Genomic DNA, 144,179 nt, shown 5'->3' on the forward strand with positions numbered 1-144,179 from the left:
GGAAACAAAGCCAGCATCGCCCTTTGCTTCCTCGAAGGATCGTATCATGGGATACTGATGTGTTCATACCCTGAAGCAGAATCAAAGCAACTCCCTTTGTTTTGTACTGGCCACTGTAGTGTGCAGCTAGGAACAGGGGATGGTATCATGGGAAAAGACAAGGAATCTAGCCTCTTGGGTGCGGGTGAGAGGGCTTGTGCCAAGCTTGATAAGGACCCAGCTGCCACAGCTATCAGCAGAAAGTCTGCATAAATTGTAATGTTATCTCATGTGTCTTCAATAAAGGCAGAGGGAAAGCACTCTAAGTCTGTCTCTTGAAAAGATTTTTCAGAAGGCATGTTCATCCTTGAGACTCCTCCCCCAACTGATGATGTTTCTGAACATATGTGCTCCACTACTATAGGTCTGAGTGCACACATGCTCTGCTGTTTTGGAGACCTTCCTTCCTCCTAGGTGGTGCCAACTTTATGACAGCGCCTGAACTATAACGATGCAAACTTTTGGCAACCTTACAGTTACGAAAGCTGAAAGAGAAGCAAACCTTCAAACAGGCAACTCTTCCAAAACATACAACCCTACAGTATTCGAGGCTAATTTTATGAGACTGACGCAGCACTTAATGCAAGCACACACAGATATTCCATCAGAGGCATTTCTCTGGTTCAGAAACCCATCCTGCAGAGAGCACTAATACAAAGCATATTGCCACATTTGCTGCAGGCTGTTGTGAGCTATAAGATCTGAATCCCACCCGCCACCCTGCCCCCCATAGACCATATGGTCCTAATCTGGACCTTTGAAAAACAGGCATACCAAAGTTTGAAACGAAGAAAGGAAGTTCCTTGCTGCTTTTGAGCAGTTCTAAATTGGGCGTCGAAAACATAAGATGTTGCCTAATAAAATAGGAAAATTAAGATGAGGGCTCTCGCTTAGCTATAATGTTTAATTGTGCGTACAGAATAACTTCAGAACTGCTGGGTTCAGTGTTTTGATTTAATGTCCCTTTGAATCACTCTGAAGTCTGCATTCTCCATATGAAGAAGCTGAAGTACTTTCAAGCATGACGATCTATGGATTGGGCAGCCTGCAGATACTGTGGAGTCAGATTTTGGGCACAAGCATTTTTTAAAATGGCACTTGTTTATTTTTACAAGTTTTGTCTGTGCGCAAAGTCCTGAATGGAAACATTATAACCCAGTTTGCAACAAAATATCTAACTAAATGTTAGTTTATTTGGAGATTTTTTAGGCTCTGGAGAAACCTCCTTCTCTGCATGAGATGAAGAAATAATGCAAGACGATGGTCTAGAAGGATACTGTAAGTGATGGCATTGATCGAAAAGATATGTTCTCACCCCCAAAGTGTCTTTCCTCTCTCCACAAAACATTTAAGGGAGGAGTTGCTTCTCATGCTTTCCCTCGAACTGCACCCATGAACTAGACTGAAACCAGTTGAGATAATCAGTTTTATTCAGGTATCTCACCACCTCACACTCTCTAACACCTTCCTGAAAAATGTTAAATTGTGGGCCTTCTCTGTTATTGCCACATTGGGGAACTCCCCACCAATGGAAATACACTTGACCCCTCCCAGGTCATTTTTAGACAGCCACTTAGGACTTGATTCATTCAGCAGGCCTTTAGAAACTGAGAGCATATCTTAAAAATAAGTTGATACGCCCTTAATTTTACTCTAGATTCAAACTAGGCTTGTTGGTTACTCCTTTTATTGCTGTTTCCTGCTTTTATGATTTAGGAACATAGAACATAGGAAGCTGCTTTATACTGAGCCAGACCATTGCTTCATCTAACTCAATATTGCCTACACTGACTGGCAGCTCTAAGGTCTCAGGCAAGAGTCTTACCCAGCCCTACCTGGAGATGCCAGGGACACTGAACCTGAGACCTTCTGCATGCAAGCAGATGATCCATCACTGAACTATGGGCCCCATCCTCACTATGTTTCAGTGTGCTTCACTGAGGAGGTTCTTATGCTCCTTTTTGAATATTGGTGGTTTTTTTTAATTATTTTTGAAGTTTGTTTTAATTGCTAAATTTAAGATTCAAGGAGGCTTCCATGAATTACTACTAGAAAAGATGAGATTTGAAAAGGTAGATGAATGTTCCAAGTAATGCTCAGTCTCTAACTTTTGTTGTTGTTGTTTGTTTGTTTGTTTGGAGAAGGATAACTCCTTTCCAGCCTAAACCTTCTAGTGTGGCCACTTAGTGCAGAAACAGACAGTGGCCACATTCACATGCAACGGCAAACCACGGGTAGACGAATCTGAGGTTAATTTTTATAACCATAAATTGCATCACACCACTTTGGGCTCTTTGGAGGAAGAGCGGGATATAAATGTAGCAATAAATACATCTCCAGTTTCAGGGCACAGGAGCCACTTCTTCTCCCTGTTCCACCGAGGCCACGTCCCAGCAAGCTCCATATAGCGCCCGCATTGCCAGACTGTGGGCAAGGTGTTAAACATCTGCAGGGTGGTGTGCTGAGCGCACTTGTACCTTTTCGGAATGGGCGACCCACCCTTGGCAGGGAAAGGGCATTTAAATCCCTTTAAAACGGCGTTTAAGCCCTTCTCCTGACAGCAACTGCACCGCCACCCTCATAAGAGCCCCACTGCAGAACAGTCTCACACAAGCACAATTACTGGCCACGGGGCGATGCAGAGGGACACTATTTTTATGTCGCAGTATTTTTATTGGACAAAAAATAGCGCAGAGCCATCCAAAAACTCCTGGGTGTGGCTGCCTTTTAAATTCGACCCCGGGTGTGGCTGCCCTGCCATATGTTATCTTTGCAGCAATCTAATCGGGTTGCCCAGTTTATGTTGCCCCCACGGCTGCATGTGCTTGTGAACATACTTCTTTATCATTTCATTTCTGGGGACAAAAACACCTAGTGCCCGTCTTGCCATCCCGTCCGCTTTCTCTTCTGACTGCTAGAGGGGGGAACAAGAGACACAGTGGAAAGTGGGCATCCCCCAATGTGACCTTTCCCTCTGCAGGCTTAGAAGCTTGGGTTGGAACAACGTGAGGTCCCTGTTGCCGGGCAACGGCATGAAGAGCGTGGCGATGGGGCGGGGCAAGTGCTCGGAGAGGCGGCCAGTGGGAAGCATGGCAGCCACAGAGCGGGAGCATTCCTGGGTGGGTCTGAGCTGCCCGCTCTATGATTTCGGTTCCAGAGACAGCATGAAACCCTGGTTATCAGAGGCAAACTGAGCCATGGGCCTTGGTGACCAGGTCCGTGGCCTCCTGCCTCCTGGGAGACCTCCAAACGATCTGAGGTGCCTTGCCTTAGCACTGCCACAACACTCCACACCAGCCACTGCCCTGCCATACCGATAGTTCCCACACTGATATTTCACCACCAGGGGTGGGGGTGAGCTGAGCGGAGCAGGCCACTCCCCTTTGGTGGTGTCACGCCCTTGATCTCCGACAGCGAGGAGGAAGGGGAAGCTGTCAACTTTCCAGGCGATGCAGGAGTGTCTGAGGGGCAGAGCCCGGCTGTCAGTGTTCATGAAACAGCTGTGGATAATGACTCTGAGCAGGCACAACAACCTGAGGCAGCAGAAATCGTGAAAGACCAATCGGAAGAAGAGCTATCCAACCAACCCCCACTGACCCCCCAACAGCGGCATGTCACGAGACGCAGGGATCAATTGGAGACTATTAGGAAAAGCAAACTCCTCTTGCAGAGGGCTGATAAGCCTTAAATCCCTGCCAGCTGGGAGCTCTCGTGGCTTGCACTATAAATCACATTGTCAGTCGGCTACTAACTGCTGAAAAACAACATTCGTCAAACTATATGTCGACAGCGTGCAGCCAAGTCCAGTCAAGACCTTGACAGGTGGCGGTGGCGCACGGGCTTGCACATGGGCTTGTGTGCAAGCTTCTCCCCACTCCCCTGGCTGGTGCGCAGGCTTCCTTCCAACCTGCACAGTTTGAGAATGGAGAGTGTCACATGCCATGATGTCATGGCACGCAACGGTTTCCATACTCAAACTGTGCAGGTGCGCCAGCCAGAGAGAAGCCCGCACACTGGCTGGGAAGTGGGGAGAAGACTGAACACAAGCCAGCGCACTGCCACGGGGGGGGGGGGCGTGATTTGCTCTGCTTAGCTCACCCCCACCCCCAGCGATGAAGATGGGAAATATCAGCACAGTGGGGCAGTGGCGGGCGTGGGGCAGCAGTGGTGCAGTGCAGCGATCAGGCTCTGGCAAGGCCCCCCAGGTCATTTGGAGGCCCTCCAGGAGGCAGGAGCAGCGGCAGGGCAAGGTATCTTTTTCTGGGGGGGAAATTGCCAGGCCTCACAGCAGAGGGGGGCTCATGGTGGTGATGGGGTCTCCGAAGCTGTCTAGGTCCGGGCTGATTTTGGACCTAGGTACACCACTGCTGGTTATGGCAAATGTAATGCTGCCGCCTTCAAACCTCAGGCTGGAGCAGCGAAACTCACTACAAAACGAAGGTACAAATTAGAGTTTTGCAAGGGAAACCGCAGTTTCATGCATTCGGATGTACACAAATTCCAACCTCTGCCCCACTCAACTCCGGGTGGCGTTAAGTGCGGATGCAGCCATTGTGACTTGATGTTCATCCAACCTTCATTTAGAATTACCAATCGAGAACTGTTGTTTGCACAGCATGCAAAACTTCCGGTCTTCTACCCCTTTGGTGTGAGTTTATACCGTTGCTTTTCAGATATCTGCTCCAGAACTGGGCAGATTCGGGACTGATTCTGACAGCTTCAGTCAGCATGGTCGTTGTTGCCAGTGCTGACTTCTAGGCCCCAGTGCCATATGTGAACGCAGCAGTGCTTCCATAGGTGAAAGCACCCAGCAACAAATGCAGACCTTTGGGATGGATTCACATGTCACATTGAACAAGCTGTTTGGCCAAGCTCCCAAAGCTCCCACCACACACCAGTGACATAAAGAATATGCCAAGATTTGGCATATTCTACCCTACTTGTGATAAAAGGTAAAGGTAAAGTTCTGCCGTCGAGTTGGTGTCGACCCCTGGCGACCACAGAGCCATGTGGTTTTCTTTGGTAGAATACAGGAGCAGTTTACCATTGCCATCTCCTGCGTAATATGAGATGATGCCTTTCAGCATCTTCCTATATTGCTTCTGCCCAATATAGGTGTTTCCTATTGTCTGGGAAACATACCAGTGGGGATTCAAAATAGCAAGCTCTTGCTCCCTAGGCAGGTTACTTCCCCGCTGTGCCATTAGGTCTACTTGTGGTATGGAACCCAATATCTATCCCAATCTAAGGAAGGATTACAGGTTCCAAACCACAAATAGGGTAGAATATGCAAAGACTGGTGGATTCAAACATTGTATCCAGTCTCGGCATATCCTTCCTGACACTGGATGTAGGGCTTACTTCATTTTGGGTTTCTTCTGGCAGGTTGTTAAGGCTGCTGGTTCATTATAACGTGGCATCTCTATTTATGGGTTGGGAAAGTCCCCTGTCTAAAATCCTGGAGGGCTGCTGCCAGTCAGAGTCAGATGAGTTTTGATGTATCAATTGTATCACACAATATAAAGCAGCTTCCTATTTACCCATTTTGGGGGATGGGACGGTAGCCTGTAGAAGGCCCCAGGCTGAATCCCTGGCAGTCTTTGTCAAAGACTCCTGCCAAAAATCTTGGAGAGTGGCTGCCAGTCAGTGAAGACAATACTAAGCTAGACAGACTCCACATAAGGCAGCTTTATATGTTCCTATCCATCCTGTTGAAGTTTTACAGGCTGCTCCAAGCGGTACTTTTTGAGTGCTCAAAACAGCATGCAAAAATGCATGTGTACATAGTCATGTCATCGGTCTGTACATGGCCATCACAGGTCACAGCACCAGAGACCACAGGGCAGCTAGGGTTGCCAACCCTCTAGGGCCGGCCAGGGCGCTTTCCAGCCTAGCTGCTCATCAGCAGCAAAATGCCTCCGTTCGGGCAAGTTGCATTCAGAACGTAAACAGCAGGGGGAGAAGTCTCACAGCAACTAACAACCCGAAAAAACAGCAACTTTTTCACACCGGATGTACGACGTCCTTGCTCTATATCACAGCGATTAAATTCACAACAAGGCATTGTAAATGTGAACGGCACCCTGCTGGCCGCGTAGAGACTGTGGTGTCCCGACGCAGGAAGTGTGAAACACACTTCCAAGATACGTCCTAACCCCATTCTAGGGTCTAGTCTGGAAAGCACCCAGGAGATTTTAATGGCTTGATACTGTGGAAAATGCTGCATTTAGCCCAGTAGAAGGCCATTCTGAATTTAAGATGATCTCCTTAAGAACGGAGGTTAAATAATAGCTTTTATCGGTATTTACCCGAAAGGGTAAAAATGAAGTGCAAAATAAAGTGTGACCCAAAGAATTACTGACATTTCTAACATGACTTTTAAGAACAAAAATAATCTGTAAGTGCATTTTCTTCATCTGCACACAAGAAATGTTGAAAATGAAAGTTTTGCTCTGCTAATTTCACAACTGCAGTTATACCCCCATTATAAAATTCCTCTCACACAACATGCCTTCTATCCTTTGAGAGCTAATGACATTCTGCAGCTGGGACAGCATGAATTTGAATGGGAGGGGGGAGTTTCTTTCTTTCTTTCTGTTCTGTGTTATTTACTTCTAAAAGAAAATTCTCCATGGCAACTAGCCAAAGGGGCTTGTCTCCTTGGTGTGTGAAATGTGAGCAGATACAAACTTGACACCATATTTCATCCCTCCATCATCCTTCATGTCTGCATTCCTGGCTGGTAAATTATGGGGTGTCACCAACCATTCAAAGGTGACAAGGAGCAGTTCTTTAAAAAAGAAAAGAAAAGAAAAGTCTGGAGAAGCTGGACTGGGGTGGGGACTTTCAAGAAAGTAAATGTTAATACCACTGGCAAGAGAATGTTGAGCTATCATAAGTGTTAGGGAAATTAGTCTTCCCTCCCTCAAAATACTTCAGCATGATTCAGACATTATGTCGTACAAGTGTACAGATGTCTGTACACTTGTACAAATGTTTGTGTGAATGACTGTATCTGTGTTTATTTCAAAAGCAAGCCTTTCAAATGCCTGGTACACAGGGGCATAACTACCATTAGGCAAGGGGAGGCGGCTGCCTGGGGCCCCCCACGCCTCGAGGCAAGGCCCCCCAGAGGCAAGTCACATGAGGCAAGTCACATGACTATATATTGTGAAGTGTGTGTGTGCATCAGCGAGGGGCCCATTTTAAAATTTTGTCTCTGGGCCCACTCCAGCCTTGTTACGCCCCTGCTGGTACAGATAGGACGTGTACTTCAGCACCTCCATCCAGCATAACATCTGAATGACCCCTGCTAAGAGGCACCTTTTAAAAGTGGTGATTCTCTTTATTGAGGAGGGGGAGAGCAACTGGCCCTATCCATCCTCAACACAGCATCCCTCTCTAGTGGCTGTAGCTGGTGTCTATCTTATGTTTCTCTTTTAGACTGTGAGGCCTTTCAGGACAGGGAACCATTATACTTATTTTTATCTATGTAAACTGCTTTGGGAACTTTTGTTGAAAAGCAGTATATAAATATTTGTCGTATTCATATTCGTACGACCGTACCTGTGTATAGCTATGTACCTGTGTACACTTTGAACTCGTTGTATGAATGTTGAACATAACATGTGAATGGGCCTTAGGGACCTGGTCAGGGGGCCAGGTTGGATGATCCAGCCAGGTTGGATGATCAAGCCAAGAGCACACCTGTCCTGACATCCCCACTGATGTGTTCCTTTATTGTGTGGGGGGGTGGGGGAGGTCTGTTCATCCAAGTGGCCTCTATACACACACTCCAAGTACTTGCTTAAATAAATTCATTCGGTTGAACAGCCCTCTTGCGCAATAAAGAGAGGTGCCAGGGCATGCCTGGAGGGTGGTAAGATGTCCCTGGAGGGTGTTGTGACAGGTCCACTCTTGACACATCCCCAGCCCAATTGCATGGGCTGGGAGATTCCAAGTATGGACCTGAAACAAAACGTTGCAGTATATATAAATATACCTGGTGTGCAGGTGTCATTGGAGCCTGTGGCTGACCATGGTGGGCGGGGGGAGGGGAACAAAAGTTAATAACAAAGACACACAAACACCCCTCCTCTAACATGGGTCTGACTTCATGGGCAAATTTTATTTTTTCTGTTTTGTGGGGGGTGGGAGCAGAGTGGGAACTGGTGCTCAGTCCCACCTCCTTCTCATCCAGCACTAAGGCTTTAGAGTTAAAGTTAAGAAGCAGGGCTCTTCAGTTTTGTGTAACTGCTGCAGAGTGGGCTAAAGCATGTTTCTTCTGCTCAGTCTTACTGTGGGTATCTGAACCTTCAGAGTGTTCCTATAATGTTGGGGAGTTGTGAGGAAATTCCCTTGAAACTTGCCCACCAGCAGCTGGGAGGGCTGTACTTCATAACATCAAAGGATTCATTGGCCCAGCTCAGACCTAACAGGAAACTGGTGGTCCCTTCACCTCTAGTTTCCTATCCCGAATGCCCAAATTTGGGGAATTGGAGTTTGTGGGGGAAAGCAACCCACGGTTTCCTTCGCTAAACTCCACTCTGAACCTTCAGTCAGAGTGGAGTTTTGCCGCTGCAAACTCAATTTCTGCAGTGCCAGCATTGCATCTGAACACTGGCACCACAGTTTGGGCTCCATGGAACCGGAGCTGAGAGACGAAGCTTCTCCCTCACTGCAGTCTGATTGGCTATGCAGGCTGTCCTTCAGGAAAAAAGGACGCCCACACAGCCAGCTCCCCCACCTCTCTGCAGCCTTGCTGATGGGCAGAGAAGCAGCTCTCCCCAACGTCCGAATGCAGATGGGAGAGCGGGGGGAGGGGTGCAGAACGGTGGACCCACTGGGCCTGCAGTTCCATGTTACATCTGAACCAGGCAATTGTGTCAAAATCTTTCCCCTTTGGAAACAGAAGAGGGTTACCTGAATGGTGAGGGAGCCACAGCGTTTCAGCATTTTCTTCTGTGGAGACTGTTAGACAGCTTTCCCCCTAAGAAGCAGAAGGGATTTTGACTGTCTTGAGGGAGTATTCTTCAAGCTGAGAAATGCCCTTCTCTTTTTGTTCATGCTCTCCTTTCTCCCCCTCCCCCTCACCACAGAGTTCCATTAGGCTCGCCCACCTGTCTGTTAACTACACTCTGCATATGAACATTCCATCCCACTAACTTAGTGGCAGTTGAGGGTGGTTTTTTGCCCACCTTAGGCTTTTTTTCCCTTCAGATTTTTTTTTTAACACCAACATATCTGCTGGTCACCCCAAGGCTGCCAGTACCTCCCACTTATCCTCAGCCGCTCCAGTTCTCTGTCCATAAAGACCCCAAATTTCAGCACTTTCAAAAATAGTATATAGATTTTCTAGAGAGCTTTTCGACTGCCATCCTGTGCACCTATGTAAGAGTAAGCCCTCCTGAATGCACTGAGACTTCTTTCTGGGTAAAGGTGTGAACTAGGATTGAGCTTCAGCTAGTGAAATGCTTTACAGGAATTGTTTCACTCAGTTGTGCACAAGACAGTTAAGTAGGCCACTGCATTCTGATGAATTGCTGAGAAACTGACTGAGAAATAATGGGCATGATCCAGCACAGATTGTTATTTTGTTTGGCAGATGTACAAGGCATTCTGATAGCACAAGCATTGAGGAGTGCTCCTGTAGAGCATGTGAAATACCTTTTTATTCAAATTAAATAATATGGAGTAAGTATTTTTCTTTGGTTCTCTACTTTACTGTCAGTAGAATCTCTCATAAGAATACATCAAAGAATAATATGGAGTAAGTATTTTTCTTTGGTTCTCTACTTCACTGTCATTAGAATCTCTCATAAGAATACATCAAAGAAGTTTGGGCAGGGTGGGGGGAGAACCATTTCACCACACTTCAACCACTCTAACTGCACACCCAGGTGTATGAGAGGAAATGTTTCAACGATAACTTCTCTGTATACAGCTATATTGTTTGCTTTGTGGTATAACTCGCCTACATCATTGGTATATCAAGAAACAACAAGCTTCTTCAAAGCAGAATTGTCAGAATTGGAATAAGTGTCTGGAGACATCCCGACTGCAATCAGTGATACTGGAAGCAAAAAGGATTCTAGGGAATAATTTGCAATCTGGTGTTATGAGGCTAAGTTATGTTTAGGCAGTTCCAAAAATATCCATGAGGGCTTTCACCCTCCTTGGAGTTCATCTGCATCATGCACCTGTGGCTTTAGTTACCATCCGCAGCAACTCTGTGTGTGTCTGTGTGTGTGTGTGTGTGTGGTGTCCCCTTTTTCATTATCTCTGGATTTGTTCCTGACACAAGTATATGGGGAAATCGCATGTTAGGAAATCACAAACTGAGAAATTACTTTTTCACAAACTGGCTTGATTTCCACAAAAGCTTTGAACAAGGAAGCCTGGGGGGGGGGGACTTCTACAATGACATGACATTCAGTGTGTCATCCCCCCAGTTTGGGGCTTACTCTGAAGTAAAAATAGTAGCTGTGCAGCACCGTGGTCCAGACTCAGGGCTGGATTATGGCATGCTGAGGCCTGAAGTGATGTCAAGCTTAAAAGCATTACAAAAAATATTATTATTATAGCAACAACAAAAAAGGGCAATGAAAATAGAAATAATAAAGCTTTGTTTTTACTTGGGAAAGATGCAATAAAAAGATAACAACCACAACTACAACTACAACAACTACTACTACTACTACTACTTTATTTGTTAGCCGGATCATAACAACTTGTTCTCTGGGCAGCTCACAACACAACATTAAAACATCCAATAAAAACACATAAAACACATTAAATCACAACACATACACAAAAACAATACAAAACAATTTAAAAATTGGTTTTTTAAAAATTGGTTTTAAAAACTGGTTTTTAAAAGCCTGTGTGAACAGTAGGGGTGTGCATGAATCAGGGTTCAGTTTGAATGAATTAAATTTGAACTGAACTGTATGTGCCCAAACTGCTTCAGTTGACCCAACTAGCTGCCCCGGTCTGTTTGACGAAACCAGTTCGGTGATTCGGCTATACTTGAAAAGGGAAATCTGGTGGAGATTCCCCTATACAAGTAAAGGGGTGGGGGAATTGACAAGGCGGCAACTGTGAGGGAGGAAATGTAGTTTAAAGTGCTTCCAGGCCTGGCGTGGCTGCCGGCACGACTGCTCTCCCCACCACCTGTGTGGCCCAAGCACACAGCAATCTCTCTTTAGCCAGATACCCATGGGGCCGGGACAGTGGTTGCTTCTGCTGATGCCTGGAGGCCATTTATGTTGCCTCTACACATGTGCAGAGGCTGCAACCATGCCACTGCACAGGCAGCTTAGTAAACACAGATCACTGTGTGCATGGAGAGCCCCGGGGGGAGGGGGGAGCATTAACTGGCAGTGCTGGCAGCAGTGCCAGCCAGTAAGCAGTTTACATTACTTTTCTTGCCGCCATCCCCGGCTCCTTCTGATGCTGAACTGGTTCACCTCAAACTGGGCTTGGTTCCATTCAATTGCAGACTGAACCACCCCCAGTTCAGTTTGTAATTGAGCCACCAAACTGGCCCGGGTCGAGGCAAACCATTTCAGCATTGAACAGTTCGTGCACATCCCTAGTAAACAGAAAGGTCTTCACCTGGCATCTAAAAGAACAAAGTGATTAAGCCAGGTGAACCTCGCTGGGAAGGCTGTTCTACAAATGCGGTGCAACCACCGAAAAGGCCCTCTTCCTAGTATTCACCCGCCTCACCTCATTTGTTAGGGGCACTTGGAGCAGGGCCTCCGAAGAAGATCTTTAGGTCTGAGTCAGGACTTATGGGGCAAGGCACTCCCTGAAGCAATCCAGTCCCAAGCCATTTACTGTAGGGTTTTAAAGGAAAACTAGCACTTTACATTGGGCCTGAAAATGTACTGGGAGCCAGTGCAGCTGATGAAGCACTGGCATAATATCCCATTTAATTATCTTGCAGCCCTATTTTGTATCAATTGCAGTTTTTGACATGCGGTTTGGTTTGAATTCATTTTCAAAGGCAGACCCACATGCAACGCATTGCACTAATCGAAGCGAGAGGTTACCAGAGCATAAGTAACTGTGGCCAAGCAATATCTATCCAGATATGGTCACAGTTGGCGTATCAGCTGAAGTAGATAAAATCTAACACATAGTTATCTTGCAATAAGCCTATCTGCATTAGGAATGCATTTAAATGAAAATACATTACACAAAACCTGAAATTTAGTCTATTAAATTTAGAGGCCCCTCATAATGTGAGGCCCCCAAGGTGTAGCTTACTTAGCTTGTGCCTAATTCAGAACTGAAAATAATAATAATAATAATAATAATAATAATAATAATAATAATAATAATAATTCAATTTCTATACCGCCCTTCCAAAAATGGCTCAGGGTGGTTTACACAGAGAAATAATAAATAAATAAGATGGCTCCCAGTCTCCAGAGGGCTCACAATGTAAAAGAAAAACACGATAGACACCAGCAACAGTCACTGGAGATACTGTGCTGGGGTTGGATAGGGCCAGTTACTCTCCTCCTGCTAAATAAAGAGAATCACCATGTTAAAACGTGTCTCTTTGCCAAGTTAGCACCCTCATGAACTCACAGCAGATTGAAAGGGGATATTTGGAGAGGAAAAAGCATGGAAGCAAAAGGCTAAATATCCCCTAACTCTGTACTGTAGATTAGGGCCCCACAAGGTGCTATTTTTATTTTAAAGTAAACCTCAAAGTAGGCAATGATGCATTTACTGCCTTATCCAGTTTAACTATTTTTATTTATTTATTTATTTATTTTACATTTTTATATCCCGCTCTTCCTCCAAGGTGCCCAGAGCGGTGTACTACATACTTAGGTTTCTCCTCACAACAACCCTGTAAAGTAGGTTAGGCTGAGAGAGAAGTGACTGGCCCAGAGTCACCCAGCTAGTATCATGGCTGAATGGGAATTTGAACTCGGGTCTCCCTGGTCCTAGTCCAGCGCTCTAGCCACCACACCATGAAATAGGAACTATGAAATAGGAAAACAAAGAAAATCCTAAATGTATTCCACACTGTGCTGTTAATTACTAAATGCAATGCAGTCCTAAGCACTGAAACTCAGAAATTAACCTCATTGATTTTGAGCTCTAGTCAGACATAACATTGTATGTGTGTACAGGTGCCCATACACATGCTTATGTCTTTGTGTGAATGATTGTTCATGTGTTCATTTTAAAAGTGAACCTGGATCCAGACCCACCTCAAATGTACCCCCAGAAGGTACACGTGAATGGGGGGGGGGCATCTCTGGGCCCAGTGGAGGCTCTTCACTTAGGGCAGGGTGGGCAATGCCAGTCCCCCCCAAAGGCCAAAATGTCCAAAGAAACTAATAAAAATGGTCCAAAAACAATAATAATTGTCAGCCATTCTGTCCTCTGCCAGCATTTCAGGTCAGCTTGCAAGCCTGCAGTGTTGACATATAGTGGGCGCTGGTAGTAAAATTCCTTAAACACCTATAAGAGCCCACGAAACAGTTTCACATAACAGTGTTCATAAGGCAGGAGCCAATCCCAAAGCTTGCCTTTGTTGTCAAAAGCTGGGCTGAATTCAAATAGCCCTATCAGGAAGACATCATACTGACTGACAGCTCCCTCTGCCGCTGACTAGCAATCAGTGTGGCCGGGGGCAGTCCTTGTTCTAGTCTTCTGAAGGAAAAGAGCGGCAATCGCCATTTTGTTCATTCTTGGAACAGTGTGCTGTGTGAGCTGCCTTGCAGAGAGAAGAAAGACCATTTATTTTGTTTATTTAGCCTCAGATTATGTAAGTAAAGTTTATGTAATTATCAGATTATGTAATCAGATTATATAATTGCTAGCAGCAGTTACTAGCAATGTGCATTTGGGCGCCTTTAAGGAACTAATCAACACAAAACAAAACATGTAGGTAGCCCCCTGCAGCAATCCTCAGGTCTGTACCTGAAGCGATTGTTTTGCCCTACCACATGAAAGGGCCACCACCCCTGCTAAATGCATGCTTTATTTGCACTTTTATTATCATGAACTTGCAATAAGTACTGATTTCCTGCCAGGTCTGCCATGATTTAAAAACCATCATTTCACAAACTGGGAATCTAATCTTCTCATAGTTGCAGTCTGCAGATATTTCCTATCGTCATCTGGACAGTTTTAAAACAGGAGGGGTAGCTTAGAAGCTTCTTACACCTGCCTCCCTGGCTACGCACTCTGGGGCCCTGCCAAGCCACAATTCCCCCCCCCCCCCCAGCCTCCTCCTCTGCGTTCACTCAGCCCACCAATTTGTTCGTGTGGGACAGCGGAATAGGCATGGCCCCTCCCGCCCCTGGAAAGAGCAAGCTGCAAATGTGAGAAATAATTATAAGCCCCTCATGCTCGTACTATGTGGAAATAACTTGACTTAATTTGTGGAGGGTTTGGGTGGGTTTTTTGTTTGTTTTTAGCATTTTGAAATACACCAAAGCTGCAGAGCCAGGCAGATGGTTTTCTAGGCATTCAGGGTTACAAGTAAAAAGAGAGAGGGAAATGATCGATACATATTTTAAAACTTTCTGTTAGGCATTTCTGAAATAGTAAAAAGGGGCAGGTGGGCCAGGCTTCCAGAGAGGCCTATGCATAGGCCTCACTGAAGCCTGAAGCTCTCCACAGGCAGGCCTTGGAGAGATCGGCAGGAGCAGACAGTCAAGAAAGGGTTAACTTTCCTCCCAGCCCTATTGGGTCTCCTGGAGTCTTGTGCTCTCCCCCCCTCTTGGAATTTGTAGGGAACTGCAGAGCCCAGGACGCTGGCTGTTGGGCTGAGGGTCTCCATCCAACCAAGAAGGAAAGTAAAACATTTGCTGTTTGAAAGTAAACCCTTTGCTCTTTGTTTTGTGTGTGTGTGTGTGATTTGTTCCCCTTGGTCAAGCTACCATGCTGCTTGCTCTCCCGCCACCCCCATGAACCATGTGTGTGTTGCACATGGGAGAGAAGCCCCATCCTGTATGTGTGAGAGAGAGACAATTCTTAAGCTTTAAAAAACAACCAACAAAACATTTTCAAAGTATGCCAAAACATGTACTCATGGCATGTTTTTATAACTGTCTGAAAATGGGTGTCCTTGAGTGCAGAGGCTTTTACAGGTATGTTCCTTGGAAGGATATAGCCACCTAATGGCGCAGCGGGGAAGCAATTTGCCTAGGGAGCAAGAGGTTGCTGGTTAGAATCCCCACTGCTATGTTTCCTAGACTCCTATATCAAGCAGCTGTGGTACAGGAAGATGCTGAAAGGCATCATCTCATACTACGTGAGAGGAGGCAATGGTAATCCCCTCCTGTATTCTTTCAAAGAAAACCACATGGCTCTGTGGTTGCCAGGAGTCGACACCAATTTGATGGCACAACTTTACCTTTCACTTCCTATATGCCCACAGGAGTTAGTGTTGTTTTGTTTTTGTTTTTTGGCTTCACCCCTGCGCTACCCACTTTGGCTCTGCCCACCTGCCTGGCGCCCACCTAGTCCCAGGAGTCACCAGCTGCCACTGCCTGGGCCCCTGGGTGAGGAGACTTGCTGGCTAGGTGAAAATTGACTCTTCCCACTCCCCCTCATGACTCTCTGAAGAAGAGAGAGAGGAGAGCTGGTCTTGTGGTAGCAAGCATGACTTGTCCCCTTAAGCTAAGCAGGGTCTGCCCTGGTTGCATATGAAAGGGAGACTAGAAGTGTTTGCACTGTAAGATATTCCCCTCAGGGGATGGAGCCACTCTGGGAAGAGCATCTAAGTTCCAAGTTCCCTCCCTGGCTTCTCCAAGATAGGGCTGAGAGAGATTCCTGCCTGCAACGTTGGAGAAGCCGCTGCCAGTCTGTGTAGACATTACTGAGCTAGATGGACCTATGGTCTGACTCAGTATATGGCAGCTTCCTATGTTCCTAAGAAGGCAAGAAAGCAGGGCCCTGCCTCTCCAAATGTGGGGTAGTGTGTGGGGTGGCAGGGACCATCTTCACTCTTTGTCCCAGGACCCACTCCAACTTTGCTACACCCTTGCCACTGCCCTCAGGGCCTAGGAACATTTGTCTGACTTTGTTCAATTTTGTCTATGCCACTGATTCTTCAAATTAAAACTTGTAGCTGGGTTTTTATAATCCAGACATTGCTATGGTGTGGGTTGGGGGTTATTTTTGGCAGGACATCCATCTACCCAGAAAGGGTTAAACTAGGGTGAGTCCTGGGACTGAGTTAATATTGGTAACACAAGATGTTCATGGATCTGGGACACTCATACTACTGTAGTTATTCTTGTGCTGCTTTCCTCTCCAAGCTCTGACATGCTTCTTCCATGCCTGCTTCTTGGGTTTCACGAAAGGGGTACAGTCTGGAGGGATCTAGTGACAAACAGGCCTTGATCTTTAGAAAGAGTGTGGTGTTTTTTTAAAGAAAAAAAGTACTCCAATGCCCACGCATCGTCTTTGGCATCGTTGGATATTAAAAGGCATATTTCATTCCCCATGGGTGTAGTGCTATGCATACTTATCAGGGAATAAACCCCATTAAACTCAGTTGGACTTCCTTCTGAGTAAATCTGCAAAGGATCAGGCTATAAATCAATCTAGTTTGAGCATGAGGCAGACACTAGTTGGCAAGGGCTCATCCTGCAAAACCAAGAAACTGTACTGTGACTGTGGCATATGCTATATTCCTTCGAGGGTGGGTGGCAACTTTCGGGTTAATACTATTCCTGGAAGGAGCATGCGGCCTCCTAGATACGCAGAAATAGGTGGGGTTGGGATAGCGGCTGGGGGTCTCTAAAACACGTATCTGGACCAAGGGGGAAGAAAATTCTGTCGAAAGGCGGGAATTATTCCCCTGGCCTCCAACAATTATTCCACAACCCACCAATAAGGAGATAAGGAAATGATCAAGAAGGATGTAATATTGAGCAAAGTGTGATAAGAGGAAGGGCTTAGAAAGTGGGGCTTGTTTGAAGAAGGCAGAGCCCTCCCCTTTGGGGCAGGTGCTCCCATGATTGTGAGAATGGATCGATCCACCTTCACAATCATCGATGAGCCTGCCATCATGGGGAGGGATCTTCTCTCTTCCGACAAGTCCTGTCGAAACTGTGAGCAGTGACGTGGTGGGGGCTGGACTACTTCTCCCTTCGCCCCAGCATTCATAGCTACAAGCAAGGTGAAATGATAATGTCTGAAGCTGGGTGCGCATGACAGGGGCGCACCTTTTTGGTGCCTAGACCGCCCCTGGTGTGAGGGCACCCCCGATGTGAGGCCCCCCCAAAGCCTACTTTGGGGTGCCTCCTGCCATGCTGAACCTCCTCCATTGTTGTTTTAAATTTCAGCCACCACACAGCCGAGGGGTGGTTGCCAGGAGGTCAGCCAAGCAGTCCTTCTCCCCCGCCCCCCGGCAGCAGTTGGAGCGACGCTGGGCCTGTCCGTTCAGCCCAGCGTCTCTTACTAACTGCAAGGTGTGCCTGCGCAGTTGAGATAGATGGTCGCAAGCCTGTGACGTCATGGGCTTGCAACAAACTTTCTCAACTGCGCAGGCACGCCTCGCAGTTAGCAAGAGATGCTGGGCCAAATGGAAAGGCTCAGCATTGCTCCGGCCGCTGCCGCCAGCAGGGAGAAGGACTGCTCGGCTGACCTCCTGGCAGCCACCCCTTGGCTGTGTGGTGTCTGAAATTAGAAAGAAAACAATGGTGGGGGTTCGATGGGGTGGGTGTGGGGTGGCTCCAGGAGCCCCCCCCCCGGGCATTTGGAGGGCCCCTGCAGACGGGGGTTAGAGTGCCTCTGGTGAATGATCTACTGCAGGGGTAGGCAACCTTGGCTCTCCAGCTGTTATCAAACTACAACTCGCATCATCACCAGCCACAATTTATAGTGGCTGGGGATTATGGGAGTTGTAGTTCATTAACAGCTGGAGAGTCAAGGTTGCCTACCCCTGATCTACAGAATGGAATGTGCTACATGCTTCAGCATGAGAAGAACTCACAAGTCAGTCTATATTTAAACTAATCTTAAGAGCTAAAGTGGTGTTGTGTGTAGACTGGGGAGGTATGAGTTCAAATCCCTCTACATATCACCTTGGGAAAATCATTTTTACTTATTCCACCACATTTCCAGGGGTTCTTTCCCTAATGAGTGTCGGTGCTACAGTGTGCCTTATTGATTGATTGATTGATTGATTGGTTGGTTCATTTGTTTGTTATCATCTTTCTGTGCTGCCTGATATAGACATCTCTGGGCGGTGTACAAAGTTAAAACATAGCGAATGTAAAATAATTGTAAAACAGTTAACATTCACAAAACAAATAAAAACAATCTCAGAAGATAAAAATATATTAAATAATTTAAAATTTCAGTTAAAGGACTGGGGAAACAGGTAAGTCTTGAGGATCCTCCTAAAAGCAGAGAAGGAGATGCTCTTATTTCAACAAGGAGCATATTCCAGCGCCCTGAGGCAGCCACAGAGAAGGCCCAGTCCTTGGTCGCCACCAAACGAGCCGGCAGCAACCATAACTGGACCTCTCTAGATGACCTTAATAGGCGACAGAGTTCATGAAAGGCTCTCTCTTTCACTGCAAACACTTTGTAGAACTTCCTCCCTGGAGGTTTTACTAACAGGACTTTATGCTGTGGGGTTTCCGAGGAGCAAATCTACTTCGCAGCAGATTTGAGACAGTTTAATCCGGGGGATTAAGTGGAGCATTCACATAGCCCTTGGTTGCTCCCCTACGCACATCAAAGACAAGCGTGAAGCTTAGCAGAAACATCGAGGGTTTTTTCAAAAGCCGCTAGAAATAGAGGATTATTTTAAGTCGTGCATACCTTGGGTTAAGCCAGAATTCATAGCCTCCCTTCAGGGAAAAACAAAACACTGTCTGTCCTTCTTCCCTCTTCCTGATAGCCCTCAGGGAGTCAGGTTAAGTCCAGCGAATATGTGGACTGGCACACTCCAATCTGGAGTGGATTCGGGGGGAAAGCCCTGTCTGTAAAACCACCTGGAGAATTATCAGTTATATGTTCTGGCCCACGTACTGCACAATGCAATGTGTACACTGGCATGTTGCAAGCATGCAGTTCCACAAAGGATAGTTCCACATGAGTAAAATTGCATAAAGCATATATTTACACATGCGTAATCCCATTATTTCCATTTGGAAATAATGCATATAAATGCACTTTGTGCAATTTCAGCAGTTGTGCAACAGTGCATTGCAAAATTGCAAGATGCTAATGTGTATTTTGTGGGCCTCTGTTTTCAAGGGAATGGTACAGGGAACAATCTTCTATTTTATTTTATTACATACACTGCTTTGAGAACTTGTTTTGTTGAAAAGTGGAATATAAATATTATTATTATTATTATTAATTTATTTACACAGTCAGACAGGTGTTGTTGACTGGTTTGTTTCATCCAGACATTGAGTCCTTCCCAAGGACCTGGGATGGCTGAATCTTATTGTCAGTGTTGTTGCTGTTATAGATATCGTCGCAGAATATAGGCTGTTCCCAGTAAGTTGCTTTTTGTAATTGGCTGATGGTGATTTCTGTGTTGTTGTTGTTGTTGTTGTTTGTAGTTATATTACTGATGATGATAGCAGGTATTTGGAATCATGGCCTGTTACTAAAATGTTGACAACATTATCTTGATGTATTTTTCTGCTGTTTTACCACCAGTCAGTGTGCTTTTCACTCATTTACAAGAGGTACAAACTCTTGCTGTTTTTAATTTTTCTTGCTTATTTTCATATGATTGTCTTGTCCTTTTGCTTGTAAGCTGCCCTGAGGGTTCTAGGAGCTAAGTGACAGAGATAAATTGCCAAAACAAACAATCACTCAGCTACACAGGGTTATTATGTAACCTCATATGTGCTGCCCTGAATTCCTTGGAGGATGGATGGCATAAATGTGAGAAATAAAATCAGAGGCGGCGTTTTCATGAGGCAAGGTGAGGCAGTTGCCTCAGGCGGCTGATTATTAAGGCACCAGCAGGCTGGCCAGATGCCTCTCACTGGCACCATCATAGCAACTCTGTGGCAAGCTTTGCAAGGAATGCCTTTCCTCACACTTCTTGCAAATCTCACAAGAAGCATGAGGAGAGAAGAGGAGGCTGCTGACAACCTTCTCCCCTACCCATGCCCTGAACCACTTGCAAAGCTTGCAAGGCTCTGCTTTGAAAGAGGTCTGGTCCCTACTTGAGATCTCAGGCATCACAATATCTTGGGCCTCCTCTGAATAAAAGATATAGCATCACTATAAAGATAGATAGATAAAATTAGATTATGGTCCAAGACCGAAAAAACAAAAACAGGAAGGGAAAATATAAAATTACATGAGGAATTATAAACTTACATCACATCAGTTTACAGTTTAATGGTTACATTAAATCAGTACTCAAAAAAACAAACCCACCCTCCAACACTTTTCCAGGGAATTAAGTTGCAGGTTTAACCATCTGATTCACTGCACAGCATCCACAAATGGACAGTGTGTGTGCATGTGTGTATTGATTTGCCCATTATGCTTGCTGTGAAGCAGTTCTCTAACCAATTCACCACAATCCAACGGAACCCATATTTGCTTAATCCACTTTCATACCATGCTAACTGGCCCTAAAAATGCCTGTCCAAACTTTTCATAACTGAGGAAAAATTCAGGAACATAAAAATCAGTCCACAATGAAGAACCAATCTCAGACTTTCCTCTGGTCCTCATTTTTAGAACAGGATGTCTCCTTCAGGGGAGGCCAGTGGTAGAACACATTCTCTGTGTGCAGAAGGTCTAGGTTCAATCCGTGGCATCTCCATCAGGGCTAGAAAAGGCTCCTGTCTGTGATCTTCAAGAGTCACCATCCACCAGAGTAGATAATGCTGGGAAAGATCAACCAATGGTCTGGCTGAGTGTAAACCAGTTTCATACACTCCTGATTTATTCTGCTGCTTGATAGAGTTGGAAGTCTCTTCCCATTCACTCAACCACACCACATTTGCACATTCTTCACATTTTCACCACAAACTGGCCTCCAGTCAAGGCATGCATAAAGACATGTTGGAGAGGCAGGAGGCCAAGCCTACAAAGTACTCTTAAATTCAGTTCTGCCAGCAAAGCACTGCTATCATAACTCAGCCAGACATATATAGATGGAAAGAGCTAGCCTTCTCTTTGTGCCAAAGAAAGAAACCTCCCTCAGCTAGGAAGCTTGATAGAAAAGATCCTCCCAAAATATCTAGAATCATAAAACTGGAGGTACACACAGTGCTCTCAAGCCATACTCAAAAGCTCACTGCTTGCAAGAATTTCATAACTTGGACAATGTTCTGACAGCTGGATTAACTGTCGAGATAACAGAATGAAAGGTCGGGTTTCTCATATTTTTAAATTTGGGTTTGGAGTATTACAAAACTTGCCTTTAGATTTCCTATCCAATGCATCAGAAACGGAAACTCAAAATAAATGAGCGTAAGAGAAGAGGGGAGGGAGAACAGTCAGCATATCCATCTGAGGGGTTAGCTTCTTGCAAATGGGTTTTAAGAACAATTGAAATATTCTTTCTGTCAAAGCTTTAGTGAATGTGGCTAGAGAAGCTTTTTATTCTCAATTTTCAGATCGCCTCAGAGCGGTTTCGCCATATCTGCTCATCTTTCTAGATTTTACTCACAGGGCCAGAAAGCTCAAGGGGGCATGGCCAAGGATGAAAGAAGGGCTTCTCCTGAAAGTTCAGCACACTGAAAGTGCAACAACCACCATAGGTACAATACAAGGGAATTAGCTTTATTACATATAGACCTGGGTCTGCATGGTGTAGTTGTTAGAGTGTTCAACTAGGACCAGGGAGAACCGAGTTCAAATCCCTGCTCAGCCATGAAACTCACTGAGTGACTCTGGGCCAGTTATTTCTCTTTCAGTCTAACTTACCTCACTGGAGGAGGGGGTGCCACCACCATGGGGGAGAGGCTGCAGCCCATGTGAACATGGGCCACCTATGCCCTCCCTACACCACTGTTCAAAACAGGTGTGACAAATTCACTGGTCCAATCTGTTATGGGTTCTCGAGAACAGATATCAGGATTCTCTTGGGTGAACCAGGATTCTCTTGGGTGACTATTAGTATGATGGTACCATCACAAACTGTTGGATTGGTCTCTCGTCAGAACTAGACTGGGACTGCTAGATGTTGTCCAGAACTCAAAAGAGATTGAACCAGTAATAGAATTGAGCCTCAGGAAGGAAACTGGGCTAAACATCATCTTAAAAATATAAAGAACTGCAAGAACTACTCTGTCTTACATGCAGCTCATTTCCAAAGTTTTATAAAAGGAACAAGCTCTGTACTTACATTGCAAATTTTTGCCAGCAAGAACTGTCTTTTTGAGTATTTGCATATGCTTTCTTTATGACTAGAACTCCCAGGCACCAAAACAGGATTATAATAAATTTTTTCTGACCTGGCAGGAATGCAGAAAGGTTAAATCTATAAATCTTTAGGTGTGACGTTAGATATTACTCTAGAGTGCATTCTATATATGTGTGCTTAACTACAGACAGCTCCTTATACTGGAAAAACCTGGTAACCATTTCCCATGAATAGCAAAGACCAGGCCTAATGCTTATGCTGTCCATGGCCTATCATGAACAGAATGAGTTTGAATGACTGCGGCCATAATACAAACAATAAACAGTATTTTTGATGGATGCAGATGATATGTTTGTTTGTTTGTTTGTTTGTTTGTTTGTTTGTTTGTTTGTTTGTTTTTCAAATGTGTAGACCACACCAAACTTCCATCTCAGGGAGATTTGATTGATTGATCAATTGATTAAGTGCTGTCGAGTTGGTGTTGGCTCTTAGCAACCACATACATAGATTCTCTCCAGGATGATCTGTCTTCAGCTTGGCCTTTGAGGTCTCTCAGTAGTGTATTCATTGCTGTCGTAGTCCATCCACCTTGCTGCTGGTAATCCTCTTCTTCTCTTTCCTTCAACTCTTCCCAGCATTATGGTCTTCTCAAGGGAACTGGGTTTTCACATATGTCTGAGGTAAGCTAGTTTGAGTCTGGTCATTTGTGCCTTGAGTGAAAATTCTGGATTGATTTGTTCTGTGATCCATTTGTTTGTTTTCCTGCTGTCCATGATATCCTCAAAAGTCTTCTCCAGCACCAAAGTTCAAAAGTGTCAATACATTTTCTATCTTGCTTCTTCAAAGTCCAGCTTTCACATCCATAGAGTGTCACGGGATAAATCATTGTCCGAATGATTCTAATCTTTGCCGGTATAGACACATCACGAGATCCAAATATCCTTTCCAAGGCCTTCATTACAAGACTAATGAAGGGTAGGGACCAAGTGTTAGTCTGCAGTGTATTTTTTGACTGCTGGATCCTTCACTGTTGATGGTCAATCCTAAAAGGCAGAAGCTATCCACCTCTTTAATGTCTTCATTATCAATTCTGAGGCCGCTTGCTGTACCCATTGTCATTAGTTGAGTCTTCTTTACATTTAGTCATAGCCCCATTTTTTCAATGTACTACTTGACTTTCATTACTAGAACTTGCATATCATCCGCATTCTCAGCTATCAGAGTGGTGTCATCACCATAGCGCAGGTTATTGATGTTTCTTCCTCCAACTTTAAAACCACGCTCATCTTCTTCCAATCCAGCTTCTCTCAGTATATGTTCAGCATATAAATTGAATAAAGAATGAGAAAGTATACAGCCTTGTCTTACTTCTTTGCTGATCTGGAACCAGTCTGCTTCACCATGTTCCATCTGGTCTGTGGCTTCCTATCCTGTGTATAGGTTTCTCATGAGAACAATGAGATGTTCTGGGATGCCCATTTTCCTAAAGATATTCCACAACTTGACAAGGTTGACACAATCGAAGGCTTTTCTGTAGTCAATAAAGCACATATTGACTTCTTTCTGGTATTCTTTGGCTTTCTCAATTATCCAGCGTGCACATCAGCAATGATGTTTCTTGTTCCTCAGCCTTTTCTGAAACCAGCTTGAACATCCGGCATTTCCCTTTCCACGTAGGGCTTTAATCTGCATTGGTTGATCCTGAGCATTATTTTGCTAGCATGTGAAATTAAGGATATTGTACGATAGTTTGCTCAATCTGTTAAGTCTCCTTTCTTTGGTATGGATATGTAGACTGACCTCTTCCAATCTGTTGGCAACTGTGTTGTTCTCCAAATTTGGGGGCATAGTTTGGTTAGAGCCTTGACTGATTCTTCTTCTGTTGCCTGCCATATTTCTGTAGCTATTCCATCAATTCCTGTAGCCTTCCGACTTGGTAATGAGCGGAGTGCTGATCTAACTTCAACTTCTCCCTACTAGAGGTTCTTGCATGTAGGGAATATCTTCTAGAGTATCTTGGATGTTGCTGTCCCTGCTGTACAGATTTTCAGTATACTCTTTCCATCTCTGTTTGATCTTCTCTGAATCAGTTACTATCTGTCCTTTGGCATCCCTTAACATACCAGTTTGAGGTTGGAACCTCCTGAGTTCAGAGATCTTTTTGAAAACTTTCCTTGTTTTTCCATGTCTATTTCCATCCTCAAGGCTTTTACAGATGTCATTGTAGTACTGCTCCTTGTCTCTTCTTTCTGAAATTCCCTATTAAGTTCCTTCCCAAGGTCTTTATCTTTCTTGACTTTGGGTTCTCTTCTCTTCTGGGCAATTTCCACTGTCTGTTCTGGCATCCATTTTGCTTTCTTCTGTTTCTTGGTCTTTGGCAGTCTCTTTTCACATTCGCCCTTAACAGCTTCTTGCATCAATAATGTAATCAATTTGATTTCTGTGTACTTCATCTGGTTATGTCCATATGTATAGGTGCCACTTTGGTTGTTTGAAGAATGTGTTAGTAATGAAGAAATCATTGGATTGGCAGAAACTAAAAAGTCGTTTTCCTGCTTCGTTTCTGTTTCCTAGGTCATACAGTCTGACTGTGTTTTCCTCCTTAACATTTCCAACTTTGGCATTCTGGTCTCCAACCACCAGCAGCACATCTTGTTTGCATGTTCTGTCAATTTCAGACTGAACATGAGCATAAAACTCATCAGCTTCCTCTTCTTCTGCATCAGTCGCTGGGGCATAGACTTGAAAAACTGTCATGTTAAAAGGTTGGCCATGAAATCTAATTGATATTCATTGGTCAATGATCTCATAGTACCCAAGTACTGTCATTGCTATATCCTTCCTGACTATGAAAGCATCACCGTTCCTTCTTTGTTTTTCGGGTCCCAAGTAGTAACAGTATGATTTTCTGACTGAAAGTGTCCCATTTCAGTCCATTTTAATTCGTTGATGCCCAAGATGTCGATCTGTGGTCGGTTCATTTCGTCTTTCACTGTGTCGAGCTTTCCCATATTCATGCTTCTTACATTCCACGTTCCCATTGTAATTCTGTCTTTGCAGCTTTGGATTTTCTTTTCCCGCATGGCAACATCAGCTGCTAGATGTCCAAAGGCTTTAGTCTAACCACATCATGAATACCATCGGTACTCTGAGATCCTCAGTTCTTCCTCAGTAGCATGTTGAGTACCATCCAACCTGCGGGGCCCATCATCTGGCACTACATCGACAATCATTCTATCTTGTCTATCCATGTGGTATTCTTGGTAAAATACAGGAGTGGTTTACCATTGCCTTCTCCGCACAGTATGAAATGATGCCTTTGTCATTGTCACTAAAGTGACCTTCCTTCCTATATTGCTGCTGCCCAATATAGGTGCCTGCTTGCTTTATCTGGGAAGCTGGGATGACCTTCATGCCTTAGGTGACCCTACTGGGAGTATACCGTCCAGCATATTTCGCTCATCCCTCCCAGGAACGCCCCTGCTCCGCCACGATGAGTCAGCATAGCAGGATTGGGGGTGGGGGCAGGGAGGTTTACAACAACATAAAACAGATTTAAAATGACAACCTGAAAACAATTTAAAATATGGTCAAGTAAAAAGCTAGGGTGAAAAAACAAGCCTTTAGAGACTTTTTAAAAAGTTGTCAGAGAAGGGGAGGCTCTTATCTCAGCAGGGAGCTCATTCCAGAGTCTTGGGGCAGCAACTGGGAAGGTTTTTGCTGCCCTGAATATGCATCTCGACACATAGGTTCAGGGTAAGCACTGACTTTTTTTTTTTTTTTTTGCAGATTTCCAATTAATAGTAAATAAAGGTAGTACTACTAGTAATGGTAGTACTACTAGTTTAGAAGTAAGGTAGTACTACTAGTTTACTGATGGAGCTACACTGGCTGCCAATAGGTTTCTGAACAAAATACAAAGTGCTAGTTATAACTTATAAAGCCCTAAACGGCTTAGGCCCTGGGTATTTAAGAGAGCGTCTTCTTCACTACGAGCCCCACCGCCCATTGAGGTCATCTGAGGAAGTCTGTCTCCAGTTACCACCAACTCGTTTGGTGGCTACACAGAGACGGGCCTTCTCGGTTGCTTCACAGAGACGGGGCTTCTCAGCAATTTTCAAAAAAACACCTGAAAACCCATCTTTTCACCCAAGCTTTCTCAGCTTTCTAATTTTTTTAGGTTTTAATCTCCAGGGATTTTTTTAAAAATTGTTTATTTTTTTTAGTTTTTGTATATGTTTGTAACTTGTTTAATGCAATTGTTAACCGCCCAGAGACAAAAGTTTGGGGTGGTGTACAAATTTTATAAATAAATACTACTAGTAGTTGTTCTACGTTTGTTTGTATGTATGTATGTATATAGGGCATCACTACAACAAATATGTTACTATTCAACTGCTCAGTCTAGAGGAATATGCACCTCAAAAGCTACTGGCTGAAATCCAGCATAGCCTACCAGTAGCATGGCAGAAAGATGCTCCCGTGCAACAGAGAGCTTTCCTAACTATGCTCTGGCCACACAGCCTAGGGTGCACAGCAGTGGGGAGCACATTTTGACCACCTGCACTGCTTTCGGAAGTGCCCTATCAAGCAATGTTTCTGTTCTTATGACAAGCACTATATGAAGGCTGGGAAGGAAGCACACACAGTATCCCAGATATCAGATGTGGACAAACATTTGTAACCATAGAGAGAGAGCTGTGGGAAAGCACACTCTCATCCACCCTGCACTAGTTTTCCCATAGGTAGCATCATACTGGCCACATGCATGGCCATACAGTTATACTACTGATTCAGGCTTGCATTTCTTTCCGGAAATACAGCAGCATTGAATTCCAACAATGGCATAACCACTGTTGAGCATGGGGAGACAAATGTTCAAGGGCCAAGGTGGGGGTCTGGGCACCCCCTTGCCCCCAGTGCTGCTGCTGTAGCCACAGACATCGCAGCTGCCACCCCCACCCTAGTCAGTGGGTGTCATAAGGACTTAAGAACAGCCCTGCTGGATCAGGCCCAAGGCCCATCAAATGCAACATCTTGTTTCACACAGTGGCCCACCAGATGCCTCTGGGGAGCCCACAGGCAAGAGGTATACTTTTTAAAAAGTTTTAAATGGTTTAAATCATTTTTGGATTGTTTTTATATTGTTTTTAGCATTGTGTTTGAATTGTGGGTTTTATGTCTTTTAAAAAGTTGTTGTACACCGTGCAGAGCCTCTGGATGGGGCAGTTTATAAATGTAATAAACAAACAAATAAATAAATAATATGTGTATGCTGTCTCTCCTGCTTCTGCTTCCTTGCATCTGGTATAGAGAGGCATTGTGCCTCTCAGGCTGGAGATGGCCCACAGCCATCAGACTGGTAGCCATTGATAGACCTGTCCGCTATGAATTTGTCTAAGCCCCTTTTAAAGCCATCCAAGCTGGTGGCCATCACCACATCCCATGGCAAAGAATTCCATAGATTAATTATAATTCCGTAGTTTAATTATACCATGCCACCCCCTCCCCACTGCCACCAGGCACCTCGTCACCAGGCACCAGCAATGCCCCCTGAGTCAGCCCGCTGATGTAGCCAGAAGGGGCATGGCCAGCATGGGTGGCATATCCAGTAGAGGTGGAGCAGGTGTTGCACTCAACAGAGGCAGGTGGGTGTGATGCCCACCCTCCTATCCTGCCTTAGGGCTGCCGCCAGCCTTCCTACACCCCAGAATGCCAAGCTGTTTTGCTGGCTGATTTATATACTACCTTTCCATCGTAAGAAACCCTCAAGGCAGCCTCCCAATATCAAAATAATATACAATTAAAATCCCATAAAAACTAAACAAAGCAATGAACAGCAGCAGAGAGCGGCATTATTATTTTAAAAAATGAGACTGTTTTGAATTGCTATTTAAGGCCAGAAGAGGGGGTGCTAAATAAACATTTCTGTGAAGAGCATTCGGCAGTTGGGACACCATCGTAGAGAAGGCCCTATTCCCAGCCACTATCCTCATGGCCTCTATCTAATGTGGATGCCACCATCTGCGTGGTACCCAAAGCAAGATCTCCAAAGATGATTTTAATCCAGGGACTCTGGTGACAGAACTCCAAAGTTTATTCTCTTCTGGGCTGATTGTCTACTCACCATCAATGGTAGCTGGTGAAGCCTGCTTCGCAGAGGGGGCAATGTAGTTTGTAAAAGTGACAAATTACCCACCACCAGCACCCAGGATCTCACACACCCCAGCAGCAACCGACCCAGCATCCCACAGGGAGAGTGTCCCACTTCCACCATTTAGCTGGCCTACACTCATGTGCTATGGCCATTTGAGCAGTCAGCACAGCTGGCATCCCTACATGCATGAGGGCAATTTGAGGGTCCGCATGGCAAAAATTCATCGTGCGGATTCCTCAAATGGCTGCTGCGCATGTGCGGCTGTCAGCTGAATGGTGGGGGTGGGGCACCTCACCATCGGATGCTGAGTCATCCAGTGCTGGGGCGCATAGGATGCCAGGAACTGGTGGTGGGTCAGTTTGCTACTTATGCCCCTCCAGAGAAGGGTCCCCCCTGGAACAGGGCACACCAGCCACTACCACTTACCATGTTGATTGTTCTCCTGGCCAATGCCTGCTTCACTTTTTGCCTGCCAGTTCTAACAGCATGGTAAAATCCGGTACTGGTATATGTGATGAAAGTTTGGCAGTGAGACCCAGTTTTGATTCATGTGACTGAAATGGCTATTCCACTTGTGCAAAAGCCTCTACTGCATGCATAGAGAGAGAGAGTTGGTTAAAAGCTGGAAAATACGAAGTTTCCACTCCATTAGGAAAATTAAAGACTAAAAACCAAGGAATGAAATCTGCAGCGTATCTTATTACCAGTAAAGCATGAGAAGAAATGTAGAGGGGAGTGTTTGATGTGTGTGTACAAGTCCCAAGTCAGTGAAATCAAGATCATACTCCCAGTATACCTCCTCATGTTCCAGTGATCCATCTTTGAATAAGCAAGAAGTTAACGTAATTCAGACAGCAGTACAATACGTGTCACTTCTGTTGACTTAGCTACTCAAATTAACAGTCTTGGAGTTGCCCCCCGTAATTGATGGCAAATCAAGCTCGTTTGCTTTCTTTAGGATAGTGCTAGATTACAGCTTGGTTGTAAATTTATACTTGTTTCTACTCCAAATATGTCATCTGGAGTTCGAAGCTATTGTTAAGAATTCCAGGGTTGCTTGCATGAGTATGAATTAATGAATTCAGTGAGCCAGAGTTATGTACCCACCCAGGGGGGATGCAAATCCTCTCTGCTCAAAAGAATAGCCCGTCTTTTTTTTTTATTACTAGCAGCTTATGAATGTTAATAGCTTTTTATATTTAATCTGCTGTTCTTCTCTCCAAACTGTTGCAAGAAATCTCTGAATAAAAACAGCTTCTCTAGTTTAAAAACAAAGATAGATGTGCCCTTTCAACAGGGACGCTATAGATCTTTCTTTTAGGTGACTGCCATTTTCCAAGAAATCCATGGTTAATTTCTTATATTAGTCTTCTTGAACAAATCAGACAGTTATTTTGCATGTTCCAAAGAAACAGCAAGAGAGGAAGTACAAGTGGTGAGTCGTCTCCATATTTCCCGATCTTGTATCTCCCACAGAAAAGTACATATTCTGATCCCATGTTGGCGGGGGTGGGGATGCGACTCCAGAATACATATGTGCATCCTTCCTCCTCCTTAGATGTGTCTGAGAGCATGAGGCAGAAGAAGCATAAGTGACAAACCACTCATGTTTCCTCTCTTTCTACTTCCTTGCAACACTCAAAGTGGATCAGAGAATCTGTCCAGATTTAAGGTGCTTTAAACTGCATGGGAGAGTATCACCTTTGCTTACAGAAGGTCCCAGATTCAAACCCCAGCATCTCCAGGTAGGGCTGGGACAGAATCTTGTCTGAAACTGTACAGCAGTAGAGCATCTGCTTTGGGGAAGAAGGTCCCAAGTTCAACCCTTGTCATCTCTAGGTAGGGCTAGGGAATGCCCATCTGAAACCCTGGAGATCCATTGTCAGTCAGTGTAGATAGCTAGATGGACTCTCTATAAGGCAGCTTCCTATGGGTAGGTTCACATGATCCATCACAAGTCAGTTTCCTGGGAACCTCCAGTTCCCAAGGAATGAGCACTTCTGACTGGTGTGTCATCTGAACCAGCTGAAGTCTGGTTCCTGAGCCTTTCGCCCAACATTCTTTGCCCATTTGAAACCTACATTTGGAGGTGGGAGGAGAATGCCAGCAAAATGGCAGACAGAAGTCTCAGGAACTGGACTTTGATGGGTTCAGACAACAGTCAGAAGTGCCCCCTCCTGGGAGCTAGAGTTTTCAGGGAAGCAGATTTGGAGCAGATCATGTGAACCCGGCTGATGGAAAGCCCTGGAGATCTCCTGCCAGTCAGAGTAGATAATGCTACACCAGATGGACCAGTGGTCTGACTGCATATAAGCCAGAATGCTATTTAAATAGGGTTTTGTTGCACATGTTGTTGAGGGACAATTTCAATTAACAGCCCTCACACATGATTAAAGAACATGCTGAGATCGCATCGGCAGCAGCACATCCTTTAATAATGTTTGGGTGAATTTATTCTTGCCACAGCCCCAACATGATCGCACGTAGGGGTTGTTGTTCATCTGCAGCAGCCCACAGTTAATGGAACTATTGCATTAAAAAGAATGTTTATGGCCCATTTGGAGTCATTTCAATTGCTTTGTTTTTGCTTTATCAGAGGCTTGTTCTTCCTTGAGTTATTGAGTATTCTCCAAAGGATAATTTTTTTTTCCTGATTCTGTAAACCATGATAATGAATAGCTAATATTTTTTCAGGGGTGTGGTTTGAAAAGAGGATAGGAAGATTATTCCTTGAAATAAACAACTATTCTATGAAATAAGGGACACTTGGCAGCTTTGCCTAGAGGTTTTCCAAACCTAGTTCAAGAGCAGGCTCTGACTGAACATACTGTTCGAGTATCCTAAGATAAAAATGCAAACAGCATCCAAGATGAAATGAAACCCAACAGGGAAGAGTTCATTTGTGATTTTAATGAGCTGGTTCAGCAAAAAGGAAGGGGGTAAAAAGACTTGAAAGTTTGTAATGTGTCCAATAAACACATATTTCAGCTAGCCAAATGGGTCTGCTGGGCATGTTTTCATACTGATCTCCTGAGGACTAGTCTGATGGGATTAGCGTCTGAACATGTAGATGAATATGATCTGCACTGTGTTCCCTGCTGACCAAGTACATTTCAGAAGTCCACGTTATTTGTTCTCATGGCTTGTTGTGTGAAAAGAAGATCGGTAAATTCTAGCCATGTTCCCTGCTAGATAGATGTTTCTGGAGCTCAGTAATCATCAGAAGAGAACATATCACCCAATCCTATGGCTTTAAACATAGGAGACGCTGTGACATAATTTCTAAATAGATAAATATAAACATGAGCCGCAGAACTGGCAGAGAAGTGTTTACGTTGGAGCACCGCTGACATCTGCACTGGCACAAGATTATGACTTGTGGTGGTCATATCCACATCATCACTGTGCTTGTATCCTACACAAACAGCATTTGCTTATTTATTGCCTGTTACATCCCTAAGACTCAGGGTGGCTTATACAAATACTTGACATTTTACTTTAAAAGAACTAGATTTGTTCTAAATATTCCACTGGCACCTCCAAAACTGCTATTGGGCTATGGCAGTAACTCTGAAGGCTGCTGTTGGTTGTTATGCATGATCTTCCTGGGAGGGAGAAGATGTGACCTCCTGGCAGTCCTGGGCCTTCTAGCCAATGCCTGGGGCCTCATTGCCCTTCCCCTCACTTCTGCAGCACAGTCAACTGAGAGTTACAGCGGAATTCTCTCCAGGAGGGAAAGAAAAGCAAAATTCCTTTAGCTGTTGATAGTGTGACTGAGACATGGGAATTCTTCACACAGCAGGTTTTACCGCGGGTTTTCTGCGAGGCTTTACTGTGAACTCGACACTATCCAAAAAACCCAATGCAAAAGGTGGATTTCTACTCTAACGAGCAGTGAAAACCCCGAATCGTGTGTGAAGTGCTCCCTGATAGGTCGCAGGGACTTCAGGGTAAATCTGCCCAATATGTGAACGCGCCCATTCCGTTCTGGAGGAAATGTGGGCTAAAAGCCAGGTGGCGAAAACTTCCAGCTGATCTTTCCCTTGCTGGGAGGGAGGGTTCACAACCTCCCAGCAGCCTTTGCTTCTCTGGCCAGTTAATGAGGCTACAATGTCCCCCTTCTCACTTCTGCAGCCCCTAGGTATTAAGATTGTCTTATAAATAGGGAGAAAGACTACAGCCTTCAAGACTATGTTGCTTATATTCTTCTGAATCACCTTTTCTTTGAGTTCTATCTGAACTTTCCTGTCAAAACCATCTCTGGCCCAAAGGATTATGGTGACAGCATCTAATTATGTTAACAGGATTGCAACATGTAATTTCCCTTTCCTCAGACAACCTCTGTGTTTAAGCCTTTCAATATATGACCACATTGGCATTTGGAGCTTCAAAAAGATGCTGGAGATGGTTCCCCTGAGAGGGATGTGATGTCACTCCCCTCCCCACCCCTTGATAATGAGAGATTTCCCTAAGTAGTTAATGTCCCCCCAAACCATACTCAGGGCCCTACAATGAAACAGCTAACTGCATGGTTAAGTGCCCACACAGCTTGACTTTCCAGAGGCAACCTGTTTGATACACATGAGAGAAATGCGGCCACCATGTTGACACCTATACAGTCAAGTGTGGCTCCTAGGCTTTAAGATTTCAAGAGGAAGCTCCCTGGATGTATATGCCCTAGCATTGGCATAAAATTTCCTCACCCATCCATATTGTGAGAATGAGGTGCTGGAGAAACAGTTGAAGCCAGGTGAGTATTGGATAGGGAAAGTTTGAAGAGAAATAAGTAACATATGAAGTTGCCATATCCTGAGTCTGATTATTGGTGCCTCTTCAGTAGGTTAGTATTGTCTGTTTGTGCTGACTGGCCAAAGTTCTGCAAGGCTGTAGACAGGGGCTTTTCTCAGCCCTACCAGGACATGCCAGGAATTGATCCTGGGACCTGTTCTCGGGTCACTGAGGTACAGCCTCATATAAGGAACAGCTGCTTTACCCTTATTCAGATTCATGGTCCATCTAGCATAGTACTGCTCTCTGCTATGGAAAGCATCTCTGTCAGAAGCCTTGGGAAATGGCCACCAGTCAGAAGAAAAAAAGCCTGGCACACCACAGCCTCCTTCAGACGTTATTTAACTAAAGCCCAAACTGAAAAAGCACCAGAAGTCCCACCTGGTGAATCAATCACTGATTTTTCCCTGGTGCATCCCTTACACTTACAGCATTCATCTGAAGAGACAAACACTGTAAGCATGATGGCAGGGACTTGTTTCTTCTGCCAGCCCAACTCCATGGGATAAGGTCATGTGCAGGGGCGTAGCAAGGTTGGAGTGGGCCCAGAGACAAGATTTTAAAAAGCCCCCCCACACACACTGAAGCTCAGCTCATGAAGTAAAGAAATCATAAATGAGGCTGAATAGTGGTAACAAAAAGCAGTGTGTGTGTGTGTGTGTGTGTGTATGTGAGATAGATAGATAGATAGATAGATAGATAGATAGATAGATAGATAGATAGATAGATAGATAGATAGATAGACAGACAGACAGACAGACAGACAGATAGATAGATAGATAGATAGATAGATAGATAGATAGATAGATAGATATCCCCTATGTGCCACAATAGAACATCATCTTAAATTATTTTTTAAAAGGTTTTATAAATTGTGGACGACGCAAGTCATTTAATGATACTAGAGAAAGACAGGCTGTTCTGGTAGCTCCGGGTCTTAACACTCACATCAATTTCGGAGGATGAATACAACTGAAGGAAGCCGGGCGGTGTCTCCCCTTGCCCTATTATATTTATGCCCCTGGTCATGTGCAGACCATGAGTGCACGCATCCTTCCCCACTCCTGGCACACAGGGGCACCCTTCATTAATGGATGTGGGAGCAGTTTGGATGAACCACCCTGCAGGTGACAAATGAAGGGCACTGCTGTGTGTTAGGAGGGGGCCCAGATGTACACTCTCACAGCATGCTCAAATCCTTATCCTATGGAATCGGACTGCGAGATGAAGTTTTGTTCGAACCAGCTCAGAAAGAGGAAATATCACAGAGTTAATGTTATGTGTAGGTTGGCCCTTCCACATTAATATATACTTTTTTTGGCACAGTATATGAACGACCCTGTCTATCAGGGGGAAAAACAACTAATTAACTCCATCTACAGGGATTTACTCTCTGAGAAGACCAAGAAATAGAAGAAGGTGCAAAGATATAAATGCAAATGTTGCCTTTACTGTGACCTTTGTAATGCACTCTTTCTCTCCTTCCCTCCCTCCCTCCCTCGGTTCTGCTGGACATCAGCCAAGAACTACATAACTTCTCTGGCAGCAAGTGGGTGTGGGGGGGGACATTTAAAAAAAACCAATCACCTTTTCCTTTCTTGAGGAACTCCTTGGGGATCCTGTGAAAACTGTCTGGCTTGTCTGCTACAGTTTAGGAGTCACCAGGCAAATTCAGCTGTCAGCTATTATACTAGGAAGCGTCCAGAATCAACATTGGTCTCTCCTTTTTATGCTGTTATGTTCAAGGACATCCATCACTTAGCTTTGCAAAAAGCTTCCTCTGCCTCAGGAAAAATTCCTCTCTCCACCCTCACCACTCTGACCAATCTGCTGGCCAATACCAAGTACCAGAGTATTTGAAGTGGTAAAAGTCAGGTTGTCAGGGCTCATAGGTCCAATATGTATTTATTATTAATTATTATTTATACAGCATCACCATTCACAGCAGAATATAGACCAAGAAGACTGCTCCCAGCCCCTACAGAGTTTGCAATCCCCTCATGGTGGTTTTGAGAGCTGATGAGCATTGGGAAAACTTCCGATCCCTGCTATGAACACAAGAGATGCGATGGAACAAGTTATTTCATGCTGCAAAGTATTGGCAGGGGGTGGAATGAATCCATTCCATTCTGCCCATATTCCGGAGAGGATTTTGGAACATAGGAACATAGGAAGCTGCCATTTACTGAGTCAGACCATTGGTCTATCTAGCTCAGTATTGTCTTCACAGACTGGCAGCAGCTTCTCCAAGGTTGCAGGCAGGAATCTCTCTCAGCCCTATCTTGGAGAAGTCATGGAGGGAACTTGAAATCTTCTGCTCTTCCCAGAACAGCTCCATCCCCTGAAGGGAATATCTTACAGTGCTCACACATCAAGTCTCCCATTCATATGCAGCCAGGGCGGACCCTGCTTAGATTAAGGGGACAAGTCATGCTTACTACCACAAGACTAGCTCTCCTCTCTGAGAGTAACTTAGGAATATAGGAAGCTGACATATACTGAGTCAGACCATTGGCCTATCTAGCTCAGCATTGTCTTCACAGACCGGCAGCAGCTTCTCCAAGGTTGCAGGCAGGAATTCGAAATGGATTCCGTAATATGCTCGGAACATGTGCAAAGAAACTGGCTGGCCTCTTTCTGCATCTCTAGTTTAGAGCGTGTGAGGAGAGGGCCTAACATGGCCCCATGATGGCTCTGGACTACTCCGGGATACCACCTATTATGCTCCAAGTTTCCAGCATAGCCACTATGCAGAGGACACTAACGGAGCATGCAAGCCAGCAGCGACATCCCCAAGGTCACTCTCATGACAAAGACAAAGACAACGGATATTTACATACTGCTTTTCAACAAATGTTCCTAAATCAGTTTGCATTGATATACATAAATAAATAAAATGGCTCCCTGTCCCCAAAATGCTCACAGTTTGTTTGTTTTTTTAAAGTTTTTAAAAAGAAACATAAGATAGACACCAGCAACCGCCACTGGATGGATGCTATGCTGGGGATGGATAGGGCCAGTTGTTCTCCCCCTGCTCAATAAAGAGAATCACCACTTTAAAGAAAGTGCTTCTTTTGTTCAGTTAGCATGCTACAAGCCTCCAGTGCAGCAAGCAGATTGGGATTTTACTGCCACTTAGTAAGTAAGCAAGGCAGGGGAAGGGACATCCTAGAGCAGCCCAAGGAGCAGCCCACTCTAGGAAGACACCTCACATGCTCCAACTGCAGTCTGGGCATGGCATTTTCACAATCAACTGGCCACACCAGACTCAAGTCATTTCCTCCCCAAAGTCCAGGATCTACCCAGTACGGATGTGCGGACCGGTCCGGCAGTCCGGTCCAGGGGCTTGGGGGTTCGTGATCGAACCGAACCACCTCCCGGTTCCGTTGGACCAGAACTGGACCGCCGGGTCCAGTCCAGCAGGTCCACAATTTTTTTTTTAATTTTAAAGTTAATGAAGTACCTGTAGCCCCTCCGGGGGCCTTGCTGAGGCCGCGGGGGGGGGGTGTCCACGCGGGTTCCCTCTCCCCCTGCTGGCCTTCCTCATCACCTCTGTGGCTGGGTAGGTAAAGCCTTTTCGGCCCTTTTGGGCCTCCGTAAGAGCAAACAGCCGCCATTTTGGCGGCTGCCACATATGCACAAATGCCCTCTGCGAGGCCACGGCAGCAGCCGGGCTCTTCCAGCAGGCAGAAGTTGGGTGGGACTAAGGGAGGGAGGGAGCTCACTTTTCCAGCCTCCAGCTTCGGAGCTTCCCTTCCTGCTCACTGAGTTGCTCTGAAAAACTCTGTCTCTATCGGAGGAAAAGCAGACTGGCTGGCTTTTCAGGCTGGCTTTTCCCGAAGTTGAGCAAGTTGGAGCCCGGGAGCGGGGAGGGAGGGCAAGGGAACGGGCCAGAACCAGGACTGACCAGAAACCGGATGAGTACTGGAAGGGGGATTGGAGTCTGGGCTGGATTCAGCCACTGCTACTCACGAGAAGGACAGAACGGCTGTGAGGAAGGAGAGACTGGACTGGAGTACAAGGAATGCTTGTATAGTTTGAGAACTTGCCTTATTTATTTATTATTTTTTATAATTAAAGTTGTGTTTGCCTTTTAGCATGTTCTTACAATTCTTTGTTACTGCCTGGATATCCATATCCCCTGTCAGACAGATGCTCGCTGCCTCTTGCCCCTATAGCAGGAGGAGGCTCGGAAAGAAGCTCCCTTTCCCTCTAACCCCCTTCCTCTCTTTTTATATGGTGCCACCAAAAAAATGGGAAGGGCCATCTTCAATTCTTGGGCATGGACCCCTTCAGGGCTTGCTACGCCCCTGACTTAAAGAATCCATATTGTTGGATGAACTTTGTTTGCTGGCAAGGGGACAGTGAAGGTCAGGTAAGAGGGGGAAATTGTGGCACTATTTATTTAATACATTTCTATACTGCCCCATACAAAAAGGTCCCTGGGCAGTTCACAATCTAAAAATCACAATCTAAAAATTATCTTGAGAGCAAGATCCAACTGGTACCTGTGATAAACATGCATCCACATTCTGTACACAACCGGAATAGCAAAGTATATGCAATCTTGGTGAACGTCGGCTCCAACTGCCCCTATTTAGCAGAGAGATGTCTACCTTCAGACCTGTTAGCCCTGGAAAACCACTATTCCTGTTCCTTTCCCTCGGGGGGATGCCTGTTGAAAATATTGATGGTGTGACTTGCTAGAGTTGCCAGTCTCCAAACTTCCGTGCCCTCCCTACTTCCTAAAAACTAAATCTGTGAAGTGAGAAGCATGCTTCTTGGCTCTGGTACTCATGCATCTAAATCCATGCGTGTGGAGACTAAAGCAAGAGACAGTGAGACATCTCACAGCCTACAGCTGCTGCTGTATCTTTTGAGCCTTTGTTCATTACTTGTAGGGTAATTATGTTTTTCAAATCTATCTTCTGCTAAAAGAACAAATATATCCTCTTGATATACTACTGATGAATTATGAAAAATGCTTGCAGAGCAGAACCCCCTCCCATATGCATTGTGTGTGTTTGGAGAAGTGTGGAGTAGCTCAGACAGTACAATTCTTGGTACGATAACAGGGGTGTAATATGAGCACACCCCTATTTTCATTTGTAAAATCTTTGAGGGCCAGAGTAAGGTGTTGCATTTCCCCAAAGCCCCAAATGTTGGATTTTAATTGTTCAGCAAATTCTATTCTATTCTGTTCTATTCTGCCCTTCCCAAAATGGCTCAGGGTGGTTTACACAGAGAAATAATAAATAAATAAGATGGATCCCCGTCCCCAAAGGGCTCACAATCTAAAAAGAAACATAAGATAGACACCAGCAACAGTCACCGGAGGTACTGTGCTGGGGGTGGACAGGGCTAGTTACTCTCCCCCTGCTAAATAAAAAGAATCGCCATGTTAAAAGGTGCCTCTTTGCCAAGTTAGCAGGGATTATGCAGTACATCCACATGGAAGTACAGAGCTGGTAGGAAAAATTGTACAAAAAGGAGAATGAAGTGAATATTTACTGTGCAATAAGGTGTTAGTGAGGAAGAGTTTATCATATGAATAGTTTCGACAGGATTAAGTGAGTGCTTAAAGATAATCATATGCAAAAGTGCTTGCAAATACAGAGGCCGACTGCCTTAAATTATAATTTGAAAAACGTCAGGCACTGTTAAAAATCTGAAGTTAAATATATATTTAAAAAACTTAGCCATAGAAGAAGAAAAATAAGAAAAGGAAAGTAGAAGTAAAGAGGCCAAGATAGGTATTGGCAGCCCCTTGAAATAATAAATCTAAAAATCTGTAATACACAGGACTGTGTCGTCAATGGTGAGAGATTTATTAGCAAGTAGCTTTATGGTATTTTTCAGATGAGTCACATATTCTAGTGATATATTTCAAGAAAAACAGCAATAGGCTGAAGCGGCAGTGCACTCAGTTCAGTTCACGGTCTGGACTTCAGATTCATATGATTGCACTGCATGGCAAAATGAAATGACTTGGATATACAAGAAACTTTAAAAATGGATTCTTATTTATAATCTCCCTTGGAGCCTGCTGAACTGACTCATGAGAGAAGGCGCAGGCAAGGCACAGACCAAAGGTTGTATCCCTCGCTTTGCCAAGTCACTTACTTGTGTTGTCCGAGTAGAGTTGCTTCATGTGTTATATTTTTATAAGTGTGCAGCTAAAGCCCTTTTCCAAAGTTACCCAAACATGGGGAGAGGAGTGAGGTTGTGCCTATCTGATCGCAATGCTTTATGTATAAAGTCTGGAAAAAGCCCTTGTGCTTACAACTGTATGTACAAATACCTTTCTCCTCAAGACTGGGAACCTACATTTTCACTAGCCTGGCTCTCATGAGCATCATTCGGGTAGGACACAAAGGTAGAACGATAATAGGGTGACCTGAGGTGCCCTGTGTCTATCAATGCATCTATGCATCAATGCATATGGAACTAAGTAGGAGAGGTGGTGCAGCAGTCAGGAACAATAACACTGCAACACAGGGGGACGATATAGATAGAGGGAACAGCTTCTAGGACGTGCTTCCTATTACAGCATGGAGTAGGAGCAGGAGGGACTCGGATGTTGAAGCCAACTTCTCTAATAAAAGACTTTTGCTATATATGCCTGATTGATCCTTTAATGAGTGCGAACCCCACTTGAAACATCCGGGAGCCACTGAGCATCTGGGAGAAGCCACCAAGCTCACCCTCACCCTCGCTGGGGCTCCCGCCACTGCTGACCATCTGCTGCTGCTGCCGGCCACCTCTTTCAGCTGCTCTCCCAGCTCCCCGTCTCATTGTCCTTCCATCGATGAAGGTGCTTCTGTCAAACTCGCTCTCCTGACAGAAGGGGAGAGGGCCTGCGAGCCGGGCAGCAGAAGGCAATGCTGAGCAGTGACAGTGGCCAGCTTCAGGGGAGAGTTGAATGTGTGTGTGTGTGGGGGGGGGTGAGTGGGATGTGTGCGTGAGTGGGGTGTGCATGTGAGCACAAGCGCTGCCATGGAGGGTGACAACATGAGTGGGGAGGCTGCTTGTGTTCATTAGGCGAACATGGGCCCACTCTCTCCTTGCTATGCCCTGGTAGGACAAGTGTCCTACCCTAGAATGGGAGCTGTGTACACTCCTGTTTTCTGCTCATGTTCTTTTAAATAACAAGGTAGGAGGAACATAGGAAGCTGCTATATACCGAGCCAAACCACTGGTCCAGATAGCTTAGTATTGTCTACACTGACCAGCAGCAGCTCTTCAGGGTTTTGGGCAGGAGTATCTCCCAGCCTTACCTGGAGATGCTGGCAGGGATTGAACCTGGGACCTTCTGCATACATAGAAGATGCTCTACCACTGAGCTACAATCCCCTCTAAGTGGAAGGCGGGGGGGAAGTGATAGTATGCAAAGTGCCCACTGAGTAGGAGAGCTCCGTCTTACCCAGTGGCTGTTGATTGAGTGAGTGAGTGAGTGAGTGCCATCAAGTCAGTGTTGACTCTTAGCGACCACATAGACAGATTCTCTCCAGGATCTGTCTTCAACTTGGCCCCTAAGGTCTCTCAGTGGTGCATTCATTGATCTCTTGATCAAGTCCATCCACCTTGCTGCTGATCGTCCTGGCTGTACCCAGCTGTAAAATGGGGTAGGAGGAAAAGCCTTCGTACCCAGCGCAAGCCTTGCAGATGATCGCTTCCCCCATTCCTACCTTGTCTTTTAAAAGCACACAGGCAGAAAATAGGAATGTGCACAGCTCCCAAACCAGGACAGAATGTTTGTCCAGTTAAAGTGTTGCAAAGTGTGACGGAATAGTGCAGTGGTTTAAAACTGAGAGTAAAGGGTTGTTTAATGCTTCATTGTAGGCTAGCAGTCATTCATAGGGGGTGATGTGTCGACCTCTTTTTTCCCCTTGACTGCTTTGCTTTAATCCACCAGCAGGGGGAAGCACTATTCCAAAACCATGAATTTCATCATAGCAGCCTTGCGCAAGTGATTCTGGAGAATTTTTTTTAAAAAAAAATGAATAGCAGAGGCCACAATAATAGGAGGGAGAGGCAGAGACGGAGGGGAGGGGAGGCGACCACTGAGGGTGAGCAATCTGAAGATGCAGAGCAGGGGAGCAGTGGCACTTTAGATTTTGGCCAAGCTCGGTAGCCTCAAAGTTGCCAGCAGGGACTGCAGCAAGCCCTCCAAGCGTGCTGGGGGAGAGGTGGCTGGGCTGGGCTGGGTTCCCCCCGCCTGCCTTCCCAGCTCTGGCTAGCCATTCTTACCCCAGCTGGCTGGGCTGGGTGGTCTCCATCTGGCGGCGGCAGAGCAGCAAGCGATGGGGAGCGGGAAGGAGGGATGGAGAGCATGATCAGCGGCTGTGGCTGCCCTCAGCTGTCCTCCTTGACCCCTTTCCCCGTTTGCTACCGGGTGGATGCCGGAGCTGGCTCCGCAACCCGGCTGAGGAGGAGCTTCCTGCCACTCCGAGCACCCCAGTCCCCAGCTGGGAATGGAGCACTCGCTCTGGCATGACCTCGCTTAGGGTCAGCTAAGAGGGAGGCGGGGTCTGCCATCCTGCCTAGCCCAGCCCAGCACGCGACTAGCTTTTTCAGCCTTTGCCTGCCCCAAGTGCAAGAAGAGAGAGACATTTAAAGAAAATCCATTTTACATGAGCGGCAACATTATTTCAGGAATGGGCGGGATGGTGCTGCCAACTTGGTGAAGAGACACCTTTGAACGAAGGAAGGAGTTTGGGTCTGGGAGCTGGGCAAGTGTCCAAAGGTGGCTGGTGGTGGCAGCAGGTGGCCATTGGAGGTGGAAGTGGGAGCTTAGGCCTGGGGGAGGGGGTAGCTCGGTGTTAACTAATGTTTGTAGTGTTTTATTAGTGGTGGGTTTTTAAAAAACTTATTCTGGGTTTCCCTTGCTCTCCCTCCCTCCCTCCAGGGCTCCAACCAGCCCAACTTTGGGAAAAGCCAGCCTGAAAAGTCAGCCAGTCTGCTTCTCCTCCGACAGAGACAGAGTTGTTCAAAGCAACTCAGTGAGCACGAAGGGAAGCTCCGAAGCTGCAGGCTGGAAAAGTGAGCTCCTTCCCTCTCTCCCTCAGTCCCTTAGCCCTGCCCAACTTCTGCCTGCCGGAAGAGCCCACCTGCTGCTGTTCCTCCGACAGAGTTCAGAGCTAGCTGAGCTGGAGTGAGCTCTCTCACTGGCTCTGTCCCTCGCTTGCTCATTTGGCCCGGCCCCTGCCTTCAGCTCCTCGGAGACAGTTGCTTAGCCTCAAAGCAATTCTATGGAGCAGCAAAGGGCTCAGAAAGCTGTGGGGCAGGCACTCCAGTGGCCAGATATGCTCCCCACCAGTGGCAGCAGCAGCAGCCCCCCACCTGGCCTGAGACTATAGGAGGGGTGCCTGCAGCTTGGGCACCCCCTCACTCAGTGGTACTGGTGGGGGTGGTGGCCCCTGGGGAGGCGGCCTGGGTTCATTGAACCTGTTCATGAAATGGTGGCTCCACCCCTGCTTTAAATGTCAAAAACTAACACACACAATCAAAACTAACACACACAAACACACTTCCATAACAAAAACTGGGCATTTTGTGTTTTGTTTTGTTGGTTTTTGCCACTTAAAGAGCTACAGTTTGAAGAAAAAAATAGATTCTATCTTTTTTCAAACTATATTTCTGGTTTTTCATGTTATATAACTAAAATTCCAAAATATAATAACTTAAGAATCAGATTAGACACAATGCTGCTAATGTCAAAATAAGTGTAGGTTTGTAAACATATCATGCCCTTTCCAATATTCCTTCAAGTGACTGAAAAGAAGCAGAGAAACCAAGGAACAACAGGAACACCATTCAACAATGTTAATATTTCCATCAGAACATTCTAAAATAGCTATTCTAAAATATTACAAAATGATTCCAGCTTTCAGCATAATAATCTTTGTCTTCCTGGAATCCAAACAACTGTGTAAATTTAAGAATACACAATGTATTCCAGGAATCTTTTAGTCAATCTTCCTGACTAAGTCTTATACTATATTTTAGTATATTTGCTATTTCAGTTCTAGTTCACATAGCACCAATGATGCAGTTGCAAATTCAGAAGTACAGGCACTCTCCATGACTGCCCACATGGCCATGCCCACCCCAACAGCCAGAGAAGCCGAGAAGTATCAGCGCTCCATCCTTGCATGTTCCCATTCCACTACACCCCTACATAGAACCCAGAGAACCAGAGAACCAAGAGAGAGGCATACACAGGGGCTTAGCAAGGGGAGAGTGGGCCCATGCCCACATGATGAACACAAGCGGTCTCCCCACCCATGGCGGTACCACCACCCCCGTGGCAGCGTATGCACACACCCACTTACTCCCTTCTCCCACATTCATCTCCCTCTTCCAGCTGGCCACCTCCATCAGCACTGCCACCATCCGCCTCCAACTCCTGCCACCAGGCTCCCAGACCCACTCTCCTTCCATTGTTCCATTGGGAGCACATGTGCACCCTGCTTCCATCAGCTGAGAATCTGAATGATGGAAGGACTTTGCATCTGGGAGCTGGGCAAGTGTCCAAAAGTGGTTGGCGGCAGCAGCAGGTGGCCATTGGAGGTGGGAGCTTAGGCCAGGGGGAGGGGGTAGCTCGGTGTTAACTAATGTTTGTAGTATTTTATTAGTGGTAGTTTTTAAAAAAACTTATTCTGGGTTTCAAAACACCAGTTAATTCAAGATTGTGTCTACTGTGTCTAAAGCATGACTACAAGAGCCAGAATATCAGCGGCACAGCTTTAAGCAGCTGGATTTAAGGGGAGTATAAGGAAAGCTCAATCATCCCTTTGCACATAGCACCCTGGGTGTGGGGGGGGAGGAAGGATGGCCAAGTCAGCAGTGGTCAAGAACCACATTACAGTTTCCTGCAGCTGTCACAGCAAGAAAAGCCTCATCCTGAAGTCAGCTGGGCAACTGTCTTATCTGGGAGGTCTGCAGATAGGAGCTCTCTCACACAGCATATTTTCGGCTCGCATGGTAGACACTTCAGGCATCTCTGCCATCTCAATCGTGTCAGCACAAATGACTTCCTACACAGCTTCTGCTATACCATCTGTAAAAAGGTCAATTTCTTTACTCATCCAAACCCAACAGACAAGCTAATTCTGGCAGAGAGTCAGGGAGTGTGCCGGATTCCTTTCCTTACTTCTCAAATATCCACGTTGTCATGGCATAGTACAAGCCTCGACCTGAAAACATTTGCAAATTGTTGTAGAAGAGATTCATCAAAGCAGACCATTGATCATGATTGGAGTGTATGGAGGCAGGTCATAAGAGGCCCCTCACTACACAGACCACATCCCATGGATGGCCTTGTATAAGCACCTTGGTGTCAGAATAAGCATACTTTCTTGCCACCATGACATGGTCTCTAAAATGAGTAATATGCAATCTTTGGACTGAGAAAGAAAGAAAGAAAGAAAGAAAGAAAGAAAGAAAGAAAGAAAGAAAGAAAGTTTTATAGCTACTTCCCTAGTAAATACAAAGCCATCTTATGTTTAACTAAAACTTTATTCCAGAAACAACTCCATTTTCTACTTCTCCTTTCCCTCCCTTTTTCTCTCTCCACCCCACACTCTCTACAGGATCCTTAATGGGACAAACTTCTAATCAACAAAACAAAAAGGACTGCCAGATAGAATACAACACATCTGTCCTCTTTATAGCAAACATAATTTAATTGATTAAAATTTGGTGGAAAAAGCTTGTCTTTTAGGTGGTCTGTCACATACACTTCTCTTAATTCTTATTCTCATTCTTATTATGCTATTTGTTATTGAGTGGATGTGGTACTTTAATTATTGGGCCCTTTCTAGGATAACTAAAGAAAAACTAAAGATAGTGTCGTAGTATTCACGCTGTCCCGAGTAGTGTGGCCTTCTGTAGGTGATGTGTTGTAATTTTATCAATGCCCATGGTGTATTATTATTATTATTATTATTATTATTATTATTATTATTAACCTTAAGTACCGTACCATACGGACTGTGTACTTTTTATCTACTCTCATTTTTAATAAGTAATCACCCTTATACTTTATGCTGGTCTATGACTGTAATAGTTGTCTGCCCAGTTGTCTGCCCAGGGCCAACGAGAGCAGGGGGAGCCGGTACAAATTACCGATGCCTGGAAGTTGGAGGGGGCCCGGCCAGAGCGTGTTGTTGAGAGGCGCTCTTGTCTTCTTACCGCCAGGCTGTCTCTGAACACTCCCCTCCCTCCCTCCTCCATGAATGATCAAGGACTGACTGGGCTGAGTGAAACAGAAGAGGGCGGCAGGCCCGCCCTGCGATGCCGTGGCTGCATGCGCGTGAGCACCTGTGTGCTGGGTGCTGGCAGAGGCGGGGGCAGTTGCCTGGCTGCGCACATGCCCCAGCCCCTCTCTCGATGCCTCGTGTTTATTGAGACTTGATGCCATTAGAATATAGAGTGCTCCACTTTCCCAAAGTGTTCAAAGTGCTTCGACATTTTCTCAGCAATCTTAACAACCCTGTAAGGTCAGTATTATCCCCATGTAACATATGCGGGGGGCACACGGCTGAGAGAAAGCAGCTCACCAAAGGCTTACCAATGAGTTTGAATTTGTGGCTGGGCCGAGAGTTCAGCTGAGGACTTCTGGCTCGTAGCTAAAGTTCTGAACCACTACGCTAGAGCTCAAACGTAAGGGAGATGTGTAAGCTGCAGCAAAGAGGCTACTTTTCAGAGCAGGAATTTCATTTCTTAATACCTGGTTCCTCTAGAAACAAAATTTTAGGACTATCACTTTGTATTATTGTGGATTGCTCTGTTTCTCCTCCCTTTCAGTCTAAGAGGCTTTGTACATCACCCAAATCCTTGTAGATGTTTGGATCCTTAATTTTATTTCCCTTTCTTTGCACTTTGCTATTTTATTTATGAATTGTATGGTAAGAACATACGAACAGCCCTGCTGGATCAGGCCCAAGGCTCATCTAGTCCAGCATCCTGTTTCACACAGTGGCCCACCAGATGCCGCTGGAAGCCCACAGGAAAGAGTTGAAAGGGGCATGCCCTCTCTCCTGCTGTTACTCCCCTGCAACTGGTACTCAGAGGCATCCTGCTTTTGGTAGACTGCTGATTTACAAGTTAATATGTTTTATTGTTTTATATGTTTACTCATTTATTAACTGCTATTTCAGCTCAGTTTTCTTGGTTGATATCCCTTCTCCCTTCAGCTTTTCTGAAGCTGGAGACATTGTTAAAACTGAATAAATATAGTTACAGGCTAGGTAAGAGCTCATAGGAACATAGGAAGCTGCCGTATACTGAGTCAGACCATAGGTCCATCTCACTCACTATTGTCTACACAGACTGGCAGTGGCTTCTCCAAGGTTGCAGGCAGGAACCTCTCTCAGCCCTATCTTGGAGATGCCAGGGAGGGAACTTGGAACCTTCTGATGCTCTTCCCAGTGGCCCCATCCCCTAAGGGGGAATATCTTACAGTGCTCACACATGTAGTCTCCCATTCATATGCAACCAGGGTGGACCCTGCTTAGCTAAGGGGACAAGTCATGCTTGCTACCACAAGACCAGCTTCTTGGCCATATCTTTATTGGACAGAATGCCTAATAGGGTCTTGCTGCTTGCAAGATGACTATATCCACCTCTACCTGAGGAGGAGTTGATGTATGAGTGTAAAAGAGAACAAAAGAACTGTCTGAGTAGGATTCAGATCATACCTCCCAGGTCATGCAATTTAAAGGAGGTGGTGCTGAGTTTGTGTCCGTCATGATCACTATGTCCCGATGCCCTGATAGCCTGTCCCTATATGGCATGTGGGCATGCTATAAAGGGACTGCTCTGCATATGGTTCAAATACTAGTTTAAACCAATATTTGAGTGTAGAACTGCCATTCAGACAAACAGTCCCCACATGCCACAAAGGGATAGAAGGCAAAGATGTGGTACAGGCAACCCCAGCCTACAGTTTGTAAAACCAAATTGTCACCTGACAAACCATTATATGTGGGTGGGTGCCAAACGAGGATCTCATGTCAACATTATAAAAATGTTCTGTAAGAATAAATGTTTTGTTTTCCTGTTCCATGTTTCATTTGTATACCAGGCAGGGCATATTTGTTTTTGTTTTGCACATCAATACAATTCCTGTGTAAAGATTTATAGCTGCTCCGCCCTTGCTGGGGGACCCCCAAAAATGTTTTCACCAGGGCCTGGACCAGCTCTCAATGCCCTTGGTCTACCTTGCTGCTTCAGCTCCCGTAGTTCATCTGAATAACATGGGGCTGTCTTCAAAGCAGGTTAGAGGATGCTTAGCAGCAATTGTGTCTACTGCTCTAGTGAGTTCATTATTCCATGTTTGCACCAGAGCATCAACAGTATCACTAGCAGAGCCAACCCTAAACCCTTCCAAAGCTTCTTGGAATCCTATTGGATCCAGTAACCTCTTCGTGTGGACCAATCTAATAGGTCCTTCACCCCTACAGAGGTAGGTTGAGGCTGTAAGTTCTATCTTAACCAAATGGTGATCCGTCCATGACAATGGAGAGATGATAGGAATCCCCATCCACAGAACACCACCCTGATCAGAGCAAAAGACCAAATCAAGCATGTGACCAGCATCATATGTTGTTCCAGAGACCAGTTGGGATAGGCTACTCTTGACAATCCAGTCCCGAAATGAACACTAAATCTTCCACCACCAACAGCCTGGGCCATTCCAATGCCAACTCAGCAGCCAGGTCCGTCAGCTAAATTAGGGACTCCATTGGGCAGCGGGGTGATCGGTACACCAGCAGAAGACTCAGTCTATCCTTGGTCCCTAGACTTTGATACACACATTCAGTATAGGTCAAATCCCTGGCAGGGATACTGCTACAGGAGATGATATTCTTATAGACCACAGCCACCCCACCTCCGCGCCCACATCCTCTCACTTGCTCCACCATGGAGTAACCCTCTGGGAGAAGCTGGGACCAAACCAGACCACTAGCCTCTCCTGACCAGGTCTCCGTGATACATACCAGGTCAGCTCCTTCATCCATAATCAAGTCATGAATGACCTCAGGTTTATTTTGAACCGACCTGGAATTACAGAGTAATAAGCTGAGGTTCTGTGGGTTATTGGCACTGCTCTCCAAAGTCAAAGAAGTGGTAGGCCTGCTGGAAGAGCAATTAAATTTCTGATTTCCCTTCTCCTCTAGTGGCCTGCTGGCCTACGACCACCATATCTTCATCAATCCCCCACCACCACTGGTAGAGCTGCCTCAGAGCCATCCCCCAGCTGCCCATCTCTGTTCAACCCAAGATACATACCTGTACCAGGCCTAACTAAGTACTAGGCAACAGTGTTCCCTTCCAGCAGTCCCAAACAATAAGTTGGCCCCAGCCCTCAGTCCCACCCCCGAAGACTGCCACCAAAGGCCAGCCCCCTTTGGCGGACAGCTTCGGTGGCCACCTGCAGGCAGCCCGTGCCAGCAGCTGCGCCCCTCAGTGTTGCTTGCCCTCATAAGGGCTAGGAGTCCAGAAGCCCAACAGATGTGACTCTCGCCCACCACCAATCGGGCCAGCCCACTCAGGTGCAAGATATTTCAGCACAATTAAAGTGTGCCAGATAGCAGCCTGCAAAAGGGAGAAGTCCACAGGAGCTGAGGCCAAATTCCCTCTTACCCATCCAAAAGGTGGGAGGAGGTGGGGGAGGAAGCCAGATGAAAGGAAAAAGCAGCAGCTGGAAGCCATGGAAAAATGACCAGTGGGGAAAGGGTTAAGCACCCATGTTGCCACTGCTCCGTCCATGACTGCTCCTTCCTGAAACTGTTTGTGTCTTTAAAAGAAGGCCATTTTCAGTGTTACATACATCTGTCACACACATCTGCACAAAGCCCCTGGTTTGAGTCTTACAGACCCATAGAAAATAAAGCTTGAGAAATGTATGTATCTGGGTTTTGATTGAAAACTGTATTTCAGCATTCCTCAGAAAAGAGAGAACAAATGAATCTATAAATTGGAACATTTTGAGAGCTTAGAGGTCAATTAGAAGCAAGGAAATTTCTTTGGCATTTTCCATCACACAAACAATGACTGGCTCCCTGACAGCCTGGAGAAGTCAAAAGTAGATTTCAGACAATAGCCAGGGCTGAACCAATGTGTCACCTACCCACACCAGAGAGAACTGAAGCAGGACACAAACATGTACACACAAAGGGGTTGACATTTCTTTTCTGGCAAGCTTTCAGGAATGCTGTTTGTGAATTTCTGCTGACCCACTGGACTATCTGTAACTGTGTTTCTTTTTCCGGTAGGCATTTAGATAAAACAAAAGTCCTGTATGGACATTTAGTTGAATGTCTCTACATACATTTTAATGTGTGAATTACTGTACATGCGCACTTTTTCAAAGTGAACTTGGGTATAAGTCCTCTCAAATGCAGGGTACAGACAGGGCATGCTCCACTGTCCGTGTGTAGAACATAAAGTGTTAATAACTGCACATGTGTACAGATTGGTACATGTACACACCATATACAGATTGTACAAGTGATGAATATAACGTGTGAATAGGGCTAAAATCTTTGATTCTTCAGTCCCATCTGCTCTTCTTTCCCCTCTTGAATTTTTGCAGCCCCTGTGTAGTTCAAAGTGCTCACTGAGCTTCTGCAGGCCTTGCCAAATTATGGAGGGAAAGTTAGGGCAGCCCTCAGTGAAATCCATGAGTTTTGGATTTCACAGTTTTAGTTGAATTATGGCCCGTTATCGTTACTAAAAACAGTGACATAATCACAAATGATATGAGGCTGAGCTGCCTCTTCCCCATACCCCTATAATCAGATCATTCTCTGCAACCATCAGCAACCTTCAGGGCATTGCTGCTAGAGTTGCCTGTTCTCTCTCTGCCTTCCTGCATCTTGAGGAACAGGACTAAGCAGTGAGATCCCAATTCCACGTGGGGGTAGTCCAGCAAGAGGCTTGGAAGACTGAGGGAGCATCCTTCCCTTTCTGTAACTCACTGAGGGCAGACTTCTAAGTGCACTACAGAGATATATAATATATTTCTACCAAGCTGATAAGTGCAAAGACTCTGCCTTGTGTGTGTGTGTGTGTGTGTGTGTGTGTGTGTATTTAGTCTGGATACTTCTCACTAACTGCATTGCACAGATTATGCCCTCCCTCCAGATGGGAACCACAGAGAGTTGTGGCTACAACAGCTGCCATCCATGGACATGCCACTCTGCAAAGCACACACAATGACTCTGAAGCTGGAGCAGCTTCAGCACAGCTTCCTCCACCTCCTGCTCCTTCATGGCCAATCAGAGGGCAGCCTCTGAAGACATGGCACTTTTCCAGTTGGCTGGCACCACAAAGCATGCTGGGAAGGCAGAGAGGACTTCAGAGGACTTTCAGTGGAGGAGAGGGGCTTGCAGCTGCCAGTTTCAACAATGGACACCATGGCTACCTTGCTTGTCAGTTTCCAGGGCCTCTGGAGCCAAACAGAGATTCTGATTGTGTGCTACAGATGGGGTAGGAGCTCTTCTGCCCTCCAACCCATCCCCAAATGATCATGTGAACAAGCCTAGTGACTTCTTTTCCCAGCCATGTGGCACACCTACTCAGCCTCCAACATCACTTGTTGTGGTCCAGGCCTGATTTATATACTGAATATGCTCATTAGCTAGCATACAAAATTAGGCCTGTCTCATAGTGTCACCAAGTGACCAAGTTCTTTTATACAGTGACCATGTAGGATCTGGACGCAAGGAAGAAAGGAGATCAAACGAATCCTAAATGATTCAATGGGCTTTATTGAGTATGAAAGAATAACAACATCAATCTAGCTGAGCAGAAAGCAGAACATCCTATCAATATTACTAACAGTATTTAAGCAGAACATCCTATCAATATTACTAACAGTATTTCAACCCTAGCCAGCACCAATATTCACCCAGTATTCCTAACTAACATATGTGCGTGTATTAAATCTTCCTAGAGCCTAATACAATTCAGATATAGACGGAAAAGGGGGGGAGGTAAGGAAGGCTGAGGGCTGGCATGGTTTGGGGAGATCAGGAATTAGTAGAGGGATGAGGGGAAAGGAGAAGAAGGGAAAAGGATGGAGGGATCCAAGGCTTGTAGAGGCAACATATTACCAGGATCAGAGGCTTGAGAGCGGTGGATCTTTCAGCTGAAGGAGTGAGGCTTTAGCTGGGGACAGGAGTCTTTAAAGCGATCATCAAGCATGCAGTTTGCTCAGAGCAAGGCTGAGAGTCAGAGCACCATGGTTGGGGAAGTCTTGACTTCTCACTGTGCAGCAGAAGTCACAGCGTTCCGGTTCATGGACAGAGTTCCTGCTTGTTGCCCCGCGGCTTAGCAGCAAACTCTGGGATGGCTCTTGAGCAGATCTTGCTTGTAGGCACAAGATTGCTAGTTCTCTGTCCAGTAAGCCTGTTCTTTATAGTTGTATTTTCAATTGATCTCTCATAGAGTCCATTCAAATCTCCTCATCTTTTCCTGGGTCCCCAAAAAAGGTGACAACTTGCTGTTACCTTCTGGATATCATCTTTTAATTATTCAGCCAGTCCAGAGAGATCTCAATCTCATCTTCTGTTAGCTGCTATCTTGAGGAGGGGACATTGCCCAAAGCAAATCTGCATCTCTGAGTTGCAAATGGGCCCCTTCTCTTGTCCCAGATTTGCAAGCCTGGTCCCAAAAGGTGTTAAAAGTCAGGAGTTAGTGAGAGAATTAGTTCTATTTGTGTGAGACAGCAATTACATTATTTCTTGTGTACCTCTATCTAGTGTGTAATTATAACAAGAGAATATCTAAAGTAACATAAAAAGGGGTACATGTGTGAGATGAGTTAATCAATACATTTGACTGAGGCAGAAGCATCCTGTCAGTGAGGAAAAGGGATAATTTCAGCAGTGCGAGACTGGTAATTAAGCCTGACCCATTGAGTCTCTTGTGAGTTCCACAAACACTGATAAACAATGGTAGATTACCCCTGCCTCTATAATTCATTTACCAGGCGTTACCCAGGCAGATCTGGGTGTCCATTCAGCCTGAGTCCAGGCATTAATTCCTGTAATAAAATGGAACTGAATGAATGTGTGAGAGACAGCAGCAAAAATGGAGAGAGAGAGAGAAATAGAAAAAGTTGGGAACTGGCTAAAAGTAAAGCACCTAGAGGCACACGGTGTCTTTCTGGGGCATTCTCCACCTGCTCTGCTTGTATATTTGTAAATCAAATAAATCTTAGAAAGGTACCATCAGTGTACGATGCTTTCTCTTTCTCTCATCCAAAGAAAATGTCACTAAGGGCCAAGCAACACATTACATTAATAATGTCTTTGGCCCTGGCCTGTTTGGTTTTTTCGTTGGTAAATATCAGTCTCAAAGGGCAGTCAGGGGGAAGAGCACTTTAACCCTTTCCCCACTCAAGTTCCAATCCATATTCCTCCCCCCACAGCTGCTATTTGCCCTGGGAGGAAGCTGGCATTGGCACCAGGGAGCATCTCTCCCAAATCAAACTGCAGCCATGGGAGGAGGATCTGGATCAGAACCATGGCGGGGGCAAAAGGTCCATGCTGCGGTCCCAGAACTGATCTCCCCTTGCCCATCACTATTGACTATTATTAATAATGTTTATATACTGTTTCAACAAAAAATGTTCTCATTTACCTAGGAAAAAACAGAAGAGGAAGAGGAAGAAGAAGAGTGACCATGGTAAACTCCAGGTGCGGAGATGGATCTTTACTCCCATTCAAAATTCCCGGGTTCAGACTAGCATTGTGCTATATGCACATCTACCACTGCAGGAATCGCAGGAGAGGGGTGCTCCGGTTTCCAGCAACCCCCGCGGGAGTGGAGTCACAGTTTTGGATCACAAACAATGGTGTACACATCCAAATGGGCGGATGAGCTATCCAGGGGCATGCTTGGACAGCTTCTTGGTGCCAGTTGCCAAGACAGGGAGAGCACTGGGCAGGATACCCATCCCCAAAGATTTCCTATATAGACCAACCTGGCTGGGATGCATCTGCCATCCAGCCCCCATGGTCTGACACTTGTGAGAGAGCGGCCCACGGGGAATGGGGAATTTAATCGCCCATTATTAGCGATTTGGCTTAATACCCCTGTCCCCACAGCTGGTTCTTCTCATGAGTTGTGAGGGGGCATCCCCATGGTGTTACACTCTCATGAGTGAGTGATATGCTCCAGAACAGCATTCATCATCATCATCATCATCATCATCATCATCATCATCATCACCACCACAGAGGAGGAATCTCCCCTCTCAGTGTTGCCAATGTTGTTCCTGCTGGCTGGCCCTTCTTATGAGTAAACCTAGGGACCACACAGGTATCCCCAAAGGGAAGGGGCTAGGGCCCCCTTTCCCAATATCATTGCACAAAAAATAGACCTTACCCATTCAAGAATCCCTACTTGGGGCTTCCCATTAAACCCAACCCCAGGTATCCCCGCCCTGCCATATATTTCCATCCCAGCACTCTGATGGGGTGCTCTGCGTGTGTTGCCACCTGGAGTGCTTGTGCTTGTGAACATTCATCACTGTTGCTTCATTATCGGGAAACAAAGCACTTCGTGCCCGTCCTGTCATCCCATCCCATTTCTCGCCTGCTTGCCAGGAGTGGGGTGCAAGGGACAGAGTGGGAAGAGGGCATGGCCCTGTATGACTTCGCCATTTGACAAGCTGACATGCTTGGGCTGGGATGTGGCAGCATCCTTGTTGCCAGGCAAATGCTTTGTTGGATTGGAGACAGGAGGGGCAGAGCGAGTGCTCAGAAAGGGAGCCAGCAGGAAGCACCACAAGCATGGAGAAGGCATGATCCTGCGCGGGTCTGCGAGGCTGTCTCTGAGATTGCAGTTCCAGAAACTGCATGGAACCACGGTTATGGTGCTGACCGCATTCGGATGTAACGCTGCGGTGGACAAACCTCAGGTTTCAGTGGCAAACCTTGGTGCAAACAGAAGGTTCAAATTGGAATGTGGCGAGGCAAGCCACAGGCCACTTTAGCCGTGAAACCGCTGTTGCACGCATTCGGAAGTAACAGAGGTTTCACATTACGTGTGAATGTTGCCAAAGTCTCACCCAAGCCTGTTTCCAGACAGGAAGGAAGTGAAGGGGTTGGCCTGGCTCCTGGGAAGCTGGAGGAGTCTCCTACCAGCTTGCTTGCAGTAATTTTTAATACTGGAGTGAGTGAATGAGGCATCTTTAAACAACAGAGGCCTTTTAAAATAATTAATTCAAGCTATAGGAACATGATATACTATGACTGTATTGTCTTTTGCTGTAAAGATACAGTCTGGTGGATGGGGGAGTGAAAGGGGAGGTGGGAAATATTTGTGGGGGAACACCTGCTATCCCTTCCTATCCCTTAAAGTCATCCCTGGCAGGGTGGGAAAAGTGACCAAAATATTTTGCCTTCTGCTCTTTTCAGATGAGATTGCAACTATTGCCTATCACTCTCCCATTCATGAATTTGCTTCTAGCATCTGAACTCTCTGGACTCTGATCCTATTAATGGCTTCCGGCATAAGCTTTCCAAGGCTCCTGTTGCCCTTCATTCCATCTTATGTTTTTTAAAAAGGGTGGGGGGAGCCTATTGAATGGCTTACATTCCTAGAGTCAGTCACCTTTGAGGGCAGCAGAAGTTCCAGTGATCCACTCTGGCATCCGTATACAATACTGTAAAAATATAACAGCTTCCAATTGCACGGGAGGCAATGGATTGCCTCAATGAGGCCATGAGAAATGCAACCTGTTATTCTAACCTCTGCATTAAGTGCCTATCCTGGCTTAAGTGGACAGAAGGGGAATTTATATAGAAGCTGGTGACTGGTCAAAGTGACTTTGCCTTCAGAGATCAGATGGACTGATGGTGTTTGTCATTGTTTGCTGGTAGTGCTGGAAGATCAATGCAGAAACAGAAGGGCCACAGAAAAAGCCTCAGAGTGATTACCAGTGGGTTCTGCACTTTGTCACTCACCACAGTTACAGTGTTAAATGTTGGAAGTTGGATTGTCCCAAGGGACCATCTTGTCCAGCACTCTGCTGTTCTCTGGTCAGGTAGCTGCCTCTCGGAAGCTCACAAGCAGACCATGGTGGAGACAGCTATCCCTGGGCAGGCGACGCAGTTCCAGCGTTCTGCTGTTTTATAGAATATTGTAAGCAAAGAGACAGCCACAAGAAGTGCACAGTTAGTGGTGCAGGGCAAGCAACTAAAGGACAGGAAGGGAGCATAACAAGACCATCAGGAGGGGAGGATGACAGAGGAGGCAACACTGTGGAAAGATGAATGTCAGTAAATGCAACTGCATGTACAGGGTGTCCTCAGACTTATGACACAACTGACTACTGAAAACTGTCTCTTCAGTTGAAATGTCAGAACTCAAAACCTATTCTCCCATAGGAAACAATGTGAACCAAGGTTTGGTTGAACCAAACCTGAACCAAGGCCAGATACCCTATTTTTTATTCTGCTGCTGCTGTCAAAGCTGGTGGTGTGTGAGTCACAAATGTGCGGATATGTAGTGGAGAAGCTGAAGAGAATCGGAAGTTGCTCACCCTTGTCACCCACTCCCTTTCCAGCCCCTTGCTGGCTCTTGCTCACTTTTCCATGAATGAAGGAATGGCAACCAGGCAGCTCGTCTGCATCTCCTCCTCTTCCTGGGCAGGGAAGGAAGGAGGTTGAACAGGAAGCAGCATATAGGCTGAGATCAGATCAGGCTGTCTCTTCCTTGAAATCATAACAAAGCAGCTGGGTCTGGAGGAGGACAAAATGAAGCAGCCATGGTGGTGGGAGCTTCTTGGATGGGCGAGTCCACCAATCGCTCGGCAGCCTCAAGATGTTGCAGCATCTGCCACCAGGTCTGCCAATCCCAATGGCAAAGTGAGCCTGAGTGGTCATTGCCACTTCCGCCTCCGCTAGCCCACGTGCCAGTAGTTGTCTAGCAAAGCCTCCCCCTCTAACAGTTAGGACTGTAAAGTTGAAACAAGGTGACAATTTACCTAGGTCTTTAGTGCAAGAGATCTTAAGTGGAAGACTTGCCATACTTGGCCTTGATTTCAGTTGAGAACTAAGACTGCAGGGAAGAAGCAACTTCACAACACATTGTGCTTGTTCTCATGGCCATAGGGGGATGGGCTGAAGGGAAGGCATGCTCCTACCTTGTGCCTCCCAGATGACTCGAGCCTCCTCTGGGCTCTGCAACTCACATGGCCACAGAAATGGGGCAGCAGCAATCTCCATTGCTGATCTTGGGAGCTGGGCCTCCACATTTAGGGACATAGGAAACTGCCATACACTGAGTCAGACCATTGGTCTATCTAGCTCAGTATTGTCTACACAGACTGGCAGTGGCTTCTCCAAGGTTGCAGGCAGGAATCTCTTTCAGCTCTATCCTGGAGATGCCAGGGAAGGAACTTAGAGCCTAGATGCTCTTCCCAGAGCGGCTTCATCCCCTGAGGGGTATATCTTACAGTGCTCACACTTCTAGTCTCCCTTTCATAAGCAACCAGGGCAGACCCTGCTTGGCTAAGGGGACAAGTCATGCTTGCTACCACAAGACCAGCTCTCCTCTCCATATACCACAGTGCTTTGCAGGAGCAGCAGAGAGGCAACCCTCAGCACTGCAGCAGTTCTCCTCTCCCTGGCCCTGCCAGTCACAGGATTCTATGGTTAATATGGCTGCTGGCTGCTCAGGAATATCTTAAAGCCACACAGCAGCGTAGATGACCAGAAGAGAACATAGGGCGGGCTCCATTTTCCTCCTGCCTTACCTAGGTAGCCCATTTGGGCTGCCCAGGTTCAGTTCTGCTGTGTTGGGAGGCCTCCTGGCTCTCCACATGACCACAGTTCCCTACATTAACCCCATCCTACCCAGGGATCTGTGGTTGTGAGAACAAGCTCACTGCCTCTGAGCTGGGAAATTCCATTCTGTGAGGCCTTCCTGAGATATTTAAGTTCTGTTACTCTCACTCCCGAAGCATCTATTACTCTGACTGCATGAGTGAGCCACATCAGTGTCTCATATCAAAACTACATATCAGCTCTATAACTGCCATTGCTTCCCCCAAAGAATCCAAGCAATCATAGTCTGCTGAGATGCTGAGAATATTTCTGTTAAAAAGTTCAGACTCATGTCACAAAAATATGGTTCCACAGGGATAGGAGTAACTACTGCATTTGTGATATAGACTTGCTTTTGGTATCTTGCCAAGATAAACCTCCGAGTTACCTAGTAAGGATCTCACCTGTAATGGAACTACTAGCTTGTCATTACTAATCATTATGTTAGAGCTCCATAAGTAGCAGGTTTCATGACAGTATTATCAATAGTCACCACTCTGCCAACAGCCTTGTTAAAGATCAATGAATGACACTCACAGGTAGACAAAAACAAATCAATTGTAAATCTCTCTCAGCTATCTGTGTATTGTCAGTTCTAAAACTCTCAGCACTTCACATTTCTGCTGTTGTTTTTCACCAATCCAGTGTTTTTCCTGTCAACAAAAATCATTTCTATTGTCAGTAATGAATATCAATGAAATCACATCATCCTTTGAATTCTTACCCAGTCAATGACATTAACTTTGTTCAGTACTTTAAGGTCATGCAAAAGCAGTCTACACACATTTTACATGCGTAAATCTTGCTCAATATTTTTCTTGGTTTCCTCCCAATCCCAAGATTTAGTCATTGTCACACCTTAGCAAGGGGGCAGACCAGGATGGGAGGGGGGGAGGTTCCAAATTTGGTTCAGATAGACAAGAAGTGTAGGGCAAGAGGAACAATCACAGAGGGGTCAGGTGACAGTCAAGCAGAGGGCCAGAAGGAGCAAGAAGTTGAGTACTGAGCAAGGTCAGAGGAAGGGCAAGGCAAATCTGGGTAAATCAAGTCTGCTTTGTTACATGGAGGAGTTACTCAGACTGCCAGGAGATGCAAGGGTTTTATAGAGCCAAGGCATCAGTTGATCATGTCAGCTGACAGGGCTCAGCTTGACATCGCACCTCAGAAGATACCATCAATCCATGACATGTTTGGCCCTCCATCCTGATGATAGACTAGGATGTGGATTAGTGTCAGAGGTTAAGTGCTGCAGATTGGCCGCTTGGCAACCTGCTTTGAGAGACATGCATACCCCTTCACTGTACAGCCATGACTTAAGCCCCATTGAAATCAGCAGGAATTAAGGTAGTCATCATGACTAGAGCTGCATGCTCCAGTTTTGATTTGTAAATGGAATCTAGTTATTTTTAGGGCATATTGTGTGAATGTTCACCTTTGTATAGTTCAGCGCCATTATTTCCCTTGGTGGCCGCTGCTTAATCAACATTTTTCTCCCTGCTGCTGCTGCTTCTTCCGCCTTTCAGGAGTAGTCATCCTATCAGGGATCACACAGTGAGCACGATGGCATCACACAGCCAAGCAAATTTGGCTGTATGATGACATCACTTGAGCTCAGCTGGGGACAAAAGAGTGAGGCCAAGTGAGAGCAAGGTAAACGAGTGAACATTTTCATATGAAAAGTGGAAGTGTTTTTCCATTCTTTTGGTTTCGTCACCCTAATGCCAAACAATATTTCCCATCAATTTCAATGAGACTTGAGTTCTACTAAGTTTTCTCTGGATCATGTTACAGCCCCCAGGAAAAAGGTTTCAATAAGCACTTCCATCATGTGGTGTTACTCCTGCTGTGCAGAGCAACATTTGTGAGTCCTTATGTCAATGATCGGCCCAATTGTATGTGTTTCCATTCCAAAATTGCACATTCATGCATGTGCATGGAGAGACGAAAATTGCACATTCTTGCATGTGCATGGAGAGACGAAACGTTCACACATACCTCGAAGGAATATCTCCTAGCTACTCTCTTTAGAATCTACAAATAATATGAACCATTCCAGCCCCTCAGTGGGATATTGCATCCAGCATAAAGCATTTTGTTCTTAAATGTCTTGTCTGTAGCCAAGGGACACACCAAAATAACATACCATTTCCTTCTTTAAAATTTGATAGGGAATGAATTTGATCTGGTGGAGGAAGTGTGCTTTGAAAGTCTAGCCTCATATTATGTCACCTGTTTCCTGGAGCTTCCTTCCTCTGTAGAAGCAGCAGTTAATTTTGCACCACAATGGCAAAAATAAAGTAGTCAGAGCAAAAAGGGAGGAGAAACACATACACTCCATTAAAAGCATGAACAAAAGCAATGAAAATTTATTTTGTAAAAAAAAGGGGGGTGTTTCTGTTCCCTGGGCTGCTCAGCATTTTCAAAGCTGCATCGCTAAAAAAAGCCAGTCTCCTTAGGAACATAGGAAACTGCCTTATACTGGGTCAGACCATTGGTCCATATAGCTCAGTACTGTCTACACTGACTGGCAACGGCCAGTTTCCAAGGTTTCAGGCAGGAGTCTTTTCCAGCCCTACCTGGAAATGCTGGGGATTGAACCTGGTACCTTCTGCATGCAAGCAGATGCTTTGCCAATGGACTATGGCATCCCCTAAGGGGAGTATCGTACAGCAGAAAGCGCTTACATGTAGTCACACTCCTAGATGAAAACCAAGGTGGACCCAGCTTAGGAAAGGGGACAATTCATCCTCACTACCTCAAGCCTGACTCTCCACCACCTTCTCGGTCTTATTAAAGGCCATGAAAAAAAGAATCAAGTTTAAAGGTTCACATGTACCACGCCAGCTCCTGGTTTCAAGGGGTACTTCACAAACCATTGTGCACCTCCTACCTGTTCATTGCCCCATCATCACCACACAATGAGCCAGGTCTCACGATTGGTGAGACCCGGTTTTGGAAGCAGAGCTAAGCCCGCTCTCCCCGCAGACGATCCTGCTGGGAGCCCTGGGCGGCCAGATTGGCTGCCCACACGATTGCCGGCTCCGTGACGGAGCCGGCAGGGACTGGGGGGAGCGAGAGCTGAACGGCCCCTGCAAGCTCCAACATGCCCTGCGTGAGCACACAGGGCATGCTGGCGAGGCCCCCGGAGCTGGGAGGCGGCTTTTCGCCTCCTCTCCGGAGGCCTCCTTGTGAGTAGGCGCGGCACTAAGCCACGCTGCGGCTACTCATGATCTAGAAAACCAGGTTTTAGAGCAGGGGTTCTTGAGCGGCTTACCCGCTCTAGAACCACCGGGCTCACAGCCGAGCTCTCCTAGCCCAATTTTTGCGGATGGTGAGAATAGCCCCAATGACTAAGGGCACAAAGGTAGTCTCAGGGATCAGCACTGGGTCTTTTCGAGGGGCCTGAGCCCTCAGCAGCTGCTGAACAATGCCAGCCACAGACATCAGCTGCCAACACCAACATTGGAAAGTAATTCCCATCACACTACCAGCACGTTGGTAGCCATTGCTATTGTAATCAAATCCTAGGATTTCTATGTAACATTCTATTGAAGAGAGCTGGTCTTGTGGTAGCAAGCATGATTTGTCCCCTTAGCTAAGCAGGGTCTGCCCTGGTTGCATATGAAAGAGAGACTAGAAGTGTGAGCACTATAAGATATTGCCCTAGGGGGATGGAGCTGCTCTGGGAAGAGCATCTGGGTTCCAAGTTCCTTCCCTGGCATCTCTAAGGTAGGGTTGAAAGAGATTCCTGCCTGCAACCTTGGAGAAGCCACTGCCAGTCTGTGTAGACAATACTGAGCTACATGGACCTATGGTCTGACTCAGTATATGGCAACTCCCTCTGTTCCTTTGTTCCTATGACCAGACACATAATAAACTCCATCCAATTGTAACCAATGCAAGTGATCGTCAGGAAACAATTCCAGGGGTAAAGTGTCCTAATTCCAGGAGCCTATAATCTGTCCTTCTCACCTAATGTCCAAAATTAGCTATCCAACACTATGCTTGTTAAACACCCTGGTCTTTCAGCCGATAACTGAATTCTGCTTCCGTGGCCACTGGTCATCAGTGTGCTGTTCAAAACTGATGTATTTCAGGTCATAGACAGGTGAAGAGTTCCAGGGCAAAAGCCCTTCGACTCACTCAGCAGACTTATACCTCCAACAAGTTGGAGGCTTTGTGTATAACATGGAGAGGGAGGGGGACAGAAACACATTCAAGCTGGAGTCCAGGTGGAAGAGTTCCAGACCATAATAGCCACTCTACAACTCCCTTCCAGAATGCTGGAATAGGGATTACTCAAAGGGGTAGCAGGTGTTGCCCCCAAAAACATTTCCTGCTTCCCTATCTACAAGACTAGAACTTTGAAGCATTTTAGAAGGCTTAATTGCTTAAAGAACCCCCACTCACTTCTCTGCCCTGGAACCAGCAGCAGAAGCTACTGCAGCCAGGTAGGTAGGAGACTCATCCAGCCTCCCAGAAGCCAGACCAGCCTCATAGCTTCCTTCCTGGCCAGGAACTAGGGATGTGCATGGACCGCAGAGGGTCTGGCGCTGGGGGTGTGTGTCTCGCTTTAAGGGCAGGGGGGTTGTACTTACCCCTCACGCCGCTTTCCCCCCTCCAGCGCTCCATTGTTCAGTGAAATTTTCGGGGCGGCAGCATTCCTCCCTGCTGTCCCTGCCCCCTTGTTGACCGGTAAAAGCGGAAGTAACTTCCGAGCATGTGCCCACCGCTGATGCATGCGCACCCGCCGCACATGTCACATGTTGCATGCGCACACTGTGTGGCATGCACGTCAGGCTCATGCACGAAAGTTACTTCCGTTTTTACCAGTCAACAAGGGGACGGGGGCGGCAAGGAGGAACACTGCCGCGCCGAAAATTTCACTGAACAATGGAGCGCTGGAGGGGGGAAAGTGGCGGGAGGGGTAAGTACAACCCCGCCACCCTTAAAGCGAGACACACACACCCCCGGTGCCCAACCACCAGACCAGGCCCCTTGCGAACCGGTTCGTAGGCCTCTAACATGGCCAGCAGACCAGTTCGTACACATCACTACCAGGAACTAGGCTGGGTGATCTCCCCTGCAGTTTTCAGAGAATCTGGTACTCTCTCCCTACTCCAGTCTTTTCTGCCACATGGTCTTGGCCAGGAAGAGAAAACTAGCCTGGAAAGAAGACTGGAGAGTTTGGCCTAATATAAGACATAGAAGCTCTTCTCACGGTCGGTTTCTGGCGAGTCTGCAGGGAGAGTGGGCTTAGCCCCCTCTCCCCACAGATGAGCAGCCTCCAAGCAACTGCCGGCTCCGTCATGGAGCCAGTGGAGGCTGCAAGGATCGGGGGCCGACTGGCCCCCAGAAGTTCCAGGATGCCCCATGTGAGCGCACAGGGCATTCCGGAGAGACCCCCGAGGCTGGGAGGCTAGCTGAAGCCTCCCAGTCGGGGGTCTACTCATGTGTCGCCGCATGCCGCGGTGGTACAGGAGCAAAAAACATCTCATAGAATAAAAACAATAAGACAGTTTAAAATTAATTTCAGTTAAAAGCCCGAGAGAACAGGTGTGTCTTGAGGGCTGTCCTAAAAACAATCAGAGATGGAGATGCTTTTATATTGACAGGGAGCATATTCCAAAGCCCCGGGGCAACCACAGAGAAGGCCTGGTCCCGAATTGCCACCAAACGAGCCAGTGGCAACCATAACCGGCCCTCTCCAGATGACCTCAATAGGCAACAGGGTTCGTGACAAAGAAGGCACTCTCTTAAGTACCTTGGACCCAAGCCATTGAGGGCTTTATAGTTAATACTATCTAGAACTTTGTATTTCACTCAGAAATGTAGCAGCCAGTGCAATTCTTTTAAAATCAGTGTTATACGGCCCCTTTGGATTGTCCCAGAGACCAGTCTGGCTGCCTCATTCTGTACCGACTGTAGTTTCCGGACTACATACAAAGGCAGCCCCACGTAGAGTGCTTTACAGTAGTCAAGCCTGGAGGTTACCAGCATATGCATCACTGTCATAAACCTTATATTGCCGTTCCTAAGCTTTAAAGCAGTTTGCATATGAATAAATACCAGTGAAAATTCCCAAAATATAAAAACACAATAACAAATCCCATTTCAACAAAACTGCACAAAAGTGGAGCGCTCTGTTTGATGTAAAAAAAGACGTGTTCACAACTCAAGCTGCTCCTCTCGGACACTCACCCCATCCCTAGCTATGCATCAAACCTCAGACCTTTAGTATACAAAACATATACTCTACCAATGACTATGGCCCCTCCCCTATGGTTTGGTGCAGCTGCTAAAGCTAGTAGCAGCTAGCTAATAGCAGCTAGGCAGCCACCTAATGGCACAGTGGGGAAATGCTTGACTATCAAGCAGAAGGTTGCCAGTTCGAATCCCTGCTGGTACCATATCGGGCAGCAGCAATATAGGGAGATGCTGAAAGGCATCATCTCATACTGCATGGGAAGAGGCAATGGTCAACCCCTCCTGTATTCTACCAAAGACAATCACAGGGCTCTGTGGGGCACCAGGAGTTGAAACCGACTTGATGGCACACGTTACCTTTAATATCAGCTAGAGCCAGTGTGGTGTAGTGGTTAGAATGCTGGAATAGGACTGGGGAGACCTGAGTTCAAATCTCCACTCAGCCATGAAACTCATTGGGTGATTCTGGGTCAGTCAATTATCTCTCAGCCTAACCTACCTCACAGAATGGTTGTGAAGATAAACATAACTATGCACACTGCGCTGGACCCATTGGAGGAAGAACTGGATATAAATGTGAATAAACAATAATAATTTAAAGACTTGTGCTGCCCATGATATTCTACTATTCCTGTTAGCTCCCATTCTACTATTTTTGTCCCTTCCTTCCCACTCTCCCAATACAGGTCTACACTTCTACACCAATGTTTATTTTATTTATTTATTAAAGTAAGGTGCTGAAGGTTAGCTTGGAAGACCTTTCTGCTTACCTAGAAGCCATTCCTCAGTTGTTAAATGTGTGAAGGATTGGCTCTTCTTACCCAGTAGTAAAGGACAGAGTCTCTGCATATGTTCAGATTCATTCATTCATTCATTCATAGTATTTATACCCTCCCCTCCAGCACACTACCGCTTGGGGCGGCTCACAACAATAAAACAGATACAATGTAAAATAAAAGTAATAAAATTAACCAGATTAAGTAAACAAGTTAAAAATCAGGCTAAAACCACAATCAGAATTAAGATGCCCACGAGCATCCTTGCAGCAGCATTCTGGAGCAGTTGAAGCTTCCGAACTGTCTTCAAGGGCAGCCCCACACAGAGCGCATTGCAGTAATCCAATCTAGATGTTACCAAGATGTGCTCTCTCTTCAAACCTCTAAAGCCGCCTTATACTGACACCATGGATTTATCCATGCAGCACTGCTCCAGGCAGCATAGAGCTCCTGAGGCCGGGACAATGCATCCCAGCCTCCAGGTATCCCACACTGCACTGTGTGTGAGGTGCATTAGGGAATCCACCCACTAGACGGGTGCTCTAGGCACCCATCTCTGTCACACAACCCAGGCAGCCAGGTTAAGGGAGCCCTCTCTCCCTTAACCCCTGCTAGGAGCCGTGCCTAAAAGTAAGGTTTGGCTGGGTGGCAGTGCCAGGATCCGTGTGGATCCCAGTACTCCACACAAGCTGCCTAGGCCACATTTAAATATATGTAGTATTTAAAAGAGGTTCCAAGGCTGAACCCAGAAAGCTGAGCTTCAAAGTAATCCCCATATGCAATCGTCTCTCTCTCTCGCTTCTTTCCCACCTCCCAGCTTCATTACCTTTGTTCTCCACAAACATATTTGTGTATTCTTCCCGAATATACTTGTTCCTGGCCAAAGACCCTCCCCTGCCTCCACCATCTTCCCCCTCTGCATTAACAGTGGGTCTCGTTGCATTCAAGGAACTGACTCTTTGCCCTTCTGGGCCCTCTTTCCGTATAATAAATCCTGCTGTCAGTGTTTCTTGCTTATAGAGCTAAATGGAGCTATGCCGGAATGCAAGGCAGGAATTCTTGTGTGATACATGGTCCATTTTTTCAGATGTGGTTACTCATAATCAGATTTGGAATGTGGGCCCCGCGGGGAGAATAAGAGAGAGCAAACCTATGCTGCAAGCAAATTAGCTGAATCATTCAGTTAGCCCATATTTCTAGCTCGAATAGTTTAGTCAGGAGCCACTGTTCTCTCACCAAGGCTAATGAGAGCTATTTGTAACAAGAGGCAGGCAAGATCAGCCTGGTAGAATGTCATGTGTCCTCTGTCACTGGGTTAATATTGCTATCTTCTTAACAATGTCATGCATTTTACAATAAGCTGGAGGGGTAAGTACATGCGTTTTGTCACCGGCATCGTAAATTGTCTTGACAGCTTTGCAAGGTTGCTTTCAACACAGGGACAAGGGGGGAAGAAGCCCAAATGGTTTGAAAATATTGGTTAAGAAGTTGGAATGGCAGGAAAGAGGGGAAGGAATGCATTATGCAATCCTGAAGCAAGACAGCACCGACCCATACTCATTAAGCTAAGAATCTGTAGCACATGTTTTAAAACTCTGTCTTCTCTACAGGACGCTTTCCAGATTACACGCTTCCAACAGTGTCACTACTGTCCATTGCGTGTGCTTCCCTACTGCCTGTGTTTCGACATTGCAGTCCCTGCACTGGCCGCAAGGTGCCGTTCACATTTCCGATGCTTTCTTTCGGATTTTATCCTTTCATTTTAGTCCTACAGTGTTGCATGTGCATCGCAAATAAATAGCTGTATTTCCCCACTGTCGGAAGGTTGCGCAAGCTATTTACGTTTTCAAAACAATCCTGGCAAGACGAAGCATTTTACTGCTGAACAGACTGCAATCTGGAAAGCACCCGAGAGATGTGAATGAGTGGTGGCTAACGCTGAGGTGAGTCTCACGATCGGTGAGACCCACCTTCAGAGGGTTTGCGGGGAGAGCAGGCTTAGCTCGCTCTCTCCGCAGGCGATCCCCAGACAGCCCAGGGCGGCCAGATTGGCTGCCCACACGACTGCTGGCTCCGTCACAGAGCCGGCGGGGGCTGCAGGGATCGCACAGCCCCCAGAAGTTCCAGCATTATTTCACATTACCAAAGCAGAAACAAGGATACAATTGGATCAACCAATTCTCATACCAAGGATTACTCCCCAGTCCCCACTACCCATTATTACTTATCGCGGAGGACTGGATCCTACCTGTTATATAACATATAATATATGAGAGCCAGCATGGTGTAGTGCTTAGAGTAGGACCAGAGAGACTTGAGCTCAAATTCCCATTGAGCCAGGAAACTCACCGGGTGACTCTGGGTCAGCCACATCTCTCAGCCTAGCCTACCTCACAGGGTTGTTGCGAGGATAAAAATAATCATGTACACTGCTCTGAGAAGGAAGAGCAGGATATCAACCTTCCGTAGCTGGGCAAGGTAATTAAGAGGGTGGTGGCTTCCCAGCTCCAGACAGTCTTGGAGGAAACTGATTATCTTGACCCATTTCAGACTGGTTTTCGGGCGGACTATGGGGTCGAGAATGCCTTGGTCGGCCTGATGGGTGATCTCCAACTGGGAATTGACAGAGGAAGTGTGACTCTGTTGGTCCTTTTGGATCTCTCAGCGGCTTTCAATACTATCAAACATAGTGTCCTTCTGGAGCTTCTGAGGAAATTGGGAGTGGGAGGCACTGTTTTACTGTGCTTCCGCTCCTACCTCTCGGGCAGGTTCCAGATGGTGTCCCTTGGAGACTACTGTTCTTCAAAATCTGAACTTTTGTATGATGTGCCTCAGGGCTCCGTTATGTCTCCAATGCTGTTTAATATCTACATGAAACCACGGGGAGAGATCATCAGGAGATTTGGTGCAGGGTGCTATCGGTATGCTGATGACACCCAAATCTATTTCTCCATGTCAACATCGTCAGGAGAGGGCATAACCTCCCTAAATGCCTGTCTGGAGTTGGTGATGGGCTGGATAAGGGATAACAAACTGAGACTGAATCCAGATAAGACAGAGTTACTCATTGTGAGCGGTTGAAACTCTGGAGATGGGTTTGATCTGCTTTTCTCGATGGGGTCACTCTTCCCTGGAAGGAACAGGTATGCAGTCTAGGGGTGCTTCTGGATCTAAGCCTCTCCCTGGTGTCCCAGGTTGAGGTGGTGGCCAGAAGTGCCTTCTGTCAGCTACGGCTGATATACCAGCTGCGTCTGTTTCTTGAGATAAACGACCTCAAAACAGTGGTACATATGCTGGTAACTTCCAAACTGGATTACTGCAATGTGCTCTATGTGGGGCTGCCCTTGTATGTAGTCCGGAAACTACAGTTGGTCCAGAATGCAGCAGCCAGGTTGGTCTCCGGGTCATCTTGGAGAGACCATATTACTCCTGTATTTAAAGAGGTACAGTGGCTGCCGATATGTTTCTGGATAAAATACAAGGTGCTGGTTATAACCTATAAAGCAGGGATCCTCAACGTTGGGCCCCCAGATGTTCTTGGACTTCAACTCCCATAATCCCCAGCCAAAGGCCACTGGGCCTGGGGATTATGGGAGTTGAAGTCCAGGAACATCTGGGGGCCCAACGTAGAGGATCCCTGCTATAAAGCCCTAAACAGCTTTGGCTTTGGGTATTGAAGAGAACGTCTTCTTCATCATGAAAAGGCCTCTGAACAGGTCCATGCACATCCCTACTGGACAGTGGGTGGCAGGGAAGGCTGCAGAAGCTCGCCTTCCCTCCAGATGATCCGGCTGCCAGCCCGGGAGGGTCAGGGCATGTGATCCCATGCACCCAGACGGTCCCTGCTTCGCCTGGCAGCACGGATCTGTGGGGAACGGGACACACACACCCAGAACTCCCACAGTGCACCATGTGAGTGGTGCATTGTGGTTATCCAGCAGCAATGGGGAACTGCCAATCACTGCTACAGCACTGGCTGAAAGCAGCTGGCACTGCGGATGATCAGGAAAATGGGGGTAAAGGAGCGCTCGCTCCCTGTACCCGGTTTTAGAGGCAGGCTCACCACCAGCAGCCACTCGCCTCCCAATGCTTCTCACGTGCAGCCATGACCAGGCTTGGCCGCCTTAGCCTGGTTTGGGCTGCATATGAGAACAGCCTATGTATTTATGAATATACAGGGTTGAGCAGTGGGGAGAAGACACTCACACAGGCAGTGGTGGTTCCTAACGCGATCTCAGTTCTCCAAAGCAAAAGCAACCCCCAGAGACCACATGTTGCCAGCCAGCTGCAAAAAAGACTCCACATTTCTTGCTCACTCTCTAGCCACATTCAAAACTGCCTCTCTGTCTCGCTCGCTCTCCAAACCCTTTTCCAGGCACAATGCAGTCTCAGGCCAAAACCTAGCAGGGAGGAGAGACTTGCATTCCTATCTGAGCTTGAGTGAAAACAAGCAGCCAGCTTATCATGGGAGCAAGGAGGGGAAGCTTGCTCATGTCTTAAATGTGCGCCAAAGTACAATAATACCGACAACGGTGCTGCTTATAAGCTATTCTGTGATTGCTGTTGCTCCACTCCTAATTACTGACTTGTTCTGCTAGTATGTCATGCAAATATTAGTTCTATCTATCCTTGTTACTAATGTCCATGCCTTGCTACTAGCCTTCCATGCCTTGTTGTTATTTTTTGTGCTTCTTGTTTTTGTTTTCTGGTTCTTTCTTCCACAGTTGATTCAGTTCTCACTGTCTTAAAGGATTTACTCATAGTGATATGAGTTAATTGCATAGGTTTTCAAATACATATGTGCAAACCTTTTTAAAGCAAAATCTGTTCCAGGAGGAGAGCTGGTCAGTGAGAGGAGACTTGGTCTTGTGGTAACAGCATAAATTGTCCCCTTTGCTAAGCGGAGTCTGCCTTAGTTTGCATTTGGATGGGTGACTGCATGTTAGTACTGTAAGATATTTCCCCTAGAGCAGGGGTTCTCAACGTTGGGTCTCCAGATATTATTGGACTTCAACTCCCATAATCCTCTGCCCCAGTTGCCTTTGGTTGGGAATTATGGGAGTTGAAGTCCAATAACATCTGAGGACCCATCATTGAGAATCCCTGTCCTAGAGAATGCAACTGCTCTGAGAAGCCTGGCATCTCCAGACAGGGCTGAGAGAGACTCCTGCCTACATCCTTGGAGAAGCTGCTGTCAGTCTGTGTAGACAATCCAGAACTAGATGGACCAATGGTCTGACTCAGGATATGGCAGCTGCCTATGTTCCTAGAGTCTGCTATGATTCAGTTGAGAACAAGGTGGAACAAGGTGCAACCTGCCAGTCAGTGTAGACAATGCTGAGTTAGATGGACTAATGGTCTGACTTGGTATTATAAGGCAGCTTCCTATGTACCTACGATTCCTGCCTGTAACCTTGGACAAGACACTGCCAGTCAGTGTAGACAATACTGAGCTAGATGGAACAAAGGCCTGACTCAGTATAACTCAGCTTCCTATGTTTCTACATTATTCAAGTGGATTTTGCTTTACTATGTTCTTAATGCACATGCATATGTGTGCGTTACTCCTGTGAACTGGAGAAAAAACTGAGAGAAATCCCCACCCAAAGTCAGAGGTGCTCCTACTCCTGGACTTCTGGGCCGAAGTCCAGGGCCTCCACATCCCCTGGCTGCCTGGTGTGGTTGCCGCATCGCTGGCCCACACTGCGCTGGGCAACCAAGCATGACTGTGACCTGCACCGGGCAGCCTAACATGACCTCTGCTTTAGAGACAGAGGGGGGAGGGGGGAAAGAAATATGTGGGATGGGGATATGTTGAGTTGCGTGTTGAAATGTTTGCATAAATATGCCTGTTTTACATTCTTACATTCTTATGAGTTCAGTTGCTGTTTGTGCTCTCAAGAAAATGCATGTTAAAAAATACAGTGGGGGGGGCGGGGGGAGGATGCTTAACTTGTGGGCAAGAGGGGCTCCAAAGACATCTATCTATCTATCTATCTATCTATCTATCTATCTATCTATCTATCTATCTATCTTTATTTAGGTAGGTAGGTCCAGGCTCCAAAATTCATTGATTTTACTAATAAAAATAGCTGACATCCTATAGTCATCCTTTATTATTAAACTGCTGTTTAATAATGCAAAGCCCCGCTGTGCATGTGTAGGGGATAATTTTTGTCAATCCTTCCTCCCCCTGGATGCAGGTCCTTGAGGGCTGCACAACCCTTAGGGACCTACTTCTAGATCAAAGTGAGTGCTTTTGGGTTGACAGGGATCATCAGAAATAGTTTCCCTGCTCATGCAGCATTACTGGAGGCTGAAGAGATGGTTTACACTCTGCACATCTGCACCATTAGTCGGGATGTCAGTCAATCGGGGTATGTGTGTGTGTTTGTGTGTGTGTGTGTCCACACACCCCACCCTCATAAAACATACATTAACTTCCCCAGATATCACAATACAGTGATTGTGATACAGAAAAAAACACTGTGCTGTAATATAAATGAATTTTTTTGGGGGGGGGAACCTTTACAAAAACTGCAATTATTTAAATATTTCAAACTGTAAGAAACATTTGATATTGTGGAACCTGAAAATTATGGTGGGGGAAGCAGGAAGATGGGCTGTTTCTAAAAAGTAGAGCCTAGCCATGAAACTCTATAGCTCAGGGGAATATGTTCCTCACTCAACATCACCAGCCACAGATTACTAATACAGGAGACCATCCAACCATGTGGGAAATATGAGAAAGCCTTATCGTTTTGTAAAGTACCCAACCTTTTCCACACATCTGAATGCATGTCAAAAAAATTACACCACATTTGTACTAATATAAACAACCAAGCAACCACATATTAGAAATCTCTTCCACATGGTAAGCTGAACTGTAATTCATTGGCAAAACATCTGCTTTGCATGCAGAAGGTGATCCGGTAGTATAGTATACTTGGCCTTCCAAACAGCTTTTGACAAAGTTCCCCACCAAAGGCTCTTGAATAAACTTAGTTATCATGGGATAAAGGGACAGGTTCATGTGTAGATTGGCAACTGGTTGAAGGACAGAGGGTAGGAATAAATGGACAGTTTTCAAAATGAAGGGAAGTAAGAAGCAGGGTCCCCCAAGGATCTGTACTGGGACTGGTGCTTTTTAATTTATTCATAAATGATCTAGAAGTTGGGGTAGGCAGCGAAATGGCCAAATTTGCAGATAACACTATAGGGTTAGGGTAGTGAAATCCAAAGCCGATTGTGAGGAGCTCCAAAAGGATCTCTCCAAACTGGGGGAGTAGTGAGCAAGTATAAAGTGATGCATATTGGGGCAAAAAAAAACCCATATCACTGATGGGGTCTGAGCTGTCAGTGACTGACCAGGAGAGAGATCTTGGGGTTGTGGTGGACAGCTCGACTCAATGCACAGCAGCTGTGAAAAAGGCCAATTCCAGGCTAGGGAGCATTAGGAAGGGGATTGGAAAATAAAAATGCTAATATTATAATGCCCTTATATAAATCTATGGTACAGCCACATTTGGAGTACTTCTGGACACTGTATCTTAAGAGGGACATTGTAGAACTGGAAAAGAAGAGGGCAGCCAAGATGATCAGGGGCCAGGAGTACCTTCCTTATGAGGCTAGGCTACAGCATCTGGGACTTTTTAGTTTGGAAAAGAGGCAACTATGGAGGGACGTGATCAAAGTGTATAAAATTATGCACGCAGTAGAGAGAGTGGACAGAAAGATATTTTTTCTCCCTCTCTCACAACACTAGAATGAACCAGGGGTCATCCCATGAAAATGAAGTCAGGGAAATTTAGGAATTTCTAATAAAAGGAAGTACTTTTTCACACAGCACATAATTAATCTATGGAATTCTCTGCCACAGGATGCTGTGATGGCCACTAGCTTGGATGGCTTTAAAAGGGGCTTTGGACAAATTCATGGAGGACAGGTGACTACTAGTCTGGTGGGTTTAGTCCACCTCCAGTGTCAGAGGCAAGATGCCCTGGAAAAACCAGTTGCAGGGGAGGAGCAGCAGGAGAGAGGGCATGCCCTCAGCTGTTGCCTGTGGGCATCTCAGAGGCATCTAGTGGGCCACTGTATGAAACAGGATGCTGGACTAGATAGGCCTTAGGACTGATCCAGCTGGGCTCTTCTTATGTTAAGACTAGCTCTTCTTATTTTGAGGAAAAACAACTGAACAGATTAACAGAAATAATAAACATAAAACATGATACATTTTGCTGGACAAATCTGAGTTCAACAATTTTTTATTCTCACATCTAATAGAGTAGCTGCATTTGCCAAATTGTTCATACAGAAGAGGTATGAGATCAAAATGCCAAGGGAGGAAGGTGTTGGGGATTGCAGCAACGGAACTGGCAGCCAGCATGGTGTAAAGATGGAAGAAGGTCACATGAAGCCTACAGAGCTATAAGTGTCATGTTTGTACCTACCCCTTCTTCAAGCACAGAAAGGAATAGAGGTTTGTAATCTCAGACCCTACAATTGGCAGGCTGTATAAAGCCTCTGGTCAACAATTTTTTAGATTGTGAGCCCTTTGGGGACAGGGAGCCATCTTTCTTTCTTTCTTTCTTTCTTTCTTTCTTTCTTTCTTTCTTTCTTATCTATTTATTTATTCATTCATTCATTCATTCTCCATGTAAACCGCCCTGAGCCATTTTTGGAAGAGTGGTACAGAAATTGAATTATATTATTATTTCTTGTTTACACAGTCAGACAGGTGTTATTGACTGGTTTATTTTATTCAGACATCGGGTCCTTCCCAAGGACCTGGGATGCCAGAATTTTATTGTCAATTGTTATAGATATCGTTGCAGAATATAGGCTGTTCCCAGTAAAGCTGCTTTTTGTAATTAGCTGATGGTGATTTCTGTGGCCCCTATGGTGTTGAGGTGCTCTTCAAGGTCTTTTGGAACTGCACCCAGGACGCCAATTACCACTGGGATTATTCTGGTCTTTTTCTGCCACAGAATAATAATAATAATTTATTATTATTATTATTAAATAACAACAACAACAACAGAAAAGTGCCTTCTGACTTCAGGCTCCAACTCTTCCAGCTCCAGCAGCAGAACTGAACTGGAGAATGCACCCTCCAGGTCTAAATTTTATCATAGCTTACTAAAGCCCTAGCCTAGCCTTGTTCGTGGATGGCACTGTCTCAGGATTTCCAGAAAGGCAATACCTAGGGAAATATGACACTAACAAACCCAGTGATTCTTGCTTGAAATATGTGTAGTCACGTCTCACCTGACAGAAAGCTGAGGAAGAGAAGAAAAGGCTATACCTGTGCTTTGTTATAATCAGTCAACTAATAGCTCATTATCGGGGGGGAAATGGTAGAAATTCTAATACATTCAAGTTTGAGGATGTATTGGCTTGGGTGAGAAAGAAAAGGCTCGGACCCAGCTGATTGCTACGTGCACATTCTCACCTAACTCTTATCAGCTATTTCTGTTTGCAGGTAGCATGAGTGAATATACCCTGGGGTGTGCACAGAGCACAAGGTAAATTCAAAACAGGCTCCTAATGTCCCTTATCCATTGAAAGGTTAGCTCTGAGGCCTTTGAAACTGCCTTCGTTTCCTGGCAGGATTTAATATTAGTAGTTATCTGGCATGTCATTTTCTTCTTCCCATCCTTCTTGAATTCTTCTGTCTTGGCCATCACAACTGACCAGCAGAAGAAGTTTTCCAGACAGACTTCTTTTCCCCATCATCTGCAACCTGATCGTTCTTTAACTAGAGATGCCAGGAATTGACCTGTGACCTTCTATATGCAAGGCATGTGCTCTGCCACTGAATTACAGCATCTCTGTCATGGCAACACTGATACAAAGAGGAGCTATAGTGTACAGTCCTCCTAGGTTGTCAGGTCTTCTGACAATCATGGGAAGGAGTTACCCGACATGTGCTTCCATCAGGGGCGTAACAAGGCTGGAGTGGGCCCAGAGACAAAAATTTTAAAACGGGCCCCTCGCTCACACACACAGACACACACAGACACACACACACACACACTTCACATGTGACTTGCCTCTGGGGGGGGCCTCAAGGCGTGGGGGCCCCCAGGCAGCCACCTCCCCTTGCCTAATGGTAGTTACACCCCTGGCTTCCATGCTGTGAACGTCATGTGAGAATACTGTAGTCCCTGTGCTTGCTGCCGAATGGTGGCAAGAATTTTACCATGCTTCCATGCCAGATCTGAAGTCTTAGGAAATGGTCATCAGGCAGAGCTGTTTTCTCTGCTAAAGGGCACATAATTAGCAGATACAGTGAATCAGCTTTAGCTGCAAACGGTTCATTGATTTAAATGACATTTGCTCAATTCTAAGCCAATTTTGTTTCCAATATTTAAAAAGCCATTGTTTTATTTAAACGTCATTTATCTAAATAGATGCAGTCGGCTGGTCAGGTATCTAAATACAGCCTGACAGTGCGACTAATGAGGTTTTTTGGATTTCAGATACGGAGGCTTCCTCAGAGAACTGTTTTCATCCCTTTCAAATCCTACCATAGTCAGAATGTCTTTAGTCTGTCATCTTTTCTTTTGTTTTTGGCTGAGTTCGGAATGCCAAAAGTAGTAGCTTTGCTTTGCTATGATGTCCTTTAAGTGAAACCATGTTCACTTTTTCAATAAAAAAATTATTATGGAGAGTCCACACAGTTAATAACATGTAAAAGAGGCTGGGGATTGGGGGAATGGTTAGGTACTTACAAGATCCCTGCTTTTGAGAACTAAACTCTATCATACTCCCCACCCCAGAATAAGTTTTTTTGTTTTTTTAAAGGCTGTAATACAGTACCTATGAAGGTGGCAGCAGCAGAGAGCTAGATGAGGCTAGGCACTCTCTCCCATGCTCTGTGCAGGTGCCTCCACTGCTGCATTTCCATTTTGGAAGAGGTCATGGAGGAGGGAGGTGGCTGATGAGATTCGGGGCTCTGAGGTATACATTGGGGGCTCATGTCCCATGGGCCACCCCCTAATGATGCCCCTAATGATGCCTTTCGCGGAATTAGTCACTTCAAAATTACATAAGAGAGAACAGCCCTGCTGGATTTTAGGATGGGGAAAGACCCAAGTCTCCAGCCCACGCATTCATAAAGTCTGCAGGGTGATCCTAGGCCAATGACCATTTTTCAGCCTAACAGACCCTCTTTTCCAAACTATGGTGCCACAGAACACTAGTATGCCACAGGCCACTCACTGGTGTGCCACATTGCCTTGGTCTGAGTTTAATCTCCCTGCTTTTGGAGCTGGATGCACCAGAATGCACGAAGGAGGACAGATCCCTCCTGGTGCATGAGAGCTCAAGCCAGCTCCAAAGCAGGGGATTTAAATTCCTTGATTCTGGAGCTGACCCATTTCTTTGTCCTGGATGCAGGTCCTTCAAATGCACCATCCTTCCTGGGGCATTATGAGGTGAGTCATGTCCAGGAGGGACACGAGGGAAGCATGCAAATAAGAACAAAGATTATATAGGAAGAAAGAGGAAGAAGAAGGAAGAACCTTCCTTACAAGGCAAGGCTACAATACCTGGGGAGTTTTAGTTTAGAAGAAGATGACTGAGGGGAGGCACGATAGAGGTCTAAAATATTATGCATGGTGTGGAGAGATTTTTCTCCCTCTCACATAACACTAGAACCAGGGGTCATCCCATGAAACTGATTGCCAAGAAATTTAGGATCAACAAAAAGAAGTACTTTTTCACACAACTCATAATTAACCTATGGAATTCTATGCCACAAGATGTGGTGACAACCACCAGCCTGGATGACTTTAAGAATTTAAAGTATTTAACAGAACATCTTTTTCACTACGAGCCCCATTGGCCATCAAGATCATCCAGTGAGGTTTGTCTACAGTTGCCACCAGCTCATCTGGTGGCTGCACAGGGACAGGCCTTCTCTCTTGCTGCCGTGAGACTCTGGAATGTGTTCCCTGATGAAATAAGAGGCCCCACCACCACCATCTCTGACAAATTGACATATTTATTCACCCAAGCTTTTCACCCAGGCTGGAGGTGGCCTATAGCCTTCAGACTAGTATCCACTGATAGACTTGTCCTCTATGAATTTATCTAAGCCCTAATTAATCAATTAATTATATGTGTACACTGCCCCAAGCTTCCATCTCTGGTCGGTTACAGCAACATAAAACAAATAAAAACAGAAATTAAAACTTTAAAACAATTTAAAACCACAGGTTTCAAGGGAAGCTACTAAGTAAGGAATACACAAGGAAATGATCAGATCTTAAAGGTCTAACACCTTGGTCGAATTCAGATGTTATATTGTATGAGCATTCAGATGTCTGTAGACTCATAAATTCTTTGTGTGAATGCCTATACCTACATTCATTTTAAAAGTGAACCAGGGTACAGGTCCCTCAAATGCATTGTATAGATAAGAACTGTACTGCTGTACCTGCGTTCAACGTAACATGTGAATAACTGTACCTGTGGAGAGTGTATATAGATTGTACATGTGCTGAACATGTGAATAATTTAATTAAATTAATTTTTAATCATTCAATTTCTATACCACCCTTCCAAAAATGGCTCAGGGTGGTTTACACAGAGAAATAATAAATAAATAAGATGGATCCTTGTCCCCAAAGGGCTCACAATCTAAAAAGAAACATAAGATAGACACCAGCAACAGTCACTGGAGGTACTGTGCTGGGGGTGGAGAGGGCCAGTTACTCTCCCCCTGCTAAATAAAGAGAATCACCATGGTAAAGGGTGCCTCTTTGCCAAGCCAGGAATAGGGAATAGGGGAGTAAGAATTAGGCATTCCAGTTGGAAGGGACCTTGGAAGTCAACCCCCTATTGAGTGCAGGAATCTACTATCACTTTCCCTGATAGCCGTCCAGCCTCTGAACATGAAAAGAACAATCAATGAAATGTTCAGTTTCACTTTCTCTGCTCCTTTAATGTAACCTTTCCCAGACAATATCCTTTCCAACAGCTTTAACTCTTTTATTTTTTTAGTTCTTTACTCATGAGAACAACTTCAATATCCCTGTCCCCATGTAATGGATAGGGCGGTACTCACCATGGTGCTAAAGCGAGACGTTCATGCTAAAGGGAGAAATAAGGGAGGAGAGCTGGTCTTGTGGTAGCAGGCAAAAATTGTCTCTATTGCTAAGCAAGGTCTGCCCTGGTTTGCATTTGAATGGGAGACTACATGTATGATCACTGTAAGATATTCCCCTTAGGGAATAGCAATAGCAATAACATTTATATACCGCTCTATAGCCGGAGCTCTCTAAGCGGTTTACAATGATTTAGCATATTGCCCCCAACATTCTGGGTACTCATTTTACCGACCTCGGAAGGATGGAAGGCTGAGTCAACCTTGAGCCCCTGGTCAGGATCGAACTTGTAACCTTCTGGTTACAGGGCGGCAGTTTTACCACTGCACCACCAGGGGCTCATCAGGGAATGTGGCCACTCTGGGAAGAGCACCTGCCTGCTTGCATTCAGAAGGTTTCAAGTTCCTTCTCTGGCTTCTCCAAGATAGGGCTGAGAGAGATTTCTGCCTGCAGTCTTGGAGAAGCTGCTGCCAGTCTATGTAGACAATACTGAGCTAATGGACCAAGGGTCTGACTCGGTATAAGGCAGCTTAAAGGCAGTCTCCCTCCCCCCGCCACATATTCTCTAGTGTTGGAGAGGGCGAGTGCAGAACCTCCAGAGCAAAAAGATGAAAAAGCAAGAAATGGAGTGAACGTTGTTTGTAGTAGCAGGGCATTAGAAAGGAGAAGAAAATGAGAAGAGATTCACCTTGCAATAACTTCATGGGCACCATAGAGTAGGTTCTGATCACACTACCACAACTACTTTGACTGCCAAGACACATGTGATGACTGCACTTGCTAGGACAAATACTGCAGTTTTCCAATAATTACCGAATGGTTTGAGTACTGGGAAGCTTTTATTCCCACCATAACAAAAGCACTTGCTGGAACGAAGCCATTTCTGTAATGTGGTGACGGTTTGGAGTTTCTCCAAGAAAACCACAGCATCTGGAAAAGGCTCTGAGTGGGGGGAAATCTCTGTAATCTATAACTAAATTTGCTTTGAATGCAGTGAAGCAAATCTGATAAATAAAAGTATAGTTGGCTAACATTACAATGTTCAGGAACAATCACCAGCCGTCTCTGTACTGTGCCAGAAAAAGGTGTGATATAATATAGAAGTTGGTGGAGAGATGGAGTGGGAATATAATGCATTCCATCAAACTAAAATCCCATGGATGTTGTGTTGGAGGAGAGGGGTTTGACTAACCACAATTATAACAGAGGCAGCATAGGAAGCAAAAGCTGAGCCCATTAAAGAGTAGCTTGAGACAGTTGTTTAAGATCCAAAAGCAAGTAAACTTTATGGGGGGTGTTACATTCTTGGATAGAAAGCCTGTATGCCTGATTTTCTGTCTTCATAGTATGGGAGGGAGGGAGGGAGGGAGAGGCTATTCTGACGATCAGCCGGAATTGGGCTAGGGGAGCAGGCGAGCCTGGTGGCTCCCCAGGCGGTTAACCCACCTAAGTACCCCTCCCCTTAAACTGGGTTTGCAGAGCGAATGCTCCGAAAACCAGTTTTTCAAAATCGTGAGTAGCCGCAGCACGGCTCGGCAGCATGGCTCCTCATGAGTAGGCCCCCGGAAGGAAGGCGAAAAGCCGCCTTCTGGCTCTAGGGGTCTCTCCAGTATGCCCTGCGCACTCACGCACAGCATATTGGAGCTTCCAGGGGCTGCACGGCCCCCCAACTCCCCAGCCCCTGCCAGCTCCATCACGGAGCCGGCAGTCATGTGGGTGGCCGATCCGGCCGCCCAGGGATCCTGCCCTGATCAACTGTGGGGAGAACGGGCTTAGCCCGCTCTCCCTGCAAACCTGGACAAAGCAAGTCTCACGGTGAGAGAGAGAGAGAGAGAGAGAAGCTGCACGGCTCATGCAATCTGCAGCAGAGCAGAGAGCAAAAAAACAGTCTGGGAGTAAGAAGGGAGGAGCAGATAGGCCCTGAGAATATCAGTCCACCAATTGGAGAAAGCCAGATCAGAAAGAGAGACAACAAGAGTGAAATAAAGAGGAAGACTCATCCTCACTGTCTCTACTCCTAAAAATGCGCCTAGAGCATTAGGTCACTAGGATAAAAGGTGCCAAGAGCCTATGTTCCTGGAGCTCCATCTCCAACAATGGATTGGGTAAAACTGAGGCCTTGGGGCAAACCCATGCATCTAATAATTGGTGATAAACTGTCCAAATATTAAGCTGCCTTAAAGTAAAGCGTGCTGTCAAGCCGGTGTCGACTCCTGGCGACCACAGAGTCCTGTGGTTTTCTACACTGTCAGAAATTAGCCCATGTAAACGAATGCTGTTTATTCTGACTGGCTGTAACCTGGTTTTTCCAAGCCTCTGCCTGACATCTTTTTAACCAGAGATACGGATGGTGGCTTCGTAAGGAAGTGCCAGTTCCCAGTGCGAGCAGCACTTCCCTCCACCATCCACCATTTGCAACCTACATTTGGAGTTGGGTTGTGGATGCCGGGTGGTGGACAGAAGTGCTGCTTGGGAAGTGGCCATTGGCAGGTTCGAACCCTACAGAAACTAGTGGGAAAGTAGCTGCTCATGCCAGGAGTGCGCACTCTCTAGGAACCAGCAGTTCCCGCCAACTTACTTGCTGGTGGTTGTGTAAGCAAGATTTGTTTTGTGTAAGCAAGATTTGTGGCAAGATTCCCTGCCACAGCTGTAGCCCATCCCATGCTGCTGTTGCAACTAGTGAACTGAGACTGCTGTGGGCATGTGACATAGCAAGAAAAGCTTCGGAGCTTTGGATTTTGTTTTCCCGCAGGGCAACATCAGCCGCTAGACATCCAAAAGGCTTTAATCTAACCACGTCATAAACACCATTGGTACTCTGAGAGATCCTCAGCTGTTCCTCAGTAGCATGATGAATACCATCTGACCTGAGAGGAGATCTAGTCTTGTGGTAGCAAGCATGACTTGTCCCCTTAGCTAAGCAGGGTCCACCCTGGTTGCATACAAATGGGAGACTAGAAGTGTGAGCGCTGTAAGATATTCTGCTCAGGGGATGGAGCCGCTCTGGGAAGAGCAGAAGGTTTCATGTTCCCTCCCTGGCTTCTCCAAGACAGGGCTGAGAGGGACTCCTGCCTGTAACCTTGGAGAAGCCGCTGCCAGTCTGTGAAGACAATACTAAGCTAGATGGACCAATGGTCTGACTCAATATATAGCAGCTTCCTATGTTCCTATGTTCTGTTGCGCCCTAACTGCATTTGGGGGGAGGGTGTGGCTCTGCAGCTGGCAAGCCTCCTCTATGCAGGGCCTCAGATTGGCGAGGGAGGAGTTAAGGCACTATAGTCCAGGGATTCTCAGCGTTGGGTCCCTAGATGTTCTTGGACTTCAACTCCCATAATCCCCAGCCCCAGTGAACTTTGGTTGGGGATTATGGGAGTTGAAGGCCAAAAACATCTGGGGACCCAATGCTGAGAATCCCTGCTATAGTCTTCTCCTTGGGATCTGCTTCTCCCAAACTTGCCCTAACTCTGGAGCCCATGATGGGTCTTTCCTCCAGCCAGGCCTCGTCCTCCTCACTAACCAGTGCTTGCCTAAATAGGCATGAACAACCCACACAGCCACTTAAACCCCCACCCTTCTTTATTGCCATTTCCTCTTTCTTTTCATCCCCCTAGTGCCTGACTCAAGGATCCCCTTTTCCCTTCCCTAGTGTGCTTACCTGTCCAGTCCCTCCTGGCCTCACCCCCCCCCTTTCTCTGTCTGCTGTCAGAATGTGCCAGGGCTGGCACTCTCTCAGTCAGGCGGCGGGTCCCAGTATGGTTTGGTTTCTTCTCTGGGCTCGTTGTCATTGGCCCCTCCCGGTAACTTGGCCTGTGAGAGTGCGGGGGAGGCAAACTGACACCTTTCTCTACTTATGTCACACAGGATGCCCTTCTTGTGTCACACAGCATGCATATCAGCTGACATTTTGGTGCATTGCTGATTTGCAGCTGCAGATACCTCTAGAACAGGGTTTCTTAACCTTGGGCCCCCAGATGTTGATGGACTACAACTCCCGACATGGCTGGGGGTGATGGGAGTTGTAGTCCATCAACATCTGGGGGCCCAAGGTTAAGAAACCCTGCTCTAGAACTAGGCTGTCCTTCTCTCTAAACCAGATTGACAAGACCTATTGGAGAACATGATAATTTAGACCCACTTATCTATCTAAAAGGTATTTTCTTTTGTCTAAACTAAGTTAGCCAACCATTTTGGAAAACAGGCATTAAAATAAAATCATTTTGATCCACATCCAAATTTTTCCAAAGTTCAAGAGTGGAATCCAATCCAGATCTCACATGCACCGATAGCAACATCCCTGAAGGAAAAAAGAGAGTTTATTTCCCAAGAGTCAAACTGTAATGCCTGTGTAAACCATTTTTTTATTGTTGCTATTTTTCAAAACCCATATTAGATGCACTAATATGAACCGCGAATATGCAAGCCGCAAAACAGACCTGGTTAACTATATCAGTCTTGCTTTTGGCTCCAAGCAAATCTGACTCATCTCTAAGTTCTGCCCATCTGTTTCCAATACTGAGCAAGCATGCAAATTTCAATTTCCTCAGTCGGGATCAGGAAGCAGCAATGGCTATACAGCTGACCGTACTGGATGACCCATGAGCAAATAAAAGTCAGGGACATTCCTGGTGTTTTTACAAATGTGATGGAGCCCTCCATGAGGTTTAGGCAGAGGTCATCATTCTTGCCTTAAAGAAAGGCCAACAGTGGAAGAAGTATGGCGAGATCCTTTCAATAAAAAACTTTGAGTTCTGCATTTGGAGAATTCAGAAAATATGCTTCTTTCATTTCTATCCTATCTTTCTTCTATGATGGCACTCGAGATGGAACACAAAGGATTCCTAGGTGGTTTCCCATTCACATACTGATCAGACCCAGATCTGTTTAGCTTCAGCAAGGTTTCTATAACTTGGGATTTCAGACAATGGAATCTTGCATGCATCTAGCTATAAGTTGCACATCCTATGCTTCCCTCCCCCACCCCCACCCCCACTTTGGGCCAAACTAGATGTACTAGATATGGCAATCCATTGTTAAAAGGCATGCTTCCAACTAGAAACAGTTCTTCTTAAACACACACACACACACACACACCCAACCAAATCTTTGGCGGGCCACGCCTGTTTGAGACCATGGTTCACTGGGAAGGGGAGCTAAACTTTTTCCTTGCACAATTTCCCTATGAAATATCACCCCCCACAATGTTGCTATTTGTTGAAGAAATGGCTGCTAATTATAAATACTTCAGGGACAAATATCAACACTGGGAGCATGGCGGTTCCAGAGCAGGGGGCAATTTCTGTTTCAGAAATCTAACACATGGGACACAGCTCGCCCACCCATAAATGCACTTTGCCCCTTCCGTACCCTCCCTTTTCTAGTACCACCACTTACATGGGAGACTAAGTTTTGGCAAGGAATCAGTACAAAGGGGGAAAGTTAACCTCACCCTCCCCATGATCCCAAACAGAACTGCACACACACCCATGCCTATATTATTTATATTTTAAATGTATATCGTACTCTTCCTCCACAGAGCCCAGGGTGGTCTACATGGCTATGTTTATCCCCACAACAACCCTGAGAGGTAGGCTCGGCTGAGACAGAAGTGACTGGCCCAGAGTCACCCACCCAGTGAGTTTCATGGCTGAGCAGAAGACTGAACTTCAGTCTCCCTGGCCCTCCTAGTCCAACGCTCTGACCACACCATGTTAAGAAAAGGATGTGGCCTTTTCATCCAGGACCATTAAAAGGTGTTGGGGGGAAGGGGGTTAGTTTTAGTTTTAAAAATGTTTCTGTATTTTATTGTAATGTTTTGGCTTCTGTGCTTTAATTGTAAGTTTTACTCACTTGTTGTTTTATTGTTTTACTTTGAGAGCCTCCCAAATAACAATTTACTATGAGTGGCCAAAAAATAAAGTTGTTGTTCGTATTTTATGATTATTTATTGCTTCTTGTTTATAACAAAAAAGGCACATGAACCTCTAGCTCTGCCCTTTCTCTCTTAGCCTAATCTACTGATTGGGGTGACTCATACATTACATGAGGAATTGGGATGGAATCTAAAGATCACTCTAGAGTTGTGTAACAGACCTGAGGGAGATAAGAACTTAAGAATATAAGAACAGCCCTGCTGGATCAGACCCAAGGCCCATCTAGTCCAGCTTCTTGTTTCACACAGTGGCCCACCGGATGCCGCTGGAAAACTACAGGCAGGAGTTGAGGGCATGCCCTCTCACCTGCTGTTACTCCCCTGCAATTGGTACTCTCTTTCCGCCTCCCTTATTTTCACCTTGCATTTCTTTTGCCAGAGTTTGTGTTCCTTTCTGTTCTCTTCATTTGGGCAGGCCTTCCAATTTCAGAAGGAATTCTTCCCTTTTATGGCTTCCTTGACTTTACCTGTTAACCATGACGACATCCTCCTGGACTTAGTGGTACCTTTCCTCCTTTTGGGTATACAATCTAACTGGACTTCTAGTATTGTGCTTTTGAGTAAAGTCCAGGGGCATAGCTATAATTGAGCAAAAGGGTTCAAAGAACATGGGCCCCCAGCTCCTAAGGGCCCTCCAGCTCCATCCCTCCCTATTTTCTTCATTATCTTCCTCACTCTGGGGGGCTGCCAGAGAGAGGGATGAACACGGGCCCCTTCTTTCCTAGCTACACCCCTGGTAAAGTCCATGCACTCTGGAGCAAAGTGACTGTCCTGATTTTCCCTTTCAGCTTTCTTTTCACCATACTCCTCATTTTGGAGAAGTTTCCTCTTCTGAAATTCAAAGTGTCTGTGTTAGACTTCCTTGGTGATTCTCTCCCCCCATATATGCTGAATTTGATCACACTATGGTCACTGTTCCCTAAAGGGTCGATGACACTGACATCATGCACCAGGTCCTGGGTGCCACTCAGGATGAAGTCCAAGGTTGCCTTCTCTCTGGTTGGTTCCAAGACCAACTGTTCTAGGGCACAGTCATTCAGAGGATCTAGAAATGTGACCTCTTTGCCATGACCTGACTGTGAATTTACCTAATCTATGTGTGGATAATTGAAGTCACCCATTATTACTGCCCTGCCTCTCCATGACGCCTCCCTGATTTCTGCCTGCAACTCCCAGTCACTGTCAGTGTTTTGATCCGGAGGGCGATAGCACGTCCACAGTAGCACATTTCCTTTCAGGCCTTGAATTGTCACCCACAGGGTTTCTGTGGAGGACTCCAGTCCTCCAAGGTTTTCTAGCTTGTTAGATTCTATGCCTTCTTTAACAAACAGTGCTACTCCACCTCCAAGGCACCCCACCCTGTCCTTTCTATAGAGTTTATATCCAGGGATAACAGTACCCCACTTGTTCTTACTGTTCCACCATGTTTCTGTTATGCCTACTATATCTATTTCTGCGTTAGCAACCAAGCACTCCAGCTCACCCATCTTGGCTTGGAGACTTCTGGCATTGGCATATAAGCACCTATACGCTGAATCTCTCATCTGGTGTATGCTATCTTTCTTTCGACTCTTTGACCAGCTGGTACATCCTTCTGTTTGCTCTTTATGTGGTTCTGCTCTGTCGCCTTCTGTTTTATCTGAATCCTTTGCATCATCGCACTTTAAAGGATGGCATTTGCTGAACTGGATACTGTCCAGCTCCTGTCAGCTATTCCCCAGGCGTCATTTTAAAAGCTGCTCTGCAACCTTTTTGATTTTAAGCGCCAGCAGTCTGGTTCCATCTTGGTTCAAGTGCAGCCCGTCCCTTTTGTACAGGCCTTGCATGCCCCAAAATGTATCCCAGTGCCTAACAAATCTGCAGAGATGTGCTTCTGTCCAGGCCCGTTGAATGTTGCTATTGCTAGGAATGCATCAGCACAAGAAACAGCCATTTCTGATTATACAATGTGCAATTCTCATACAGTACGTGCTCACCAAACAGAAAAATCAAATGATATTTCATTCTGAATCATTCTGAAACGCAAATTCAGAAAGGCAGATTCTACCACTTGCTTACAGCTATTACTCATTTTCACATGATCCAGCACGGAAAATATTACAAGTCACTGGTGCAGACTGCAGTTCATGCAACTTCCTGTCTGGATTGTCTCTGATTGGTGCTTCACTTCCTGATTTTGGTGTGCAAACACTAGATCATTTTCAGACTATCAAGCAACAGAAACATAGCAGTTGCTCGCTTATTCTGAAAAACCTAGACATGTTCCCTCAACCAGGTGCTTCAGCATTGGTGGATACCATTGTCCCAGTGTTCAAACCACAATGTATTTTTTCATTAGAAAATGTAATCTTCCCGCCCCCAGCACTGCTGTGTAGAATGTGCTTCTATGGATTTCATGGTACTTACTTCTCATCTTAGGGACCTTCACATTTGCTGTCCAGAGGCTCTGGAATTACCCCACCACCACCACAAGAGAAAGAGTGGTCCTTTCATGAGGCAAGATGAGTCAGTGACTTTAGGCGGCAAATTATTGGGGCAGTAGTAGAGCAGCAAGATTCCACTAAAACCATTGGAACAATTCTTTGGGACCCATTGGGCCTTTGCAAGCTTTGTAAACAGTGCAAGTAGAATCTTAAACCTGCTGAGGCCCATTTGTTGCGTATGTGAGATAGGGCCTTCTCAGTTATTGTCCCCAGGCTGTGGGATTCACTCACAGATGAGATCTCCATGGATATCTCTCTCCCAGCCTTCAGGAGCAGAGTGAAGGTGCCCTTTTTATCTAGACTTTCAGCCAATGAGCTGTCCCTGATCTTTTATAACTTTTTAAAAGTTGTATTTTTATTTTATTTTTATTGATTTTTATTGTTTTATCTTGGTTTTTTAAAATTGAATTTTATTGTTTTATCTTGCTGTTAACCACCGTGGGGTCTGAGGACAAAGGATGGTATATAAATAGAAATAAATAAATATAAAATATAATAAATCTTCCCTCCTCCTCCTCACCTCTCGCACCACTTTCACAGCTTACAGGGGTCAGTTTCGAAAAGCGGCTGGCCTGCATCAGGACAAGGTAATATTTGGCACCTTGCCTCAGGTGACATAATACTCTGAGCCATGCCCTGCCCTAAGGTGAGGAGCTCCCCTTCATTGTTGGCTTTTTGGAGGGTGTAGAAAATGCTTTTATCTTTTGGTATGGCCATGTAGCACTTCCTGTTTTGACACAGATTCACTTTTGTTTGTTGTTGTTTTTAAGCACATCTGCTATTTGCAGCTTTGGAAAGGCAGCTAATAAATATGGGGTTTCCAATAATAATAATGATGATGATGATGATGGGGGGGGGATTCTGCTGCAGTGCTGTTTTGAAGTTTTGTATGACTATTTATGTTCTGTGAATCACCATTAATTTTAGAGTGGCAAACAACAACAACAACAACAACAAATATTTATATACCACTTATCAACAAACGTTTCCAAAGCGGTTTACATAATAACAAAGAAATAACAAAGAAAGAAAGATGGATCTGTGTCCCCAAAGGACTCATAAACTAAAAGGAAACACAAGATAGACACCAGCAACAGTCACTGGAGGTACTGTGCTGGGGGTGGATAGGGCCAGTTACTCTCCCCCTGCTAAATAAAGAGAATCACCATGTTAAAAAGGTGCCTCTTTGCCCAGTTAGCAGGGGTTTTATTGACAAAATACATACATGTTGGTTCATACCATATCCCAGCTCAGCCACAGCTTCATTATGAGAAGTGGTGCAGCACAGTAGCTGTGAACCATGAGCAGAGGCGCTCTTACGCCTAGACTTTGGGGCCGAAGTCCAGGGCCTCCAGTCCCCCTGCCCCCCCCAAAAAACCTTCTTTAGGCTGCCCTGGGTGGTGTGGTTTGTGCCCTTAAGAACCTACATGTTAAAAAATGACGTTTAACTTGCAGCGGAGGGGCCTCCAAAGGCCTTTAGGCTCCAAAATTACCTAGGTGCACCTCTGACCATGAGTTCCCATTTCAAATTTCATATTGGCTGCAAATTTCATATCGGCTCTCTAGATCAGTGTTTCTCAACCTTTTTGGACTCAAGGACCGCTAAATCATTTTTGCAGAGTGTCAAGGACCGCTACATTCTTTGTGTGCAGTTTCCCGGACCAGCAGTTAGTAAAGGGGTTGCAAGTTTAATTTTATGTTATATATCTAACAGATATAACATCTAACATTGCAATTAAAATAATATCATAAAATAAAATTTGTTAAACAATAAACTGTATTTTATTTACATACTATTTACATACTCATCAAAATGCACACAAGAAATTAAGTTAATGTGAACATTAAAATTTTAAAACTACATGTTTACATGCTACTTGTTTACTTGACCTTTTCCGATTCTTTTCATCGTGTGTGCATCATCACTTATCGGGGAAAAATCCAAGGCGCCCGATATTGTTGTGCGTGTGAGGAATCTTAAGACTTTCCCCTTCTTTCTCTGTAAAGGTGTTTGCTTGTTTTGCTGGGACGGGAAGGTTACACTGAAGAGGCGATTGCACATGCAAGGGCTGGCTCGCTGTGGCGGCCCCAAGCCAGAGGAAGCGCGAAGGGGGCGGGACTCAGCAGAAATGTCCACTCCAGTCCCTGATGCTGTAGTAGCTGCGGCTGAGGCGGGGCTGGAGAGCGGGGAAAGGCGGGATGGATGGCTATTGCTAAGAGATGAGGAGGGGAGCCGGACTTGTTTGCCTTTAATACGGAGACTTTGAGGCTTAAGAAAAGGCGGGGAAAGGTGCTCCCCTCTCCTCCTGGCAGAAGAGCTCAGGGAGGTGGTGTGTGGCAGGAACCTGCATTTTGTCCAGCTTGCAAAGGGAGAGAAAGGGTGCCTTTTAAGAAGAAGCGGCGCCTGATGCGAGCAAAGGGGCAGCACTGCCGGGTGCGCGCAGCTGCCAGATCGCTTTTATACAGCGCCACACAGGCCCGCCGCCTCCGCTCTCTCCTCCTCCAGGGACCTTCTTAAAAGGCACCCTTTCTCTCCCTTTGCAAGCTGGACAAAATGCAGGTTCCTGCCACACACCACCTCCCTGAGCTCTTCTGCCAGGAGGAGAGGGGAGCACCTTTCCCCGCCTTTTCTTAAGCCTCAAAGTCTCCGTATTAAAGGCAAACAAGTCCGGCTCCCCTCCTCATCTCTTAGCAATAGCCATCCATCCCGCCTTTCCCCGCTCTCCAGCCCCGCCTCAGCCGCAGCTACTACAGCATCAGGGACTGGAGTGGACATTTCTGCTGAGTCCCGCCCCCTTCGCGCTTCCTCTGGCTTGGGGCCGCCACAGCGAGCCAGCCCTTGCATGTGCAATCGCCTCTTCAGTGTAACCTTCCCGTCCCAGCAAAACAAGCAAACACCTTTACAGAGAAAGAAGGGGAAAGTCTTAAGATTCCTCACACGCACAACAATATTGGGCGCCTTGGATTTCCCCCCGATAAGTGATGATGCACACACGATGAAAAGAATCGGAAAAGGTCAAGTAAACAAGTAGCATGTAAACATGTAGTTTTAAAATTTTAATGTTCACATTAACTTAATTTCTTGTGTGCATTTTGATGAGTATGTAAATAGTATGTAAATAAAATACAGTTTATTGTTTAACAAATTTTATTTTATGATATTATTTTAATTGCAATGTTAGATGTTATATCTGTTAGATATATAACATAAAATTAAACTTGCAACCCCTTTACTAACTGCTGGTCCGGGAAACTGCACACAAAGAATGTAGCGGTCCTTGACACTCTGCAAAAATGATTTAGCGGTCCTTGAGTCCAAAAAGGTTGAGAAACACTGCTCTAGATGGCCTTAGTCAAACCATTTGCCTCAATCGTGCAATCAAATTACTCACCCCACCAGTAGGTGGTGCTTGGAAGCTGCTGTTCTCTTAGCCTCACTGCCCTCTTTGGCAACTAGGGAATACTAAATAACACTGACCTGGATTACAGGCAGGATTAGATTAAATTGAGAGCATAAAACCATGTTAGGAGACAAACATGGGTACCAGATTTGCATTTGCCTACTAGGGGTCATTTGTGAGACATAGAAGGTGGGGGCAGTGCTTAACCGTTCTCCTCCCTACCAACTACTCACCCTTATAATGCTTCCCCCCAAAATGACTTTTTCCCATTAGTCCCCAAACAGGGACTGAGACTGGAAGTACGTCCTGCAGAGTGGTGGTGGGGGACTGTGTGGTGGCATATGTTGTGGGGAAGAATCAGCCAGTGAGGAAAGAGGCTAAGGAACCCCACACATTAACAGCTGCTGATTGTCTGCGAATGTCTCTCTCCTGTCTCACATGAACATTATCTTAGCAAACACAGGTCTGAGAACTTATTATTTCCTGGGTAACATACAGATCTGTCCTGAGATACTGCATCCCATATTCTCCAAATATAATAATGAGCCAGGTATCACAATCAGTAGGGCTAAGCCCGCTCTCCCCGCACACGAGCAGGGCAGGAGCCCTGGGCGGCTGGATCATCTGCCAACACAATTGCCGGCTCCGTGATGGAGCCGGGGGGGGCTGGGGAGTTCGGGGGCCACGCTGCCCCCAGAAGCTCCAGTATGCCCTGCACAAGCGCGCAGGGCATACTGGAAAGACCCCCGTGCCGGGAGGCTGATTTTCAGCCTCCCGCTGGGGGTCTACTTGTGAGTAACCATGGCGCGGAGCCGTACCACGGCTACTCACAGTAAAACAACCCGGGTTTGCAAAGTGCTCGTTCCGCAAACTCGGTTTAAGGGACGGGCTACTTGAGCAGGTGACCCGCTCAAGAACCACCAGGCTCGCAGCCGAGCCCGGTGGTTCTCACGATTGTAGAAAATCGTGTGAATAGCCTCTAATGCATGTCAATATGCCATCATTGTTTGCAATGCCTTAGATCCTTAATCTCATCTAAAGCATTAGAGCATATTGTATGACTCAGCTCCAGTTCCATATTTGTAAAACTGAGTGACCTCCCTTGTAGTGTTGCTCTGACGATGAACAAGGAAATAGTATCAGAAGAAATGCAGTTTTAATCTTACACTTAGTTACTGTTCTTTCTTTTTTCTTCTTGAACCTTTAACAAGCTGCCTGACAGGCAGACATTCAAGAAGTGAAGCTTCTTCCATCACTGCATCTCGACGGGGTTCTTCCCACAGCAGGCTTGACCGCGGGTTTTCTGCGAGGCTTTACTGTGAACCCAAAGTTATCCCAAAAAACCAGAGCAAAAAGTGGATTTGTTTTTTACCCCAGATATAAATTGGGCTGCACTCTAATGTGCAGTGAAAAGCCCAAATTGTGTGTTAAGTGCTCCCCGATAGCTTGCAGGGCCTTTGGGGTAAATCTGCCCAATATGTGAATGCACACCCTCCATTCCAGAGGAGATGCAAACTAAAGGGCTTGCAAAGCCCTGTGTGAAAAACTCCCATGGGGTGGGAGAAGCTAAATATGTTGCATTTCTGCCAGAGTTATCTGGCTACTAAAAGCACAGGGATCCTGTCAGGAAACAGAATAAGCAAACCTATCTTAAACTGGCAGAAATATATACATGCAATGTGGCAGTCAGTTATGCAAGTTTTAAGTACGCAGATATACAGTAGAGGGGAGTATTTTAGGAAAGGTGGAGCTAGCTTCCTCTTCACAGAAACCAAACAAGGGACGGTCACACATGCACGCACACAAGCACACTTCTGTGGGTTTGCTCTTACCAGAACTACCTTCAGCCATCCACTACTTTCTCAATATTTTGGTTCAGTCATTTGTTTCTCTCTTCCATTCTCACATTTCCCTCTTAACTGTGTTATGTTAGTCCCAGAATTTCATTTTAAAAGCCTTCAAAGAGCACCATGTATATTTGCTGGCCCATGGAGTTAGAAATCAAAATTCCAAACACAAATATGACTTGCTTAACTATCTGTGTAGCTGTAATAAAAATGAAACGTCTAAAGAGGGGGCAGGGAGGGAAGGGGAGGAAATCCTTCACAAACAATACAACTAAAAAGAGGAGAGAAAGGCCCCTCCATGCTACCCTGTGAGGAAAAAGGGAAGAGGGAAAGCCCTCTAAACTTTAGGGCTTTATTAGTGCCTTTGTCAACATTGCAGGGTGCTTAATTTTTCTCCCCTTTTCTTTTCTTTCTGTGTGTATGTGTTTTTTATTTAATGGTGGTTGTGAATTCATCTGTGACAGACTCAAAACAGGAAATTAACACCCTGTGGCGAAGCAGTAAAGCCTCAGAGGAAGCAGCACAAGGGTACATGAGGCCTAGAATGGACAAAGGCTCAGAAACATAACATCACCCATAAAAGTCACACTTCTTTTTTTATACACAGGAAGGATATACTAAGCGACAGAGGCTGCATTATGCATCGGCAATAAAGGATACCGCAGGGCGGTGAGTGGGGGTGGGGGGGGGAGGGCTTTGCATGGCTGTTTATGTTTCTAACCCAGTCACACGAGTGATAATATTCAAAGTTACGAGTAGTGAGTTGAGAGGTGCTAGGCCTCAACCCTTTCTAGAAAGCACAGCCCTCTTCCCTATAAGAATCTCAGATATTTGGTTACTGGTTGTGGCAGGGGGAGGCAATTAGCACCTGTTCAGAGGCACTGTTGTTATTTCACAGATTCCAAGAGTTCGATCCCGATACTGAGAACAGGCTCTGAAGTTCAGCTCTAGTAAAGCCTGGTTCTGATTAAGGCCTAGTAATGAGTAAGGGAAACCCTAAAAAAACAGGTAATTTAAAAGACTTTTGGCAGAGCCTCTTTAAGTATTTCTGTATTGTCGGAAATACGAAGAAAAAGGGAAGGAAAAACAGCTCTAGAAAATGAGTTGATTATGGCGCGTGCGCGCCGCATAATGTATGTGGTGCGCGCGCGCCAGCGTCACAGACGAGCGTGCGTGCCGAGGAGGGCGCATGCGCGCCGCTAGCGCTAGTCTCTTTTAAGCCATAAGGAACAACAAGGGGGGCAGGGGCGGTAGGGAGGAACTCTGCCGCCCCAAGAAGATGTTTAAAATGACCAGCGCCGGAGGGGAAAGAGCGGCGGCGGAGGGGGGGGGGAAGTACTACCACCACCCCGCTTAAAGTAACAGTCCCCCCCGTGCCGGAGCTGGGGGGACTCCAGACCATGCACACCCCTAGCACCAACTATCCTAATGACCCCTAGGGGCACTGGTAGTCAGTGAGGGTCTCCTTACCTGTCCCTGCTTGCCTCTACCCTGGTGTTGCCAGAACCTAAGGGGTATACTCGTGAGTCAAATGGGCCGTAACCCAAAATTTGGCTTTAAAAAAGCCAAATCTGGCAACAGCTCTTCCTTTCCTCTTAGAGAGTAGATGGGAACATCTCTCTCTCTCTCTCTCTCTCTCTCTCTCTCTCTCTCTCTCTCCATTATGTAGCCTTTAGACAGGGCTAGGTCTTTCCAATCCAAAATGTACTTCACCAATAAACCTAACCCCTGCTAACTTGGCAAAGAGGCACCTTTTAACGTGGTGATTTTCTTTCTTTAGCAGGGGGAGAGTAACTGGCCCTATCCACCCCCAGCACTGTATTTCCAGAGATTGTTGCTGGTGTCTATCTGATGTTTCTTTTTAGATTGTGAGCCCTTTGAGGACAGGGAGCCATCTTATTTATTTATTATTTATCTGTGTAAACCACCCTGAGCCATTTTTGGAAGGGCGGTGTAGAAATCGAATAAATAATAAAATAATAATAATAATAATATTTAGTTTAGATTGTACAACATTCTCCATGTGTGTTCTTTAGATAACTGCAGCAACAAAACTCTGCACTCTGCTCTGTAACTGGAGTGGGTAGCTTCCTTTGTTGGCGCTTTGAAAAATAATTACAAACTCCAACACACGCACCCAGCACTGGCATCAGGTCCACAATGAATCCTTTCTGTCTTTAAAGGTTTGTGGCTTTCCATCAGGCAAAGTGTTATGGCTTTCCGCACTGCAGCCCTTTCCCATATGATGAAGTCATTAGAACATTAAAGGCAAATCCTTCCTCACACGTCTGTGTTTTTAAATAAAATAAAAGGCTAATATGAAGCTCCCAAGACTTCTGGTTCAGCATATTAAAGAGGAATCTATATAGATTTTCCCCCTCACCACCCCTTTAATCATAGCAAAATGTTCTTATGACAGGTGATCATTTACCTGACAAAGGGTAGACGGAACTGAACTTCATAATCCACAGCTCCTAATCAGTGACATAAAACTCATTTTTGCTGCCACAGTTACAACTCTGGAGATTGCTCCTAATAGAATAGGAATTGCTTTCCTGCCCTTCTCAAGAGCAGCCCTTTCATAAGGAAAGGTGAGGCAGTTCCCTCAGGCAGCAGATTATTGGGGCACCAAGAAGCCCCCTGCTGTTGCCATTGGAGCATGGGACCAATCTGACCCTTGCAAACTTTGCAATGAGTGTTTCTGCTTGGACTCCTTGCAAATCTTACAAGAAACATGAGGGGAGAACATAAGAACAGCCCTGCTCAATCAGGCCTGAGGCCCATCTAGTCCAGCATCCTATTTCACACAGTGGCCCACCAGATGGGAAGCCCACAGACAAGAGCTGAGGGATGCCCTCTCTCCTACTGTTACTCCCTTGCAACAGGTATTTAGAGGCATCCTGCCTCTGAGGCTGGAGGTGGCCTATAGCCCCTCAGACTAATAGCCATTGATAGACCTGTCCTCCATGAATTTATCTAAACCCCTCTTAAAGCCATCCAACTTATTGGCTGTCACCACATTTTGTGGCAGAGAATTCCATAGGTTAATTATACGCTGTGTGAAAAAGTACTTCCTTTTGTCAGTCCTTAATATCCCAGCCTTCCATTTCATGAGATGACCCCTGGTTTTAGTGTTATGCAAGAGGGGGCAAAAATTCTCTCTATCCGCTTTCTCCACACCATGCATGGTTTTATAGACCTCTGTCACATCTCTCCTCTGTTGTCTTTTTTCTAAATTAAAAAGCCCCAGGTAGCCTTGCCTTGTAAGGAAAGTGCTCTAGGCCCCTGATCATCTTGATTGCCCTCTTCTGTACCTTTTCCAGTTCTACAATGTACTTCTTAAGGTATGGTAACCAGAACTCTATGCAGTACTCCAAATGTGGCTGCACCATATTTTTGTATAACGGCATTATAATATTAGCAGTTTTGTTTTCAATCCCCTTCTTAATGATGCCTAGCATGGGATTTGCCTTTTTCACAGCTGCCGTGCACTGAGTCAACACTTTCAATGCGCTGTCCACCACAACCCCGAGATCCCTCTTCTGGTCAGTCGCTGACAGCTCAGCATATATGTGAAGTTCGGGGGGGGGGGTTGCCCCAATACGCACCACGTTACTCTTGCCAACATTGAACTGCATTTGCCTTTTTTGTTGCCCATTCCCCAGTTTGGAGAAATCCTTTCGGAGCTCCTCGCAAAAAGGAGGCGGCGGCTTCTGGCAACTTTGGCCAGCTAGCAAGAAGAGGAGGCCGCTGGCAACTTTCCCTCCTCTCTGCTCCCCCTGCACTTTCAGCATTTACATGGCTTTTGAAAGTGCCCCTCTCCAGGGCTGTGAGAAAAGGCAGTATTTTCTGTTAGAGGTTGTTGATTTTTACCCACAATAGGTAAAACAGCAGAACACTAAGAAATGAGCACACACTCCAGTTACAGAGTAGGTAGCAGAGGATGGTTCGGATATTGCAGCTATTTAAAGAAAAGACATGGAGATCCTTGTATGACTAAACACTAAATATTTATTGGTTAAATACACTTAGATAGGAAAGACCTATATCTAATCTAAAGGACTGCATAATGGATAGGTAAGGAGAGAGAGAGATGTTTCCATCTGCTCTCTAGGAGGAAAGGAAGGATTGTGACTCAGCACAGGAAGTGCTGCAGAGTCAGTTCAGGGGTCATAGAGTAGGGACAGATAGGGAGACCCTGACGCACTGTCTCTACTCCCAATATCCCTAGTGGTCATTAGGGACAGTTGGTGCAAAAGGCCAATGCACTGGAAGTTCATCTCCAACATTTTCTAACTCATCTCAGGGTCTTCAGTACCTTGTGCCTCCCCAGTCCTGCTTATGACTACACTAAAGGGATCTGGGAAAGAGAATGCTGCATTAGATGGGCCTTTGGTCGGACACAGCCTTATGCCCTTATAAGTGTTTCAAAACAGAAATGCCACCAGGATCTTATCAAATGGCACCACAAGTGCCAGCTTCAGATGTTTTCTACCTGTATGTAGAATCACCATGTTTTATTAATGACCTATTAATAAGCCTTTAATATGAATAGAGTCTAAGGGCCGTTTTAAAACAATCCAGTTAAAAGAGGCAAATCCTGCCGATACAACTCACATTGGTACAAATGGCTTGATGTGCTTAGTCCAAACTCAGGCTGTATAACTGTGTTGGCTCCGCTCAGGACAAAAAGCTTTGCACCTAATTTGGTGGACTTTCATCAGCTGAACTAAGAACTCAAGCTGAAGATGCCATCTCTGTATGTGTCATGCAAGTTAGCAACTGCACAAGCTGTTAAGCAGAATTTAGTTCTCAGTCTAGACCCGATAATCAAGGCTGCTTCATAGTATAATATGATCAGGATGCTTTTTATAAAATTCCTTCCCAGCCCGCAGTTTTGATCAAAGTAGTACCCTCTTGTAGATCCGATGATAAAAAGTGAAAGTCCCGTCAAGCTACTAGCAATGTTCATATAAGGGGATTTTTAAAATCTAGTTTTATATATAAGGATCATCTAAGTGGGTTAAACCACAAAACCTTTACTATGGTATAACGGGCGATGTAGGACTTTCTAAAAACATTTGTGTAGAAGTATTAATAGCTGCTTTGGGAAACTCCCTTGTATTAATAGAACAGGTTGTAACTGCCTCTGCTGTGCCGGGTCTCTGTGGGAATAATTAAAGTATTCTTGTTGGGTTATTTGGTTTGAGCATGCTGGTTTGGAGAAAGATCTTGATAAGTGGGGAAGTCAAAAAGCAAAATGAATATAGAGTGGCAGTGTTTACAAATACAACCCTGGCACTGAAAGGCAATCCTCTAGCAACATATTCACTGATATCAAAGAGGCAACAGAAGCCCTTGAAGATCTAGACCAAATAACTCCTCTTTCCATGTTGGCATAGTTTCTGCATGCTTGCATTTTGCTGAGTTCATTCTAATCACCCATGTAATGAAACCTCTGGATATTTTTACAGTTAACTCTTCAGGTATGGGTAAAACATACTTTTTTAATAATTGCATATGTTCATATGCAGTCACCAGTCAGAGTCCAAAAACCCTTGTTAACAGACTTCCATTGTTTTAAAGCAGGCCTGCACAAGTTGTGATTAAGCAAGCCAAATGCAGTCCGGCTTTTATAGTCCTAAGCAGGTAGGAAAAACAGGTTTATCATGTCCCTGGTGGGCTCCCATACACAGCTGGTGGGCTGCATTTGGCTTTGTGGATCACATACAGTGCAGGCCTGTTTAAAAGTGTTGTTCCATTATGCTGAATTCCTTAACAGAGGGCTCCCCAAACTTGGGTCCCCAGATGTTGTTGGGCTATAACTCCCATCATCCCCAACCACATGGGCCCCTGCCATTTATTTATTATTGACCGCCTGACTTCCTTAGACTCGAGGCGGTTTATATAAATTAAAACAACAATGAAGACAAGAGAAGAAGGCGGGGGTGGGGGAAGTAGAAAAAGGAAAGGAAAAGAAAAAGAACCCCCCTCACACACACACATTAAAAACTAAAAAACTGTCAAAATAGATAGGTTTTCAGGAGCTTCTTAAAGGACAGAAGGGAGGGGGCATTACGAATCTCAGGAGGCAGAGTGTTCCATAAGGAGGGGGTTGTAACAGAGAAGGCCCTCCCATGAGCCCAGGCCTTATATATAATAGAGCATGACTCTTATCTGAGACAATCCATGCTCCATAGCACCCCACTAAACAGATACCACAACTTAACTGTGGTCCTGTTTATAGAACCAGTTTTAATAAAAGTTTGTGGGTTTTTTTACCTGTCCTTTTTGAATGATGAAACCACCTGCTGAAAGTGCTCCCTCTCTGCTTTGGTCAATATTTAGCACATCTTGAAAAACATGGCAACATATTCTGTGCTTTTTATCCTCTCCGGAAGAATAATTCTGTTCAGTGATACCCTGTGAAGGTATCTTGGTATCTTTTCTCTGCTTTGGTTACTAGAGGCAGTAGCTGTTAATATTTCTATGGTGAGCAAAGTCATCAGGGGAAGAGAGGGAAGTGGTCCCATGTAACACTCATCTGAATAAATAGTTGTGGAGACCAATACATTTTTCTTCTTCAAAGAAGAGTCTGGGCATGTCCTGCCTTCTTGTTTTAGCTGCTCTTTAGGCCTACTTCATAACCCCAGATTCCTCATAACGGCTTAAAAGCACAGCTTGAGCTATCTTTGTTCAGTGGTCATATGTAGAGACGTGAAGGCCTGCGGTTGGGGGAGGGCAGGGTGGACAGAAGCATTTGGTGGCAATTGTTTGGGTTGGTTTGTGTCCGTCCGTCCCCCCAAAAAACAACCCTGGAAAGCAGGGAGGCAAAGGGGAAAAACTGGGGGGGAACAATTTTGCTCAATTTTTTCTGGGTTCCCCCCCCCCCAGGCCTTCACATTTCTAGTCATAGGTAGCCATCATCAGGTACAGAATCAAGCTGCCTTCCATGTCTCTGAATACCCACATTTAGGCAAGCTTTAAGCAGCCTGATTCTGCTCAGCTGGTTGCCTGTGACAAGGCTGGGTATTTTCCCCAGATTATTCATTGGACCAGGCCCTTTTAAAGACTCTGAGAGGCCCACTCCCCATCCTTCTCTTGCCCCCTGTGTCAATGTCATTTCCCCTTCATTTGCCCTCCATGTGTGAGGCCAGCAACAATTGTGTCCTCCGCCACAGAAGAACGATGTGCTGCATGTGCTAGCAACAATCGACACAAAACGCATGGGAAAGCTGCCAGTGAATTGTTTGCACGACTGGAAATGTTATAGCTATATTTTCAAGACCAATGGGGACTGCAGCTACTGAAGGAGCTTCTGCCACCATAAGAATTACTACTGCCCTGGGAACCAACAACCGGCACTTGAGAAGCTGCCATAAGAAGAGCTGTTGCTGCGCACCATCAGCAGCGCTCTTTGGACTGGACCTGCGGTCTGTTCCTCTACTGGGAGGGGGCCTCCAAACGTCCTCTGGAGGCCTAGATGTCCCTCCCTGTCATCCATTGCGGCACATTGGCCCATGCTGCACTGCTGCAACTGGCGGCCAGCCATGTGCACGACCAACCGGGGGGGGCTCCAAATGTCCCCCCCCACCCCATGGAGGTGGCACCGGCCTGCACAGGACAGCTGGTGGGTGGCCTTGAGCACAAGCAACCATGCCCACCATCATGATAGAAACCTTCCACCATGACTCCCCCTTCTCACAGTTTCTGACAACAAGGCACAACATTATGTTGTAATACACATTGTTGTGCTATGCATTATTGCTGGAAGCCTTGGAGCCTGCAGGTGTGTTGCCAAGCTTTCAAGCCCTCCCCGTCCCCGCCCGCCGACCACAAATCACTAAATGGGGAACAGTTTTCGCATGGCTGAACAAGTACATGAAATGCAGTTCCCACCCCCAGTTTGCTCACCAGTCAAATTAATATTACAGACAAGGGTCCCTAGTGTGATTCTTCTGGAACTTGTTTACTCTGTTTAAAAATTAATTTTTAAGCTTATTAAGAAGCAGCATAGCTGTTCAGGGAGTATCATGGAGAAAATGCGAAGCTTTCATAAAGAGCACTCCAGAGATTAGGAAAAAATGTAATCTATTTCACTGAGTTTCTGAGATAGATACTCACAAGAAAGTTAATGTTGAACTCCCTGAGAAATTGCATGCCAGGAAATCTCTTGACAGAAACATTCTTGACAGTTGCCAGGAGTTCTCCAACAGAAGACTTGATGGTCTTCTTTTAAAAAACACACACACACTTTTTGACACTGTTTGTTGCTTATTAATACTGATGACTACTAGTACCTGGTACTGGTAGAAAACACAGCATTGCAATCTATGTGTGTCATTGCTACGGTTTAAAGGGAGTATCCACTCCCTCCCTCCTTATGAATCTGATTTTGAGGGGTGGGGAGATGTTACTTTTCTTCCTTATATTGTCCTGGCCTTTAGAAGTGGGCACTTCCTATTTATTATTTTATTTTATTTTAACAAATTTCTATACTGCCCAAAATGCATGTTTCTGGGTGGTTTATGATACAAAATACAATTAAAGCAAAATTAAAATATTAAAACAATTTAAAATTTAAGACAAGTTAAAAGTGACTACAATTTAATCATTGTAGTCTACAAACAGATTTAGTTCAACCAGGTGAGCAGATGGGGAATGGTCAGCCTCAGGGGAAAGGTCAGAGGTCAACATACCATATTTAGCTAAATCCAAGACTAGTCGTCCCCCCCCACACACACACCACCAAGTTTTCTTATTTTAGAAGTTGAGGGGCCATCTTAAATCTTCCTTTAGGCCATATGCAGGTATAACCTGTATTTAACCTCCGTTGTCTTAAATTCAGAATCCTCTTGCTTTCAGATAAATATGGTATATACTAATAGTGAACTCAGGTGGTCAAGTTCTTATCAGGTTGGAAGCAAAATGGGGCCACCTAAAATTAAGGCAGTATTTCTGTATACATGGGAAACTCCCTAGGAATGCAGAAGTATGTAACTTTGTACATTAAAAGAAAAAGAAGTGTTTTCCTACACACACAAACACACAGAGAGAGCTGTGTGTGCTTCTAGGATCTATGCTTTTGTGACCTTACAGAACGTTGAAGGTACAGAGGAACTGAAAAACAGAGGAAGCCGGGTCTCACGATCCATGAGACCCGGTTTTGGAGAGTGAACGGCCCTGGATGGCCGGATTGACTGCCCACACGTTTGCCAGCTCCGTGATGGAGCCGGCGGGGGCTGGGGCCAATAGGCCCCTGGAAGCTCCAGCATGCCCTGCGCGAGCGCGCAGGGCATGCTGGCAAGACCCCCGGAGCCGGGAGGCGGCTTTTCGCCTCCCCTCTGGGGGTCTCCTCGAGAGTAGCTGCGGTGCGGAGTTGCACCGCAGCTACTCACGATCCAAAAAGGAGAGAGGTACTTAGGCGAGTTAACTGCCTGGGAGCCACCGGGCTCGCCTGCGAGCCCGGTGGCTCCCATGATCAGGCAAAATCGGGCTAGGCTCCCCTAGCCCGATTTTGCCTGATCGTGGGAATAGCCCCAGGGGCTATTCACACGTGCAGGCAAAACTGGGCTAAGGAAGCCCAGCCCAGTTTTGCCTGTGAGTGTGAACCACTGAGAGCTGCACTGCTCCTGGCAGTGACGCAGCAGCAAACCTGCTTCGGGAGTCCACTGCTTAACCCAGGTTTAGGACATGAGTGCACCCTTAAACTGGGCTTAATGCTTATGTGTCGGTGCCATGCAGGAAGAGCCCTATAATCTTGTGTGGTGCATTATAGGAATTCCAGGGACTAGGAATCCAGCATGGTGCTTTATAGGAGTTCCAGGGTTGGGAAGACGCAGCCCAGCCCCCAACCCTCCACACTACCAGCAGAAGCTGGAATATCCTTAGGAAAATGAGCATCCCAGAACACCTCATGGCATCCACAACTTGACATGGTGGACGCAATCAAAGGCTTTTCTGTAGTCAATAAAGCACATATTGACTTCTTTCTGGTATTCTTTGGCTTTCTCAATTATCAAGCATGCATCAGCAATGATGTCCCTTGTTCCTCGGCCTTTTCTGAAACTAGCTTGAACATCTGGCATTTTCCTTTCTACGTAGGGCTCTCCCCACAGACCTGCCAAAATCTCTTCTCACTGATCATGAGAAGAGCTTCATTGACTTCTTTTTGGTATTCTTTGGCTTTCTCAATTATCCAGCGTGCATCAACAATGGTATCTCTTGTTCCTCAGCCTTTTCTGAAACCAGCTTGAAATTAAGCATGTGAAATTAAGGATATCATGCGATGGATTTTAGGCCACGCAGAGTCCCACTGCGCAGTCGCAGTGTGGCCTCCAAAATGGCCGCCACACCAGGGAATAGGCCTGGAATGGGCCAAAGACTCCTGAACTGGATGAATTTTAAAGGAAGGAAGGCTGACAGGGGGAGGGGGAACCTCCACAGACCCTCTCCCGGTGCCACCTTGGAGAAGCCCCCTGGAAGGGGTAAGTTTAAAAAAAAAGGCTCATCGGCAAGGGGGCGTGTTGAAGGGGGCCAAAACCAAACTGGCCTGGTGCGATTCACGTTCGGTTCAAACTTGAACTAGGCCAGGTGGTTTTGTGCACATCTCTAAGATAGACCTATTAACATCTCACCATGCCTTTAGTGGCCAGAAGATGTTACTGAGGTGCTAAGAGCAATGCTTTAGAATTTTCACTTCTAACACGTTTCTGAGGCGTTCTGATAAAGGAAGTGAAGTTTTGAAATTAAAATATCAGAATGTGCCATGCTAGAAGCATGTTGAGCCACTTGTCTTTTCCCCTTATCAGACACTTGGTAACCTGTAATTTATTTAGTTCATATTTTGCAGGTGTAGTTGATATCAGGTATTGGTTAAAAGGAAAGCTGGGATAGCAGGAGTTTTTTTACTTTGTCTTCAAGTTACTGCCACTGCCGATTTCACAGTCTCCCTTTTATCCATCTTTGGATTCCAGCACAATTTCTCATATAATGTATAAATAATCTCAATTCAGAAGATTAGGCTGAGAAAGAAAGAGCAAAGCTGGAGGCTGATATCCTTTTGTTGTTGTTACAAATAAGCACATCCTTGTTGTTTCAAAAGTGCATTTTTCTGGTGTTACAAACAAGCACATTCTTCTTTCTTTCTGTCTTTCTATAATAGCTAGGCTGTATTCCTGCCTGGGATCATGGAGAGGGGGATGTTAGCTCTTTCTGCTTGTACTGATTTCCTGCCAGAAAAAATTATGAGGCGCATTGGTGATGACCTGCCCACACATATAAGCTTTATTGGAATCCCATGCAGTCATGGCCATCTCAGCCAGGGCGCTTTCCAGACTAGCTGCTGAAACAGCAGCAAAATGCCTCCGTTCAGGGAAGTCGCATTTGGAACATCGCAAGGAGGCATTGGAAATGTGAATGGCACCCTGCTGTCCGCATAGCGACTGCGGTGTCTTGACGCAGGAAGTGTGGAAGCACACTTCCCTGGTACATCCTGACCCCGTTGTAGGGTCTAGTCTGGAAAGCGCCCAGAAGCCTTCCCTCTCAGCTTCCCTGTACTGCTTCTCTTTCCGACACTGGTGGATTGATGTCGGAGGAATAGGGCCAGTTTCAGGGGATCCTTGGCAAACTGCCCTCCAGGGCCCCCTCCTACCCAGGTGGAGCTGAAAGAGTCTCTCCACTACTACCACATGGAAGCAATGGGTCCTTCAGAGAGCCCTGGCCTTGTCGATGCCACCAACCTCTGACACTGGCCCTCTGACACTGGCCCTCAAGAAGATGAGGCAAACAAACAAACTGATAGACTCAGACATATGGGACATTATTGCAAAGATAGTTGAAGGGAGGTTTACCTGGTAACTGTATTCAGGCTTGGTCCTTATGTGCACAGTCCTATCATTTGCAGGGGGAAATATTTCAATGGAAAATCTCATGATTTGAGTATTAGCAGAGCAATGCTGTGTTTTCATCAGACACCAACAATCAGCATCAATACACAATACGTACTCTCAACAGTTTGAGAGATCTTGGGTCTTGAAGAGCCTCAGCTTCTGAGTCAAACTCTAGGACCATGTGATCATTATATATGAAGAAAACACTAAGCTCAGAGAACAAAACAAAACCCAGAAAATAAGCAGGACTCCGGTGACCTCCCTCTGTGGTTTGACACTTCTGGTGGGCTGATCGCTGATCGCTCAGTGCTCTGATGCTTATCAGACACAGTCTGCTTACGCATAAGATAGTCTGTTCTATGGGTGTTTTTTGCGGTTTCCACACATACCTGGTAGCAAAATATCCAAAAGGCCCCAATACTGTCAAAACATTTAATCACAGGTCTGTGAGTTTAAGTAGAAAGCTTAAAGCACAAATTGCACACTTGAATAAGAAAGATGGGAAAGTCGAAAGACGGGTTTTTAAAAAGAGAGAGAGAGAGAGAGAGAGAGAGAGAGAGAGAGAGTGTGGATACATTGTATCATTGTGTAGATACAAACTTTCATGTCTTATCACAAACATATTCTAGCACAGAAATGTCACTAGGGGGTGTCCCATGGGACACTGGCCCCCAGTGAATTGATCAGGGCCTCACATCTCATCAGCCACCTCTCCCCTCCATGACATCTTCCAGAGAGGAAATGCAAAGAGCTCCTAGCTTCACTAAGCTCTCTGCTGCTTCACAGAGGCTATACTATAATATCAGAGACTTTAAAACAATATGTACAGTAATTATTCTTGGGGGCGGGATGATTGAGTGTATTTATCAAAAGGGGAGCTGCGGGCCCAAGTCCTGGATATTTTAAGTACCAAGAAATCCCCCCCCCCGCACCGCTCTAGTACTGACTTTATTAAATCATTGCAGAAAGCTGTCTTCCCATGCAGAAGTGAAGGGCTGGCCTGTCAATGGGGTGGACTGAAGCAATCACCACAGACAGTGGATGGGTGGGTGGAGGGGCTACCACCCACCTCTACCTCCCTCTGCCATCCACTACCACCACCACCATCATCCACTCTTTCTCTTCTGTTCCTTTGATTTCAAAAGGAAGATGGAATAAGTGGTACAGTAGAGAAGTGCATGATTAATCTATGAAATTCTCAGACACGTGATGTGGCAATGGCCACCAGCTTGGATGACTTTTAAAAGAGCGTAGACAAATTCAGAGGACAGGTCTATCAGTGGCTACTAGTCTTGATAGCTATAAGCACGCCTTCATGTTCAGAGGCAGGATGCCTCCAAATACCAGTAGCAGAGGAGCAACAGCAGGAGAGAGGGTATGCCTTCATCTCTTGCCAGGCTTACCAGAGACATCTGGCAAGCTACTGTGGGAAACAGAATGCTGGATAGATAGACCTTGGGCCTGATCCAGCAGGACTCTTCTCATATGAAGAGCAGTGACCTAGAGCATCTCCCTGTAAAGGAGTGGAGTGGCATTTAGGCATGGCAAGGCACTGCTTTCCATTGGATAAGGGAAGGATAAGGCAGAGCAAGCAGCATGTGGCTCTTTGCCTCAAGTGCCAAAAGATCTGCTACCCTGAAGAAGTGGGAGCATAATGTCTGCATACTTGCATGCAGAAGGTTCCAAGTTCCCTCCCTGGCATCACCGAGATACGACTGAGAAAGATTCCTGCCCGCTTGGAGAAGCTGCTGCCAGTCTGGGTGGACAATACTGAGCTAGATGGACCAATGGTCTGACTCAGTTTATGGCAGCTTTCTATGTTCAAAATGTCCCCCATTTCCAAAATGTCCCCCATTTCACACCTGTGAATGAGGCAGTGAAACCAGAAGGGGCCACTTTGTTTCAGCCCTTTTTTAACCCATTAAGTAATTACTTCTATTTAAATAAATAGGTGCATATTACCAAAATCCCAATATAGGTCCCTATTTAAGATATTGGAAGAAGTGTTAGATAACTTGCAGTTTAATGAACACAGACTACCCACTCATGGTTAGAATGAAAGGACATATTTTAAAAAGGATGGCATCAGAGTTCAGCACTATCAATCAGCTGTCAACACCTCAGCACCTCAGAAGGGCCGATCACTGACCCCTGAGGAAGAGGAGCAGCAGCCAGCACTACCATATGCCCTCTGTTGATGGGCGCTCCTTGGAGGACTGGAACCAGGAGGCTTTACAGATAGGGCTGGTACACCGAATCTCCTCCAGAAGAGAGGGTTGCGTTCACACACCAGCCAAATGTACCTCGAAGTCCATTTGAGATCCTTGGAAGCACTCCACACACAAATCAGGCTTTGTCTTGAGAATTCTAGCTTATCTCAATGTATTTCCAGGTTATTAAAATACTGGTTTTAAGTGACTTTTTCGGAAGACGCCAGAGCAAATAAGGAGAGGCACTGATGTAGAATCATTGACATGATAAGAGGGAAACCCTCTTTAGGAATGCAGATATACGCTGTAGAAATCTCTTTTCCCCCATTGGCTAGGAGGAAAACAAGACGGCATGTGATGTGAACCTGCACCAAAAAAACCCCGAGAATGGAAGGGAGGGGCTGCTTCCCTCAATGCTGCGAGTGTAATTCAAAGTGGCTTCGCTCAGCATTTACCCCGCAGCATGAAGCCATGTGTGAATAACTCCCTGGAAAAAATTAGGCCTCACATACACATAAGGGTCCTCCCAACCTGGAGCCAGCCCTGATCTTGAATATTTTCTTCTTTATTGCCTTTTACAATAAGAATCTTTAAAAAAAATCAAGTCCTGATTCACAGTTCTGCTGATCAGGACTGACCTCACCCACCCACAGATTAATCAACTAAATATTACATTGATTATTCTACCTATTGCTGCTTGAAGCTGTAGTAGTTATTAGGCTGGGCTGGCATAAGAAAAACTATGGGAGATTTTCTAATGATTCCCCCCCACCCCCAGCCTACCTTTAAGTTTTGAACATCTCATCAGCACCTTCTGGGCCAAGGCTCTACAGAGGACATATGCGAGTGTATCTGCATGCACATAGACTTAACTGGCACACAAATCACAGTAAAAGCAATGTTACTCATCACTTATGAGCTTCAGCCAAGAGAAAGCCTGGACCTGATGAAGATAAACCAGGGGGAAAGTAAATACAACAGTGATTAAAATGTAGGTCACTCCATCTCAGGCAACAATATACAAGCTTTCCTTCAGGAGCATGTGTCACAGAGTAATTGAGTGCAGTTTTTTAATAGACAATTTCTGTTGGCTAGGATTCTGTGTAACAGAGAACATAGCGCAATCCATCTCTGTGTGTCCCATATACAGCCTTGGCCTAGAGGGTGATGATGAAATGTTCACATCCCAGTGAGGGGGGTAGGGGAGCAGAAAATTTTCCACAGCTTTTCTGATCCCAGTGTAAAGGAACCACGGAGCATTGCAAGATGGAGAAAGCACGAAGCAAAGAAAAATATCAAGGTGAAAAGGGACTCAGAAGAGGCTTAAGAGGGCCTTGCAGATATTGTACCCCTAATTATGAGTGCAAATGTATGCAGACGCAAACACAGAGTGACACATTTGAAGCAAAATGGATGCAGGGAAAGAAAGAAACAGAAAAACAAGTAACAGCTAACTTGATGATCCCAGAATCGGATGAATTATAGACATGTTTGAGGATTCACATACAATGTTTGAAACTGTGTTTTTGTATGCATGATGGCCTCCATGCACACAAAGACACAACTTGGTGGTTTGGCCTCTTTATTGTCAGCTAGCTCCCAAATCCCTCTGCAGTTCCTTCTGCCACCCCCTCTCCCCCAGGAGGGAAAAACCTGGACTATGTCATCAGCTGCCACGGAGCAGAAGATTCTGCTGATCAACAAATAGGCTGCTTCTGTGGGCTGTTATTTTTGCCAACATCTAGCCTGAGTCTATCTGCAACTCCCATCATTCCAGCACATGCCAAGATCAAAGCTCCTCACATCATGGACATTCTTTTCCAGGGAAGGAGAGCATGATTTGTCCCCTTTACTAAACAGGGTCTGTTCTGGTTTGCATTTGAATGGGAGATTACATGTGTGAGCACTATAATATATTCCCCTTAGTGGATGGGGCCACTCTGGAAGGAGCACGTGCATGCAGAAGGTTCCAGGTTCCCTCCCAGATAGGATGAAAAGAGAGACTCTTGCCTGTAACCTTGGAGAAGCTGCTGCCAGTCTGTGCAGACAATACTGATTAGATGGACAAATGGTGTGACTCAGTATAAGGCAGCTTCCTCTGTTCCTTTGAAAAGTGGGCTAAGCATTAGGCTGGGTGAAGAGTCCCACCTTAGGTAACAAATTTTGAGATCCCATTAAAAGAAAGCAAATTATCTATTATTATTATTATTATTTATTCAATTTCTATACCACCCTTCCAAAAATGGCTCAGTGTGGTTTACACAGATAAATAATAAATAAATAAGATGGCTCCCTGTCCCCAAAGGGCTCCACAAACTAAAAAGAAACATAAGATAGACACCAACAACAGTCACTGGAGGTACTGTGCTGGGGGTGGAGAGGGCCAGTTACTCTCTCTCTCTCTCTGCTAAATAAAGAAAATCACCACATTAAAGGGTGCCTCTTTGCCAAGTTAGCAGGGGTTAATTCTTGAGTTCATTATTATATTTTTACACTGTTGCATGCTGTTTGGCTTTTCCATCTCAGAGCCAAATTGCACGGGACACCTTTTTTCTTCAAATAGCAGCCATAAGGCAGTCCAATACAAATCAGAACCACAGCACAGAAGGATTAACCCTTTCCCCATGCTGCCTTTTTGATGAAAATCCACCTGCAAGTTGCTATTGACCACAATATTAAAACATACAGTGCATATGTGTTTTTCATACTGGGCCAAATAGGAGGTAGAAGAGGATTTTCACTGGGGAAACAATGTAAAGACAGAGAGTAACCCACAAGCCCCACAGTGGATTTATTTATATCAAGTAACTTTAAATTATTGATTTAAATCTGCAAGAGAAAGCCTTGATTTAAATCACAGATTTAAATCATTTCCCACCAATACTTCTTCACATATTTTGTAAACAATAGCAGAAATCTGATCACTAAAACATGTTAATTTACAACTCAGAGCATTTACAACATCTGGATATAGATTGTGAGCCCTAAGGGGACAGGGATCCATCTTACTTATTTATTATTTCTCTGTGTAAACCACCCTGAGACGTTTTTGGAAGGGCAGTATAGAAATCAAATCAAATAAATAAATAAACCGGGTATACAACATGGAGGATATACTTCATGTAACATTTCAGATAACTTGTTTTTTACTCATTTCAGAAATAGTACATAATACCCGTTTTTTTATGTAAAGGATAGCTTTTCTTACTACTTGTGTCAGGCTGTCCTGCATCTCCTTGTTACAGTGCTTACACTCGACATACTTTCTTTTTTACCCAGGAAAGGCATTTCTACAAAATGTCCCCAGATAGGGAGTTTCCTAGGCCCAGAAGCGATGGCAGTTTTTTAGTGGCAAAATGGTGGACAATACAGAATAAGTACTGAATAATGCCTACCCTTTCTTCTCCTGACTGTTTTTCTACTTCAGCTCCTTCCATACATTGCGTCTCTGTCTTAACTCCTCTGCCTTGGTCTAGCCTCACCTGAAAATAATGACTTTACTATCCAGCCTCTGTCCTTGCACATTAAAAACAGGCTTAGAAACAGAAAGTCAGAGTTTTCCAGAAGCAAAAGCTAGTAGTAGCTGAGCACTGCTGGGCAGACTAGAGTCATTTTCTTGAGATGAAATAAATGATGCCCATGTTTAATTGGTAGGCAGCTCACTATGGCTGCATTTGCACATAACAGGAAACCAGAGTTGAAGGAGCCAGAGGTTGCCAAACTTGTATGTCCAAAAGTATGAAATAAACCACAGTGACCTGAGGTTTTCCTTGCCAAACTCCAGTTTGAAACCTTGGGTTGTAGTACATTTCACAGCTCGTACCTGAGGTTTCTAGCTTCCTGTTGCATGTCTGAATGTGGAACTGCCAGCTGGGTTGGCTGCAACTGGAGTTGAGGGAGGAAGCTCCTCCCTCTCTCCGGCTGTGATTGGCAGTTGGGTCTGTCCTTCATGCAAGAAGGAAGCCCACACAGCCAGTTCCTTCTCCTTTCTACAGTCCGCCTCCTGTCCTTTTTATCCAAATGCAGACAGGTAAGTGTGCAGGGGAGTAGCAGAACCACAGGTCCATTGAACCCTCAGTTCCACGTTATGTGCAAATGAGGCCATTGTGTGATAGAAAGTTATTACTTCATTTTTAGGAAACTGTAAGTGTTGGTGTAGCTTATTTGATGTGAAATTTAATTTTGACCATGTCCTTTTTTACTTGAGAATTGGAAATTTTGTGTTTTATTTACATTTTAAAAAATACCATTTAAATAAGATTTAAACTTAAAAAATTGACTGTCTGATTTTAAAATAATCCATTTTTATCCACTCTGCCATGCCCCAAGCTGTGGTACCAATCTGTATCAGCCAGTCCCACAATTATTTGGGAGGGGAAAAACTTAGAGATAGCATATATTCATGCATCTCTGTCATCATGGGTAGTTTGGTCCTCAGGCACCAAGATACCTTGGGCATTTCTGGCCTGAAATTTTGAACCTGTTCTGAAGCATTCTCGCCGTATCAACATCCCCTAAGCACGTGCATTTGCATTGGCTTCAGCATGAAAATACCTTGTATAACGATCTTCATTCACTGCACTGCCCAGACAATGTTTGCTCCAGGTCCCTGTCTCTAAGCAAAACTGTAAATGAGCCGGCTTTCTGCATGCCGACATCTTGCGCAAAGTCTTTCCAACTGCCAAGACTCCATCATCAAGGGATGGAAGTGTTCCTAAAGTTTCTCATGTCAAGCCAGGTGCATATAGTGATGAAACATTCTCCCAAAGACAGCTTGACCTCAACAGTCCACAGGTGCAGGCTTCCTTTCAGTTATCAATCAAGATCTGGGGCAGCACTGGCTTCGTATCATCTTCCCAACAGAGCAGAGGGTGTTCAATGGGAGGGTGGTGACTGCTTCTCTCAGGAAAAATGGCTGCTGCCCAACTCAAAGTCTGGAACTATCAGCACAGCAGAGAGAGAGAGAGAGATCAACCAAACATGAATTCCAGCTCTCCCTGATTAAGCTGTTGTAACTGTTTTAACTATTCTCAGCTGTGACAGAGTATACCAAGAAAACCATTATTAGAAGGCAGTGTAGATTCACCAATTTACCCACTAAGAAAGGAATTGGAATTTATCATTTCTGAATAAAACGCTTTACAATTCTCATCAACATTTTTGTTTCAACAAATGTTTTGCCATTGTTGTGTAGTGGTGGTTATTGTAAGAGATGAGTGACTTCCCCTGGGATTACAGCAGACTAGCTAAAAAAACCAAGACAATATACTTTTAAAAAACTGGGAGTAGCTCATCTTATTTATCAAACCAGTCCAAACTAGCAACCCATCGGCCTCCCACTCATCCAGATCCCAGTCCCCCAAACACTCTTTCCCATTCCTTTTAAACCACACTTAGTGTAATAACACTGCAGTAGACCTTAGAAAAAACTGCATCTCCCAAGGGCCACCAGCAGGGCCTACAATGCACCAGCAGGAAAGTGGAGAGAAAGACAGACTTCTCTCCTTTCTCACTGTCCCCAAAGTTTCACTGTTGCTGCTGCTGCTACTGTCAATATGCCAGTTTAAAAAGATATGAGAAGAGGATTTGAGGCTCTAGGGGCTGGCTAGGTGAGTGACTAAACCAAGAATTGCTCTCTGGTTCAGACTTTTAAAATAAAGACTTTGTATGGTCCAATCTATTATGCTAGCTTTACAGATTAGGCTTCAGGCACCCATACTTTGCTTTGATCTTTCAGGTTGATAGAGGAGGGATGCATCCAGGCAGAAATTCAACAACTTCCCCAATCATTTGCTAGAGATGAGCCTGATGAATTTCTGTATCCCACCTTTTTCCTGGATCTCAAGGCATCTTTCAGAATCCTCCAGAACAAAAAATCAGTTACCCATTCCAGCTAAGGATGTGCACAAGCAAACCTGAACATGTCTCACTAGCTATATAAGGAATTCATAACATAAAACACATATGAATACAGATGTACATCTTAGATAAAGTGTCTGGCATACTGCACAAGAGTATATCAGTTTAGTAATGTTTGTTTATATCAGTATAAAGAGTATATCTGTTTAGTAATGCAGCTGTGCAAAACACAAAATGTGTGGGGCAGAGTAAGCCTATTAGAAATAATGGGTTTACTCCTGTGTAATTCCATTTGTGCAATTTTTGCATTTGTACAACTTGCACAAATGCACCATTACTAGGCTGGTGTACTCTTATGCATTATGCCATCCCCTGTGGATAGACTGTATTGCTTTGAATGAGAACATACATTCTGATATGCATTTAAATGCACATTCTTCCAACTTGTTACATGTTGTTTAGGCTCTCAGTGCTTATCAACCGTTTAGGAACACAAAGAGCAAGAAGAGAGCCCAACATGTTAAAAGTATACAACTGAAGACTGGCAAAAGACAAATATCATAGAGTGTCTACTGAAATCCTCCCAGCCCTCCAACCTCTAGGTCCAGAGGCAGTCTGGACTTAAGCAGGCCGAATTGGGACATAACAGTAAACCAGAGGTCCCTTCACCTCCCTGAACTCCAGTCTGAAACTTCAGAGGGCAGTTTTGCTGCCATAAACTCAATTTATGTGGCACCAGTATTACATCCAAACACTAGCACTGCAGTTTTGCCCTCATGGAACTGGAGTTGAGGGAGGAAGCTCCTCCCTCACTCCGGCTGCCAGGGCTGTCTCTCTTTTTTGTCTGCAATCTTCGTGCCTACAAGAACCTAACCCCCGGAATGCCATAGACCTCATTTCTCTGAATTTGCAGTTTCCTTATCTGCGGTAATGGCAGGGAACAGAACCCCCATGAATACCGAGATTTTCTTGTAGCTCCATGCAGCATTTTTACTGCTTCTACATGTTTTGGATCTGACTTGGGGTCTCTGGTGAGCTATTGGTACAGAGAATAAAACTCCCCCTATTTGGTTAATGCAGTACCTCCACTTTGGAAGGGAATTAATACATGTCTGCAAAGTGTTTGAACATGTATTGTAAAGCAACTGCTGGTGTTCTAAGTATTCAGCAGGCCTAGGTTTTTCTCAGAAATTCTTGAGCCTGAGCAAAATGCACAGAGAACTTGATCTCAATTTCATCTGCATAAGGAAATTGCCTGGTTTCAAATTTACACTCTGAGCCCTTAGCATAGCTCTCAGAAAGATCCTGTCTAATTTATGCCATCTTTCCTTCAGGCTTCAGTATGCTTTAAGTCCTGGGAGACACAGACTTTCTGCTTTTGGTTTTTGCCGATTAACATGCCCCACAGCGAGGATATTGCTCTCTCAGCACCACCAGTTATAACTATGCAGGCTAAGAACATTGAATGATGTGCTTAGTATTCATGTCATTATTTGGCAAAGTTCTCTCTCCCTTCCCCTATCTTTCGCTTTTAAAAAATGAAGAAGAAAAAGAATTGCTGTCAAAATGTTTCACACCTATTAACAACTGTTCTGTCGGCACCAGCAGTAAATCATTAGTAATTGCTGAGTAGAAATTATGTCACCTCAAACAAATCTTTTCAGTATCAGTCATGCAGATGGGAGCTCCTATTGGAAGAAAGTAGATTTATTTTGTTAATGATCATTCCTATGGTGCTGTCCTTTGGTTCATGTGATTTTTTTTTTTACCGTGTTGGAATGACATCGAAATGACTCTGAAGGTTTCTATTGGTAGGTGGATTCTGTTGCCACTACACCTTAACAACTTCTATGCCCTCCCAGTTGTGCCAATATAGCAAGCACATGAATCAGGTCTAGGACTACCTATTGCACTGTTCCTCACTATAATGTCCAGGGGCCAGTGGCAGCCCCTACCAACCAGTAGCAGGCACTGCAGGTGTGCGGGGTGGGGTGGTGACGAAAGGCACCTTTAAGCAGAAATTAGTAGGTGCTCACCTCCACTCCAGCTGCAACGACAAGCTGCCCCGAGCACCGTGCCGCCCAGCACTCCTTGTGGCAGGGGATCAGTTCCGCCATTTACCTGGCCACTGGCAGGGGATCAGCCCAGCTCCGCAGCGCCAGGTGAGTGGCAGAGCTGACGGCTCACCACACTGCAGGAAGTGCTAGGCAATGTGCTGCTGCCTGGAGCAGCTGCAGTTGGAGCAGAGGTAAGCATTTACTTTTAAATAAGAATTTTTATTGAGAAGTAAACCAAAGAAGACAAAGACAATTCACCATAAAGACAATTCAAAACAAATCATTTTTCGTAATGAAAAACCTCATTTTTCTAATTAATTACAGCAGTAAAGAAAAAATATCTAAAACAAGATAAAGCAAAAGAAATTCAGACTCTTAAAATTTTAAAATCTAATCTATTCGGCTTCTTGTAAGTTACATATCAAAAACACTATAAGTCAAATCCAGAAAATGGGAACAAAGTTTGACCATAACGGTTCCAAAACAGACATGAATGATTCAGTAGAGATACCATGTACATAAGCCAAGAGGTAAGCATTTACTAATTTATGTCTAAAAGTGCCTATCACCACCAGCTGCTACTGCTACCAACCCTAAGTGCAGCTCTGACTCAGGGACACTCTTACCCCTGGACTTCTGGGTTGAAGTCCAGGGCCTCCACAGCCCATGGGCCCCGCCAAAAAACCTCTTTAGTCTGTCCCGGGTGTTGTGGTCACCTGGCCGAGCATGATGATGCTTAATTTGCAAGGGAGGGGGGACCTCCAAAGGCCTCCAGGTCTGGGCTCCAAATTTACCTAAGTGCACCTCTGCTCTGACTAATTGTTCATTGGGCCTGTGTAAAGCTTTAGCCAAAGCTGAATATGCTGCACAGTCCCCCAGCATCATGTGAAGATAACCCACCCTGCAGTGATATGCTTTGCCCAGCACCGGGAAGGCTCCTTTAGTGGAAACAGAGCCCCTTTGAGCCCCTGTACCATCTTGGAAGGCCTGCATGGAATCTTGCGAAATGCAGCCCTTCCTAATAGAGCCCTTAAGAGAGGGCTCATTCTCTCTTTGTAGTGATAGTAAGGCATTACGGCAGGACTAGGCCTCACTGAGAGCAACTGCTGGGAGGGTGGGCCTTTCCTAATAATGGGGAAATCCAGGGAAAGTCAAAACAGAAGGACCAGTTCAGAGGACTGGGTGGGATGTACACACACAGCCATCAGCAGAAGAAGAGAAAGCACTCTTCTTTGTTTCGGCTGTCCCAAGAGTGCTCTGAGAAAACAGTGGGCTGAGAAGCTGCTGCAGAGTTGGGATGCTGGAAACAGCAGGAAGGCCTCTCCCAGTGAATAGTAGAAGAATAGGGACCACTTCAGTTATACACGTGAGGGAAGTTATTTTCATTTACTGTATTGCTTGGATCTGGGTTGCCTGGTTAGTGAAACCCTCTCTCTTTATGAAGAGACAATCTGCTTTATTAAGAGACTATTGTTCTTATTGCATGCTCTTGTTTTTATTTTAATGTAATAATTCTGTTTGGCCTATAAAAGAACTACTGAACTACTACTTAATGTAATAATAAACCTATGTTGGTAAAGTGTGCTACTCTTCATGTTGAGTCTGCCTTAGCCACATGCGTTTGAAGGCCTAAGACCGCTCAGCCCTTTTAGAGAGGGTTTTGTCACTTTACCCCTCCAGAAATCTTATATGGAGAGTGGGTTTTCCCACATCAAAATGATGGTGGCAGCCTACTCTAAATTCCTTACAGACAAGGATTCACCCCCAGTTAACTCTCCCCTCCTCCTCTGGCTCTGGTAGGAGCTATGACACTCTTAAAGGGCCTTCCCAGCACTGAGAAATGTACAGAACTATGCAGAAGTCAGCACAGTATGAAATGGCTCTCATGTTGAAGGATTTGGGGGGTTTTGCCAAAGTGGTCCCCATATGAAAATAATGAAGATCACAGGCATATTGGTTCTCCAAAAGCCAACAGTTTGTACTGAATTTTACCACTGGTTACAGTACTCCCATGGGACAATGTGGTACGAGAGAGAAAGAAAAAGTCTTGCTTAAATTGGCCACAACTTTATAGTCATGAGGCTTTAATCAGTCTTTGCCCTGCCATGACTTCTCCCAGAGGATCATGGGAACTGTAGTTTTATAAGATAACTGAGAACTCTTGACGAGATCTATTTTATTATTTTATCTTATTTTACACAGTCAGACAGGTGTTATTGACTGGTTTGTTTTATCCAGACATCGAGTCCTTCCCAAGGACCTGGGATGGCTGAATTTTATTGTCAATTGTTATAGATATCGTCGCAGAATATAGGCTGTTCCCAGTAAAGCTGCTTTTTGTAATTGGCTGATGGTGATTTCTGTGACCCCTATGGTGTTGAGGTGCTCTTCAAGGTCTTTTGGAATTGCACCTAGGGCGCCAATTACCACTGGGATTATTTTGGTCTTTTTCTGCCACAGCCTTTCAATTTCAATTTGTAGATCTTTGTATTTGGTGATTTTTTCTATTTCTTTTTCTTCTATTCTGCTATCCCCTGGTATTGCTATGTCGATTATTTTGACTTGTTTTTCTTTCTTCTCGACTGCAGTTATATCTGGTGTATTGTGTGGCAGATGTTTGCTGCTGGCACCCTCTGTTCACTATACCACCACTCACTCTGGGCCACCCCAGCACCCCCCAAGTGCAGTTATGGGGCTGCTGAAACCTACATGATTTCCTATGGAAAACTTCAACAATTCACCAAAAACCAGCCCTTTGCCCAATCCCTCTGCAATTTGGGTGGTAGCCTCTACCCATTAGGCACTTAACTTAAACTGAGTAGTACCTCACTGCCTTGAGGGTGGGAGTAGGGTATAGTTGGCACATGGCAGTTGACAACTGGAGACAGTCAAAATGAATAGCAGAAATGAAGGTATGTAATGAATCCTCATAAGGATTCATTGAGTGAAAGTTATTATACACCAAAGAATCCGAACACTTAAAAAATAGTGACCACACATTTTGCTCCATAACTCCACTTCTATAAGGGCTAGAGCTTAGCTTTTTAAAAAAAGAAAGAAAGCTGGGAATCTGGGGAAATCTATAGGGCAGATCCAAAACCCGAATCGATTTGATTCGGATCAGCCACGATTCAGATCCGAATAGAATCTGGGGTGATTTGGATGGGTTAGATTCGGATCCAAATCAAATCAGGGCTGTTTCGATTCGGTTACAAATCGAAACACAGAAAATCCGAATTGCACACCCCTATTTGTAATGTTCTTTCTCTTCCAGGTTCTTGATCTTGCTTCCATTGGGCAGTACTATTCCTTCTGTTTTTGTTGTTTTCCCTCTGTTCATTATTAATGCATCACACTTGTCTAGTCCAAACTCCATTGCTATATCACTACTGAATATACGGACAGTGTTTAGCAGTGATTCGATTTCTGACTGGGACTTTCCATACGACTTCAGATCGTCCATGTACAGCAGATGGTTGATTTTACTGGATGTTTTAGATGTTTGGTATCCGAGGCCTGTTTTGTTTAGTATTTGTGAAAGTGGGGTCATGGCGATTACAAACAACAGAGGGGATAGTGAGTCCCCTTGTAAAATGCCTCTTCTAATGCTAACCTGTTCAAGTGTCATTATTATTATTATTATTATTATTATTATTAATAATTCAATTTCTATACCGCCCTTCCAAAGATGGCTCAGGATGGTTTACACAGAGAAACAACAAACAAATAAGATGGAACCCTGTCCCCAAAGGGCTCACATTCTAAAAAGAAATATAAAATAAACACCAGCAACAGTCACTGGAAGTACTGTGCTGGGGGTGGATAGGGCCAGTTACTCTCCCCCTGCTAAATAAAGAGAATCACCACGGTAAAAGGTGCCTCTTTGCCCAGTTAGCAGGGATTTTATCATCACCAAACTCCAATATCCTCAGTTCACTAGAGAAAAATGAAGAGGACAAGACAGCTGTCACTTTAGCAGAGGCATACACAATATATGGGTAAGAACGCAGCACTAAAAAGGTATCAGGAATTTAATAAACATTATTCTGTATTTTAATTTTGTTATATAAAAATAGAACCCACAAACTATAGTTTACACATTTTCTGGAAAGGCTTCAGTGTGTGCGCATGAGAGAGAGAGAAAATATATGAGGAGAATATTCTGACAAAGGGCTGAGGACATGGTGAAATCCTTACCGATATTTTGCAGTGGGGGCTATCTGACTCTGAGATACCACAGACAAATGATGAGACTACAGCTTGCTACCTTATCATAAGGCAGAGAATCACATATTTCTCTGAGTGAGACAATCTTATATCTATTTCTGAAAGAGCTGAGAATGTTATATCCTAATGGACTCATAGCCAGAGCAGGAGATCTATGGGGGCCAAAACAAAAACAAAAACACCACCCCACCTCAGTGGAGTGGAAAGTTCACTGGCCTCATAGCAGTTAACAGACAACCAGGAGGATGGAACTGATGGAACTCACTGTTAAGAGGGAGAAGGAGGACTTGAACAAAAAGAGCGGAAAATTTCTAAGCTTGCAGAATACTTCCTCAAGACAATCACAACTCCTTCTGCTTCTGAGGGGGAAAGCTATGGTGAAAAACCATATGGTGAAAAGCTTTTACCATGCTCAGAAACAGGCTCAGGTAACACATGCACTCCAGGGATATACTGAAACATTTTGTCGTGCTTTCATACATGTACATGTATATTAACTTTTCTTTGATATGCCGCACTGGCCAGTTCAGATTGCTCACCAAGGTTGCACTGTAAGAAATACAGTTTTCCTAGATGTTTGTTTATGCTGTCGGTCTTAACATAACGCTACTATCACCTTTAACCATCCATGGCAAGTCACCAGTCTTGTGAGGCAGCTAAACAATTTTTGCTTCTAAATCCTATCACTATCATAAGTCCTAGTGCTGAGAAAAGATCAGCACTAAGAGACAGAAAATAATAATAATGTAGAATGTTCAGCAGAGGGAGATATTGACACAATGTTTTACTCCAGGAAGGGAAGCCTCAGTGTTTCAGTATAATTATTTCTATTTTAAACCACAGTATTTATTCTCTGCCCCTATAAACAAGGAAGCATTTGAGGACTGCAGTTGGTGATTGTTGGTGCATCTAATTAACTTTGCAGGAATTTTGCTTATATTAGCTTGCCAATGTTCAGATTAGAGGAGAAAAGGCAGAAGGGCCTTAATAAAATCCACACATGCCATCCCGCAAATCTCACCAATTTTTACCAAGTATACCCCTCATAGTCACCTAAAAATAGTAGGTGACTATGAGGTAGCTGGGGGACCATCCCAAAAACAGTAGCTGGGGGACCATCCCAAAAGGCAAAGAGGCTGGGTCCCTTGTGCCTCCTGTGAAGAGAAAATTAATATGGAGGAAAGCAACCCATAAAGGTTTGGAAAGAGACCTTTCATCACCAAAATAGCCAATGCAGACCCTACAGTCCCAATAAATAACAAAGGGAGGCAGGATTGCCAGAAGAGTCCCATTCACTTTATTTTCACATAGGAAGCTGCCTTTTACAGAGTCAGAGAATAGGTCCATCTAGCTCACTATTGCCTACCCTGACTGGCAGCAGCTCTCTAAGGTTTCAGGCAGGAGACTTACCAGCATAGCGTAGCAGTTAGAGTGTTGGACTAGGACCGGAAAGACCCAAGTTCGAATCCCCATTCAACCATGAAACTCACTGGGTGACTCTCTCTGAGTCGCTTATCTCTCAGCCTAATCTACCTCATAGGGTTGTTGTGAGGGGAAAAATAAGCATGTAAACTGCTCTGAGCTCCTTGGAGGAAAAGTGGGTTATAAATGTATAATAATAATAACAACATATTATTATTATTATATTATATTAATAATTATATAATAATAATATACTATACTATACTATATTATATTAATAATATATTATTAATATTATATAACATTAATATTAATAATAATAATAGTAATTATTTCTTGTTTACACAGTCAGACAGGTGTTATTGACCGGTTTGTTTTATCCAGACATCGAGTCCTTCCCAAGGACCTGGGATGCCAGAATTTTATTGTCAATTGTTATAGATATCATCGCAGAATATAGGCTGTTCCCAGTAAAGCTGCTTTTTGTAATTGGCTGATGGTGATTTCTGTGGCCCCTATGGTGCTGAGGTGCTCTTCAAGGTCTTTTGGGACTGCAACCAGGGCGCCAATGACCACTGGGATTATTTTGATCTTTTTCTGCCACAGCCTTTCCATTTCAATTTGTAGATCTTTGTATTTGGTGATTTTTTCTATTTCTTTTTCTTCTGCTATCCCCTGGTATTGATATGTCGATTATTTTGACTTGTTTTTCTTTCTTCTCGACTACAGTGATATCTGGTGTATTGTGTGGCAGATGTTTGTCTGTTTGTAGTCGGAAGTCCCATAATATTTTTACATCTTCATTTTCTTCAACTTCTTCAGTTTTATGGTCCCACCAATATTTGGCTACAGGTAGCTTGTATTTATTGCAGATGTTCCAGTGTATCATCCCTGCTACTTTGTCATGCCTTTGTTTGTAGTCAGTCTGTGTGATCTTTTTACAACAGCTGATCAGGTGGTCCACTGTTTCATCTGCTTCTTTACAAAGGCGGCACTTGCTGTTTGTGGTTGATTTTTTGACTTTTGCTCTTATTGCATTTGTTCGTAGTGCCTGTTCTTGTGCAGCCAGTATTAAATCCTCTGTTTCTTTCTTCAAGTTGCCATTCTTAAGCCATTGCCAGGTCTTGGTGATGTCTGATTTGCCAGTTATATTGTGCAAATATTGACCATGCAGGGACTTTATTATTATTATTATTATTATTATTATTATTATTACATTTATATCCCGCTCTTCCTCCAAGGAGCCCAGAGTGGTGTACTACATACTTGAGTTTCTCTTTCACAACAACCCTGTGAAGTAGGTTAGGCTGAGAGAGAAGTGACTGGCCCAGAGTCACCCAGTTAGTTTCATGGCTGAATGGGGATTTGAACTCGGGTCTCCCAGGTCCTAGTCCAGCACTCTAACCACTTTTCCATTTTTCTGCTCGGTTCTTGACTTGTTCTTTCTTGTAGGCCTGCTTTGTTTCATTGGTGTTGAATAGTTTCACATTATTGACCATTTGAAGTGCATCTTCTTCACTGTCCTTGATATATTCTTCAAGGCCTCTTTTCTCCTCCTCTACTGTTTGATGGACTAGCAGCATTCCTCTTCCAGCTGAGCTGTGAGGGAGGTATATCCTATCTACATCCCTGCAGGGGTGCAGAGCATGATTGATGGTCATTATTTTCCTGGTCTTACGATCTAGCGTCTCTAGCTCTGCCTGGGTCCAGTCTATTATTCCTGCACTGTATCTGATAACAGGTATAGCCCAGGTGTTTATGGCTTGTATGGTGTTCCCACCATTGAATTTAGACTTGAGGTTTTTTCTAACTCTCCTGATGTATTCACTTCCAATTTTCTTTTAACTTCAGTGTGTGCGATGTTATCAGCCGGGAGAATGCCCAAGTATTTGTACTGTTCTTTTTCTTCCAGATTCTTGATCTTGCTTCCATTGGGCAGTTCTATTCCTTCTGTTTTTCTTATTTTTCCTCTTTTCATTATTGGTGCAGCACACTTGTCTAGTCCAAACTCTATTGCTATATCGCTACTGAATATACAGACAGTGTTTAGCAGTGATTCGATTTCTGACTGGGACTTTCCATACAACTTCAGATCGTCCATGTACAGCAGATGGTTGATTTGACTTGATGTTTTAGATGTTTGGTATCTGAGGCCTATTTTGTTGAGTATTTGTGAAAGTGGAGTCATGGCGATTACAAACAAGAGAGGGAATAGTGAGTCCCCTTGGAAAATGCCTCTTCTAATGCTAACCTGTCCAAGTGTCTCGCCATTGATTAACTGTGTACTCCACATGCTCATTGCTTTTTTAATAAATATCTGAATGTTTTTGCTGACACCAGTTGTTTCTAAACATTTGAGTATCCATGTGTGAGGCAATGAATCGAAGGCTTTCTTGTAGTCAATCCATGCAACACTTAGATTGGTTTTTCTTCTCTTGCAGTTTTCTAAAACCATTTTGTCAATCAGCATCTGGTCTTTTGTGCCTCTGGTGTTCGGGCAATTTCCTTTCTGTTCAACTGGAAGTTGTTTGTTATTTAATAAGTGTTGCATCACTTCATCTGCTATTATTCCAGTTAATAATTTGAACATGGTTGGCAGACAGGTTATCGGTCTATAATTCCTCGGAACTGCACCTTTTGCTGGGTCTTTCATGATGAGATGAGTTTTCCCAGTTGTTAGCCATTGTTCAATATCACCTCCTTGCAAAATGTGATTGAACTGTTTTGATAGTTGTTTATGAAGGCTTGTTAGGTGTTTAAGCCAAAAGCAATGCAGTTCATCATCGCCTGGAGCAGTCCAATTTTTAATTTTCTTTGCTCTTTCACTTATTAATTCTGGTGTTATTATTAGATCTTGCATTTGTTGGTTACATTTTTTTACCTCTTTCATCCAGCCTGCTTTTTTATTGGATTGTCCCATAATTTCCCCCAGAATTGCACTGTTTCTTCTTTATTTGGTGTTTCTAAGTTTCTTGCAGTTTCTCCTTCTATGCTTTGGTAGAAACGTCTCTGATTCGACTGGAATTGGAGATTCTGCCTGTGTTGTGTAATTCTGGCTTCGTATCTGCTAATCTTCTTTGACACTGCTGTTATTTGCTGCTTTATTATTTCCAGGACTTCTCTAATTTTCCTTGAATCTAGGTGGTATTTTTGGATCAGATACTGTTTGGTGTTTTCATTCTTCAGCTTCCTGTCTTTCATATCTTTCAATTTACTAGCATCTGATCTGAGCCTGGAGATTTCATTTTCTAATCTAATCTTCCATTTAGGTGATGTACTGCTTTCTTTTTTTACAGGTCCACTGATCTTATATCCGAGCTCTTGTGTTGTTATTGTTGCTGCACTGTACATTAGTTGGTTTGTTTCTTGCAAATTCTTGGTTGTTATTTCTGCAAGTGCAGCATTGACATCTTTTAATGCCTGAGCAAGTTGTTTTTTGGCAACTGTTTTGAGAGCTGGAAGTCAAACCCTGGTGGTTGTTTGGTTCATGTGCTCAGTTACTTTTTGCTTTAGTTCTTGTTGCTTTTCTGTTAAACGACATTCGGGTTTTTGAGGTGAAGGCAAAGGGGAGGTTGCCTGGTTTTGATTTTGAAACAAACCAGTCAATAGCACCTGTCTGACTGTGTAAACAAGAAATAATAATAATTAGTTAAAATAATCGACATAGCAATACCAGGGGATAGCAGAAGAAAAAGAAATAGAAAAAAATCACCAAATACAAAGATCTATAAATTGAAATGGAAAGGCTGTGGCAGAAAAAGACGAAAATAATCCCAGTGGTCATTGGCACCCTGGGTGCAGTTCCAAAAGACCTTGAAGAGCACCTCAGCGCCATAGGGGCCACAGAAATCACCATCAGCCAATTACAAAAAGCAGCTTTACTGGGAACAGCCTATATTCTTCGACGATATCTATAACAATTGACAATAAAATTCTGGCATCCCAGATCCTTGGGAAGGACTCGATGTCTGGATAAAACAAACCAGTCAATAATACCTGTCTGACTGTGTAAAGAAGAAATAATTAATAAGCCCTACCTGGAAATGCCAGGGAATGAACCTGGGACCCTCTGCATGCAAAGCAGATGCTCTACCATTAAGCTATGGCCTCATCCCCAACTTTTGAATGCCAATATAGAGATCAAAGGAGGGGCATCTTAATAAATAATTGACACAGTTTCCATTTGCTCAGAAACTTGGAATACATAAGTATATATTACTGGGCAAAGCTCTTAAGGAATAAACCCAACTACATATTTGCAAAATAGGAAGTAATTATACAGAAACTATATTTAGCATGTCAATCTTTTGCTAGATCTTTCCCCATATTTACTGTATTCCAGTGATTGGCATCACTATGATGACACACTCAAGAATAATGTACTTCTCAATCTCAAAATGTTGTGGGTTTATTTTTAACTGAATTCAAGTGCAGAGGCTTTATATTTCTAATGCCCGTTGGTTCGACTTCTTTTACAATCAAAATCAAGAAGGCATGGATTTTTAAAAGAGTTGTATTTAAGCCAATATAGCCTCAAAAACCAGGTCTCTGCAAAGCCATTTTTAACCAAAATATATGCAAAGCGGTAGATAGCCATCATCCACTCATCATAAAATATACCATAAAGACATCATCACGCTTCACAGAAATCAGCAGCTGCTGGGCCTCAATAAAAATTAAAGTCTCATTACAACGTCTCTTTTATTATTTCTGGCAGCACAATTTTGCCTCAGACTTCAGGTTTCAGTATCTAGAAATGGTCTGCCCTCAGCAAAAATTGCTGACAACCAGCCAATTTTCCACTATCGTTTTGAAAGACAGCATATATGATTACTTCACACACACACACACACACACACACACACACACACACACGGCAAGGGGGAAGTGATACACTGCTTTAAACTTTGGGTGCCAGAGGCCTACAAATGCTGCCCTGTCACCAAAGATGCCATCGTACACGTTAGCAGGATGAGATGGGTAACTGAGGGAATAGAAAGACTGGCCCAACAAACAATGCTAATGTTTTCCCCTCAGAGTTCCTGAGGCTAGGCTTGTGCACTTCAGTAAAACCAGAGCTCCAACATCAGAGGTCCCTTCGCCCACCATCAGGCAGAGGCAGATCAAGGGGCAAGTGCCCTGGGGTAGCGTACTGGTGATGGTGGCCCTTTAACTTGCTGTCCAGCACTGGTACAGGGGTGTCTGGGCGGCACAGCGATCCTCAGGAGCTGGGGGGCGGGGACAGAGTGACGCATGGCAGCCTGTGAAGCCAAAACAACTGCCGGGAGGATGCATGGGCACTTGCCCCGCTATCTGCCACTGCCTGGTGGTGGAAGAAGGGAACTCTGATGTCGGAACTTCAATTTTACTGACATGCACAGTCCTACTTGAGGCGGACCAGGGTGCTTTCCAGATTAGACCCTGCAACGGAGTCACGTTGGATCTCAGAAGTGTGCTTCCACACTTCCTGTGTTGTGACACCACAGTCCCTACACGGACAGCAGGGTGCTGTTCAAATTTCCAATGCCTTGTTTAGAATTTAATCACTGCAATATAGAGCTAGGACAGAAATCGTATAGCCGGTGAAAAAAAAAGTGGTTTTTTAATCAGGTTGTAAGTTTTTGTGCACCTTAAGTGGTGCAGCAGGGAAATGCTTGACTAACAAGCAAAAAGGTTGCCGGTTCAAATCCCCACTGCTACTATATCAGGCAGCAGTGATATAGGAAGATGCTGAAAGGCATCATCTCAGACTGCTCAGGAGATGGCAATGGTAAACCCCTTCTGTATTCTACCAAAGACAACCACAGGGCACTGTGGGCTCCTGGAGTTGCAATTGACTTGATGGCATACTTTACCTTTACGTTTTCGTGAGACTGCTCCCCCTGCAGATTTTACATTTTGAATGCAATTTGCCAGAATAAGGCATTTAGTGGCTTTTGAGCAGCTAATCTGGAAAGCACCCTGAAAAAGTTCATAGCACTTCTCTACATGTCCTTTGCAGAGATGTCAATCAATTGAAGTATTTTAGTCAGTAAAAAATTCAAGAATACTGGACTGGGCCACTTTGGAAAGCAGCTAAGAATCACAGGGAAGGTTCCGACATCATGCAGTATCAAGGTTAAAACTTGGTTCTGAATGACATTTTCCAGCCTTGTGCAAAGGCACTCCTCCCTGCCTTGCCTACGTGTGAGTTGGGAGCATTCTATTTCCATCTGTGGTTAGAAACAAACCAATTCTGGTCAGTTCAGATATCACAACCAATCTTGATTTATTCTAACCAAAGTGCTTGAAAGAAGCCCGAGGATTGAAGTCTGTTTCATATCGTGGTTCATTTCGATCTCTTTGGTTAGAATAAAGCAAGATTAGCTTGTTTGGGTGTTATGGTCAATCTTGGTTAGTTTCTAACCAAAGCTGGAAGTAGAATTCTTACATCTTGTGCATAGGCAGGGAGGTGGGAAGGCCATGCTCCAAGGTTAAGGGAAGTCACATGAAACCAAGATTGAACCTTATTTCCTCATGACCTCTGAATCCACTCATATTTTCAAATACTCCCCCATATTCCCTTTATATACTAAATTAGCATATCAAAGAGAGGGCTAAATGAACCTTTCTTTCTGATATGCAAATTTCTACATGCAATGAAGTTTCTTTAAAAAAAAAAAAAGCATCAAGGAGCACTCAAAAGTATGACAAAAGAATGACAAGAGCCACCTAATGGCGCAGTGGGAAATGACTTGGCTAGCAAGCATGAGGTTGCCAGTACCTATATCACTGGTACCTATATCAGGCAGAAGTGATAGAAGATGCTGAAAGGTATCACCTCATACTGCGCGGGAGGGGGCAATGGTAAATCCCTCCTGTATTCTACCAAAGACAACCACAGGACACTGTGGTCACCAGGAGTCGACACTGACTCGATGGCATGCTTTACCTTAACAAGTATGACACACACCCTTGCAGTTTAAATCCATTCTCACAGTCTGCCACAGCGATGGTCTACTTGTGGCTCTCCAGTTGTTACACTACAACTCCCATCAGCCCCAACTACAATAAATTGCAGCTGGGAATGATGGGAGTTGTAGTTCAACAATAGCTGAAGAGCCTCAGGTTGGCCATCCCAGTCTACCACCTCATGTGGTATAATGTAGGTCTGGTGTATATGTGTAGCAGAAAGGTGGTAGAATGGACTGTGCCACTTCAGTCCATGAAAGGGGGTGCCTTTTTGGAGTGCTTCAATACATTTTAAAAAACAATCTTGCAGGGCGAGAAACTTCAGTTAGAAAGGTTGTATAATTTCAGTATTTTACCTGCAGAGAGTCTGATTATTATTGTTTTGTTTTAACATAGTGGAGCATTGTAAAATGTTATTTCTCCACCAGCAGTTTAAAATTTACAGACCATTCTACAATCTCATATCTTTGCCACATCATTTAAGTACATGCATAGACCAGCCTACATAGATCAGCTGTAAGAGTTTGCTGATATGTTTCCCTGTGTATGTGAATGTACTGCAAATGGTGTCAAAGTCTATATCTCATCCAATGCCACATAGCATGTTGTATTCCATTCCCAGTTGGAAGTTGTTGTGTACTGCCTTCTTTATGAGGCGAGCTCAGAAGGCCTTGGGGTAAAATATGTCATATAAGGAGAGTAGGGAAGTTTACATATTGCAGTAGAAGCCTATATGAGTGGTTGGGCCTCTATGATCTCAAGGGCCCAGATGGTCCTACACCCAGCTGGACTAGAAACTAGAAGCAGTCTGAAGACAAATTTTGCTCATTTGATTACTTTTTCCCACCAGTCTTAGGTTTTATGCACTGGGCTTTTCCAGTCAGTTGTTAGCAATAAATAATCAAGTCATTTGAAGAGATCTCTGTGGGTTGCTGGTCTTACACATCCAATAAATATTACCATCTCATTCAATGTCTGTATTTTATTGGACACAGTGGCCCTCAGCCCTTCCTTTCTAGACCATTCCTTGGAGATTTTTTTTTTTAAGTTTCTTTAAAAAACCTAAAAACTTTTTTTTTAAAGTGCAATATGAATATGTGACTCATGGTCCCTCTCAGTATAAGGCAGCTTCCTATGTTCCTGTGTGCCCATTCATGCAACCCAAACACCATGTACCCCTTTATCTGTTTTTTCAGACATTACATGGCCACAGAAAATGTCAGTACTTCCACAAATGGAGATTCCCATTGCGCCAGGTTCATAGTTGTGAGTGTCCCAGCAACCTTAGGGGTATTCCTAGCACTTTATCTGAGTTTTTGGAGTTTTTAAGCATGTAAATTTCTAGTCCTTTTACTCATAGAGACAGAAAGCAAATGCACAGAGAGGTGATCACTCTCCGCTCTCCCCAAGAGAGCTTGGGCCTTCTCAAGAGTTCAATGAGAAATCTGGAAAGCCCCTATTTAGCTGCTGCCTCCCACACTGCCAGTTACTGCTACCCCTTTCCAAGCTCCCCCCCCCAAAAAAAACCCTTCACCTTGGGGGAGGCAGAGGCAAAGGCAGGAGGCACTCCCATTGATGCCCAGAGTAGGGCTGTTCTCACAATCATTGCTAAGGTAGGAAAAGCCTCCGACCCTAGTTTGGAAACTGGGCGCACTCCCAATATTTGATCATCTGCGAGGGGAAAACAGAGTCAGGAGATCATTCTGTGATTATGTGGTAAGCAGCAGCTGGATCAGAGCACTCTTCCTTCAAACTCATTCAGCAGCTGGGTAAAGCTGCTGAGTCAGAGGCAGCCCTCCGACCACCTGCTGCTTACCACATGATCACGGAACAAGCCCCCAAACTTGTTTTTCCCTCGCAGAGGATCAGCAATCGGGAATGCATGTACTGTAGCTCCTGAAACCAATAGGAAGCTTCTCCTACCCTGTTAATGGTCATGTGAACCTGTTGGAGCTAGGACCCTGGCAGTATCAGTTCTCAACTGCAATGTCTCATAGTGACCACTGGGGGAGAGTTGGGGTGCTGGACACCTCCCCTCTTTGTTCTTCCAGTGTTAGTCTCCATTTTGTCTCCCCAGAAATGGCTGTGTTTGTTTTGGTCTCTCTCTTAAAGCTGCAGGCTTTTCCACATTTGTTTGTAACCTTTTCTTTAAATAAACCCTTGTAGTTATTTAATACTAAAGAACTGTCTCAAGACCTCTTGCTCTGCTGCTTTCTCACCCAGGAGTGTAGCTATAATTGAGTGGATGGGTTCAGAGAACCCAGAGCCCCTCAGCTCCACCCCTTCCTTTTTTCTTCATTATCTCCCTCACTCCGAGGGGCCACCAGGAAGAGGGGTGAGCACAGGCATCCTCTCCCCTAGCTACACCCCTGTAAATCTCACCCAACTGGTTTTGCATTGCTATTTGGGGACTGAACTTCCGATCTTCCCCTACAGAACCACCTTAGTGTCTTTTCCCATCCCAGATCCTCGTGGGAAAAGATGATCCATGCATTAAGAGCAGAGCCCATTGCTGTCTCTCTCTCTTCCCCAAGGCAAAAATCCTACCTTGGGGAAAGGAGGGGAAGGTGATTTCAAGTCTGTCTAAAGGGCTTTTTGATGAGCCAGTACAAAGCAGGCAGGCAGCTTCCCTTTCATTCTGTCAGCATCGCTATTATTTCATGTACAAAAAAACAGAGAGTAGAAGTGTAACTTGTATTTTGTATGCGATAAGATCTGCGCCACAAGGCAGAGCAACAGAAAGTGTTAATCAGACACCACACTGTAAATGTACAGACTCAGGTGCTAAAAGAACAAGTTGTGCAGGCAAGATTATCAATGCCGCTTGCCATTGGATGTCTGCAGGTATCAGAGGAGAATATCATACCACAACTTAACCAAGTTCATACCAACTTTACTGACACCGCAAAGCAAGAGCACACAGTTCACATGACTCACTCCCCACAATTGATAAACAAGGTTCCAGAAAACTTCTTTCAGTCACCTAGTAGCAAAGCCCTCTTTATCTGGAAGTATATGCTCTGTCACAGGGGCGTAGCTAGGGGAGAGGGGGCCCATGTTTGCCCATCTCCCCGGCGGCCCCTTGGAGTGAGGGAGATAATGAAGAAAAGAGGGAGGGGTGGAGCTGGGGGGCCCTCAGAAGCGGGGTTAGGTGGGCTCTTGGAACCCATCTGCTCAATTATAGCTACACCCCAGTTCTGTTGTGAGCCTTCTAAGGACATACATGTCAAAGCTGAGCTGGCATTGGCCAGAGAGCTGGTCTTGTGGTCGCAAGCATGAATTGTCCCCTTTGCTAAGCAGGGTCTTCTTTGGTTTGCACTTGGATGGGAGACATGTGAGCACTGTAAGATATTCTCCTTTGTTTCCATTTCAAGGTCTCTTGGTCTTGATGTGTTTCCTGCTAGTTCTCTGGCTTGGCTTGTACTCCTTGTTTGTCTGCTCAGCTTGGACCTTTGGCTTCAGTTCTTGTGGTGTTTGGTTCCTGATTCGTCTCCTTGGCTTTCATCTTGGTTTTAGTGTTGACTCCTGGTTTACTTCCTGGTCTGGTCCCTCACTTCTGGGCTTCAGAACCAGAAGCCCAGGAGTGAGGAACCGGACCAGGAAGTAAACCAGGAGTCAACACTAAAACCAAGATGAAAGCTAAGGAGATGACTTCAGGCTCTGACTTCAGGCTCTGACACATCTACCAGTGGTTGCCCATGGCCGAGCACTGAAAATTAGTTCTGTTTTAATCTGGGCCATTCACATGACCCACCAGGTGGGAGGAAGGCTTCCCAAACCTTGCCTTCCCCCCAGGTGATCATTGTTTTGTTGGTGGGAACACACTCCGTGCTCCTACACGATCAGCCCTGCTTCATGCAGCGTGGAGCAGGGCAGATTGATCTGAGACCAGGACTGAGGCTGAGCCCCAGCCTCGGTGAAGGCCACAATGCAGTGCACAACATGTGTGATGCATTGGGGGATTCTCCTAAGAGATGGGTGCTCTAGATGCCCATCTCTGTGTGAGGCTGGGTGGAGGCAGTGCTTGCTCCCTTAACCTTGGCTAACAGTCAGGGCTGTTCGTAAATAGTGGGGCTAGGTGGTGCTGCCCTGCTGGGATCGGGCTCAATCCTGGGATCGGGCTCAATCCCGGCACGCCCCTAACCTGGGTTAGGCTACGCGTGAGAACAGCCTCAAGGATTGAGCCCAGGCAGGAAGCCTCAATATCCTTCCTGTCCTGGAAAGAGCCACTGAGCTGCTTGGCTGGGTAGTGCAGGGTCTGAGCACTCTATGCCTGGCAAGGCTGCTGTAGTTCAGCTGGCTGCCACATGGGGCAGCAGTAGGGGTGTGTGAGCCAGTTTGAAATCAAGCTGGCTCAACTTCGAACTGGATCAGCTCGAAGGCTTGACCTCGAGTTGAACCTGACCTGGTTCGGTTCAAGCTCCAACCAAACCAGCCAGCCAGTTTGGGGCCGGCGCAAAGCCCTACTAGCAAAGAGGAAACTGATGAGGATTCCCCTTTACTGGTATAGGAGTGGGGGGCTGGAGGCCAGGGGCATAACTACCATTAGGCAAGGGGAGGCAGTCATCTTGGGGCCCCACTGCTTCGAGGCCCCCCCCAGAGGCACATCACATGACTCCCCACCCGCCCATGTTGCACCCCCTATGAATTATGTTGAGTCTCTTGGAGATCGGCAGGAGCAGAGAGTAAAAAAAACTAAATTCAATGTGAACTAGATTTTCACCGTATTCATAATGGGGATGTGAGCGTGAGTGCACTATATATTGTGAAGTGTGTTTGTGTGTGTATATCAACGAGGGGCCCATTTAAAAATCTTGTCTCTGGGCCCACTCCAACCTTGCTACGCCCCTGCTGGAGGCACTTGCCAATTGCTCTTGTGGCAGTGGCTGCAGCAACTTCAGGGGGTGGCAGCAGCTCCCCCGACCCCCGCCAGCCTCCCCCAGAGTCTCCTGGGATGGGGCAGCCCAATTAGTGCCCAGTTCAGGCTTTTGTGGGCCTCTGCAGGCTCAGGTGGAAGCCGGTGGGGGAATTCTGGAGGAAGCTGGTGGGGGATGGGGGAGCCACTGCCCCCCGCAGCTACTGCCCCCCGCAGCCACTGCCACCGCCAGAGTAACTGGCAAGTATTCTGTTTCTACTATCCTTTATTGTTAGGGAAGCCACCCACCCACACGCCTTTGCCTATAGGGTTTCGAGCTGGCTTTGAACTAGTTCGAGCTTGAACCAAACCGGGAGCCAGCTCAAAGGTGCCAAAACCGAGCTGCCCCTGTCCGGTTCAAATCCGGTTCAAAGTCAAACAAAACTGGGGAAACCGGTTTTGTACACATCCCTAGGCAGCAGTATGCAGGTTCCCAGTTCCCCTGACTCCTACCTTGCCGGCGCCTTGTGTGAACAATAATATAGTGGTGGGCGACTTTACCCTACTAGGATTCAAAACTAGTGTAACCTGTTAGCTTAAATAAAGACAAACTCAGCTGAAAAAAAGCTCTCTTGTACTCCAGGCTATTCAATTTATTCATTTTTTTTAGCCCCTGTGTGTTCCTGAAGAGCACCTTGGGAGGATATGGGTTGCACCAATGAAACAATGCAAAACCACTTTATCTCTACCATGCCTTGCAACATCACGATACATTGGCCTCCAACTGGCCACAAAAACATGTGTTCTTGTTTACAGCTCTGAAGGAAACATGAAGCTGCATGCAGAGATGGGTGCAGTTTAGCAAAGTTTTAAAGCCATAAGCTTCAAGTTCCAGAGGACAGCAGTGCCTTATTTGTGGCAAATAAATGGCTAACCTCTTTAAGTTTTACATTGCTAGGGCAGTAATTTCTCCTCAAGGGGACTGCTTTGTTTTCAGGACATTCAAGTATTTTAGACTCAGCAGTCCAGAAAGATATTTCCATTTCACAGTGTAACAAAAGGGTTAAAATAAGCTACAACTGAGCATGCTCCTTCCACTCAGCAGAACCCAACAGGTTAGTCTCTGCTTAGTCTCAATAGCCATGCAGACACATGCCCGCCATTACTCTCCCTTCAAGTTCATTAAGTCACACACTGTTCTATATTTTTGAATGGGGGAGAAAATCCTATTCATTGCATTGAGACAGGCTAAAATCTTGAAAAGATTATAAAACACAAAACACAAAAAAGCAGCTTGGGGCTGCAGGGGGGAGTTGTGGCACAAGGTGCCTTGCCACCAAACCCACTTTGGTGCCCAGGAACCCCCCGGGAGGCAGTTGGGGCATCCTCAACTCCCTATTATTCCCTATGGGGAAAATGCAAAAAATTGAGAACTCTTAAAAAAAAATCATTAAGAATCGCAGGAGGGTCCGATTGCTTTGCGGTTCAGTGGGTTCATTGATCCACCTCAGAATTGTGCCCCTAGGTGCTCTGCATAGGGATTAATGAGCCAGTTTGAGTCCCCATTATTCTCTATGGGGAAAATACAAGAAAGTAAAAAATCTCCAACAAAATCATTAAAAATCGCAGGAGTGTCTGATTGCTTTGGGGTCTGGTGGGTGGTAGGCACCCAGGGGTACCTACCACCCACCCCAGTTTTGTGCCCCTATGTGCCCTGCATAGGGAATAATGGGTGGGTTCAAGTCCCCATTATACCCTATGTAGAACCTATTAGAACTGATTCGAGTTGGGTTCAAATTCAAACCAAACTTGGAGGGGTGGGGGGGCCGAGCAAAACCAAAACTGAACCTAACCACCCTGGTTCGAATTAGGTTCAAATTTGAAACAAAGAGGCCAAGCCAGTTTTGTGCACACCCATACTGTGCAGTCAGAAAGAAAGCTTGAGCAACTTAATTATTTGGAGTGGGGGAGAGAAAATACACTTCTGTGGGATAAAAATTGAAGATATGAGTTATTAGGTTTAGTTGAGGGAACTTCAGAGCCCACATGGTATAGTAGTTAGGGTGTTGGACTAGGACTGGGGAGACCTGAGTTCAAATCCCCATCCAGCCATGAAATTTACTGGGTGACTCTGGGCCAGTCACTTATCTCTCAGCCTAACCTACCTTTCAGGGTTGTTGTGAGGATAAATGTAACCATGTACACCGTTCTGGGCTCCTTAGAGGAAGAGCAGGATATAAATGTAAAATTAAACAGTCGGTCATCTTTAAATAAATAAAACAACCTCACAAATCGTGAGATACATTCAAACAATCCCCCAGATCCCACCACGCACCAGGGAACTCTGAATTCTACTAGCAATGTAACAGAACTTTGCTACTGAATATGAGATACTAGAGTCTTTATCTTCAAGTAAGAAGTTCACTAACAAATAATTAGAACTACAAGAACAACCAAGACAACCAGCGTGCCCAGACAACAAAGGCTCAATTAAACACCTCCTAACATCTTTATAGAATTCACAATAAAGTAAAACATGAGCAACCATCTCAATCTCATTAGCATTACAGGGGCATAATCGTGCCTCTATTGGCCACTGATGGAATCTGCCATAAAGTGAAACAGATAAAATTAAACAAATAAATGCCTTAGGTGGGCTCTGCACTCCTGGGTATGAAATGGTAAGAATTCCAGTGCACTGGGGATTGGGCTCTTTATTTAACCAGAAATTAAAGCCACATAGGTTTGCATAACAAACCAAGCAATTATAACTTTCAGCAGCATCACTAGTCTATGTACAGATCCTTCTTTTCAAACTATTGGTTTGCGCAACTAGGTAATGTTTGAAAAAAAGAAAACATGCAAATTTACTGTGGTATCAAAAGGGGAGAGCTGCCTCCTCCACCCGAGCAAAAAATGAAAATTAATCCTAGGCTGGGAAGTTCTTTTTGTCCACTATCGAGACAGTTTGCATTGCAGCCTAATCCAGACAGTTTGCATTGCAGCTCCATATTGATGGGCTTCTTATGTAACACACCGCTTTCACATGCTAGTGTGTACTTAGCTTAGGCAGTGAATGTGCATTGAAAACCTACATCATACAGGGACGTACAACAGAGATGCTGAAGCAGGAGAATTTGACTTTTTTGTCTCATCCTGGAAAGAAGTTATACTAATACAGAATGAAAATCAGTTGTGTTTTTCAAAACTACAATTGGACACAGAGAGTTTTCATTGTCATGTCCTTTGTGCAGGCTTCTTTTCTAGTGTTCATATGAGCCAGGGTTTAGCCCCAGAATCTGTTCATGTTTTTCATGTTTAAAAACCTGTTACCCTGCCTCTCCAGTATTCTTAGGTGCCTGACAATCATAATTGAAATCAAGATAAAATCATAGATTAACAAAGCTCAGAGGAGGATGCTTAAAGCATGTGCTTTGGAACATAGGAATTTGCCTTATACCAAGTCAAACCATTGGTCCACCTATCTCAGAGTGCAGTGTATTGGGGTGCCCAACTCTGTGTATGCTCGGGCTGTGTGCAGCCCAAGCATACACATGACCCTGTACCTGGGGTAAAGGGCAAGCTTACATCCTTTAACCCAGGTAAAAGCCTGGGTACAAAACCTGGGCTTGTGGGAGAGGCAGAACCAGGATCAGGATCGTTCCCGGCTTCCCTGACCTGGGTAGGGCTGTTCATGTGCATAGCCTTACTTTCTGTTGTTTGCGTTGTGGGATCCAGAGCCAGCTCAAGCAACTTCGGGGAGAGGAGAGCTGGTCTTGTAGTAGCAAGCATGACTTGTCCCCTTAGCTAAGCAGTGTCTGCCCAAGGCAATCCAGATAAAGGACATAACTCTTTGCACCAGTTGGACCAATTATTATCTCTATAACACTTAAATGAAGAAATTCCCAAAGTGAGAGGAGGAGGAGGAGGAGGAGGAGGAAGGAAAGGAGAAGGAACTACAATCACCACCACCTCTGGCTCCAACCCAGCTCTAATCACAGTCAATTAGTCATAGGTTATAATGGAGGGCAAACACATTCCTGTCTTCCGAAGAGCAGCCCTTTCATGAGGCAGGGTGAGATGGTTGCCTCAAGCAGCAGGTTACTGGGGCACCAGCAGGGCAGCAAGAAACCTGCTACTGCTGTCATCAGAGCAGCACTTTGTGATCGATCTGACCCTTGCACACTTTGCAAGGAGCACCTCTCCTCACCAGGGTTCCCTCTAGCAGGGATTCCCAGATGTTGTTGACTACAACTCCCAGAATCCCCAGCTGCAATGGCTTTTGCTTGGGAATTCTGGGAGTTGTCAACAACATCTGGGAATCCCTGTTAGAGGGAACACTGATTATTATTGATTGATTTGATTTGATTTGATTTGTATACTGCCCTTCCAAAAGGGCTCAGGGCGGTTAAATGGCTCAGGGCAGTTTGCTCTTCTTGCAAAAAAGCACAAGGAGTGAAGAGGCTGCCTTCCTCCTCATCCCTTCACCACTTTAAAAGCTTGCAAAGGTCGATTTTGAAAAGGAGCTGGCCCCCATCAGGGTCATTTTGTGTCTTGCCTCAGGCACCCCACTGTTTTGTGGGCCACCCTTGTGCCCCGCTTGCCCCCAGGCCTTTGAGAAAAGATAGTTTGACTTGTGGGGGTGCTTTCCCACTTCTTTTCCCACATGTAGTCCCTTTTCCAAGCCACAAATGAATGAGTGAATGCCCCTTCCCTTCTTGTATGAACAGGGGAAAGGGACAATAAACAAGGAAAGCCCTAAAAATTAAGGACTGAGCTACTCTGTCGGGCATAGATAAACATCTGGATGTGCATACAGATGAGCCTAACTCTAGTTGTTTATTTGCTCAAAGGAAGTGTTTGAACATGACTGGCTTTTTTCTTTTACAGATAAACAATCTTAATATGCAGATGAAGCATTATATAAGTCTTGGATATGGGGTGCGTGCAAGAACCCAAGAGAAACTCAAAACTAGACACATTCTGCCGCATAGTTCTGCACAATTGCTCTGCTGGTTACATTTGACTTGAAAGGAGGGGGGAAAGGCCAAAGCAGGAAGAAGGGGAAAGATTTCCAACCCTCCTCCTCTTCCTGCCTTTTCCCCCCTTTACAACAATGTTGTAAAATTCATCCCCCTGCAGATGAAGTTTTACAACTCTCTCAGGAAGCCTGGACTTTTGTTTGACAGCTGCAGTGGTGGATGATTCAAAATATCATTTCTTTCTCCAGTTTGGACCCAGGAACTGGAATGGTGTGGCAGGCACAGCTGTCTCTTCTGAGTTCAAAGCCAACCTCCCTCCTCCTCCTGAATGCATATCCACACATATTATTCCCCATATCCTGGACTAGGTAGGATGCTGACATCATCTCTTACCCAGTTGTATATTTTCTTTCATATTCTAAGACAGCATGACTGCCAAAACATCCACTCTGTGCACTGTCACTGTGAAAGGCAAGGAGGGAGAGTGGATATTTCTATTATCACAAAATCTGTATAAAGGATATGAGAGAGAGAGAGAGAGAGAGAGAGAGAGAGAGAGAGAGAGAGAGAGAGAATCCTGTAGAGACCATTTCTTTCTAATAAATACTGCTGCTGTGTAAGAATTTTTGCAGGGCCTTTCCCACTTTCTCTTGGACTTTCTTGGTTTCCGTAGCCTTTATTTTTACATGAGGCTTTTTCATCCATAAAGGAAGTAAGCTGAACCAAATTATTCCTATCACTTTCCCCCTCCAGAATTCACGCACTACAGGTGCAGTCTGAAATGGCATTTTGTGTCTTTCCTCCTCTGCTCCCATCATTTTCAAAAGTGATAACACTGTGAGAGGCTTCTACTCATGTCCCCATGGAAACGGGTACCAAAGAGCCAAAAATGGGATAGGGTGTTTTAAAATGTTCACTGTTTAAAAACAGGAAGGCTCCCCACACCTCACAAACAAGATCTGTTTCCATGGGATCGGAAGCAGTGCTAGTCAGTCGCCTGGTGCTTTGAAATCTTACAATAGGCATAGATATAAGCTGAGCAAATGTTGGTTTTATACAGGCTTTGGCTAAAATTCATTTGAAATGGCTGGGTCAGTTCTTCTCTCACAGACCCAGGTGCTGCCAGTATATTGGCAGAAACTATAGTTCTTCCTAACAGGCAAGCAATATAGAGATGTGTTTGCTCTCTGTGCCAGACATTCTATTTTTGTGTATATTTTTAAGCTGGGAGATGAGTGAAGGGAAAGAATTCATTTAGTTATACAGCTTTACAGATACTTGAAAGGAAGGCGTTTAATTCACGCTGTAGTTTTGCAATGTGATTGGAAGCTAGAAGGGAGAAAAGTCCAAGAGGTGTACTTTTCTGTCAGTTACAGGCCACATTTTCACTATGAGAACAATCTCAGTTAAAGACTTAATGATGATTAGTGAGCCCCACACGTTTCTGTAGAATGTGTCTTGAGAACCCAACATTTCCAGGCAATCCCAGTTAAATTGCTGTGGTTTAAAGGTAAAGTGTACCGTCGAGTCAGTGTCGACTCCTGGAGACCACGAAAGAGGAAGAGGAGGAGATGATGATGATGATGATTTTATTTATTATTTTTTATTTATTTACACAGTCAGACAGGTGTTATTGACTGGTTTGTTTTATCCAGACATCGAGTCCTTCCCAAGGACCTGGGATGGCTGAATTTTATTATCAATGTTGTTGCTGTTATTATAGATATCGTCGCAGAATATAGGCTGTTCCCAGTAAAGTTGCTTTTTGTAATTGGCTGATGGTGATTTCTGTGGCCCCTATGGTGTTGAGGTGCTCTTCAAGTTGTTTTGGGATTGCACCTGGGGCGCCAATTACCACTGGGATTATTTTGGTCTTCTTCTGCCAATAATAAATAAATTTATTTATTATTAATGATTATTATTTATTATTAAAATTATTATTAATAATAATAAATTATTTATTTATTTATTTATTATTACTATTATTATTGTTTAGTATTATTTACTGGCTGACATCCAGACTAAAGTTCTGCACACAGAAAAACATTTCATGCATGCCTTGAGGGAAAGGCAGTGTTTGCCAATATCCCTTTCTCTCTGCATTCCAGTATGTCTCCTGAAAATATATCCCTAAGGGTTATAGCACCCTCGGGGATATATTTTTGGGAGGCACAGTGGACCACAGAGAGAAGGGAAGACTGATGGAAATCCCACACCTCTCCCCACCCCCATTGCATGCATAATATGCATGCAACAGACCCACCTACTGCTTCCATGTTGCACATGCAATATTAGTCTGGAAGTCAACCAACATTCATAGAGCACTTTAGATATATTCAGAGTGCTTCATCTATGTTAAATCAATAAACCTTATAACAAATCTGTAATGGAGGTCAGTAGGATTATGTTATTTTATGTTTTCTATCACCCACCTTTCCACCATAGTGCCCACACAGTGTACATAAGATTTCCAGGCACTGACCAGACCCAGACAAACTTAACTTTAACAGAGTCACTGGGGCCATTCACATGAACTATCAAGTGGGCGGGTGGGGTGGGGGGGAACGTTTCCCAAACCTTGCCTTACCCCCAGACAATCACCATTTTGTTGGTGGGAGTGTGCAGCACACTCCCACATGATCAGCCCTGCTCCATGCAGCGTGGAGCAGGGCAGATTGATCTGAGGCCAGGACTCATTGTCCCGGCCTCCATGAATCCCACAATGCACCGCACAACACATTGGGGGATTCCTCCAAGAGACAGGCACTCTAGGCACCCATTTCTGTGTGCGGCCGGGCTGGAAGCAGCCCATGCTTTCACATGAGGAAGCAGCCAGTGGTAAGAGGTTAAGTACCCTTAACCTTGGCTAGCAGCTGGGATAAAGAGCGGGGCCAGGCAGTGCTGCCCAGCCAGGATCGGGCCCAATCCCGGCCATTCTCATGCACAGCCCAACCTGGGCTAGACATCCCTAGCCCAAGTTAGGCTGCACATGAGAACAGCCTCACTGTATCATATGCTTTCCAGTCAGACTCTGTCTTTCAGATGCAGAGGACTAGTGAGGGCCAAAATGTATTAAATGTTAAATGTATTAGTTTGTTCTGGTAGGTGCCGATTTTCTAATTTAAGTGGCAGTATACAGGAGGGGGAGGAATCAAGATCAAGGCTATGGCATGAGAGGAGGAAGAGGCTTTAACCTTTCATAGGAACATAGGAAGCTGCCATATATTGAGACAGACCACACACGTCCATTCAGTATTGTCTACACAGACTGGCAGCATCATCTCCAAGGTTGCAGGCAGGAATCTCTCTCAGCCCTATCTTGGAGAAGCCAGGGAGGGAACTTGGAACCTTCTGCTCTTCCCAGAGCGGCTCCATCCCCTGAGGGGAAGATCTTACAGTGCTCACACTTCTAGTCTCCCTTTCATATGCAACCAGGGTGGACCCTGCTTAGCTAAGGGGATAAGTCATGCTTGCTACCACAAGTCCAGCAATTTTTTCGACTGCTACATGATCCCACTCTGAATCAGGGGCCCTGTGGCAGCTATTTAGCCTGGGAAGGGAATTCCCAGTGGTCCCATTGTGAGCTTCCCTTCAGGAGGGGAAGGGAGTCCTGCTGGAGGCAGTCATAGGGCAACTCCTATGGCTGCCCTCCCCCTAGTTACATTTTAAAAAATCACGCACAGTGAGCATAGTGGTCAATGTGTTGGATTAGGACCGGGAAGACCCGAGTTCGAATCCCCATTCAACTATGAAGCTCACTGGGTGACTCTGGGCCAGTCATGTATCTCTCAGCCTAACCTACCTCACAGGGTTGTTTGGGGGATAAAAATAAGCATGTACACCACTCTGAGCTGCTTGGAGGAAGAGCAGAATATATAAGTAAGTAAGTAAGTAATAAATAAATAATAGTTTGGTCCTGAGAGACGGTGGCTTTCCTGAGGCCATTTCACGAATGCATGTCTGAAATACTTGAATTCGGACTTCCTGGTTCACACATGATTCTCTTTGCCACAATGCCTTCCTTGTGCTGAGCAGGTTTTTGGCTGTTTTGAACACTTAAGCTCTTAATGAGATCCCAACATGTCCATAACAATGCTTATAAATTTCAATGAGATCATGCCGGAGTATAATGTAAGTAAATAAGGATATAATGAGGTGACTTTGCAACATTTTGCAAGGAAAATACTCCAGGGACAAATACTAATTAAAAAGTTAGCATTCATTGTGATTCAAGTGTTTGGAACTGCATCTTTCAATATAAGGATTATGATCGGGCCTGCTTGATGCAATGGCCACAAGAATTAGTGATACTCAGGCAAGTAGCCAATGATTGTGGCTACTTACAGAAGTGCACTTAGGTCATTTTGAAGCCTGGACCTAAAGGCCCTTGGAGGCTCCCCTCCTGCTGCAATTTAAGCATCATCCCCCTACACACACACACACACACACATACACACACCGTGACAAACACAGTATATTTTTTAACATGTGGGGTATATTCATGCAAATATGCAGTCGCAGAAACATTTCAGCATGCAACTTAACATTTCCCCATCCTACATATTTCTTTCCCCCCTCTGTCTCTAAAGCACCCGGCATAGATCATAATTACACTTGGCCGCCCGGCACAGTGAGGACCAGCAGTGACCACACCACCCAGGACAGTCTGGAGAGGATTTGGGAGGCCCCATGGGGTATGGAGGCTCTGGACTTTGGCCCCGAAGTCTATGGGTAAGAGTGCTACCAGCTACTACTTATGACTGTGAATGCTAGCTAGTCAACACCTTTTCCTCGGCAGATCGCTAGCGAATAATCCAGGAGGCCATTGGGATTTCTGAATAGGGTTTTAATGGCCCTAAAGTACACTTAATAAAGGAAGTCATAAAAGCAAAGTAAAACGGCATGTACCTACATGCACCTGATGGGAGGAATTGATGTGTTAGTGTAAGGTGACTTGTCCATCTCCCCCCCACCCACCCACATGCAAGGCTGTGTCTATTTAAGAGGACACTTTGTTCTTCATTAAACCCATTCCCTATTGAGATCATTAGAGGAGGTCCGGTTGTGATTGCCACCAATTTGGTAGATGACAACTCAAAACTGGGCCTTTTCTAGAGTTATCCAAGGACTTTGGAATGCACTTCCTAACAAAATTAAAGCCTCCCTTTCTCTGGATGTTTTAAAGAAAAAACTGAAAATATATCTGTTAAATCAGGCTTTTAATTTGTAGTGTTAAAGTTTTACATTTTAGAGCTATCTATATTTTAAATTGTTTTAATTGTGTTAATGTTTTTAATTGTTGTGTTTTAGATTGCGAACCGCCGAGAAATTTTCATATGGGACAGTGTGTATATAGATGAGCTCAACTTTATTTTGGTTTATTTATGTATTAATTTATTTATTCATTTATTTGATTTGCTTCCAAAATGGCTCAGGGCGGTTTACAATTAAAACAAACCACTAAAACAGTAAAGAGCTAAAACAAATTAAAAACAATATAACAATTAACAATTTAAAAGCATTTTAAAACAACAATTAAACAATTACAGTGATTAAAATCCCCAAACTGGGTTTTTAATTTTAAAATAAACCAGATGTTAAAACCCCCAAAATTTAGGAAGCTGAGAAAGTTTGGGTGAAAAGATGTGTTTTCAGGTGTTTTTTAAAAAAATTGCCAGAGATGGGGAGGATCGTATCTCAACAGGAAGTGCATTCCACAATCTCGGGGCAGCAACTGAGAAGGCCCGTCTCTGTGTAGCCACAAAACGAGTTGGCGGTAACTGGAGATGGACCTCCTCATATGACCTCAATGGGCGGTGGGGCTCATAATGAAGAAGACGCTCTCAGATACCCAGGGCCTAAGCCGTTTAGGGCTTTGTAAGTTATAACTTGCACTTTGTATTTTGCCCGGAAACCTATCGGCAGCCAGTATAACTCCATCAGTAAAGGAGTAATATGGTATCTCCGAGATGACCCAGAGACCAACCTGGCTGCCGCATTCTGAACCAACTGAAGTTTCCAGACTACATACAAAGGCAACCCCATGTAGAGCGCATTACAAAAGTCAAGTCTGGAGGTCACCAACAGATGTACCACTGTTTTGAGGTCATTGATCTCAAGAAACGGGTGCAGCTGGTGTATCAGCCGAAGCTGATAGAAAGCACCCCTGGCCACCGCCTCAACCTGAGAAACCAGGGAGAGGTGTAAATCCAGAAGTACTCCCAGACTGCGAACCTGTTCCTTTTGGGGAAGTGTGACCCCATCTAGAACTGGCAGATTAAAATCATCTCTAGAGTTCTGACCCTGCACAATAAGTACCTCCATCTTATCTGGATTCAGCTTCAGTTTATTCTCCCTCATCCAGCCCATTACTGCCTCCAGGCAGGCATTTAGGGACAATATGCCAGCTCCTGAAAAAGTTGACATGGAGAAGTAGGTCTGGAAGAAGTAGATTATCAGCATACTGGTAACACCCAGCTCCAAATCCCCTGATGATCTCTCCCAGCGGTTTCATGTAGACTAGCTGATCCCGCACAGAGCATCTGTGCGGCAGTACACTCCCCCCACCTTCTGCCCTACTCCCCTCCCCCCCAGACTTCAGCCCCAGTCCACTCTCCCCCCTAGCCTTCTGCCCCAGTCCCCTCCCCACAAGCCTTCTGCCCCAGCTTGCTCCCTCTTCCGTTTCCCCCTCTTTCTCTCTCTTTCTCTCTCTCATTCGTGTCCCCCCCGCCTCCACTTTTTAGCCTGCTTGTGTTTTCCCTGCTGGCCGTTGCCTCCTCCTCCTTCCTCCAGTCCCTGGTGTCAGGCAGCTCCTTCCTGGACGCCCCCACCCCCGAGAGCATCTTCCGATTCCGAAGCGGCCAGCCATTTGTCTCTGCCCAGCCAGGCTCCGCCTCTTTCTCTCCCCACAGCTTCCCCCCCCCTTCTGCCCCAGTCCGTTCAGTTCTCCTCTCCACTTGCCCGCTTTCCTTCCTTTCCTTTCCTCCCCAAGCGGCCACTTCCCTACGCAGCCAACCACTGCCCAGCCAATCCAGTGCCTCCACCGCCCAGCCAATCTGCTGGGTTGCTGGGACGCATCCCCACAGAGGCACATCTACAGGAATTAATATAATAGATGTTAAAAAGCATTGTTGTGCAGAAATGGTTGTGCGGGGAATGGGGTGATCTTCCATATATGGAAAACTTGGAGCAGGGTGTGGGGGAATTCTGCAATTAAAATCTCTGCCTGGCTAACAAGAGAATAGTTACTCTCATACTGCAAAACATATTGCAATTGGTTGATGTGCATCTCCATTCCCTTCCAATCATAGTAGCTCACAAGGGAACATGATCACGCAAAGGGGGAAAGGCTCTTTTCTCCAATCCCCCTTTTCTCTGCTATCCCCAGTGGCCCTGCCAAATACATCCGCTCCATTCAGTGTGGACCTCCCATTTGTATCAGATTGGAACTGAATTGGATCTGACTCTGAATCAGATTGGAATTGGGTCAGATCTGATTCTCTGCTCTGTGCACAGTCTTAGTAAATAATCCAAACATTACAAAGACACTGTAAGTTTCCAGTGATCGCCAAAGAAAGTCAGAATCTGAGAAGTTGTGCAGCCCTTGAGCAGTCAGGAAAGTGGAGAATGAATATAAGTATTTTAGTTCTCCACATTGCAGCCGAGCTTCAGTGTCGTTATTGTTGCTAAAAATTCTGAGAAATTGTTGAATGTGAATTCAACATCATAATGGACCTGAACAGCTTAGGTCCAAGGTATTTAAGAGGACACCTTCCTTGTTTTGAGCCCCACTGCCTATTGAAATCATCTGGGGAGGTCGGTTTGCAGTTGCCACCAGCTCATCTGGTGGCTACTCAGAGACAGGCCTTCTCCATTGCTGCCCCAAGGCTTTGGAATCCACTCCCTGTTGAAATAAGAGCTTCCCCATCTCTGATAACTCTTAAGAAGGCAGTTAAGACATATTTGTTCACCGAGGCTTATAGTTAGATGTTAGGAAACAGCAGGCATGAGATAGTAGGGGTACTGACACCGATACGGGGGAGACCCCGGCCAGTGCACCATATACCCGACTTACCATTCTGATTTGAGCATGGTAGCAGTGCTGCCGCAAGCGATCTAGGCCAAAGATAGCCCAGACAGGGAACAGCAGCCATGCTTCCAAATGGGGTTGAGGTCTTGCAGGGTTTCCAAGATCTCATTTCGGCGTGAAATTTGCCAGAGCTGTCAGGATCTAGTTATGGACAGACTGGCCTATGATGAGCGGCCATTTACCAAGAGGGTGTGTGCTGGCGAGTGCCCAGTGACTCAGTGTGAGTAAGGCACACTACTTGGGGATTGCTTGAGTTTAACCAACTCCCTTTGGTGGTGTCTGAACAAACCTCTGAGGCCTGACTGAGATAAACTTGGGTCCCCCTTTTTCTCACAGCCCAGGTGCTTGCAAGCTTGACATTAGGCTTTTAATGAGACTTAAACAGATTTACAGATTTTAGCATTGTTTTAAATTTTAAATTATTTTAATGTTTTAAAAGTTTAATTTTGTTTTAATTTTGCTGTTCTATTGTAAACCACCCAGAGGCATAAGTTTTGGGCGGTATATAAATATGTTAAATAAAATTTAATGTTTTTTTAAAAAAAATCTGATACTGAGTTGGGGGATATCAGGATGTGAATACTGCCTTTTCTGATCCAAAATGTGACGACAGAAGCTTTTATAGGCTTTGGAAGACAAAAATAAAACATGAGGAGTTGCTTTCGATACCATGGAGGTATGTCTGCCCAGAGCCTTGTACCAT

At 45.2% G+C, this 144,179-nt stretch overlaps 2 long non-coding RNA genes across 3 annotated transcripts in view; both read left to right on the top strand.

Moving 5' to 3' along the window:
* The first annotated feature begins 13,765 nt into the window (after positions 1–13,765).
* On the top strand, positions 13,766–83,196 carry LOC128351756 (uncharacterized). 2 transcript variants are annotated; one of them, XR_008320024.1, is made up of 4 exons: positions 13,768–13,834; positions 52,990–53,041; positions 72,445–72,640; positions 82,807–83,196. It is a non-coding gene; the product is annotated as an uncharacterized LOC128351756 (long non-coding RNA). The 2 variants fall into 2 exon arrangements; XR_008320021.1 differs by lacking the exon at positions 72,445–72,640 and having other exon boundaries at positions 13,766–13,834.
* A 5,945-nt stretch (positions 83,197–89,141) lies between these two features.
* The window catches only part of LOC128351761 (uncharacterized), a 68,138-nt gene continuing 13,100 nt past the window's right edge, over positions 89,142–144,179 (top strand). Inside the window, exons 1-3 of the long non-coding RNA XR_008320025.1 lie at positions 89,142–89,275; positions 91,541–91,602; positions 139,977–140,118. This is a non-coding gene — a long non-coding RNA (uncharacterized LOC128351761). The remainder of the gene's footprint in view (positions 89,276–91,540; positions 91,603–139,976; positions 140,119–144,179) is intronic.

The sequence above is a fragment of the Hemicordylus capensis genome, chromosome 1 (assembly GCF_027244095.1).
Source record: "Hemicordylus capensis ecotype Gifberg chromosome 1, rHemCap1.1.pri, whole genome shotgun sequence".
Classification (NCBI taxonomy): Eukaryota; Metazoa; Chordata; class Lepidosauria; order Squamata; family Cordylidae; genus Hemicordylus; species Hemicordylus capensis.